The sequence below is a fragment of the Molothrus aeneus genome, chromosome 7, assembly GCF_037042795.1.
Source record: "Molothrus aeneus isolate 106 chromosome 7, BPBGC_Maene_1.0, whole genome shotgun sequence".
In the NCBI taxonomy this organism is placed as follows: Eukaryota; Metazoa; Chordata; class Aves; order Passeriformes; family Icteridae; genus Molothrus; species Molothrus aeneus.
In genome coordinates this window covers 38,177,536-38,302,500 of record NC_089652.1, presented here as the reverse complement: position 1 = coordinate 38,302,500, position 124,965 = coordinate 38,177,536, and the positions used below count along the sequence as shown (strand labels likewise).

The 124,965-nt window shown below is 53.7% G+C and overlaps 2 protein-coding genes and 2 non-coding genes across 7 annotated transcripts; 2 read left to right on the top strand and 2 right to left on the bottom strand.

Moving 5' to 3' along the window:
• Positions 1 to 3,406: 3,406 nt before the first annotated feature.
• Positions 3,407 to 52,019, bottom strand: GPD2 (glycerol-3-phosphate dehydrogenase 2). 3 transcript variants are annotated; one of them, XM_066553476.1, is made up of 17 exons: positions 51,916 to 52,019; positions 41,867 to 41,974; positions 37,070 to 37,238; positions 34,547 to 34,671; positions 32,912 to 33,009; positions 31,810 to 31,973; positions 19,172 to 19,324; positions 18,085 to 18,229; positions 13,893 to 14,086; positions 10,853 to 10,987; positions 10,432 to 10,607; positions 9,835 to 9,966; positions 9,085 to 9,243; positions 8,202 to 8,314; positions 8,044 to 8,122; positions 7,849 to 7,947; positions 3,407 to 4,303 (listed from the first exon to the last, which is right to left on the bottom strand). In XM_066553476.1, exons 2-17 carry the CDS (start codon positions 41,966 to 41,968, stop codon positions 4,181 to 4,183), a joined length of 2,166 nt encoding a protein of 721 aa, XP_066409573.1. In that variant the 5' UTR covers positions 41,969 to 41,974; positions 51,916 to 52,019; the 3' UTR covers positions 3,407 to 4,180. The 3 variants fall into 3 exon arrangements, with proteins under 3 accessions (XP_066409573.1, XP_066409574.1, XP_066409575.1); XM_066553477.1 differs by lacking the exon at positions 51,916 to 52,019 and adding an exon at positions 42,459 to 42,566; XM_066553478.1 differs by lacking the exons at positions 37,070 to 37,238; positions 41,867 to 41,974; positions 51,916 to 52,019 and having other exon boundaries at positions 32,912 to 33,004; positions 34,547 to 34,567.
• Positions 52,020 to 59,332: 7,313 nt separating this feature from the next.
• Positions 59,333 to 59,403, top strand: TRNAG-GCC (transfer RNA glycine (anticodon GCC)). The gene has a single exon. It is a non-coding gene; the product is annotated as a tRNA-Gly (tRNA).
• A 211-nt stretch (positions 59,404 to 59,614) lies between these two features.
• Positions 59,615 to 59,686, bottom strand: TRNAA-CGC (transfer RNA alanine (anticodon CGC)). Its single transcript has one exon. It is a non-coding gene; the product is annotated as a tRNA-Ala (tRNA).
• A 21,526-nt stretch (positions 59,687 to 81,212) lies between these two features.
• On the top strand, positions 81,213 to 87,609 carry NR4A2 (nuclear receptor subfamily 4 group A member 2). 2 transcript variants are annotated; one of them, XM_066553217.1, is made up of 8 exons: positions 81,213 to 81,254; positions 82,285 to 82,406; positions 82,552 to 83,417; positions 84,206 to 84,335; positions 84,417 to 84,505; positions 85,150 to 85,352; positions 85,767 to 85,945; positions 86,022 to 87,609. In XM_066553217.1, exons 3-8 carry the CDS (start codon positions 82,554 to 82,556, stop codon positions 86,276 to 86,278), a joined length of 1,722 nt encoding a protein of 573 aa, XP_066409314.1. In that variant the 5' UTR covers positions 81,213 to 81,254; positions 82,285 to 82,406; positions 82,552 to 82,553; the 3' UTR covers positions 86,279 to 87,609. The 2 variants fall into 2 exon arrangements, with proteins under 2 accessions (XP_066409314.1, XP_066409313.1); XM_066553216.1 differs by having other exon boundaries at positions 84,417 to 84,580.
• The last annotated feature ends 37,356 nt before the right edge of the window (positions 87,610 to 124,965 follow it).

Below are 124,965 nucleotides of genomic sequence, written 5' to 3'. Positions count from 1 at the left end.
ACACAGCTCACCTGGGCCATGTGTGACCCAGCCCTGCACACAGCTCACCTGGGCCATGTGTGAGCCCAGCCCTGCACACAGCTCACCTGGGCCATGTGTGAGCCCAGCCCTGCACACAGCTCACCTGGGCCATGTGTGACCCAGCCCTGCACACAGCTCACCTGGGCCATGTGTGAGCCAGTCCTGCACACAGCTCACCTGGGCCATGTGTGACTCCTGCTGCAGTGTGACCCAGCCCTGCACACAGCTCACCTGGGCCATGTGTGAGCCCAGCCCTGCACACAGCTCACCTGGGCAGAGCAGGGACAGGGACAGCAGGACGGGCACTCCCGCCCTGAGGCAGAGCACGGCTCATCCAGGGGCACGGAGATCTCCCAGCAGCACAGCCCCACGGGTGGCCTTGTCCCCAACAGCTGCCATCAGCTGCCAGCTGACACAGGAACACCCAGCTCAGGCCCTGACACTGAGATATTAATGCTGCTTTGGTATTCCCCATCATATTTCTGACCAGGCTGCAGCAGCCACACCAGGGACAATAAATCTGGATTTCTGATCATTCTGGGGAGACGCCACAGGAAGGGACCAGCCCCAGACTCCTGTGCCCTCCAGCAGCAAAGCCAGGAGCTCGACACGAGGCAATTCTGGTGCTGCAGAATATTTGGGATAAAGCTGGTCACAGCAAACATTCTTTGCCTTATCACTTACACGCCCCGGATTAGGGGAAAATCCATAATCTCTGTGGTTCCCCTCCAGTCTGGTTCATCCCCACGTGGAGGGAGCTGCTTGTACATCAGCACAGCTCCGTGCCATATCCCTGCTGCAAGTGTACATTAACCATGAAATAACGTGGAGATGATGAAGATTGTGCTCCCAGTGCTGAGGGCGCTGCTGATTCCCCGGCTGGGAAAATGGATCTGCTCTGCTGGAGCAGCCCTGGCACGCGGCAGCCCGGGCTCGCCCGATGTGGAACGCGACACGCAGGGCCTGGGAGATCTCTCCTGTTCACTGCTGCTGATCTGGGCCAGGATCAAACTCACCCGTGCCTGGGGGCTGCTCCTGCCTGGCAGCCAACGTCCAGGAGACAAATGCACCTATTGCATTGGCCAAAGCCAGGGGCTGCTGCCACTGCAGCCCCAGGGGCAGTGCAGGACCCCTCACCCGTCACCGTCACCTCCTGCAGTGCCGAGGGCTGCACTCGCTCCTCACTTCCGCTTCCACACTGCAGAGCACTCAGTGCTGAGGTAAGAGGGGACAGCATGGGAAACCCGGGTCCTGCTCCCCAAACCCAGCCATCCCCACCTCCTCCTTCCCACAGAGACTTCCCCAGGGCGACTCCGAGGTACTTCTGCACCTGCCACAACAAACTGCCCGACAAACAAACTTTTTTAGCCACTTTTATTGATTCATGCTTTCAGTCCTTACTCAGTTAAAAACAAGGCACATTAAATACATCCTCTTATTGCTCAATAAACGCATGCGGCTCATTCCAGATATCAAAGGTAATAAATAATGGCAGGAAAACACCAAGACAGTTATAAAAATGACAACCCAGCTTCAAACACAGCATTGAACAGCCCAGGCTGCAACAGGAACCTGACAACAAACCTAAGTGCCACGTGGAAACCTGCAGTGTGTCTGTACATGTATTTATACACCCCAGACACTGCATGGACCCCCCTCCCCACAGGTTATTTACAATACAAAATACCCACAGAAAACTCAGAAATCCTCCCTTCACACACACCATCCCACTCCTGCTTTCCCATCACGGCAAGGCAGTGACATCTTACAACTGTTCCCACAGTGCATGCACACCAAAGGGCCCAGAGAGCAAAGCCAGCATTCCTGCAGGCACAACGAGGGGACGCACGGACACACGAGAGCTGGCCAGGGACTGCTGGGGACACGTGCAGTTGTCCCTGTCACTGCAGGCCTGGCTGCGCCGTGCAGGGGAGCAGGAGGTGACACAAGTGCCTGAGACACGGAGAAATCCATGTCCAGGGACACGCACAGCCAGGAGAACCCGCAGCCACATCCCAGATGCAAGATAGCAAAACAAGAGAACAAAGAGCATACTTTGGGTGCAACACAGAAATCCTGCTTTCCAGGCAAGTTCAGGTTATTATTTTAACAATGCCAGTTAGAGAGGAGTGGAAATTTCTCTTTAAACTGTACAAAAACTGTTCAGTAGTGAAAATATTTTTTCTTTACAAAAACCTGCTCAGCATGGGAAATAGTTTTTTCTTCATGTGGCCTGGAAAAGGTCTCATGACTTTTAGTTTGTTTTATTTCCCCTTACATTTTTGTTAACAGCAGAATCCTGAGCCCCTTCCCTTGCCTGCTGAGCCAGAATGCCTGCGTGTTACACATTCATCTCCCTCCATCCTGCAGGACGTGTGAGATGTGTCACTGTGCGTTTGGGACACAAGCATCCCATCCTTCACCTGAACACTCTGGAACACAGCTCAAAAGGAAAAGCCTACAGGGCCACAGGAACAAACCCCTTTGTTCACTGAAATGTCCTTGTGGTGCCAGATGTGCCAACTCCCCCTTCCTCAGCCCCTGCTCGAAGCACAAAGCCAGAACCTGAACAACATCTGCATTAAAAAACAAACTGAACATGCAAAAACCATCTGAACCATTTTAGGAACTAATTTTAGGTCAGTCTTACCCTTTTTTTTTGTATCTACTGTTTTTCAACACCCAAATGTTTCATGTTTTTTACGGGCTCTGCTTCTGCAGCCAAAGACAGCATCTGCACTCACTGTGCTACATCCCACCAGTCCCCAGCACCACCATTTGTGCCTGGAGCCATTTTCCCTGTTAAAATATCCAAGGAATCCTTGCTGTTCACTCCTGCCCTGTTGGGCACCCCTGATGGATGCTATTTTCCATCAGTGGACGTGGTGATACCAGTTAAATACATCAAATTTTACTTCAGCAGAAATTCTGACCCCTGGGAAGTGAAGCTTGGTTTGAGGTGGAAATTGCTCTACTCAGGGAATACAGCAGATGCCAAATCCAGCAGCAAACCAGGTTTCCCTGCCTTGCTCTACATCAGGCAGCAATCTCCCAGCTGATCTCAGCCCAGCCCAGCAGCAGGAGAACAACAGGCAGGTACAGCAGTGCTGGAAACAGCTCCAGTGAGGGCTCCATGCTTTGGTTTTCATATAGCCTGCTGAAAAACAGCCTTTTTTTTTCTAGAAAAGTTAGTAGGATGCAAAACACACACTTTGTTTTTTTCACCGTGTTTGAGCATTTTTAAATTAACATTTAAGAATGTTGTGCTACCAAAACCTGCCCCATCCTACAGAGCATCGGGGTTTGCCCCAAACTTGAAGCTCTTTTTAGCATAAAACACCTTTTGCCTTTATTTCACTGCACAAAGCACCACCTGCAGACAATGCCATTTATTAGAGGCAGTTTATTTGTGTTAACAGTGGAGAAGGGAAGCTGTGCCCAGCTTTCAGCTACATTATTACCTCGGGTGATTAATCCAGGTGTCTTGTTTTTCAGCTGCAATTTCTGAGTGGCCAAGTGCTGGCCGCTGGAATAACAGGGCAAACCTACCACCCACAGCAGGCTCAGGGCAGGCCTCCACCACCCCCATCCCCAGAGGTGCTGGGTTTGCTCCTTTGGAATGGTATCTCCACTCCAGAACACAGCTTTCCCTCTCTTGCTCCTTGGTGAAGAGGCAGAAGCAGCTCAGAGAACTCAGAGCGTTTAAGGGCAGGATTCTGAGCATGGTGTGCTCTGAAGGTGAGGGTGCTGCAAACGTTAATGGCTGGGGCAGGATTCACTCTGAGGCAGGATTCACCCTGAGCACGGCGTGCTCTGAAGGTGAAGGCGCTGCAAAGGTGAATGGCCAGGGCAGGATTCACCCTGAGCACGGTGTGCTCTGAAGGTGAGGGTGCTGCAAACATGAATGGCTGGGGCATTAATGGAGTCACTCTGAGGCAGGATTCACCCCGAGCACGGCGTGCTCTGAAGGTGAAGGCAATGCAAACGTTAATGGCCAGGGCAGGAGGTGCTGAGTGTGCCCCAAAGCCCTGCAGCCTGCACTGCCGAGCTGCTGCCAGCACTCCCCAGCCAGGCACGTCTCGGGGCAGTAAGGAGATCATGAATGAGGAGGACAAACGCACCGGAGTCATTTGGGAGAGCTGCCCCGGGGCCCAGGAGCTCAGAGCCCTCCTCCGCTGCGGTCCACGGGGATGGCCTGGCGCCGCAGGTTCTCCTCAGCACTCTTCATCAGCACAGCCAGCCTGCTGCCTGACACTCGGCCCTTCTGGATGGCACTCATCAGCTGGGGACATGGGACAGGGTCACTGAGGGGCTGGCACTGCAGCCAGCACACACACACACACACACACACACACACACACACACACACACACACACACCTGCGTTCCCAAACTGCAAACCCCGGCCGCGGCCCCAGAGCCTGGCCCCAGGCTCACCCACACCCCCAGGGCTATCAGGGACTGCTTTGGACAGGCCTGGGGGGCAGGAGGAGGGCAAGGACCAAACAGGATCCAGCTGGAAACAGGGCGGACAACCATCATCACTGGGGTTCCTCCATGACATTCAGAATGTGGGAAAGCCCAGCAGCTGCACAGGCTTTCTCTGGTTATTTGTAATACCTGAAGCATGCGGCTCATGGAAGATTCAGGATTTTTTTGCATTTAGGAAGAAATTGTTCCCCATGAGGATGGGCAGGCCCTGGCACAGGGTGCCCAGAGAAGCTGTGGCTGCCCCTGGATCCCTGAAGTGCCCCAGGCCAGGCTGGAACAACCTGATCTAGTGGAAGGTGTCCCTGGCCCTGGCTTGAAGATGAGCTTTAGGGTCCCTCCCACCCCACATCATGCAGGGATTTCATGATTCCTGATCCATCACTGGTCCCAGACCTGCCCTTTCCACCCACATGCCTTTCTCTGGAGAGACACTGTACTTGACTCCCACAATTCTTTCAAATCCAAATTCCTTTATAGACTTTTAAAACTAATTTGCCTCTAAGTCCTGGAAGCTGGACTCTGCTCTCTCCCACTGCAAGCACACTAGTGCTAAGATTTCAGTTAATTCTTTTTTATCCCATGGATAAAGCCAGCATTAGAGCTGAAATTACCTGCAGCCAGCTCTGCAGAGAGCACTGGGGAAGCAATTGGCACTTGCCAAATGCAATTTCTTCCACAATTTTTTCTTCCTGCAAATTCTGCAGGAATCCCCCAGATTCCTTCCCCTCCTAGGAAAAGCTGCTCATTACACCTGCAGCTGGACCTGTGCAAACGTGGTGTGGCCTTGCCCTGACCCCCTTGCAATTCCAGAGGCACAGGGAGGAGGCCAGGCCTGTGCACAGACAGGGATCTCCCAGCAGCAGAGGCACTGCCTCCTGCCCCGTCACCCTCCTGGCCACCAGCCTGCCAGAGCCTGGGGCAATGTGCTTTAGAGGAATGGGATGGGCCTTAAGGTGCCTTCCCACTCAAACCAGCCTGGCATTCCATGATTCCTCCTGATGCAACAGGGGGTGGTTGCCTTTACATGCCACCAGCAGTTCCAAGGCTGCCTGTCCCTCCTGGAGCACTCATCACTGCATGGGCACTGAGCACCAGGGGCTGCCAGGACCACTCTCTGCCAGACCTCTGAGGCCCCTCTGCACCGTGCAGGGGGCCCAGGCTGGCCCTGCTCTGCTCCCACCTGCAGGCCAGCAGCCCCCAGGCACAACCTGCTCTATTTTCCAACACAAACCTCCACAAATATTTGCCCAGGGCTTGCACAAGTTCTGCGCTGAAATGCAATTACTTGAAAGTTTTCAGAAAGCAAACACTCAAGTATTGGGCACTGACTTAACAGATCCATTAAAAAATTAAACAAACATTTAATGTATTTTGCTCCTTCCATGGCAACCCCAGTTCATTTCAGTGGCACCTTCGTGCTTAGCACTCAGTGCTTCCCTGGAGCAGTGCAAGGCACAGGAGAGGGCTCAGCCCTGCAGTGCCATTGATGCCTCAGGTTTGGCTTTTCTATGTTTCAGGCTCTGTGCTGCTTTAGTGTAGAGTTCTGAACCTCACATTCAGCGGTGCTGAGCTCTGTGCACAGAGCAGGGACACAAAACAATTCCTGCTCCAGCTGGGCACCAAGGACAAATGACCCAAACCTCAGCCCAAGAGCACAAACCCTGTGGGCTGCAGAGAAAAACAAGCAGGGTGGGACTGCAGGGGCTAAAGCTGGGATGGGACAATGAACTGCAAGATGCAAATGGAGCAGAACTGATCCCAGGGACAGAGCCCGGGAGCGCTGGTGCATTTTGGGGCCATTTTGGTTGATCTTGGGTGCAGCCCTGGCTGGGCTCTGGTGCTGCTCAAGGTGGATCCATGGAGGAGATGCTTTGAATCAATCCCTGCTTTATTCTGGGACTCTGCCCAGCCTCTGCTCCAGGGCATCCCCATCACTGCTGCTCTGGGAGATGTGCAGGAGCCACAGAGTGACAGAGGTTTGCACAAACAACCCTGAAATACTCCTAAGCCTTTGCATTGTATGGGATGATGCAGGGCTGGCAATCCCTGGTGAGCCTGGTCAGCCTAGCAAAAACACCCCAGAACGCCCCCAAACCCCCCAGAACAACAATTACTGGTTGTTTCAGCTCCCCAACCAGTGTACCCAACCCAAGCAAACTGCAGCTAGCTCAGCCCTGCAGAAAGGGCTGGGCTGCCCCAGTGAAAGGCCTGCAGTGGAGGTACCAGGGTGTCCCTTTGCAGCAGCCAGAACCCAGCTGGGCTGTTCTCTCCCATTTGAACAGACCAGCATAAACTCCCAAAGCCATTGGTTCTCCTTCCCCCCTGGCTTGTTTGGTTTGGCTTTTCCCCTTCCCCCAATTTCACTACAGCCCCTCAGCTCAATTGCTGCATTTTAGGTAAATAAATACTCCTTTTTGCTAATGCTGGACACAACCTGTGAAAATTTTCTGCATTTAGATTCAACAATGCTGCTCTTATCCCCAGCTCATCTCCAGAGAGACAATTACCATTTCCTTTGCCTTGATCTTGTTTGTTTAACTTGACACAGTGAAGAAAGGGCTGACATTGACCAAAATCCCCAGCATTAATTTCTCTCCTGTTTGGCATTCATCATTGCCACTGGGCAGGGGAGGCACGGCAGGCTCTGAAATACCACCCCAAAAAGGGATCCTCAAACACCAACCCAGCTGACAAACTGCATATGCAAAGGGAGCACCCTTGGGTTTGCTTGAAAGCCCCCCAAAAAGCAGATGCATGTCATTTTTTTCAGAGAAACTGTGACAATTTTACCAGTCCAGTAAATAAAATGGGTTACAGGGCCTGGGATGGGCTCTAACTACAAGCTCATTCTTTATAATATTCAGTTTATTATTTAGTTATTTAGTTTATTATCATTATGGTTATATTACTATTTATCATTATAAATATTTGGTTATTTAGTTGTTTATTATTCAGTTTCTTAGTTTACTCATTTTTGTAACAACCCTTAACAGCTGTGGATAATGTCAGTGTGCACACCTGTGCCATGCACCTTCCAATGGACACCTGTATCCTCTTAAATACATTTAAACAGCATTTCTGGGCTTAAAATGCCAAATTCAGGTCTGGACTGGGGCATACTTTGTAATTGGACCCGTTCTTTGAGTCTGACTGGGGAAAAAAAAATCCTGAATTTCCAAGCTGCTTGAGGATGCTCTGTGTGCCCCTTGTACCGCCACCACCAGCACAGGAACACTCCCTTGGTCTCCAACCCAGCCCTAGGCAAGGGGAAAAGCTCCCTAAGTGTGTCTTTGCTGCTCAGAAACCAGCCCTTCGTGGAACCAAAGGGAGCACGTACCTGCAGGAACTCGTTGAGCTCCACCTGCCCGTTCTTGTTGAGATCCACCTCATTGAGGATCTCGTGGAGGGTGTTCTCATCCATCTGCACGCTGATGCTCTGCACGGAACGAGCACAGGACAGGGGGCTCAGCAGCCTGGGCCTCACCCCTCACCAAGCTCCCCCCAGAGGGAGTCAGGAGCAGGGGCAGCTCACCTGCAGCACACGCTGCACGTCCAGGATGGTGATGAAGCCCTTCTTGTCCTTGTCAAACATGCGGAACCGCTTCTTGTACCTGCGAGGGAGGGGCTGCACGTCAGGGCCCCACGGGCTGCAGGGAACAGCAGCACGGGCAGCCCTCCTGCCCCACTCACCTCTCAATATCTGAAGGCACCAGGCTGATCTCAGAGCTGTCTGTTAATTGATCTGTTTTCACTTTGTAGCCCATTTCATAGTACAGGAATGTTTTAGCGGTTTCAAGCTCCTCCTACAATGAAAACACAAAACCTGAGTATCTGAGCAATAGCAAGTTCTTACGCAGGTACTTATTTTTTATGCTTTACTATTAGGTTCTTTCACATAACCAATACTTTTCCAGGGTCCCAAAATTAAGCAGATGGCAGCTGAGAAGTATCAAAAAATTAAACTTAGGCACTTTTTGCAAAAGGTATCCATGCTAGTAAAGACTTCCAATTTCTGTGTAAATGCTTTCAGGTGCATCCACACCTTCAGTCACACACAGTGTCTGCCCCTTTCAGAAAGAAATGGCCTTTTTAGACTAGGCCTACAACTTGTCATTTTTCTACCATTTGATATCTTAGTGTGATGATGATTTAGTGTGATCTTTAGTGTGATGATTTGGACTCAGCTGTCCAAAATCAGAAAAAAAATCAGGGAGCTCAACACCAGGCAGGTTCTTTATGGTTACAGGAGCTTCCTTTGCTGAGGCAGATCTGTTGAAAAGTGTCAGCAAAGCAAAATAACAGACAGGAATAGGACAGCAATGCCAAGCCTGCTTTCATTTCTAAGGCTGGGGAGCAGCAGGATACAGATCTTCCCCTTCCCCCCCAGCCCCTGGCCAATCCCAACCCATCCCACAGCCATTTGATAAAGCTTTTAGAATGAAATGCACCAAGTGACTCATTCTGCTGGGAATAAAACATCACTTGTAGCTCTCTATTCAACCAACTGGGATCCTTAACACAGAAACTCCTCAAGAAAAACAAAGCAGCTGGAGCTGAAAAGGGCCCTTTGTACCTTCTTCTTCTGCTCACTCCAGTTGAGCTCCTTGGCCATGATGTCCACGATGCGGGGCAGGGCCTCGTCGGCAGCCTGCACGTTGAGGAAGGCCAGGCGGGTGCGGCGTGAGATGATGTCCACGGCGGTGCGCGCGTACTCCTTCACCCCGTACACCACCTGGGGACAAGGGACAGCAGGGATGGCACCCCAGAGCCCCACAACAGGCTGGGAGAGCCCCTTCTCCTGGGGACACTTTACAGAACCCACCTGGGGACAAGGGACAGCAGGGATGGCACCCCAGAGCCCCACAACAGGCTGGGAGAGCCCCTTCTCCTTGGGACACTTTACAGAACCCACCTGGGGACAAGGGACAGCAGGGATGGCACCCCAGAGCCCCACAACAGGCTGGGAGAGCCCCTTCTCCTTGGGACACTTTACAGAACCCACCTGGGGACAAGGGACAGCAGGGATGGCACCCCAGAGCCCCACAACAGGCTGGGAGAGCCCCTTCTCCTCGGGACACTCTACAGAACCCACCTGGGATCCAATGTTTGTACATGAAGTACAAAATGGGTGGTATATAAATATTTAGTTGTGCATAAATATATTATTATGTGTATAAATCGATACACAAAGTGTGCTCCAGGTACAGGCACAGAAAATATCTTGGCCTCCCCAAAGGAAAGGGCTCAAGGAGATGTTTCAGAGCCACCGACCTGCTCATCCCAAGGACAGAATCCCAGAAGGTGACACAGTTTTTCCACATACCTCAGCTTCGATGTACGGAAATTCAGACACCAGACGTTTCCCAACAATAGGCCACCTCTTCCCTGTCACCTGGGCTATTTTGGCCACCTCAAAAGCCTTGTCCCCATAGGTGGAAGCCAGGTGCTGAGCCACCTGTGGAGATGAAAACAAATCCAGCATGCTTTGAAAGCACATGAAAGACACATTTTCCTTGACCATTCCCTCATCCCCAACAACAAACAGGCTGCCAAGGGTGCTGGAGTGTGACAGCGTGGGAGGAAGCTCAGTGCTATGGGAGGCTGGACCAGCACTGCCCTGCTGTGTCTGTGCTACCAGGCCTGACAGCCCAGCTCTCCTGCCACACAGAGATCACACTGCTGCACGGCTTGGGGGGCTCCAGGGACCACAGACCCCACAAGTCAGAGAGTTTTTAGCAGGAAACAGTCAAGATTAGGAGGAAGGAAAGAGGGGAAGATGATGAACCATTACTAACTTTATTTCTGTTAGAACTATCTCTGCCCCAGCTCTGGTCGGGTCTACCAGACCTCTGCCCAAGTTATGTTGGTGTTTCATTTAGGGGAAGACCAAAGCCCTCCAAGGCAGGAAGGCAGGACTCACCTCACTTTCCAGTCCATAATCCTGGACCAGCCTGATGTAGAGCGTGGGGCTCCAGTCCACGGCCCCCTCCAGCTGCAGCCCCATGGTTTGGCAGGAGCCCGCCTCCAGGTTGTGCTCGCGCACGGCCGCGTCGATGGTGTCCCGTGCCATGGCACGGTAGGTCGTCCACTTCCCACCTGGGGGAACAGGGCTCACCTCGTCATTTGGGGAAAGCAGCAGCAATACAAGCTCTTACACCCTACAGACATAGCTCTGTATTCCATAGACCACATGACTGCTGCCAGCCTTGCTCCAAGCCACACCCGCTGCCACGGACAGAGCAGTTTGGTTGCAGGAGCAGAAGGATTCCCACGGAACGGGATTTTTGCATGCAATACCCTGGGGAAGCCCAGCAGAGCTGTATTCAAGGAACCCCCAGTACCTGCAATGGTGATGAGGCCACTGTCGCTGATGGTCACAACGTGGTTCCGGGATAGGGACTGGGTGTCCTTGGAGTCGGGGTTGGTCACCAGGGGCCGGATGCCACTCCAGGCTGCCAGCACATCTCCTCTTCTCACTGTGCAGAGCCACACTGAGGCACGGCCAGCCCGAGCCCAGGCATGCCCAGTTCCCACTGGGCACTGCCAAGGGCTGCTCCACACCCTGCTTGACCCTGAGCAACCCCCAGAGCTGGGGAGAGCCCCCAGAGCCAGGGGAGAAGCTGGGCTATGGAATCCCAGAACCACTGATGTTGGAAAAGCTCTCCCAGCCCATCGAGTCCAGCTGGTACCAATGCCCACCTTGTCACCAGCCCAGAGCACTGAGCGCCACATCCAGATGTTCCCTGGACAGCTCCAGGGATGGGGACTCCAAACCTGCCTGGGCAGCTGCAGCCTGACCCCCCCCCCCCCTTTCCATGAAAATTCTTCCCAATGAATCTGAACAGTCCTTACATTGTATTTTATAAACCAAAATAAAGTTTGTTACATGAGTATAACATTTCCTTTCAGATCTTTCAAGCTTTTCCTCTAGATTGAAGGTTATTATTCCAAGATTTCCTCTTGACAAGCCTTTTTCCCCAGCCTTCACCCTAAGTGCAGTTACCAATTTGCTTTATACTGAAGTCTTTGGAACATGTTTTAATACAACTTTCAAATGACCGATAATTGAAAAATCACTAAAAGGGTGTAAAAAACATCCCCCAAAGAACACGGAATAGATTTCCAAAATCAATGTGCTCTGCCAGCGTGTTCAACCTGCCAAAATGAAGTGTTAATCACAGACACAAGACCCTGTATTAGGTTTATAAACTAATGAAACTACAGAAAGCAGCACGCGTGACGCTGTAATTAAGCAGCTGGAAGGTGTCCAAGCCTGTGGAAGTTGATAACCCTGGCACTGACTCTGGCAGCAGAGGCAGGGCTGTCGAGGGGTGATATGGGCAGTGCCGTTGTTATTTCAGCTCCAGCCATCTATAAACAGTAATTGCACAGGAAAACCAGTACAGGCCCAGCTGGGCTGAGCCAGAGCGACTGAACACTTCTGAATGTGCTGCTGGAAAACATGTGGGAAACCAGGGAATGGCCTGGCCTTACAGCCCATCCCATCCCACCCCTGCCATGGCAGGGACACCTCCCACTGTCCCAGGCTGCTCCAAGCCCTGTCCAGCCTGGCCTGGGACACTGCCAGGGATCCAGGGGCAGCCCCAGCTGCTCTGGGCACCCTGTGCCAGGGCCTGTCCACCCCCACAGGGGAGAATTTCTTCCTAATCTCCTATCTAATCTCTGTCCTATTCACATTCCCATCTCCCTCCCTGGTCTCCTGAGCTTCCAACACAAACTGCTGCTCCAGACACCCAACAGGAGCTTCTCTGGACACTTTCAGAACTTCATACAACATGCAGACATCAATTCTCCACTTCAGGAAACAAGGAATCGATCATTTCCCATCTCAGACAGCAGGTTTTCCTAAACCTAAGTATGTTACAATGATCCTGCCTGAGTGCTTTTCAGACTTATTTCAATGCTGCAGCAGAAACGCAGCAGTACAGAATAATCTAAATAAACCAAACCCTCAGTCTGGAGGGAAGATGGCTGCCCAGGGCAGTGGTGGAGTCACCCTCCCTGGAGGTGCCCAAAAAACAAGTGGATGTGGCACTTGGGGAGATGTGTTAGTGGTGGTGCTGGCTGGTGGTGGACTGGATGCTCTGGAGCAGCAGCAGCAAATGCTGACACCTCAGCCCACCGGTTTGGGAGAGCCAGATCCCAAGAGCCACAGCTTCAGGCAGCAGCACATTGTCCCCCAGGCTGGGATGGCCCCCGGGCTGGAATGGCCCCCGGGCTGGGATGGCCCCCAGGCTGGAATGGCCCCCGGGCTGGAATGGCCCCCGGGCTGGAATGGCCCCCGGGCTGGAATGGCCCCCGGGCTGGAATGTCCCCAGGCTGGGATGGCCCCCGGGCTGGAATGCCCCCAGGCTGGGATGGCCCCCAGGCTGGAATGTCCCCAGGCTGGAATGGCCCCCGGGCTGGGATGGCCCCCAGGCTGGAATGCCCCCAGGCTGGGATGTCCCCAGGCTGGGATGTCCCCAGGCTGGGATGGCCCCCAGGGTGGAATGGCCCCCAGGCTGGAATGGCCCCCAGGCTGGAGTGGCCCCCAGGCTGGGATGGCCCCCAGGCTGGAATGGCCCCCGGGCTGGAATGGCCCCCAGGCTGGAGTGGCCCCCAGGCTGGAGTGGCCCCCAGGCTGGAGTGGCCCCCAGGCTGGAATGCCCCCAGGCTGGAATGGCCCCCGGGCTGGAATGGCCCCCAGGCTGGAGTGGCCCCCAGGCTGGGATGTCCCCAGGCTGGGATGTCCCCAGGCTGGGATGTCCCCAGGCTGGGATGGCCCCAGGCTGGGATGTCCCCAGGCTGGGATGGCCCCCAGGCTGGGATGGCCCCCAGGGTGGAGGGGCCCCCAGGCCGGGATGGCCCCCAGGCTGGAATGGCCCCTGGGCTGGGATGTCCCCAGGCTGGAATGGCCCCCGGGCTGGAATGGCCCCTGGGCTGGGATGTCCCCAGGCTGGAGGGGCCCCCAGGCTGGAATGGCCCCCCAGGCTGGAATGTCCCCAGGCTGGCATGGCCCCCAGGCTGGAGTGGCCCCCGGGCTGGAATGGCCCCAGGCTGGGATGTCCCCCAGGCTGGGATGTCCCCAGGCTGGCATGGCCCCCAGGCTGGGATGTCCCCAGGCTGGAATGTCCCCAGGCTGGCATGGCCCCCAGGCTGGAGTGGCCCCCGGGCTGGAATGGCCCCAGGCTGGGATGTCCCCCAGGCTGGGATGTCCCCAGGCTGGCATGGCCCCCAGGCTGGGATGTCCCCAGGCTGGAATGTCCCCAGGCTGGCATGGCCCCCAGGCTGGAATGGCCCCAGGCTGGGATGTCCCCAGGCTGGGATGGCCCCCAGGGTGGAATGCCCCCAGCCCTTCCCAGCAAGGCTTCCCCGGGTTACCTTCCACATCGGGGCCCAGGTAGTTGCGCACTTCGCTCAGGATGAAGTTGATGTCCTCCTCGGTGGGGATGGGGTGGGCGGTGACATCCGTGGGGCTGTCCGTGGTCCCTGCGATCGTCATCTTCTCCCAGGGCAGGAAGAAGATCACTCTGCCATCGCTGGTGTCGGGGTCCAGCAGCCCCATGTTGTCAGGGCTGGAAGAGAGGAGGGACCTGGCTCACACCAGAACAGGGGGGGCACCTGGGGGCTGTCCCTGCACCCCCAGGGCCCAGACAAGGACTGCGACACAGCGTCTGTTCCCAGGGAAAGGGGTTAATAAATCAACAAATAATGGATTTCATAGGTGGCTAAGACATGGCTTTAAACAATGTCCCAGCAGGTTAGTGAAACAAGGCCCGTGGATGTTTTTATGCCATAAAATCACAGTGATTCCTCCGATCTGCCTCCACAATAAAGGTGAAGCAGGAGGGGTGAGGGGTGGTGACTGAGAGGAAAAGGAAAATAAAGAAGAGAAATGAAGACATTTAAGGAATATCCTTGCAGTGACACTAAGCCTGAGTTTGTCACCACCTGCCACTTGAGCAGGAAGGAACACCCACAGACTCCTGAGGGATTTGGACCAAGGAACGTGCTCTGAGTGCTTCTAGCTCTGTTCCTGAATGGGGAACTGTGCTTTGAGGGAAAAAGGCAAAAGTGACACTTGGTGGATGCTACTCAGGCATTTTTCATTACTTCTGCCAGTGCTACAACAGAATGATTCAGTACAAGGATGAAAGACCGTAGTGCTTTGGATAGATTTTAATTCATGTATCAGGTTTTTCTGGTGTGATGTAAGAAAGATATCCACAGGTACAAACCCACTACCTCCTCATGGCTTATTAAAAAGCTCTGCTTGTATTTCAGAAAACAAAAGGTTTTTATAAACACTTCAAAGGAAACAGCTTTTATGTAGGAAAACATTGAACTGTCCCTTTTTTCGATCATTTTTCCTTCAAGGACTGATGCTGACTTTCATTGAAGGTGCTGCAACTCCCTTTACAAACATGTGCAGTCAGGTCAGGGCTCTTCAGGCTGTGCCCCTGCTCCTGAGATACAGGGAGCACATGGAAGGAGGGCACAAGAGGCAGATTTAGGTGGCAGTTATGGACTTCAGAGGGGAATTATTCAGTGGGTCAAATCCTAAGGCAGGCAAAGACCTGCTTGGGTGGGATTTACCTATTCAAGCTGAATATTGCTTTTTTAGGAAGTCTGAAGTGATTACTGAAGGGAGGTTGGCAATATCTGGCAAGGCTGGGAGAGAGGCTGAGAATTTCATAGCTAGCATGTATATTAGACCCATTTTAGCTGATATTTATAGACAGCTTAGGCATACGGTGGCAGAGGTACAATCTAATAGGGGAAGTCAACACAGGTTTGGGAAAGGTAAATCACCTCAGACAAATGATTACTTTTTAAAATGAAAAAGCTGTTGATTTAGAGACAGAGGAAATCAGAGGTTTAATATACAGTATCAGAATTCAGAAACTTTATAGACATTTTCTTCAAAGTATGAAATTTTTTTAATGTGATTTCATAAAAACTGCTAAAAACAAGGAAGATAAACAAGCAAAGACTTCCAACTAAGTTTCCCCACAGCACCTCTGGACTGAAGTGTTTTAGATTGCACAGCAAGTGCTGAGAAAGGCTGGAACAGTTTTTCATATGCCAATTATTTACTGAATCACTGATACCAGCTATCCTGGGAAGCTCTCTCTCCATGCCCTTTGCCATGCTTGTTCCAGCTTATTTAAATAACTAAAGAACCACCCAAACAAATGCAAAATAAGGTGTTTTGCATCAGAAAGAAGCATCTTAACACCCAAATACTGGCCTTCCTGAGGCCTCAGGAGTCATGCTGCTGCACACCAGGAATAACTCTGAAACAACACGATTTTATGAGGCAGGAATTCCTATGATTCCACCATGGATGGGAGAAGGAGGTAAGAGCCATGTAGCCCAGGTGAGATTTCTCTTTAAAGATGGCTAAAATAGGCAAATTGAGGATTTGAAATTCCAGCATGAAGCATAAAGCAATGCCTTTAAAGAGAAATGTAGAGGCAAAAGGTCTGGGAGATCAATGGAAGGTCTTGGATCCATGGAAGATCTCCAGCTGAAGAAGCATTTGACCAAAGCACCACAAATGCAGTTAAAGAGCAATAAAAAGTGACTTTCCATAGAGAAGAAGGGAGGTGCAACAAGCAAGTTTACCTGGAATGTGGAATGCAGAGCAAAGAGGAAAATTCCAGAAAGGCAGAAACATCTGAAACTGGTCAGAAGGGAGAGGAAGCCTTGCCTTCACAGACATTTTGCAGTCAGGAAGCCTAATTAATGAGGGGAGGAATTCTGGGACTATTAATGAAGGACTTCAATGAGTAAGAAACCCATGGGGAGTGAATGCATTAGGTTAACATTAGTTTTACAAAATCTTGACTATATTTATAACTAAAACCCTCTAGGTGTTAAAAAAAAAAATCATTTGTGTGACTGTGGGCCAAAATCCGGTAACACATTCCCAGGGCACACGTGGACACGGTGAAATGCCAACCTTCCTGTGCTGAGTGGTGTTCCTTGGCACCACGAGAAGGAAGGCCTGGTACAACCAAGATTTAATCCCACCAGTGTTTTCTATTTAGCAGACAGTTCCCTGCTTTCAGCTATCCCACTCCAAGGAAATTCAGTGCAGTGTTATCTTATCAGCTGTGCTGTGGAGGCAGTGTGTGGGCAGATACTATTTTCCAAGGAAAGTAATGCCCACATGCTGACATACACCGGGGAACATGGAGAACAAGAATTCTCTACATTTCCAATTAAAAGTATTGGGTTATTACAGAATAAATAAATCAGAGCTCTCAAGTGTATCCAGCCATCTTCTACTTTGAATTTACCAAGTGAGTCCAGGTTTCAAAGCTTTCCATGTTTTTGTGTAGGGCCATAAAGCTAATCACACACATCCTTCTCCAGGCATATGAGGAAACTGGGATTACAGCCCATTTCTCCACATTTTTAGTACTTTAAAGCAGCTATCAGGTCATTTTACCATTTTTCATGGAGAAAGATACAAAAATGAAAAAAAAAAAAACCAGAAGAGAATGCAGGGGTGATTTTACACCAGGCAAAAAATGCCTCAATTTTCCAGTGTCTGGTGGTGTCCTGTCGGGACAGCTCTGGCAGAAGCACCCCCTGGTGCACTGGAAGGCTGAATTCCCATTCTGAGAGGGGCTGTGGAAGGCATTACTGCAAGGGCATTGTATCAACACAACTGGGCTAAGTCCATAAAGGGGAATTTCCATTAGGATGCTAATGACTTCAGGAAGCAAAGGCAATATTTGAGTTCCGACTGACAAGACTGGCTCGGGAGAAGGGGATTTGGCTTTGCACAGCAAACAGGGAGAGGAGCAGGAGACTGCAGGGAGCAGAGTGCCACGGGAACCTCTCCTGGAACACAGAGGGCACGTCCTGGCCACCAAAACCCCAGGGGTGGGCACGTGGGCTTGGGGCCACAGCAAATGTGGTTGTGCTACTCTGAGCTACTTTTATTACCTGTGATAGTAATTATTATTACTGATTACACTGCCCATCCTCTCACTTATTCTGTGCTTCTGCACTTCTGTTTTCTCTGAGCACAGCCACATCCTGGCAGAGTCACTGCACAGGGAGTTTCATATGTGAAGGCAGGCAGTAGAACAAGATGGTCTTTAAAGTGCCTTCCAACCCAGACCACTCTGTGACTCCATGATTTAACAGGACAAGAGATTCTGTACGAAGGTGCAACATCTCTGGAAGGTTTTACATGCTCCTTGTTTCCCTGAGGGGGTGACCAAGCAGCAGCACACTCAGCTGAAAGGCATCAGTGAAACAGGTGTTTTCACACCTGGGGAAGCGCTGCCTAAACGCCTTCTGCTTCAGCAGGAGTCCTGCCCTGGGCAGCTCTAACTAAAAACTACGCGGCCTCAGTGTGCTCTGAAGAGATGAAATTGTTCTCCTCACCGGCACAGCGCCAGGATCCTCTTTGGAAAACACAAACAAAGATCAGAGTCCAACTGTGCGCTGCGAGCTGCCGCAGAGCCAGCGGTGCGCCTCTCCCAGCTGATTTATTCAGCAGCAGCAGAGATTACAAATGGTGTCACACGGGCAGCAGCTCCCCGGGCCTCACCTGTAATAACCAGGCATCACGATATGCACGCCTGCACTGGGCTGACAGATGTTGGGCACCTCCTGATCATCCATTTTGCGGACTGAGTCTGTGAAAGGTCCCGTGGCATTGATAACACACTTGGCTCTGACATCGAACTCCTTCCCTGTGAAAGAAAACAGTATCAATCACAGACACCATTTGTTTCCTGCTCACTGATGCTCTTTGTTATTCATCTCTCTATGAACTCAACCTACTGTAAAGTGTACCCTGTGTGTCTGAACTCAACAGCTGGGACGGGTTCTAAAAATTAACTAAATGTTCATTCAACACCAGATTTGAGAGAAATGTTTTAGAGTGGAATCCCAGCTTATCTGTAAGGGCAGAAGAGAGGCAGGCAGGGTGGAAGTTGCTCAGCTGAAATCTGCCTCTCAAGAAGAGAGATTTCAGTCTCAGCCCGCAGACTCGGTAAATGGGATTACTACTGTACAGCATGGAGCCTTTTACAATGTCATCTTTGCTTGACAGAAGGGCTGGGATGCCAGGCTCAGTCTGGCCTGCCAAAACACTGGGGTTTGAGTGAGAAATGTGACAGAAGTGGAAGCTGAGTGACACTAATGGCACGGCCCAGAAAGATGCTCCTGTGCTGGTTCAAGGCTGTTTGCAGACGGCAGTGGCCCCGCTCCTCCCTCTCATGTTATCCCAGAGTGTTACTGTCCTCTGTAGTGCACCCCACACACCCCACTCACCTGTGAGCACATCCCTGCAGTGCACCCCACACACCCCACTCACCTGTGAGCACATCCCTGCAGTGGGACTCCACAGACCCCAAAACCTGCGAGCATATCCCTGCAGTGCATGCTGCACACCCCATAGACCCCACTCACCTGTGAGTATGGCCCTGCAATGGGACTCCACAGACCCCACAATCACCTGTGAGCACATCCCTGCAGCGCAACCCGCAGATCCTGCACATACCCCAAACCCCATACACTCCCCATACACCCCAGACTCACTGGTGAACACATCACTGCAGTGCACCCTGCAGACCCCACACACACCCCCCAAACCCCACACACGCCCCATAGACCCCAAACCCCAGACTGACCGGTGAGCACGTCCCTGCAGCGCACGCCGCAGACGCGGCCCGTGTCCGAGCTCTTGAGCAGGTGCCGCACCTCGGTGTAATTGGCGGTGGCAGCGCCGTAGCGGGCGGCGGTCAGGGCGATGGCCAGGTTCATGCGCGCGTCGTTGTGCTGTCCTGCAGGGAAGGACAGCCGTCACCCGCAGCACGGCCGGCGCCGCGGCAGCGTGTCAGCACGGATCTGTCACAGCTGTCCCTGTCACATCGTGTACCGCGAGCGGCCGCTCGCTCCCGGGCTCTGCGCGCCCCGCGGGCCGGGCCGGGCCGGGCGGGCACCGCCGCGTCCAGCGCGCCCCGCGGGCTGGGCCTGCCCCACCGGGCTCTGCCTGCCCCACACGGGCCGTGCCTGCCCCACACGGGCTGTGCCTGCCCCACACGGACTGAGCCTGCCCCACCGGGCTCTGCCTGCCCCACACGGGCCGTGCCTGCCCCACACGGGCTGAGCCTGCCCCACACGGGCTGGGCCTGCACCATGGGCTGTGCCTGCCCCACACGGACTGAGCCTGCCCCGTGCCTGCCCCACACGAGCTGTGCCTGCCCCACACGGGGCTCTGACTGCCCCACACGGGCTGTGCCTGCCCCACACGGGCTCTGCCTGCCCCATGCCAGCCCCATACAGGCTATGCCAGCCCCACACGGGCTGTGCCTGCCCCACATGGGCTGTGCCTTCACCATGGGCTGTGCCTGCCCCACACAGGCTCTGCCTGCCCCACACACACCGAGCCTCTCGCTGAGGGTCTGCACCGCTGCACTGAGCAGCACACAAACCACCCCTGCCAGCACACAAACCTTTCCTTTATCATCCTGCCCTAACTCGGTACTCACACCCAGGATTTTGACAATACAACTGGAATTAACCAACAAGTCCGATTACCAAGTGAACACATGACACTTGACATCCTAAACATCCTTTTAGAGACTCGGCCAAATTTAACTGGTTTTTTTTTTTTTTTTGTATATGCCTTTGAACTTCCCAACATATAACATAAAAGCAACCAAAAAAGAGAAATAAGTGGACAAGAATTAATGAAGGATTCTTAACACATATCATTAAAGATTTATTACTGAAATTCCCTCGTTAAAGAAAACCAAGAGAGAGGTGGAGGGACTGTGAGGGGAAGATGATTAATTACTCTGAAATACTGGCTTCACCTGAGATTTTTCCTATTTATTATTGCACTGAATTGGAGGCCTGGATGCTGGCTGGAAAGAATTACTATACATTGAAGGGGCCAGGCTCTGTGTGTCCTGAATAATTAATTTCCGAGCAGGCTAAACTTCCTGAGGTTCACTTCCCCACCTGCTTGGACCACTCCTATCACGGACCATACTGATAAAGTGATAAATTTGTAATAGATACTGTAGGTGATTTATGTTGCCAGCATTCCCAGCATTTAGTATAAATGGTTTATGTAAAGTTTGGTCCTTCGGATTCTGCCTGCGCAAATCTCCAACCGCCGTGCAAATCATCTGTTCCCAGCTAAAAGGGCAAAGTTATAAAGATGGGATCAACGGCCTCGCAAGCACCACCTCCCCTCCCCAAACCCCTCATTCCAACCCAGTCCAAGCTGTGCAGTGCCATCCGTCTTCAGCTATGAGAAAAAAAGTTACACAAAGTGTGCAGAAACGGCAGCATGATAAAGCACCGATGAAGAAACAAACAGTAACTCCAATTCCACTCAGCAAACAATGCCCAAAATCAGCTGCAACAACGGAAGAACAGCAAAACAACTGAGCAAGATGTCAGGAAAAGTTGGGGATGCTCCATCACACGAGATGCACGAGAGGGAACAACCATCGGTCAGAGCTGGCAGGCAAAGCTTTCAGGAAACGCACGGGCCCTGCTGCTGCCGCCGTGGCAGGGAGGGATAAATGACCTTATGAGGCTCACCTCAAAGCTGCCCAGTTTCAGGCAGGGTTGAGAGAAAGTACAGCTCGTGTGCAGAGGGAGCACTGGGAGAAAAAGGGACAAAGGACAGCGACAAGCTGCGATACAGCAGCTCTTCCACATAACAGGGAAGCCAGTGCTCAAGGAAGGACTGGATGTGGCACTCGGTGCTCTGGGCTGGTTGATGAGGTGAGGTCACAGCTTGGACTCGATGCTCTCGGAGGGCTTTTCCAACATAAATGCTTCAGTGATTCTGTAATCGAGGAAATGCTCCCCTAGCCTGTGGCCAGGGGCTCTCAGGAGCTCATTGCTCTGGAGACATGCCCCTTTCCCTGTGGCTGAACCGGGCCAGCCTGAGCCATGGCGCCGCAGGACTCAGCTGTCGCGCATCACGCAGCAGCCCCCCTCGGGCAGGGGGCAAACCCCAACCCTGCCATGCCCTCAGCACAAGGGGATCTGCTCCCTCCTTGCAGCAGGACCCTGGGGCCAGGGGCTCTCAGGCCCCCAGTCTGCTCCTGCCAGCAGTGCCCCAGGTGGCACCGACACAAAGCCCCCCTCCTGTGGTGCCCTGGTGTGGGGATTCATCACATTCAGCACGACCCCACTTCAGCCAATATTAGCTCTGGTCTATGGAGCCCTGACTGTTTAAATTTGGCGAGTTTGCCTCTTCCCAGATTTGTCACTTATTTGTCCAGAGCAAAAGCAATCCGGAGGAGCCAATCAGCAGAATAAATAATGTGGAAATGGGTAGCTTCTATAAAACCAAACTTCCAAGTAACAATGGTTTAGCAAGTCCCAAATCCAAAGGCTGCTCAGTGTTTTGTTGAGCGTCCCAATGCTCCTAAAGCCAGAGTGAGCTCAGGACACTCTCAGCACATGCCAGGATTTGGACCACTGTGCTCAAAACAACATTTTCCTCCTTTCTCTGAACCTCTCATCCATTTTCTCCTCATCATTATTCTGACGCAAGAACCCCCATGCTATTACTCACTCCTCAGCTGTCCAAAAGCAACTGAGTGCCTATGGAATGCATTTGCAGGCAGAGGACTGGGAAATAACCAGTTCCTGATTAACTAAACGGCTAGAAAAACACACTGGCTTCAGATTGATGTGACCTACAGTGTGGAGTGCTTGAGTATTTCACTACATGAACAGCAGAGATCTGCAGAGGTCTGGGTTTGAAAGGAGTAAAGAGTGACTTCCCACCTTGGGAATTTATCATCTGTGGAGAACAACAGTGCAGTTTAGGAGAGATGGGGTCACAGGATAGTGGTTCCATACTCAGGAACAGCTGGGTTTTGCCTTTTTTTTTTTTTAAAGGCCTGCCAACTGGCATGTGTGTATTCTCCCTAGATAGTGACATTAAAATCCTGCACTTGAACAGAGAATCAGAATATTCAAATACTTCAGCCAAAAAGTTATTTTCCAAAAACAGAGTGGCTAAGCCAAATTAATTCGGCATCCTTCTCCACAGGTGAGTATGCCTCTGAAGATCCCCTAAATCTCCCAAGTGTAGGCAACCCAGTGAAAAGGTAACTGTGGCATTCCCCAAGAAGGGATGTTCACTAGTGCCCTGCCTGGAGAGGATGCTGCTGCTCCAGGGCTGGGTTTGAGCTTGCACGGTGCCAGTTCTCACCTGCTGCATCCCAAGAGAAGGCAGCCACAGCTCAGCACACCAGGAGAAGCCTCCCTGAGCCAGCTGAGGAAACACGCTGAGCTCTCTGCAGCTCCTTGCGTAGTGCCTCTTGAAAATGACCAGGAAAACTGGAAGAACCATCCCTCCCTTCTTTGCTGTTTTCACCTGCTCTAACATGGTGACAATGAAGAGATACTTTCATTTTTACTAAGGGCAGTCAACCCAGCTTTTCCCAAAACACTGGCCTAGGTGCTTTCACCAAATTAGCACTGAACCCTCTAAGAAACCCCTGGAAGCCACATTGCTGAGGACATTTAGTGTGCAAAGACAGTTTGAGTAAGTCTATCCCACACCACGTTAAGCCCAACAGTGATGCCATTTGGTTTATAATTTCTTATTTTTGTGTAATTTGGGAGAATTCTATTTTCAGTCCTTAGTAGCAAATGCTGTATTTCTCCACATCCGAACAGACAATGTTTCCGTTGGCACTCACAGGATCCTCCCCCAGAGTGCACACAGTGTACATTCAATTTTATTTTTATCAGAGCTGAGCCCCAGCCAGCAGGGAGTGGTAACAAAGCCCACAGACCAAAGAGATTTGCTTGGGACTGGTTCAGGAGCGTTGTGTGAAAACCAGAGTGTGAATGAGGCACTCTGGCAGTTCTGGTATGTTCTGTCCTGTGTCACTCTGACAACGACCCCATCACGCTAATTAACAGAGCCCCAGACAGGCTGGGCATGAGAGGGACCTTAAAGCTCACCTGCCTACAGGTGTGTTCCTTACTGCAGCCCTGCACCAGGTAACTGCAGGCACACAACAAAGCAACACAGGAAACCAAATCCTTTCCTGTTCAAGGTTTTCTCACTGTGTACCCACAAACCTTACCCCAAGCTCACCACACTGAAGGCTGGTGAGTGATGACACAATTATACATGTGCATTAGATATATACAACTGCACTAAGTCACCAAGACTGTCCCTCTCCTGTAATTTTAAGGAAGTGCTTAATTGCACAAGCAGTTTTATTACAAGCATTAAGCAGGAGCCCAGGAGTTGTTGTGCATATGGAAAGGGTTAGATCCCAGTTAGGCACGATGAATCAGCTGGAGTGACTCAAAATCGTTCCAGACTTCTCTGAGCGAGAGCTCAGTGAGTTCTCCTCCCCAGACAAGCGGAGTAAGCTCAGGGGGAATGTCCCCTTTGACTCATGAGTCACAAGTCAGAACGATGCCCTCAGACCTGAACTCTGCAGCTCTCAGAATCACAAGAAGCTGAAGTGGAATTTGCTGCCAACTCCCAGACTTTCTAGGCTGTGCAGCACTCATGTCCTTGCTCCTGTCCTGCCCCAGGGGACGCGTTCTGACTCGGCTCCATCAGCTCCATCCCCCCAGCAGCACAGTGACAGCACTCCTGGCTGTGCCTGCAGCTCCTGCAGGGCACACAGAGCCCAGCCCTGCTGTGCCCTGGGCACCCGTGCTGCTGAGGTGAGGCCCAGGCAGGTGGGAAGGATGGTGGACAACTGAACATGCACTGGAAATAACCACACCCCACATTTCAGCTCTTTAACACCTGTCCAAAGTGTGAGCTTTCATGGCAGGGGAAGCCTCCAGCCTTCTTACAGGTAAACTGATCCCAACAGATTCAAACTCAGATTTGACACATCCACTTTAAATATCCCAGCAGTAGTCACCTTCATTTCTGTCCTCCTCCATTTAGGACCAGCTCAGATCACAAGAGCTAAACCTTCTTATTCTCGGAATCACAGAATGATTTGGGTTGGAAGGGACCTTAAAGCTCATCCCATTCCACCCCCCCTACCAGGGACCATTTCCACTATCCCAGCCAACCTGGCTTGGGCACTTCCAGGGGCAGCCACAGCTTCCCTGGGCACCTGTGCCAGGGCCTCAACTCCCTCACAGGGAAGGATTTCTCCCTGATCTCCCACCTACCCCTGCCCTCTGTCTGTTTAAAGCCAATGCCCCTGTTCTACTATTATTTATTCCAAATTCTGCAGTTATAAACAAAGCAAGAGGCAAGCAAGAGGCAGAAAACCCATCAAACGTTTTCACAGAAGAAATCCCAATATCCTTCAAATGTCTGTCTGATCGAGTCTGCTGCCAAGTTACAGCACAGGAGCTAAAACTCCTACTGAAACTAAGATCCCAGAAAGCAAAAATAAGCCACAATATCCACCACATCCCGTGACAGACAAAATTTGGAATTCTGGCTCTGTGTGACTGCTTTATAATTATGTTGTTTCCCACTTCTTTTGTATCAGCCTTCAACTTGTCACTACACTGTGACTGCCGTGTCAGTGGCAGGAAAAGCACCGTGTTAAAATGAAACTAAACATTGTCACTGTCAGTTTATGGAAACAGCGCTAAAATGTCACCGTGAGCGCCTGTCACGGCGGGGCCGCTGCGGCCGTGCCACCGCGCCAGGCAGGGACCCGCGATGTCACCACAGCTCGCTGTGTCCCCACTGCCGCCAACGGCTCCCAGGGGAAAATCCCGTCAGGGTGAGCTCCCACTGGGGCCAGCCTGTGCTGGTTTCTAGCTCCCAACAAAGCTGTGATGGCTGCATCAGCCACCGTGCGCTGAGCTGAGCCAGCTGCTGCTGTGCCGTGCAGGACAGCCCACCTGGGAACCACAGTGGCCAGAGGGAGAGGGAGGGAATGCCTGGAGGGACCCAGTGCCCTGCCACAGTGCAGAGAGCAGCCCTGCTCCCACAGATCACAGAGCCCACAGCAGCGAGGCTGGAACACACCTTCCAGACCACCCAGCACTGCCATAATCTCCCCACAACCATGGCCCAAGGGCCACATCCAGATGGCTCCTGCACGCTGCCAGGGATGGTGACTCCACCACCTCCACAGACAACTGACTACAATGCCTGACCACTCCTGCAGTGAGAAGTTATTTCTAACGTTATTCTGATGCTCTCCTGGGCAGCAGGAGGCCGGTTCCTCTGCTCCTGTCCCTTGTTCCCTGGGACCAGTGAGGTGGGCAGGGATCCCATCGCCCACTTCCCCTCCCAAGGACGCGTCCCACGGGGAGCAGCGCACCTGGCACCCCACTGCAGCTCCCACAAACAGCCCCTGGCTCACAGCAGAGCTCCATCCCTTGCCCTGAAAGCCACGACACACCGGGGACCACGCAGATGTTTGTGCCACAACGAACAAGTAACGTCGTCTTGTTCAGGAATAATCTTAAATCTTTTTGGTAACACGATCTGAAGAATTATTCCCTGTTCACTTCTTAAGGGACACAAACCCCATCCTTTGCTTATACAAGCATTAAAAAAAGAAAAGAGAGAGGCCCTGAATTCACCAGAATATTCATCATTTCCAACCTTAAACCCAGAGCGTACAAACAGATGAATCCGGCAAGTCAGAAAGCAAAGCCAATTTAATCTGTAGCTCCCCTGAGGTAAATGTAGCTCACAGTCCTGCCCCCACCCCAACCTCAGCCATAATCCCTGCTTCCTGGAGGTAAGAAAGCACTGGAGTGAGGAAAATTCTGCAGCAGGATATAATGATCCAAAATGACAGGGACAATAATGACAATGAATTTCATGTCTCCCAGTCATGAGCTGGGGATGCTTGACTGGGCTGACTCACACGATTAAATTGTTACAGGTACAGCAGGAGACGCAGTTATCATCCGGTGCTTTTGGGAAGGCGCCTGGGGCAGCGGGCAGGCAGCGCCCTTCTGTCGGGAGCAAAGGGCTCCTCCTGCAGCCACGCGGCTGCGCCCGCACCTCCGACAGAGGCAAAACTGGGTTAAACATGCAGCTGGTGCAGGCCATTGATTTTATCCCTTCTGAAAATGATAAAAGGGCCCTGGCGGGGAAAGCGCGGCGGGACCGGAGCGGCGAGGCACGGCGTGTGCCGGAGGGAGCTGGGCAGCTCTGGGAGCTGGGGCTGCCTGTCTGTGCCAGCTCCAGCACGGTCCAGAGCTCTGTGCTGGGCTCTGCACCCCTGGGAGCTGGGGCTGCCTGTCTGTGCCAGCTCCAGCTCCAGCACGGTCCAGAGCTTTGTGATGGGCTCTCTGCACCCCTGGGAGCTGGGGCTGCCTGTCTGTGCCAGCGCCAGCACGGTCCAGAGCTCTGTGCTGGGCTCCCTGCACCCCTGGGAGCTGGGGCTGCGTGTCTGTGCCAGCTCCAGCACGGTCCAGAGCTCTGTGCTGGGCTCCCTGCACCCCTGGGAGCTGGGGCTGCCTGTCTGTGCCAGCTCCAGCACGGTCCAGAGCTCTGTGCTGGGCTCTGCACCCTGGGAGCTGGGGCTGCGTGTCTGTGCCAGCTCCAGCACGGTCCAGAGCTCTGTGCTGGGCTCTGCACCCTGGGAGCTGGGGCTGCCTGTCTGTGCCAGCTCCAGCTCCAGCACGGTCCAGAGCTCTATGCTGGGCTCTGCACCCCTGGGAGCTGGGGCTGCGTGTCTGTGCCAGCTCCAGCACGGTCCAGAGCTCTGTGATGGGCTCTCTGCACCCCTGGGAGCTGGGGCTGCCTGTCTGTGCCAGCTCCAGCACGGTCCAGAGCTCTGTGCTGGGCTCTCTGCACCCCTGGGAGCTGGGGCTGCGTGTCTGTGCCAGCTCCAGCACGGTCCAGAGCTCTGTGCTGGGCTCTCTGCACCCCTGGGAGCTGGGGCTGCGTGTCTGTGCCAGCGCCAGCACGGTCCAGAGCTCTGTGCTGGGCTCTGCACCCCTGGGAGCTGGGGCTGCGTGTCTGTGCCAGCTCCAGCTCCAGCACGGTCCAGAGCTCTGTGCTGGGCTCCCTGCACCCCTGGGAGCTGGGGCTGCGTGTCTGTGCCAGCTCCAGCACGGTCCAGAGCTCTGTGCTGGGCTCTCTGCACCCCTGGGAGCTGGGGCTGCCTGTCTGTGCCAGCTCCAGCACGGTCCAGAGCTCTGTGCTGGGCTCTCTGCACCCCTGGGAGCTGGGGCTGCGTGTCTGTGCCAGCTCCAGCACGGTCCAGAGCTCTGTGCTGGGCTCTCTGCACCCCTGGGAGCTGGGGCTGCGTGTCTGTGCCAGCGCCAGCACGGTCCAGAGCTCTGTGCTGGGCTCTGCACCCCTGGGAGCTGGGGCTGCGTGTCTGTGCCAGCTCCAGCTCCAGCACGGTCCAGAGCTCTGTGCTGGGCTCCCTGCACCCCTGGGAGCTGGGGCTGCGTGTCTGTGCCAGCTCCAGCACGGTCCAGAGCTCTGTGCTGGGCTCTGCACCCCTGGGAGCTGGGGCTGCGTGTCTGTGCCAGCTCCAGCACGGTCCAGAGCTCTGTGCTGGGCTCTGCACCCCTGGGAGCTGGGGCTGCCTGTCTGTGCCAGCTCCAGCACGGTCCAGAGCTCTGTGCTGGGCTCTGCACCCCTGGGAGCTGGTCCTGCCTGTGCTCCAGAGCTCTGTGCTGGGCTCTCAGCCCCTTCCCAGCCCCAGACCCCACAGAATTTCACGGGTAGCTCTGAGATGCAGAATGCCCTGGCACACAACAGGCTATGGACACACCGAGTGAATCCCAGCTACACCATGACTGGCATGCCTGCAAGGCTTCTCTCTCTCCCACCCAGCCTCAGGCTGGAAACACCAGGAAATATGAGCAGCTGCGTGTTTAAATTCACCTATGGAAAGTCTGTTCAGTGACAAACTGTCAGAGTTTTTATATCCAGGGAAGGAAAACAGCCACAGAGTTGTCTGTAATACCCCTATTACAGCTCAACATCTCCAAATATCCATTTGTCAAACATGAATTATAAAGCTATAACATTTCATAATTCAGGACACACTCAAATCCTAGGAAAAATAGCTACAAGAGCCCAAATAAAAAAAAGCATTTATTCCATTTTTGACAGCTTAATGAATGCCCTACTCTTTTGCATTGATTTTTGTGTGTGTGTCTGTGTGTGCACGTGTGCCTGGGAAGGATTTCTCAGGGGGTTTGCTGTAAACAGGGAAAGCGAAATCCTCTGCCAAGGCTTTTTCTACTTTTAAATAACCTCCATATTAAAATGTTTCAGCAGAGAATGCATGCAAAACTACTGAGAATGCAAAAAGCAAAAACTGACTACTTGCATCCCAGTAAACATACTGGAGATTTGTAGAACAAGACATTAAACAATCCAATACCTCCATGTGGCAAGAGAGTCCCAGACACAGCATATTTTAATTTCTTCTTTCAGGAAATAACAGCAAATTCAGAAAGCACGGTCAGCAGAGCCCTAGAATCTAAAATTCAGGATTGATTCCAGAACACAGATTTTCCTTACACACCTAAGGGCTCTTGCAAGGCAAAATATGTTAAAGAAGCCTGCAAGCACCTAGAGACAGAAAAATAATGTATCATGAAGAGAACCGTGCCACTTGGAATTGCTGAACACTTTACATTGACACACTCTGGCCAGCTGGATCCCTGCTTTAATGGTTTTCCTAGTTCTTACCATAATGAACTCTATATAATTTAAATGGAGATTAATTCTTCCATTTAGAGTGCTTTGGAACAATCCTGCCTGAGATCCTGAGCTCAGCCCAGCCTCTCCCTGTGCCTCCTCTCCAGTTCTCCCGCAGCCCCTAAGTGGATCTGACAGATCCCTGCTCAGATAGCAGCCGCCTTCTCCCCCCAAAATGTTGCCTTTTTGCTATTCAGGAGTATCCTAATACCAACAAATGCTAAATGCAGTCTGACATGTCCCCCTAAGAAACAAACTTGTAAGTTGTGGCTTCAAAGCAAACCTTGAATAAATAGGACACATTGTGTACACCCCGGCTAACATCCAACATATGCTTTGGCTTCCCGATGCTCAGGCAGAGCAAGAATAGCCTCTGGACAAGGCTGTGATTTGCTCTTGCTGGTACTTCCAACGTTTATGATGTACCATTTCTTTGTGCCTGTATAAACAATTTAGAGGATGTAATGAAGACGACCCCGGCGCGGTTGGGAACGCAGGGTCCCCATGAATTATGGATGGCTGGAGGTGCCAGCAGCCCCACAGGGCCCACACGAACACAGGCACCCCTGGCAGGGCTGCAGCACACCAAAATCAACCTGCACACGCAGTGTCTGCGCCTCTTCCCCTCGGTGCTGGGGATCCACAGCTGTCACCACTAACAGCCCTGTTTGCAACAATTACAGGGACAAGGAATAAAGGAGAGTGAGGAAATAGGATAAAACTGCATTTAACTGCACTTACAGTTAAGACATCCTTAAAAGGCCAATTTATCAATTCATCCTTTGGGGGAGAGAGGAGGGATGGACAGAGAAGAGAAAGATATTACCTGCTTTAAGACTTGTATTTTGCTTTGCCATTATTTAATACTCTGTTTTATGACTAATCCTTCTGAAAGGACTAAAACAAGTTTAATTTCATCACCCTCTCCTCTACTTTCAGTTCCATTCTCTCTCCCTTTGTGCTCCATCCCTCTGGATTTAGGGTGTGACAGAACATCATTAAAATTCAAGTACAATAATTTACAAGACCTAAAGGGAGCTTGCTGAAATGCTGTGACTTAAAGCCCATTTTCCGCGGCCAGAGCACAGGTTAATTGATCAGGACAAAGCAGTCCATGTGCCCCAGCCCCACGGGAGCCCACCTGCCCCAGGGGCCACCCCAGAGCAGACTGACACAGGCAGGAGTGAGCTGAAACATGGCCTGTTCCCAACTGAATTAACGCTCCAGCTGGACAGCCCTCATTCTGCACTGGGTGCAGCCTCAGAACACTCACATGTGCATCATCCACTCACAAATGTCATCCCTGAGTCCTTCAAACCCATCTTACTCTTCAGGAAAACTAGGTTTGGTACAGGGTGAGAGCAGGTACAAGCTTGGAGAGCTTTTTAAATTTTAATTCAAAACAGCATTTCTTTACAATTAGCCTAAAACTGAGGATAACTAAGCTGTATCTTAGAGAGAAAGCAAAATAAAGCAAGACAGATTTCTTCCCCTTTTTTTTCTATTTTACTCTTCCTTCCCAATACTGAGTGTGGGTTTGTTTCCCTCTGTTGGATGGCACTAAACCTCCAGAGACACCTCTCAGTCACTTGGAGCCCTGCCCTGCCTGTGTTTGCCATCAAGGCCCACCTGGCATCTCGATGCTGAATCTTTAGATTTACAGCACTGTTTAAAACAATTATTCATATAAGAAACGTGAAGACCAATTTTAAGGCTACCCTGAAAGATGTATCTTTGGAATGCTGGAGTAGTAAATAGCCATGATCCAGCCAAATTATTTATTTAATCAGAAAAAACTTCACTAGATTATAAATAGATTTCAAGCTATAGTGCTCTTATGAGAAGTGTAATTACAGTTAAGAGAACCACTTCGTTCTTCTGGCAGGCTCCTGGGATCCCTTAAAACAAGCTAAGGAATAGCTCAGGATATGGAAAATATAAACCTGAATTCTCTCTCTGTGTGCTGTGTATGGCAGGTCCTGGTACTGGGTAAAAAACTGCCACATAATCCCACAACAAATTTTGCTACATTTGCATATTTTGCTCTCATTTCCCCCAGACCTTAAAAATAAGATAAAATGCAGCCTCTATCAGTAGCAAAATCAACTAAACACCAAGTCCATCCTTTAAATCCAACCCTCCTCTCAAACAAGAATCTGCACATACATATTCCCACACATATATATGAAATTTTAATTGATTTCCATGTTGCTGGGCTCTGACTGAGACACCTGCAATTAACAACACAAGCTTTAGCCAGCAGCCTCACAAACCCCACTGGAGTCCAGTGTGTTTCCAGGGCTCTTCCCAGTCCAGAGCCCCTTTGATGAGCAGATGAATTGCTCCAAATGCAGTTCTACAAAGGGAAAAGAACTCCCTTTATAATCCACCTTGTGTGAAGACCTTCTGCTGCCAAAAGGTCAGAAACCACACCTCCATCAGAAGGCTTTCACACTGTTCTACACCCAAGAAAAGCCATTGCATTTTCTCCCACATCTAGTAAGTTGCTGCTGTTAAAACACGACTTATCTCCCAAACTGACGATTAAGAGGGAAGCTGCAGAGAGCCAGGGTACAACCTCCAGGCCCCCACTTGTGTCTGAAGCCCAAAGGCAAAGCCCAGGAGCCCCAGGCAGGCAGAGAGGCCACGCACCGTCATAGTAGACAATGGCTCCCACCAGCTTGTCCCTGCGCAGCATGGGGAACAGCTCCAGGGCCCGGGTCTTGGTCAGGACATAGCTGCTCTTCAGGCACTGGCTGCCTGCCACCAGGTCATAGAGCTTGATCCCGATCCAGTAGTACGGCAGCTGCCACCACCTGGGGGGAAACAGCACCAGCAAGTGAGAAAAGATACAAATGAAGCGTTGACAAGTGCGTGCACACTCCGGTACTGCAATACAGAACACCGTGAGCAACACAGAATGTTCTTACAGCAGTTCCACCTTGTTCAGCATTACAAGCTCATGGTAACAAGACAATGTAAATACTCCAGACTTAGCTGCTGTTTGCCACTGTTTTCAACTGAGCTACTCCCTGCAGTGAGTCAAGCACATTCAAGGATTTATTTGCTCTAAAATCAGGATCTAAACGGGGCTGTTGTGCCTCTGTGTGAGATACTGGAGCTGGGTGTGCAAGCTGAGAGGATTCCCCCAAGGCATGGTCTAAGGCCTCCTGCACAAACAGGACCACAATATATGCAGGCAGCCACTGACCTACTCAAGCTCCAGCTCTTAAAGCCCCTCAGACTAGGACAGGAATAATAAAAACAGGAATGATCTTAATTAAATAATAAAAACAGGAATGATCTTAATTAAATTAAGTTCCTTCAGCAAAACCTCCCTGCTCTAAGTAGCCTGTTCCAGTGAGTAACTGCTCCTACAGGCTGAAAACCCAACCCAAAGCAGAGAGTGCCTTCCTCAGAGGAGGAGGAATCTGTTCTGTGCACACCCAACTGCCCTGTGCCCACAGGGACTGAACAGCACTGTGCTGGGAACACGGGGGGACAAGGGTGCACTGAAAGAATAGCAAATACATCCTGGCAATGAGAGCTCTTTGCAGCTGTCCCTGCTGGGGTGCTGGAAGGGCTGCACTCCAGGATGTGCCCCCCAAAGCAGTGACTGCTGGCTGGGCACACGAGAACTTTGTGCTTCTGTAGCCCAGCAACTTCCCCCAGGACAGCTTTAAGAAACCCCTCCCAGGCCAGGGTTTGCTTGTGAGAAGCCAAGGTAAAGGAGAGAAGGCACAGCAGAGCTTACTTGTAGATGGGGAGCATGATGGGCAGCGCACCTGAGAGGTGGGGCGCGCTCTGCAGCAGGTGTGCACGCTCCTCCAGAGCCTCCTTCACCATCCTGTACTGCAAAACACCAGCCAGGGTCAGTGCCACCCTCCTCCAGAGCCTCCCTCACCATCCTGCACTGCCAAACACCAGCCAGGGTCAGTGCCACCCTCCTCCAGCCCTCCCTCACCATCCTGCACTGCCAAACACCAGCCAGGGTCAGTGCCACAGCACCCACCCTCCATCAGAGCCTCCTTCACCATCCTGCACTGCCAAACACCAGCCAGGGTCAGTGCCACAGCACCCACCCTCCTCCAGCCCTCCCTCACCATCCTGTACTGCCAAACACCAGCCAGGGTCAGTGCCACAGCACCCACCCTCCTCCAGCCCTCCCTCACCATCCTGCACTGCCAAACACCAGCCAGGGTCAGTGCCACAGCACCCACCCTCCATCAGAGCCTCCCTCACCATCCTGCACTGCCAAACACCAGCCAGGGTCAGTGCCACAGCACCCACCCTCCATCAGAGCCTCCCTCACCATCCTGCACTGCCAAACACCAGCCAGGGTCAGTGCCACAGCAGCCAGCCCTGGCACCAGGGCAAACACTCAATAACAGACTTTATCCAAATATCAACACCTCCCATCATTGTCACTGGGCTTTCTCGCTGCGATCTGCTAAGAAACCTAAAGGTTAAAGGAAAGGATCCCAAATAAAATAAAGCTTTGGTAGTTTCATCTTGGTGTTTTGGCAGCACAGCTGCATAATTTTTCATTTGAACATAAACTCAACAAGCCACGTTGCCCTAACGAGGGGCAGGAGGCACTTCAGGAGGGCTAGGACTGATCCCACAGCACAGCTCCACGCCAATTCCCACAGCTGAGTCCCATCTGAACTCCAAGCTGCAAATGCAGAAGGGTTCTTCTCCAAACCAGTCAATGTCTAGTTGTTCTTTGGCAGAAAAGGGGGGTTTCTCTGTGTGGATAACTGCAGGGTTTGGATATTTCCCCAGAAGTCACCATTCCTGCAGCAGCATTTCAACCACTAAAACATACTTTGAGAGGCTCCAATGGAAAGGCAATGTGATTCCTCAAAACAGGAATATCAGGCTTCCACCCACACAAGAATGCACAAAAGCATTTATAAACTCTCACTCATTTACCATATTTTCTTTCCCCATGCCAAAATAAATCACTCATTTACCATCTTTTATTCCCTTATTCCAAAATAAGTCGCTCATTTACGATATTCTTTCCCCATTCCAAACTAAATCACTCATTTACCATCTTTTCTCTCCCCATTCCAGAACAGGACAGCCACTCCTCCCCCCAGTTCATGGCACTGCCTGTCTCTTTTAATTTTATTTTATTTCAAGCTCTTTTTGTTCTGAGATCAGCCCTGTGTCTGCCTGCCTTTCCCAAAACCCACAGCCTGCAAGGCCTGGCAGTGACACTGCCCATCAAAGCTCCCTCAGAGAAGACACTTCCCATGCACAGTGGCTGTGGAACACAACACTGGAATCCAGCACTGAAAAGCTCAAAAGGACACTCAGCTCTAACTGGGACAGTGAAGTGTCTACCAGCAATTCTTGCTGAACAACCAGCACAAAAAATTACCTGCTCGAAATCCAACTTCATGATGGCCTTCTGGAGGTACCTCACCCCACCATGGATCAATTTAGTGCTCCTGCTGCTGGTCCCCGATGAGAAATCATCTCTTTCTAGAAGGGCTGTTTTTAGTCCTGTGTTACCAGAAAACCAAATTAACTTCTTAAATTACACAATTTGTATGTAATTCATTAAAGACACTTCTCTAGGGTAGAGACAATCACAAGAAAAATTACTCTGTACATGGATAAATTTGTATTCAAAGTGTAGCGCACTGTCTATATTGTAATGAAAAATTTTAGCCTTCTTCCTGAGGGAAAAGTCAAAGCAGAACTTAAACAGCAGCACATTAAAAGCTGGGTATTTCACAATGGAAAGGCATTACTGCACATTACGGGGGCACGCTCCCCAGGGAAATGACAGCTTGGATGCATGGCAGGAACAGAGGGGCTCCATGGACGCTTTTAACCCTTTGCAGCAGGGAGCTCTAAACCTCTTCAGCAACCATTTAAGTGGCATTCCAGAGAGGGAGACAACTGGCAGCTCTGCTTACTTGGAGTTTGCCTCAGAGGTGCCCGCCTGGAATTCTGACAAACACAGGAAACAGCCTGATCAGCCTTAACCACTGAATCCCTGGGGCTGGAAAAGACCTCCAGGACCACTGAGTCCAACCACGCTCCAGCCCCTCCAAGTCCTTTTGTCATGAGGGACCCAGAACTGGACACAGCACTCGAGGGCCCTCAGCAGTACAAACACTGAGATTTTAACATCTACTGGTGTCCCAAAACTTTTATGTGCTTAAAAAAATCTAATCATTACTGGTAACTTAGAAAGATCAGAGCAATTTATTTTTGTCGAATGTGACTGAAGATTAATGGACACAATCAGAAATAATTTGGTGAAGATTTATCAAACATACGAAAAGCAAAATTTGTTGTTAAGCAAAGCAAACAGGATAAAAGAGCAAGTTCCATGAATGAACAGCAACGAGACACAACTCATTAACCAAATGCCTGTGAATATTTCACACCTCAGAGACCTACTGATATAACCAGTACACCCAAGAAAAGGATAAACAGAGATTAACTGTAATAATTTCTGTCTGCTTTACAACTGCATTTTCTGCCAAAGCACAGCAGAGGCAGAAGTGAGAAGATCTTTGTCCCATGTTATTAAATATAACAACCAGGCTGGAGTTTGGACTTATCTCCCTGTGCTCAGTCCCTACTGCTTTATCCATTTCATATTACCACACCTGCTGGATGAGCGTTTCCCAGCTCAAACTGAAAGCCTCTCCTGGGGTTTTGCCTCTGTTTCTGAGGTACATGACCAGGTTAGAGAGCCTGAGAGCTTCAGGGCTCCCTGCTCTGGCCAGCTCCCCAGAGGTGGGGAGACTGTGCTCTATGACCTTGTGCTGGTGTTCACAGGGGTCCCAGGGTGAGGGGAGAGACCAGGATCTGACTCCACGTTTCACAAGGCTGATTGATTATTTTATGATATATATTATATTAAAACTATACTAAAAGAATAGAAGAAAGGATTCCATCAGAAGGCTGGCTAAGAATAGAATAGCAAAGAAAGAATGATAACAAAGGCTTGTGGCTTGGCTCTCTGTCTGAGCCAGCTGGGCTGTGATTGGCCATTAATCAGAAACAACCCCATGAGCCCAATCACAGATGCCCCTGTTGCATCCCACAGCAGCAGATAACCATTGGGTACATTTTGTTCCTGAGGCCTCTCAGCTTCTCAGGAGGAAAAATCCTAAAGAAAGGATTTTTCAGAAAATATCATAGCTACATGACCTTCCTCAGGGTCCTTCTGAGAGCAGAGGTTTCCCAGCCAGGATAACCAACCCTCTACTATGGAATATTAATCCAAATATTTCTGGGTGGGATGTGCCTGGCCCCATCTGGCCCTCACTGCTGGGCCAAAGGCGGCAGCTGTGGTGTTTCACCTCAGAGACACCTTTGGCCGGCTGGGTGCTGCAGCTGGGCACTGGGAACAAATCCAGGCAAGGTAGGAACTCAGTTTACCTCTGGTGGAAAAGGTTCAGGCGACAGTGAAGAGAAAGGAGAGGATTCTATTGTAGAGTTTTAATCCAGAGTTTATTCCAGGCTGACAGACCTCTGAGTGTTCTAACAGCTCCCAATAGAACCCAGCTGCATGGTCTCGTGTCCTTTTAAGCCCGGGGACAGGGGCAGGGGAAGGCACAGGTGAGGACCAACCAGGTGTGAGGAGGGGAAGGATCAAGGGATACAGACACTGGGACAGGCCAATGAGCCCGGAGCTGAGGGGCATCTTTTGAACTTCTGCCAACCACACGACGCCCTTGCTGGAATGTTAAGATTGATGGGCAGCTCTTAGCAGGAGGGCAAAGGGGAAAGGAAAGGTTGGCACACCTGAGGGGTTGGGATAGGTGAGACAGGAAATGGCATCACACTGCAACCCTGTACCTCTGAGTGCTTCAGAAAAGCCCCTCTGAGAGTCTGCTGCAGCCCCCAGAGGAGCCTGCAGGTGAAGCCAGCCCCTCACCTCGGGTGGCCGCATCCAGGGCACAGCCGCAGCCCGTGGCGCCCCCGCCGATGACGAGCACGTCGAACTCGCCGCCGCTCTGCAGGGCCACCAGCTGCTGCTCTCGCGTGGGGAGATGCTCCTTCCTCGCTGGCACGGCTTCTGCAGCCTGCACCTGCACCAAGGCACCCTGCAAGGCGGACACAGCCCGTGAGGCCCCGGCTTTGCTCTGCACACACACACCCATGGGGACAGACACCCCCGAAGCACAGGCTTTCCTACAACCACACAGGAAAGCTCGCTTATTCCCAGCCACTGCCCCCGCTTTTCACAATCGTGTCGTATTAAACACTGAGGAGCAAACAGTACTAAATCCACGAAGGGATACCGCACCTTTACATTGCCCACCTCAATGTACCACTGCGCTCAAGTGTTACTACCTCTATTCATTACTTCTAGGAACTCTCAAATGTTACAGGATACTGTTATTATTTTAATAAACACTACAAAGGAAGCATTTTAATAAACAGACACATGGCTGGGCTCTGGACTCTCCACCAGAGCTGAGTGTACATTTCACATCTCATGCAGTGGCATTAATCCAAGCTCAAGTTTAATGAGGTTCAGGAGTGATGGGATTGTCAAACACAGTGCCCTGAAACACCAAAGAAACTCTAATTTCACCTCCTTTTTGAGAAACTTTAAGCAATGCAGTTTATGTCCTACAGCACGCTAAAATACAACTTTAAAGTGACAAAGCTTAACAAGGTGGCAGTTTCCAGACAAGTTCCCATTTTCCTGGAAGGGCCCGGGGATCTCTTTGGGCTGATATTCCCAGAGCCAATGCTGCTGTGCGCAGTGACTGTGGAGAGAAGGGCTGAGGCTCAGCCACCTACCAGGGACCACGGCTCAAGCGGGAAGGGTTTGAGCAGTCTCTGAAGGCTCTCTGCTGTTAACATCAACTTAAACTGAATTCTAAATGTTTCCAGACTTTCTTGAAAATTATAAACACTTTGAACACCAGAAAAACCCGTTTAACCCTAATTTAAGACCTAATTTAGGCGCAGTCTCCAGGCCAAATGGCAGACTTAACTATGCAGAATAGCTTCTGCCCAGATCTCCCAGACAGGAAAGAGCAGACTAATAAAAATTCAAGTGACAAACCACAGAAACTCCTTTCCAGCCAAGCACAAAAAGCCTCAGTTCAGATTATATGGTGCATGCAGCCTAAATATTTTTGTTCAAAATTATTTGCTCATTCCTCGGCAGTATCATGATTTAAATGCATTAGTGCTGTGTCCCTCTCTCTGCTATAGAGCTGAAAATAAAATCTAAAAACTAGTAGCCATGACTCAAAGAAGTGCATATTCCAAAGATAATTAATGGGCAGGTTCATCCTGCAATCAGGGATGATACTGACTATAATGCTGACTAAAGGAGCTGATGAAAATCCCTCAGGACAGCAGCAGCCACTGTCACTGCCTGTGTGGTACAATGCAATCCCTGGGGAAAGTGGGGCTGGAGACAGAGTCCTCCATTTCATGCTGAGGATCTAATGAGGTCCTGGAGCTGCTGCAGGGCTGCAGCCCCTCTGCTCTGGGCCAGGCTGGGAGAGCTGGGAATGTTCCCCTGGAGAAGGGAAGGCTCCAGGCAGAACTCAGAGCCCCCTCCAGGGCCCAAAGGGGCTCCAGGAGAGCTGGAGAGGGACTGGGGACAAGAAAGAACAAATTAGAGTTGTAAGAAATCCCATCTTTTCCCAAGTGTAGTGATCCCTGCGGGATCAGCTCTGTCCCCCAGCCCACGCAGGGCACCCGGGAGCTGCAGTGCCCAGCTGTGCCCAGCTGCAGAGGCAGCAAACTCTGCTCCTTGCCCGGGGCTCACAGGCACAGCAGCCCTCACACAGAGCCCCCAGACACAGCCTGCAGCTGCTGAGGCACTGCTGGGGCTGGGGGGAGGCAGGTGGAAAGTTTGGGAGCTTCAAAGAAACTCAGCTGCCACGTTATTCTCCTGGCCACAGAACTGTGCCCATCCCCAGGTCCTCCTGCCTCTTGCCCTGCTCTCTCGCCGGCCCTGTCGGCTCCAGCACTGCCATGAAACTTTTATATCCCCAAAGTGCAGTAAAAGCATATAATAGAATCCCAGGAGGGTTTGGGTTGGAAGGGACCCTAAAGGCCACCCTGGCACTGCCAGACAGAAGTGACAAGCAAGGAAAATTGGATTTTTTCATTCAAAATTTTTGAAAATTCCAAGGAAATCGGGAACACTAAGAACACCCTATCTTGCACGTGTTTTGGCTGATCAAGCTCAGCGACACGTGATCGACTTCCACGAGCTCTGGAGAGGGAGAATTCCCTCCAAATTTACTGTGCAGTACATTTCCTGAGAAACTTCCAATCATGCTACCCAACTTCAGGAAAATAACAGAACACCAGAAAATAGAGATTTGGAGTTCAAGAAATACTGGCATCAGGTGGGTTTGACTCCATGTCTAGGTTTGCTTTTAAACCCATTATTTACAACAAATGGCTCCTAGCAGAGCCCAGAGCAGAGTCCCAGCATCCAGCCCCTGCCATAGCCAGAGTGTGGAGATTAGCCCTGGAATATAAGCAGAGTGATTAGTACCAGGAATTGATATAGATATGATGCATCTTGCTGTCAATTAAATGGGGGAGCGAAGAAAAGCTGCACACAGGGATTCCATCTGCAGTAACATGATTAGTTTGGCAGTGAACAAGTGTGTTTACTGAAATAAGCAATTGCTGTTTATATCTACAATTTCTCAGGCAAGAGTTCCCTGAATGGTTTTGATTACACTCTTAGTGAGAGGAATTTAGTTTGGCAGTTTGAATTTAATCATCAAGTTATAAAGTGATCTAGTAATCCATAATCCAGTGCTCTCGTTAATTTGCTACTGTAAATCTCCAGGTAGGTTGCAGAGTCAAATTCATCATCCTTACTCATTTAAACAAAAAAAAAATGCAGTAATTAGAACTCCCCAAAGCAGGCCCTGATGCATTATCTTACTATCACACTATTGGATTCACCTTGCTGAGCCATTCCTACTGACCAACAGTGTGCTCACACACCAGGAAGAGCAGGGTTGGGAAAGGACAGCAGAATCCTGCAACCACAAACCAAAGCACTGCCTTTCCCCTCAGTGATCATGAGGGGAGAGGGGAAGGAAAAGCCAGCAGTGGTCTCCAGCTGAACTTGGCATGTCCAAGAACACCCACCTCACACCTGGCACCAGCCTGTGGAGGCTGATGCATTAAATAAAGCCCCAAAACCAGAATGCAGCAATGCAGCCAGGAAGCAGGAGCATCTGTGTCCAACTCTGTGTCCCCATCAGTGCTGGAAGTGCTGGTGAAGCAGCCAGCAAAGGCTCACTGTGCCACCTGGGCCGTGCAGGTGTCTGAGTGTTTGAGGCCAAGTCACAGAATTCCAGAGTGTTTTGGGTGGGAAGGGACCTTAAAGCTCATCCAGCCATGGGCAGGGACACCTCCCACTGTCCAGGGTGCTCCAAGCCCTGTCCAGCCTGGCCTGAGACACCTCCAGGGATGGGGCAGGGCTAGAATGACAGGAGCTTTAGGCTCCTTCCAATCCCTGCTGTTCTGGGATTCAGTGATTCAATTCCAGTTGCATAAATGTGACTCAAATGCCAGCAGATGTGTGTGGACAGAAAAATTAGTTGGGATAAAAGCACGGGTGGTTCTGTGATTTTGACTCCATGGCCATGCTCTGTAAAACTCTGGGGTTTAATCTGTCTCTGGAAGTTCAGAGCAGCCATCCATCCCCAGAAAAAAGAGGAACTCCCTGAATTCTGGAGTACTGCAGACAAGATGCAACAAGTGAGCTCTGCAGGTGACTTTTCCCTCCCAACTCCTCTTATTTAGCAGTCCTAAAAGGTGCCATTTCTGACAGCAATGAAGCCAGGCTGTAAAACCCTGGGACAGAGACTCTGGAGAGAACATTACCAGCTTGGAGCAAGGCAGGCAGCCCAATGGGGAGCTCACTTGAAATGCTGGGGTTTATTTTCTGCAACAGTATCTGAAGCCATAAGAATCCTGCCTTATCCACTTCCAGCTTGGCTCCCCAGACATGACTCATCTCATTCCCAGCTGCTCCTCCTCCTCCCCATAGAAACAGCCAGAAATGGGATTTAAAGACCATTGTGGACGTGGGGTCATGGTGGCCTTGGCAGTGTTGGGGGAATGGTTGGACTGGGAGTCTCGGAGGAATTAGCAAGTCCATGGTGCAATGGTGAATAAGGGAGCTCAAGAGCACAGCCCCTCCAGCCCTGCTGGGAGGAGCAGATATCCAGGGAAATCTGTTTTCTCCAGCAGCAAGATGCAGTGCACAGACTGACATGGGACGTGCTGCTTTGCTGAGGCAGGGCTGCAGCACCAGCCTGCCCTGCTGGGGGAGCTGACCCTGTCCATGCCCCCTCAGCTGGGCCACAGCCCTGCAGGGACCACAGGGCTGGGCTGTACCCACCAGAGGCAGCAGGAGCCTGCCCTACCCCTGTCTTGGCACACACCCTGTCCCCAGCCCGAGGAACCCAGCAGGAGCTCGCACCAGCTCTGTGCTGAGCCTGGGATGTTCACAGGTAGTGCTGGTGGTTTCAATTCCAGCCTCTCAGCTTGAAAACACCGTGCAGACAGCACTTTACTTCAGCAGGTCTTTCCACTCCTCCTCTAACTATGTAAAGCCCCCAGTGGCAGCCAAAGGTCATTTTTTAAAACTATTTGTACAAGCCTGACATATGCTGTGACAGATTTTAAGTTCCCTATTTTATCAAAAATCATAATTAATACTTACGTGTTTGTTTCTATGCTGAGAAAATTGAGAGAGGCCAAAAACTGTTGCTATGGCACCTCCTCCAATGAGAGCAGTTCCTTTCACTGCCTTCTGAAATGCCATTTTTTACTGGAAGAAAAGAAGATAAAAATTAATTGGCAGTTTTACCATGTCAGGATCTGGTACACACAGAAGAAACCACTTGAAGAAACTAATAACAATGTTGTGACAAGTTGAAATTTAGGGTAGCAATATCTTAATTAGAGATTTTCACTGCAATATTAGTAACTTCTAAACAAAGTCTAGACAGAGGCAAGCCAGAGCGCTCTGGTGTCTGCTGAGAAAGCTGCAGGATGAAAGAGGATTGAGATCAGAGCAGACAGACACACCCCACAGTGACCCTGAGTGTGACAGGCACTGCCAATCCCACGGAAGGACAGAGCAGGAACAGCCTGTCTGCAGTGACAGTGCCACCAACCCTCATCCCAGCAGCACAGCGACCGATGGGCTCCTCGCCAGCTCCTGCAGCTGCCTGCCCGTCCCATCACACACACCCCTGCTGCAGCCCCTGTGCCGTGCGGGCAGGAGCTGCCCCGAGCCCAGCCCGTCCTACCCGGGGTGCAGCAGGAGCGGGGCCCGCAGCGAGCAGCAGCAGCGCGCACAGGGACAGCACCGAGTGGCACTCTGCACCCAGCTCAGAGGGCTTGAAACCAGCCCTATGTGGGTCAGGCAAGTTCTTAATAGACCCAGTGTTCGGATCCTGAATGACAAATGCGCACGGGGCTGAGCGGAATGTTAAACAGGCCCAGCCCGCCCCGTGCTCCCAGCACGCGGGGCTCCCACGCCAGGGACAGCATCCCTCCCACCTGGGGACCAGCACCAGGGCTCCCCGGGACACCCTGGCCTGGCCACACTCCCCAGCAGTCCCCAGACAGTGATTCAGCACCACCAAGGCTCAAAGCAGGGGCAGACCGTGTGTGCAGCCCTGCGCCAGCACTGCAGCACCAGCGCCCTTACCAGGCATGGGGAGCGGCCCTGGGCCAGCAGCAGGGAGCCAGCTCCCCATGCCAGACGTGGAAACATGTTCCCAGGCTGCAATGCCTCAAAGGAAGGAATTCCTGGTTGGGAGGGTGGGCAGGCCCTGGCACAGGTGCCCAGAGCAGCAGTGGCTGCCCCTGGATCCCTGGCAGTGCCCCAGGCCAGGTTGGACACTGGGGCTGGGAGCAGCCTGGGACAGTGGAAGGTGTCCCTGCCCACGGAATGAGAGGAGTTCTGAAGTCCCTCCCAAGCCAAAGCTTGACCTCATTCCCTGAGCACTTTGCCTGCAGCACACTGAGCATGGGGGAAATCCCCCACACAATTTCTGGGGCAGGCATTTGATGCAGAGCTGCTGAGTGTACAAACTGTGTAAGGGATCATGTATGGAAGGCTAAGACTTGCAGCTTCCCACAAGTTTTTCCAAAGAGGGGCATTTATGCTCTTGGAGACTCCCACCATGCCTGCCTTTCCCGTATCACATTTTCCATTTACTTCTTACTATGGCTGCAAAAAAAAGATCAGCTTCATCTTTCCTTTGAGGCATGACAGGGAGTGAAAGAGAAAAGAGACAGACAAACCCCAGCAAAAAAAGCTCCTGGGAGGGAAGTTACTGTGGAGGTCTGGCCTTAAACACTACAGCACCTCCATAAAAACAGACAGGAACACTATGGACAGTCACAAAGTTGGATCACAAGGTGGAATCCAGGAGAGCACAGGAACTGGAAGAGCAGCAGGAACATCCAGGAGAGCACAGGAGGAGAGCACAGGAGCTGAAGAGCAGCTGGAACATCCAGGAGAGCACAGGAGGAGAGCAGAGGAGCTGAAGAGCAGCTGGAACATTCCCGTGGCCATCCCCACACTGAAGGAGCTCAGGCGTCACTCCCACCTGCCTGCAGCCACGGCACACAGATGGTGACAGGAGCACTGCACACCCCAGGCAGCACTGCAGGACACACAGCTGTGCCCGAGGCTGCCAGGAGGCAGGAATGACAGCTCTGCTGTCCAAGGAAGGCTGGTGGCAGTACTGGAGTACCTCCACAGCCCTCATGCAGCAGCAAAGGAGTGTCTCTGAGAGCCCGGAGCCCTCCAAGCGCCTGTGCCAGAACACAACAATGCAGGGAGCTGAAAAGGAACAAATCAGCATCTTCCAGGGAGCCATGTCACACGTCTGCAGAGATGCTGGCTTGCAGGAAGACAAAGGGAAGCATGCCCTTTCCATGCTGTATGAGCTCAGGAGGAAGGGTGCTGGCTGAAGCACAATCCCTGCTCAGAACCAGGGTTCCTGCAAGCACAGACACCCCTCAGCCCTGCTTCTCATCCCCTGGCTTGGACCTCTCCTGGGACTTCATTTGGGACACCAGGGACACACCTGCCAGTTACAGCATTCCTTTCCATGGGATTTGCACAAGGTACACTAACCACTGACTAAGAGGCTCAGCGATTGTCACCTGAGCCCAGCCCGGTCCAGCTGTTCCAGCTGAAGGGACATTAGACATGCCACAGCGCACAGCTTTCCCACTTTCATCCTGCAGGTAGCATCTCTAACACCCAGAAAGGGACTCGATGGCCCTCTGCAAGAGGATTTCTGGCCTCAGGGCTCCCCACTCCTTGCCTGGCCCCGGGGCGTGTTGCATTAGCTCTCCTCAGAGCTGGGAGCCGATTACAGGCAATTCTCCCTGAAGGAGAAGGAACTCTCCCAGCAGACCAGGCTGCTCAAATTGCCACATCAATCTTGCTCACCATCCCTAAGAGGAGCTTATCCAGGAGAGAAAGGAAAATAGGGCTTAGCATAAGCCACTCTAGCAGAAAGGCAGACAGGCATTCCAGCCAGACGGTGCTTTTACACCTGGAACAGCTCAATTGCATCCCGGCAAACACGAGCCTGCATTTCTGAGGATGTGTTTGGATGAGGCTGGGCGAGCTCAGGGCACTGCAGGTGGGCAGGGCCCGGGCACTGCTGGCACCAGGCTGCTCCAGGCTCTGCCAGGGCACGGCTCAGCTCTGGCTGTTCCCAAAGGAACGGCTCTGCAGGCAGCAAGTGGCTCACAAGGTCTCCTCTGGAAAGGAAGATGACCTGAACGCTGCCTGGTGGCCACAAGCCACAGGGAAACGAGAGGCTCTGGTCAGATACTGGGTCTTTGCCCCAGCTCTGTCCCACATGGCTGAGGAAGGCTGCTGCCAGCTTTGGGCAGGATCCACCCCAGTGCAGATGAAAGGGGAAGGAATGCAGCCCATGTGGTTCCCACAGGCTGCACCAGGGAAGAGCCCACGCTCACAAACCCCTCCTCTGCTGGGAGCAGGTACTGAAACCTGCCTCTCTTCCAAGCTGAGATCAATAGCTTGCGACAGAAATGGGATTTTACTTTAATGAAAATTATAATAGCAACCAGCATGAGAAGTGCTACAGTCAGAAATGTCATCTTTCCATCACGCAAATATTCTGAATCACCTTTAAAATTGGCTCAGAGTGTTTCAGTGCTGTCAGTGCCATCTGACACACTAAATCTGCATGTAAAGCCTTACCCTTGATTTCAATAGAAGCCATAAATGGCACCTTTGGACCCATGGCCTCACCTGGAGGGTGGGCTGAGGTCCCTGACAGGCTCTAGAACAAGCTGTGGCAGGAGCAGGAGCCCTTGGCTGGCGTGGGAAGAGCTAGGAGCACATCACAGGGAGTAGCTACTGCATAGAGTGATCTGTCCAAGGAGTTCAATATCCCCAGGGAACAGTTCCCAGGAACAGCTGAGCACTGGTGAAGATTCAGAGGGACGTGAGCTCAAACTGCTATTAAAGGATTCATGATAAGAAGAAACAGACTTTAAACTTGAAAGGACACAAAGGGGCGGGGAAAGCAGTCTACAGAAAATGGAAACTACACAAAAGATTTATCAGCACAAGTTCCTGCTTTCAATTTCCAAAAGTTAATACAAACCCTAGTCACAGTAGGAAGTCCTTGGTGCATTCCTTAACCATCAGTCACGCTCACTTGGACTACAGCAACATGGAATAGCCACTTCCAGAGGAGTCTCCCACTCCAGACCCAGGCTGGTGACCAGCTCCTGCCTTGGTGAGGTCCCCAGGTGACCCTCCCCAGGTATCAGACCCTGGACCTGCTGTGTCAAAGGCAAGGGCTCCACTTCAGCAGTCAACGCACTCCTGACACTGCTTCAACCCCAAAAAAACCCTACAAGGCACCACTTACAGCCTGGGTTTCAAAGAAGAGATTTCAACAGCCATCCTCAGCAGATGCCTCTGCACAGCACATCCCACACGGCAGACCTCTGCCACCCGCAGCCCTCAGCAGGCTGGCACAGATCCTGGGAGTGACTTGCCTTCCTTCTTCCCGTAATGCCCGGCCCAGCCAGCTGCCAGACCATTGCCTGGATGTTCTTGGGACTTGTGCAACCCACTCCCACCCGAGGCAGCAGGCGGCTGAAAGCTTTGGGTGCGCCACAACCGCCAGGTACAGGCTGGATATGAGCAGCCCAGGGCCAAGGCTTGGGGAAAGAATGAAAGGAATGAGGGAAGGGGACCGGCGGGGAGCTCAGCCCCGGGGCCAGGAGGATGAAGCAGGATGGGTACTGCAGCAGAAGCAGAGGCACAGATGGGTGGAGGCTGCAGAGCTGCGCCGCAGCAGCGTGAGCCGCCCCGCGCTGCCATCAGGCAGGCTCTGAGACACACACAGCCCGCGAAACCGGGAGGAGAAACCCAATCTGTTATGTTGGATACCCGTGTGCCTTACGGGGCCATTACCATGGAATCCGGGCGCTTCGCATTCCATTGCAAACGAACACGTCTAATAAAGTGAGTCACTCCATGCAAGGCTTAAAAATAGAAAACTTATAATCATCTCCACTACGGTTTGCATAACCTGCCATTGGCGCAGGAGCATTGTCTAATTCCTTCCTTCCCAAAGCTCCTCAGGTGAGTTTGGGACGATGACAGGCGCAGACTGATGTCCCTCCGGGCTGAGCTGAGTCCTGCCCCTCCAAAGAGCTGCAGTCCTGCCCTCAGCTGCCTCCAACCCAGCTCTCATCCCTCTCGCAGGACTATTCATAAGGTGGCCACGGTGGCCCAGCAGCAAGGCCTGGGTTAAGCTCTGACTGGGGCACTTTCAGCCTTTAAAGCCCTACTGGTCTGTTACCCGCAGTTTCAGGGTGTGTCAATGCAGGAAGCGGCCAACTAACCAGAAAAGGGGATGTAACCAGAAAAGAGCCCAATTAGCACCCTGTTAAGCAGGTCATCTAGCAAGCTGTCTCTCGTGTGCCTTTGAGAGGCCGGGAGTGGTTAATGTTACACGGGATGTCAGGCCAGAGCAACTGAAGTAGCTGGAAAGGAACTGATTAAAGCTTAACCCAACCCAAGCTGGAGATGCTTCCCCTGCGGGGCAGATCTCTGGTGAGGAACAACCCAACACACCCCAAGGAAGGGCTCCAGAGGGTCCCACCAGGGCTGACACAGCACGGACACGTCCACTCTCCAGAGCCTGCCCTGGAACCTCCCCAGTCACTCTGGGCTCTCAAACACAAGGCAGGCACTGCAATTAAAGTCATTATCCAAGACCACCTCTCCAGCCAAGCACAGGAGCACAACCTGCAATATCCACCCAGCTCACAGAGTCACCCCACAGCCATGGAACATCCTGCATGCAGGATTTAAACCCCCAACCCCCCCGGCCACGCCATGGCGTAAGTGGAAGCCAAGCAGCACTTCACCATATGGGGAAAGTCCTTCCCACGCTCCAGCACAGGCAACCAGCTCGGCTCCCATGCCCAAAAATGGCTGTGGCACTTGTCAGGCACAAAAATAAAGGAGAAACAAAGCAGAAAATAGGTATCCTATCCTCATTCCTCCTCTTGGTCCTACTGCTTCCAACTGCTTCATCTGCCTTCTGTACCCAGACATCAAGATATTCCCACCCTGCTTTAGAGGATGGAACCACTGATGTGAACTCTGTCCCACAAGGAACAAACTGTTTTAGCTCCTCTTTCGAATGTCTAGTGTCGAGTGTTTCGATTTTAGCCTAACCACTTCTTTTTCTGCTGCTTCATTACCCTCCCACTTACAGATGATAAGGGGAAAAGTCCTCTGTGTAAATCCCTCTTGGAATTTCAATAGCAATAGTCTTGTCACAGACAGTAGCATGTCTCTGGCAACGAGGCAACACTGCAGACAGGGATGGCTGTAATCCCAAGAACTGTATCTAAGGACTAACAGGAATACAAAGAAACTCCAATCTCAACAGGTACTTTGAGCTTTCCCAGCATACACACATCACAATGTATTTATCAAGTTCTAGATGAAAGTATTTCAATTCCCTCCTGTCCCATGGGAAGGAGTGGGAAGCCTGGTCCCCAGCCTGATCACTGACTAATGTGTGCAGGATGTTTTCCACACTTTTGTGTTCTTGTGCCAATATTGTTTTAGCTTAAACTTCTCAGATAGTCACTCTTGCTTTCACTGTTGGTGGGGGTTAATATCAGCCATCAACCAGGCACACAATACAATGACTGTGAGCCAATTACTGCCACTAGAAAGAAACGCACTTGTCAGATACAGTTAATTTATAGCTGTTTCCCTTTTTTTACATATCCTTCATTCCCCTCATTTTTAATGCGGATATTGGAACAGACAGTCTGCCAGTTCAGCTTGCTCCCAATGCTGGCACCTTACCCATGCTCTTCCTTCCACTCCCTGGCCAAAGACTCAAGGAGCAGGGGTTAGAAAACAAGGTGTTTCGCTTTTTACAAGACTGGACATATACCTGCACACACAATCAGGAACCTGCTCAAAAAATAGCTGCTAACTAGGTGAACACTTAGGTGTGGCAAGGAAGTAGCCTAATTTTATATCCTGGGATACAGACTGAGACCTGATAGCACATGCAAATCCAATCCTGGAGGAGGGGCCTGTGTTCAGAATCACTCTGAAATCAGAACCAACGCTTCATTTGAGAAGCTTTGCAAAGCAAATAAAAACAACCCAGTCCAAGACTTTGGACTCCATCCACAGGATCTGGCTGTGATTCGGGGTGAGTTCACCTGGAAACCCCTGGAGACAGAGCTACACGCTGGCTCGGGAACCTGGCCCAGAGAGACCCTTTTAGGGATATGGAATGTTTCCAAAATCAATACTGCGATGTTGTGGAAGAGCTCTGATTACAAACCGTCTGTTCCTTACGTAACAAAAGCTATTTCCTAAAGTGAAGCTTTTTGGAAGAAATAGGCTGCATCTACATTAGAGCTAATTAGTGGAGCCCTAGAGCCCAACAGCTGCTGCAAACAGCTCTGTGGTCTCTGTGCTCTGTAGTGTTTACCCCAAGTGGCTCCAGTGATCCACAAGCACCCACAGAGCAGTGGAAGTGAAGGAATCCTTCCTTCCTTAAAGGGTGATCTACTTCTGTCCCACTTACTTCAGCTTTCTTTTTCCACCCTTTAATTTTTATTGCACAGAATCCCCAGAAATACTGAAGTTGGGAAATCCCTCCAGGATCATGGAGCCCCAGCTGTGGCCATGCCCACCCTGTCCCCAGCCCAGAGCCCTGAGTGCCACCTCCACAATTCCTGGGACACCTGCAGGGATGGGCACTGCAAACCTCCCTGGGCAGCTGCAATCCCTGAGCCCCCTTTGCATGGGGAAATTCCTGCTGTGCCCACCCTGAGCTGCCCTGGGCCAGCCTGAGGCCGTTCCCTCTGCTCCTGTCCCTGTGCCCTGGAGCAGAGCCCAGCCTATTCCCGTTTCCCACCTCGGCCGTGGTGTCCCTTGCCCAGCAGGTCCCAGGAGGGTGGCAGGGACAGGGATCAGCACCCTGATGCTCACATCCTGTGCTCCCAGGAGCACATCCACCATGGCACAGCTAATCCCTGCTGCTCAGGGACCCAGCTGCCCAACTACAGCCACGAGGCCAAGAACATACAGTGGCTTGGTTAATCTGTACAGCCAGGCTGGCAGAGCTGGCTGAGACTGAGGGTACCCAGCCCATAAAAAGGCAAAATAACTCCCCAGGCCCTGTTTGGCAGCATACAAACAAGCACCAGCACAAGGAAGATGTTGCCTAACTGAGCTACTTGCAAATGCCAAGCCCTGTTTTGAAACCATCAGCTACGAGTGGAAGGTGAAAGTCACAACTGCAGACTGACAGCAGAAAACCCACATTTCTTTCAAATGTTTGCTAAAGCCTGCAGAGACTTGTGTGGAGACAAAGCAGGCAGCAGCAAGGAACCTGCAGGAGCTGTCCTTTGGAAAACTGCTCTGCATGAATGGCCTCTGCACTGACCACATCCTGCCAGCTTCCTAAATTCCTGTCGGGGACAGCCAGCAGGTAGAAATGGATCTCTAGAGAAAATACTACATTATGCAGCAAGGTCCAGCTCACAACGTTGTTATTATTACTGTGCTCCTGTGCACACACATAATTAAGCAAAACAAAGTGTAAATCCATATACATACACAACCAAAATAAGGCTACCAATTAGATACAAGGGGCGTGAATCATTTTTTATGCACACTTGTGTCTACCCAAAACTTCCATCCAACTTTAGACTAAGTAAGCTCCTAATGCCTAATGTTAAAATGAATAATATTCTGGTTATTGCTATTGAAGGGGCAATACTGGACTTTGCTTTACATATTAACACAGACAGATCCTGAACTATCAGACCAAGTATTTACTGGCTAATCACTCACTGCCCATCACTGAAAATTCCTGAAGAACTGTAACCAAGAATAAGCAAGGAAAAGAAAAGAAGGAAAGGAGCAGGGAAGAGAAGAAAATGCAAATCCTTTGGAGGGGGGCCCCTGCTTCCCAGCAGGTGAAAGGAGCTGCTCTCAGCACACCTGTACTACCTGTTCACCAGAGTACATCAAGGAGGGAGTAAATTTGGCTGCTTTGGAGCCCAAGCTCTCCACACACACATTTACATCTTTTCCTGTAGAATCAGGCTTACAAACATTCACTGACTGCTTAACAGAGGTAAAAACTCAGAGAAGTTTAGGACACCAAGCAATGGTCCCACGAGTACGTTCAGCGGAAGTAATAACTTACTTTCATTTTACAAAGTTCAGTGTAATTACAGCTGTGCTATTTCTTACCAAGAATTTGGGAGCTTTTTTATAATGGGAGATATTATTTCTGTCAGCTCCAGCCAAAAAAAAAAAAAATATAGTTAATGAGCTCTGCAACCTCCTTATTTATTATATATGGATACCTACAGGCACACAGCAGCTGTCCTGATAGGGAGACACTGAGGCTGGACCTCTTGTTGTGGGACATTCTTAGGGATGACCCACAGACAGGACAGCTGCCAGGGGCTCTGCACCACTTCTGTAAAACTGCCACACTCTCCTTTTTTTTGGTATTTTTTTTCCCATCCAAAAGCTTAAATAAAGCAGGGGGAGGAGGCTGAGAGCACTTGGTAGTGAAAGCTGCTGTATAAGATCATAGAGTCATTGAATGGTGTGGGTTGGAAGGGACCTTTAAAGCCCATCCCACCCCACCCCTGCCGTGGCAGGGACACCTTCCCCCGTCCCAGGTGCTCCCAGCCCCAGGGTCCAGCCTGGCCTTGGGCACTGCCAGGGATCCAGGGGCAGCCACAGCTGCTCTGGGCACCTGTGCCAGGGCCTGCCCACCCTCACAGGACGGATTTCTTCCCAATATCCCATCCACCCGTGCTGTTCTTGAGCCTTCCAGAGGGAATGATAAAATCCCAGAATGGTTCGGGTGGGGAGAGACCTTAAAGATGCTCCGGTCCCACCCTGCCATGGGCAGGGACACCTTCCCCTGTCCCAGGTGCTCCCAGCCCCAGTGTCCAGCCTGGCCTGGAGCACGGCCAGGGATCCAGGGGCAGCCCCAGCTGCTCTGGGCAGCAGGGCAGCATGTGGAGGGCAGGCAGGCAGGATGCGTTTGATACGCGTTTAAAATAAAAGCACTGCGGTGTTCAAGGCGCTCCACCCGCGCGTCCGGGCCGGCCCCGCTCCCTCATCCCGCCCGCCGCGGCTCGGACCCCGCTGAGCCGGACCCGAGAGGCACTTACTGCGGAGCGCCGGGAGCCCGCGTCCCTCTGCGGGCTGCTCGCCGGCCGCGGGAGGAGATCAGCGAGGGCGGCTCTCTCCCTGCCCGCCCTCCGCCTGCAGCAGCCAGCCGGGCTCCCCCGAGCTCCGCCTCGAACACCGCCGGCGCCTCCCCGCCCTGCTCCCCGCCCGGGGCCGCGGCTGCCCCGCCAAGGCCGCGGGAGCGCCGCCGCTGCGGCCTGGGCCCGCGGGGAGGGGCCCGCTGCGGCCTCCTCATCCCCGGCCTTGCGTGATGGGGGTCGCCGCCCATGGCGGCCCCTCCCCGGGGCCGCGCCCGTGGCGGTACCGGAGGCGATACCGGAGGCCTGCGGCCCACGCGTGGGGCCCGGCTCCGCCGCCCGCGCAGATGATCGTGGTCTTCAGCTGTCTGGGTGTCATTTCCAGTCAGTAAACAACTGCAAGGATTGGGTTTCGTGAGTTCTGCAAAGTCAGTGATATTCAGTCACTGGGGATGGGTGATGGGAGAGCAGTGTTTATCCCAGGAACATTAGTGCTCTTAAAAGGAGCTAAGATCTCGAGTGGCAGCTGGAATTAGAAGATACTCTGGCTTAGAAGCTGTCAACTGAAGAGAAAGAATTGAAAATAAAAGGGAAAAGACCAGACAATGATTCATTGTTTTCTAAGGATATGGTTTTAAGGTGTGTGGTGTTTGGAGCACAAAGGAAGAATAATTGGGATACAAATAAAATAAATTTTTTTTAAAAGGATTAATATGCTTTTTCTGGCAAATAATTTCATCATGACCCAACACAGAAATTCTGGATGTGGATGCCTACCCCATATATGTGTTCCAAGATGGCACTAGATGTTGTTTCATCCATCTCTAACAAATATTTGTTAGAGCTAGGAGAATCCCCTTTCTTCCCACCCCTCAAAGTGGTTGTCTACCCACATGTAGCTGCACTGTCAGTGTTCATGTATGACAAATTTTGATTGATACAGGGCAGTTTTTGAGTGCAAAATGTATCTATGGCCAGTTTGCAAGTGATCATTTTGTGCACCCCAGTACTGCTGTGTCTCATCAGCTTTTTCCAACCTGCAAAATCTTGAAGGGGGAAGAAAATGAGAGCATTGTACTACTCTCATCATAAAGGGAAAGTGAAAACTTCATAAAGATCGCAAGCAATCTCACTTTCTAGGGAAGGTTCTCCCCACCTTCACAGTGCAGCTACCAATAAACAGGGATGGGCTGCTCCCTCCCCTACTTTAGGCTTCTGTTCAACTACTACAGTCTTTTTATCTTCGTTACTGATTGTTTAACATTGGGCTTCATAAGTTTGAAGAGTGAAAGAATTTTACAAGGTTAAGTAAAAAAATGAGATGCCTGAAAGTATTGCAAATTTCATCCCTCTCAAGTCTGTTTTTTATTTAATGCCTGGATGAAAATATTACCTCCAGAGTAAGTCTCCGTGCGTGTGGCTTGGTCCCCGGGACACCTGCCAAGACAGGAATTTCAGATGCCCGAAATCATGTGCTCAGCAGGTGTAAATTGTGTGCAGGGAGAGTTCACCTTTTGTCCTCAACCCCAGAGGCAGTTTCTCTTCATTAGCAAGGGAAGATGGGGAAAAAGATCATCATCGTTTCCTGACTGCATGCCAAAGTTATGTATCATAAGAAGAAAATCTGTTCATACGTTCACAAATATGTTTTCTGCTAATCTGTCTTGAGGAAAATGTCTTTGTGAGGAGCGAGGGTGGTGACAGTTGCAGGAGAGTTGAGACAAAGGGACAGAAACAGATGCAGAATTTCTCTGCTGGGATTTTTCCAGCAGGATCCAGGGTAGGTCCTGCCGATGGAAAATGCAAGTGCCTGGTGGTGGCTGTGGTGAGGCATTGAAATCATTCCCGTCTCGGGCTGGGGGTGTCGGGTGTCACTGCAGGTACAGCCCATGGCTTTCCCCGTGCTCAGCTCACCGCCCAGCAGGATGTGCTGCTGCTGCTGCTGCTGCTGCTGCTGCTGCTGCTGCTGCTGCTGCTGCTGCTGCTGCTGCTGCTGCTGCTGCTGCTGCTGCTGCTGCTGCTGCTGCTGCTGCTGCTGCTGCTGCTGCTGCTGCTGCTGCTCAGGTGTTCCCCTGCCCTGCAGCAGATAAATCCAGCGCTCTGAGGGAGAGAGAGGAGCTGGTTTTCCTGTTACGGTGTGTTATCACTGTAATTATGTCTGATTGTTGGCTGTCCCATCGAGATCCCGCACCAGGGCTGAGCCACAGAAACAAATGCAAGAATTGCAGCTTTAAAAGAATAAGGTCACGGGTCACATTATTGGTGGCAGAACAAACACCGTAATTAATTGGCCTCTCCCTGCAATGGCAGCACAGGAGGGAATGGAAGGAAGGGATGTGGAGCATCCTTGTTTTTCTGGGGCAAATGGCCCAGCTAGGTCTGATGGACATTGTGAATTCGTTGGTAAAGAAAAGAAGGAGGACAGTATCTTTTAGAAAGCAAGACTGCTTGGACTAGTCAAGAGTAGTTATTTTCTCTTTAAACGTTTAAGGAGCTTTGTTGTGGCAGGAAATATGAAAAGAAAAATCTATTAAATTTATTTTCTGTACCTGTGCTGGAGTGAGAAACTGTATTCAGCAAAAGCAAGGCAAAAGGCTCTTCAGAATTTGTGCTGTATTATTTTTTTCTCTCAGACAATGACAGATGAAAACCAGCCCTGGGACTGTACATGTCTACTGTTTATCCAGGTATTTTCTCCATTGAATTGATTAGGAAAAGCTTAGAAAACCTGTTCAAAGACACATACAGTGACTTTTTAAAATTCCCAGCCTTGTATCCTGTAATGAATAAATCCAGGATTTGAGTCTCCTGTTTGTTTCCAGTGCCCATTTCCCCAGCATTGCCTGCCTGATGGCTTTCCTTTGGGACACTTTAGGCAGGATCTGGGACAAACAGTTTCAGGGTGTCCATGCATTTATAAGGAACTTACAGATTGCCAGCAACATCATCAATAATTGTGCCGGGAAGAGTTATTTTAAATAACCACATGTATCATTGTCAATTTGGTTTCAGTGACCTTTTGTGATCCAGAACGATTCCATTGAAAAAGAAAGGATATTGGAAAATCCCTGAGAGGCTGGTATCTGGAGCAATCAGCATTCCTGGATGGGAGTGGCTCCTCTGTGTCCTGTGGCAGGGATATCTCGCCCCATTTTCCCTCAGCACCATGCCAGCCATCCTGTACCTTCCCCAGAATTTCAGATTATGCTTTTTCATCTACTGAAATATTTCTCCCTGCAGATTTAAATAATTAATTGGGACGTGCCTGGTGGGTCTTGAGCTAAACTTCAGAGAGGCAGCAGATATGTGTGACCAAGTGACCTTTTGCTGTCCTGCTCGTCCCCGCGCGCTCGCTGTGCTCAAAGGGACGCTGTCAAAATTGCTAGGCCTTAAAACTTTAACCCGCACTGACAAGTTGTTCTACATTATAAGTCTCCCCTAAAAGATTACCAGGATTGTTTTGTTTGTTTTGTTCCAACCATCTTTGCTGAGGGCTCCACAGTACGGATTCATTTGTCCTTTTGGGTAGGTGGATATTTTTAAATGCCCGGCTTATTCCGTGACCTGTTAAAATCGAGTTGATGTGCGTGTGCTCCACTCAGCGGAGAACTCGCCGGGGATGGAGCAATTTCTCTGCACTCCGGAAGAGGAGACAGGAACACGCTTGGGAAACCTTTATGGAGAGGCTTTGAGAAGCCATTTTGCAAGGCCTCTTGTTATCTTCAGTGCTTTGGAAGTCTTGACTGGGCTTGCCTGGTGTGTGAGTTAGTGAAACACCAGCTGGTTCTTACACAGAGGTTTGCTGTCCTTCATGGTGCTCTGATTTACTCATTGGGCTTTATTTCTAAGATCTCCATTTACAGAATCACAGAATCCCTAAGGCTGGAAAAAGCCTCCAAGACCACCAAATCCCAGCTGTGCCGTATGCCTGCCTTGTCCCCAGCACAGAGCCCTGAGTTCCACATTGTGGAATTCCTGGGACACCTCCAGGGATGGGCACTCCAAACCTCCCTGGGCAGCCCTGCCAAGGCCTGACCACACTTTTGTGAAAAATTCTTCCTGAATTTCTAAAAATTTTCAACCTGATGTCTACCCTGAGCCTGCTCTGGCCCAGCCTGAGGCCGTTCCCTCTCCTCCTTTCCCTGTTCCCTGGGATGATCCCAAATCCCCTGGCTGTCCCCTCCTGGCAGGAGCTGTGCAGAGCCACAAGGTCCTCCCTGATCCCCCTTTTCTCCAGGCTGAGCCCCTTCCCAGCTCCCTCAGCTGCTCCTTCAGGAGGTACACGGTTTAATACAGCTCCACATGAGGAGGTGGACCAGAGCCAGCGGTACAGGTACAGCTGTGCCATCACACTTCCCATTTTCATGTGCCAGGACAAAGATCAGTGCAACACCCATTTTATATGGGATGACTGCACAGTCCCTCCACGAGACAGGGGAGCACGTGTCCAAGCCAGCAGGCAGGAGGGAAGCAACGATACCCACTGCCACACCCCAGGTAAGCCACACCTGCACTTTTAGGCTTGATTTGAGCGGATTTACCACTGCCTATCAACCCAGCCTTGTTCCTGTCACAGTGCACCAGCTGAACTTGGGGAGAGAGGCTGCAGGTGGCCCTGAGCTGCAGCATCCTCCTCAGAGGGGCACAGCAGAAATACCTGAAGCTCCTGGGCTCTGCCCTGTCAGGCCTCAGCCAGAAGCAGGGACACCTTCCCCTGTCCCAGGCTGCTCCAAGCCCCAGTGTCCAGCCTGGCCTTGGGCACTGCCAGGGATCCAGGGGCAGCCACAGCTTCTCTGGGAACCTGAGCCAGGGAAGGATTTATTCCACATATCCAACCTAAATTTCCCCTCTGTCAGTGTGAAGCCATTCCCCGTTGCCCTCTCCCTGCAGCTCCTGGTGAAGGGTCCCTCTCTGGCTCTGCTGTACACCCCTTCAGACACTGGAAGGGGCTGTGAGGTATCCCTCAGGTTTTAGGGTTAGGGGTTTGGGTGTCCCTCAGGGTGTAGGGTTTAGGGTTAGGCTGCTCCCCTCCAGGCTGAACAGACCCAGCTTTCTCAGGCTCGCAGGGAGCTCCAGTCCCCTCACCAACTCTGTGACCTGCTCTGGGCTTGCTGCCACAGTGCTGTGTCCATTGGGGCACACAGAACAGATCCCTCTGCTCTGCAGCTTGGCAGGGAATGTTCTCCCAGCCATTGTAACAACTAAGGCAAGGAACCCCTTAGAACTCCTTGTTCTGTTGGAGTAGGGTTCTGATTCCTACTCAGCTGAACTGACCCTGTGAGATTTTCAGCAGTTCTGAGGCTCTGGAGCACCATTTCTCATATTGCAGGTGTCGATTTCTGCCCTGTTCAGCACCCTCCTACTCCCAGTCAGTTCCAAGGGAAGCCAAGTGTGAGCCTGGCTCACTCAGCTTGGGAACGGGTTCCCAAAGCATGTTCTGGGGTGACATTGGGCCCCAGGGAGGCCTGGGAGTCCCAAACTCCTCCTGGTGACAGAATTCCCTGCAGGACCTCAGCCAACACTCCCAGATGTTCTGAGCATTTGCAGAACAGTCCAAGGGACATGGGAAACTGTTCTGTGAGTTGCTAACCATGAGTGCAAGGACAGCTCCCATTTCTGCTCTGGGAACAGGCAGTGCCCAGTCTGTCACTGTGGGACCCTCTGTGCAATAATTCTCCAAACTGTGGCACAGACAGCACGTTCTGCTCTGCCTGCCCCCCAGAGCAGAGGGACACCTGGGGACAGGGATCAGAGGTGCCCTGCCAGTGCTGAGGACCTTGGACCCGGTGATCTCCCAGGGCTTCTCCAGCCTCAGCCAGCCCACGGTTCTTTGGCTCCGTGCCCCTCTCCGAGGGCACGCTGCTGGTCCCAGCTGCTGGGCACAGATGGTGCCAGGTGTCCCTGCCTGGCAGAGCCCCGGCTCACCGGCAGTGAGAGGAGGTGGAGAACAGGAGGGGAGGCCTCTGTGTGGCTGACTCCCAGACACTGTAGAACAGGGAGTTAGGGCTTCTCAATATGAATATCTTTTACCTGAATGCTTGGAGGGTTTTTGGTCCTGCGCTTGTCTGAGAAAACAGTTTTTCAGTTTACAGACACAGTAAAATGGGGAATTAGGGCTTCCCAATGTGAAAATCTTTTGCCTGAGTGCTTGTGGGGTTTTGGTCCCAGGCTTGTCTGAGAAAACAGTTTTGCTAGGCTGACTAATCCAACTGTAAGCCACAGCCTAAATGATAATTATTACTTACAGTTTTTATTATGTTGTCTTCTGGCAGCGAAAGCTGAGAAGGAAAGGGAGCTGTGCTGGGTTGTTACCTTGTGGTGTCCATGCACATCCAAGCACAGGACACTGGAACATGACCTGCAGCGCCAGAAGGTTGAACCAGAAAACACCTGCTTCTGACCTGTGTGAGGTGGGTGGTTGTAGCTGTTCCTCCTGCCCAGGCCCTGTTCTCCAGCACTTTTTTACGTAAATCTCCACGTTCCCTTGATGTGAAGCACTTGTTGCAGCTTTTCCTTGGACTCTGGCTCACGTGTGGCTGTTTGTGGGAGCATGTCCAAGGCAAATTGATAGTTTATTTTGGGACACAGCATGGCCATGTCACAGCACAATCTGGGACTCACTGCTGACATCACTACACACAGCACAGTGTGCTCAAATGTCATCACCTGGCAAGTCACAGAGACCATTGTGGGCATACTCTGATGACTCCTTTGTGGGTCAGCTGAGCCTCTGAGCCCTTAACCGCTGGCCTCCCCTGGCAAAGTCCTTCCAGGGTGGAAAAGGAACAAAGATACACATTTGTGACTTGATCTGAAAGCTTTTAAATGTAAAGAATGATCACAGCACCATTTAGGTTGGAGAAGACCTTTAAGATCGACTCCAGCCATAGTGCTAGGGGTAAAGAATCTTGGAAACCTTCACCTGTAATTTCCTGAAGTTCTTCCATTAAATCACTCCTTGCTTATTCAAGGGATAATATTAGTTTATCCCTGATACAAACAGAATGCTTAGAAACAAAAGAAGTTTTCAAAGAATTTGCAGAGGAAAAAAAAGTTTTTAAAATTATTACAGAAATAATCAGTAGTGACATCTTGCATCTGTGAGAGATGAACAAGACCAAAACCAACAGCCAGGCCAGACTCTGTGGTGTGTATGGTGCGTGCATTATACACTTTGGCAGGGTTTTTTAATCCTTTAGAGGAACAATGTAGAATGGCTAGTGCTGACTTTTTAAAAACTTTTTTTGCCCTGGAAATGATGGCTAGAAAGTGCTGCGCGGGGCTGGGGAACAGAATGAAGCAAATGGGTGCAGTCTGGTCGATGCCATCGGTGCAGTCGGTGAGCTGGTTCAGGCAGGGGCGGGAAGGAACGCTAAAGCACGCATTGGTGGTTCAGTGGTAGAATTCTCGCCTGCCACGCGGGAGGCCCGGGTTCGATTCCCGGCCAATGCAAGTTGTTCTTTTTTGCCGGCGGAGAAGCCGCCGCTTTTGTGGCCGCCGCGTTTTGATTTTCCCCGCGGGCTCCCGGGCGGGAGGAAGCGGCACCGGGCCGGGCTGGGCCGTGCCGGAGGCGCGGGGCAGGCGTGGCCCGGCGGAACCAGCGGCCGCGAGGGGAGACGGGAAAAAAAATAAAAATAAAATAAAGAAGAAAAAAAAGAACGCCTGGAGATGCCGGGGATTGAACCCGGGACCTCACACATGCGAAGCGCGCGCTCTACCACTGAGCTACATCCCCGGCTGTGAAGGCCTTTCGCCGGGCGCCCCCAAATGGAGGGCGGGCTGCGGCCTGTGCTGGTGCCGGTCCTGTCCTGCTCTGTCCCCACACAACTCCCTCTGCCGGCACCGCGCTCCGCCCGCACCGGGACACGGCAACGGAGCCCCGCCGGCGGCAGTGGGACACAGCCGTGGAGCCCCGGGACACGGGCACGGAGCCCCGGGACCAAGGCTCGGAGCCCCGAGGGCGGCAGCGGCCCGTCCGTGTGCGGGGAGCCGCAGGCAGAGCCCCGGGCCTGGGGCAGCCCGCGGTGCTGATCCCCCAGCGGGGACAGGACCCGGCGGGTCTGGAGCCCTGGTGCTGACGGAGAGGAACCCAAACACGTTGTTCCCGTGCGGAGACCCAGCAGAACCAGCGCCGTCCATTGCCTTCACCGGAGCTGCGCGGTGCCGCCGGTGTCAGAACCCAAACGCCATTTCCATGGCAGTGCTGCGTGCCCTCAGTGCAGCCCAGCCACCCCACAGCTCACAGCCTGGGGGGTTTGAAACCCTAAATCCCATCCCACCCGGGTGTGCAGCCCAGCCACCCCACAGCTCACAGCCTGGGTGGGTGTGAAACCCTAAATCCCATCCCATTCGGGTGTAGAGGGTTTGAAACCCTAAATCCCATCCCATCCACCCTGCCATGGCAGGGACACCTTCCCCTGTCCCAGCTGCTCCCAGCCCCAGGGTCCAGCCTGGCCTGGGGCACTGCCAGGGATCCAGGGTCCAGCCACAGCTGCTCTGTGCCGGGGCCTCACCTCCCTCACAGGGAGGAATACTGGATACTATATTTAATTTATTAAATAAATTAATTTAATTTATTCTCCCACAAGCAGCAATACCAATCCCTCAGGGCCCTTCTCCCCCAGCCATTCCCATTTTGACATCCATAACCTTGGCCACTCAGGTTTTTCCATCCTGTCAGAAAACAGTGCTTATGGCTTGACTTTCTTCCAGCCAGATTTTAAGAAGCTGCTTTCTGGGAGTTACTGGATCTGGTTACAAACTCTGGTTTGTGTGTAACCTAATGTGCAGAGTAGCCATGGCTCCTCACCAGGCTGAGCCATGGGTGCTAATACCAACCTTGCAATAAAAACACAAAGCAATTTAAATATTTCTCTTCAGTTTTTTCTCTTTTTGTTTACTTTCCTGTAGAGTTTGGAATAGCCAAAAATGAATAATACAGACATTACTATGGTGTTATGGATTTGTCAGCTGTGATGGACAGTCACTCAGTTGTGGAACTTCCCCTCTGGGAGGTGGAAGAAGGCAGAGCACATTCTGCCTGCTGAGAAGAGCAGCTCCACATCCAGAGCCTATCAGCAAGTGTTTAATTCCTGTCCCTGTGGCAGCAATACAAGTGCTGCCTATATTGATGTGAAACAAGGCTTCTCTTCTAGCCTGGTCTAACTATCCTCTAGACCTCATCACCTACCAAACACAGAAAAGGTGAATTATTCAGGAAAGATACAGCACTAGGATGCTGCAGGAGAAAATAAGCTGCCATAAGTGACCGAGAAGGAAAATAAAATGCCCATGGATGGATGTGAATTACGGGGTGAAGCCCCAGCCCTAGCAGAGCTGTGTGTTCATAAACAGCAGGGAGCAGGATGGGGCCCTGTCCTGCTCCGGGCACAATCACATCCCTGATCCTTGCCACCAGGGCACATCCTTGAGGGCACATCCCTGAGCCTCCCCACTTCCCACCAGGGCACATCCCTGAGCTCCCCACCATGGCACACACCTGAGGGCACATCCCTGAGCCTCCTCACCATGGCACACACCTGAGGGCACATCCCTGAGCTCCTCACCATGGCACACACCTGAGGGCACATCCCTGAGCCTCCTCACCATGGCACACACCTGAGGGCACATCCCTGAGCCTCCTCACCATGGCACACACCTGAGGGCACATCCCTGAGCTCCTCACCATGGCACACACCTGAGGGCACATCCCTGAGCCTCCTCACCATGGCACACACCTGAGGGCACATCCCTGAGCTCCCCACCATGACACACACCTGAGGGCACATCCCTGATCCTTCCCACCAGGGAACATCCCTGAGCTCCCCACCACCAGGCACATCCCTGAGCTCCCCACCATGACACACACCTGAGGGCACATCCCTGATCCTTCCCACCAGGGCACATCCCTGAGCTCCCCACCACCAGGCACATCCCTGATCCTCCCCTCCACAGCACATCCCTGATCCTCCCCACCAGGGCACATCCCTGAGCTCCCCACCATGGCACATCCCCTCCCCACCACCAGGGCACATCCCTGATCCTCCCCACCAGGGCACATCCCTGACCCTTCTACCACTGCACATCCCTGATCCTCCCCACCAGGGCACATCCCTGAGCTCCCCACCATGGCACATCCCCTCCCCACCACCAGGGCACATCCCTGATCCTCCCCACCAGGGCACATCCCCTCCCCACCACCAGGGCACATCCCTGATCCTCCCCACCATGGCACATCCCCTCCCCACCACCAGGGCACATCCCTGATCCTCCCCACCAGGGCACATCCCCTCCCCACCACCAGGGCACATCCCTGATCCTCCCCACCAGGGCACATCCCCTCCCCACCACCAGGGCACATCCCTGATCCTCCCCAGCTCGGTGGCCGGCCCAGCTGGCCGGAGCCAGCCCCTGCTTCCAGGAAACACTTTGTCATCTTGTTTCAATGCGGCTGGATGCCGGCACAAGCTCCACATTCAGCTGCCTCCAAGGACTACATTCACCTCTTTGTGTTTGGGTTTCTGTGCTGACATCAGGGAAAAACAATGTCACTCTGTTATCTGGCAGCCCCTCCGCATTCCTTGGTGGGATTAACTCATTCCTGGTACCTCGGGAGGGAACCTCAGCCTTTCAGGGAGGCCCTGGGGACAGGCTTTTCTTTGATCTACTCAAGTTTCTGATTTTTCATCAATTCTCGTCAGACACACGCACAAACTCGAGTTTTCCAAGCATAAGCTCGCTGTTTTCCAAGCGACTCTTCTGCACGCTGGTGGAGCCTACAAGAGGTCTGCTCCAAAGTCCCCAGGCTGCATGGGAACAGGGATCACAGCAGGGCTCTGAGGACACAGATGGACAAGTCTGTGTTTCCTCCTAGCACAGCTTCCTACCACGGCACTTGTTGCCAGGATTAAATGTTTACACTCCAAGTTCCCTCTGAAAACCAGCGCTCCCGTTCAGTAGAGTGCAGCAGCAGAGCCCCGTGGTGTAAAACAAACAGGTGAGGAGCATTGATGCGGTGGATCCAGCCCTGGAGCAATGCCAGAGCTGTGAGTCTCTGCTCCCAGGTGTGTCTGACACCTCCTGTAACACCTGAGCCCACCTGGCACCAGCCATTTACACTTAAATACATCAGATTCTTTTTCTTTCATCACATGGCCATATCATCGATTTGTTTGAGGTATCCAAACGAGGGGGTGCAGAATTCCAACCTGAATTCCAGCCTCTTTTCCTGGAGCAAAGGAGGCTCAGGGGGCCCTTGTGGCTCTGCACAGCTCCTGCCAGGAGGGCACAGCCGGGGGGATTTGGGATCGTCCCAGGGCACAGGGACAGGAGCAGAGGGAACGGCCTCAGGCTGGCCCAGGGCAGCTCAGGGTGGGCACAGCAGGAATTTCCCCATGCAAAGGGGGCTCAGGGATTGCAGCTGCCCAGGGAGGTTTGCAGTGCCCATCCCTGCAGGTGTCCCAGGAATTCTGGAGGTGGCACTCAGGGCTCTGGGCTGGGGACAGGGTGGGCATGGCCACAGCTGGGACTCCTTATCCTGGAGGGATTTCCCAGCCTCAGGGATTCTGTGATTCTGTATGATTATTTATCTTTTATTGAGCACTCCTGTTCTCCTTCACGAAACATTCCCATTAGAGACCAGGAAAACTGTGAAGTGACAAACATCAGAGTTGGTGTGTTGGAACCCCACTGAAGTACTTAACACTACAGGAATGTGCCACTGACTTCAGTATTTTATGTCATAAATTTGTTAGAAAAACAAAAAATTGCTACAGACTTGTGATTTACAAAGTTAAGCAAGTAAAAACTTGCCAATGTTACATTTCAAAGAATCAAAGAATCATTAAGTTTGAAAAAGAGCTTTCAGAGAATGGAATCCAAGCATCAACCCACCACCACCATGGCCACCAATGGTGTCCTCAGGTGTCATATCCCTATTTTTTGAAACCTATTTCCCACTGGCACTAATCAGGGAATAGAGTGCTCAGAATGACCTTTAGGAAGTTCTGCACACAGGTTACACGAGCCGGAATGAAGTTACTACCTTGAGTCCTCCAAATACAAATGGCTTTTTCTCCTGGATTTTTGCATCTTGATTTTTACTGACTCAGCTCTCTTGCTTGTTGGAATTGAAGAATAAAGCAAGGAAGGCTTCCAGCAGCTCCCAGCCATGAAGGAGAGCTACAGAGTCCACGTGCTTGGCTGCCTTTTGTTGTGAGAACAAACACAGCCCCAAAATACAGGTGACAGATGAGCCCATAGCAAACAATTAGGAAAGTTGGAGTTAAAAAAGGAGATAAAAAGGCAGAAAACATGATTAAAGTACTAAGCTGGGAGATTCATTAGTGTTGCAGACAGATAAGTAAATTAGAGCCCTGCAGAAATTATTTGACTGGCAAATTAATTACACAATATTACAATGGCTTTGCCAGCCAAATTTAGCCCTCGGGAAGCAGGTAGGAGTCTGCCTGACTTAATAAAAGGAGCCTCGACTGGTCTGCAGCTTAATCAGAGATGAAAATTAACATTTCAGGATTTGAGGCAAAAGGAGGAGGCCAGGCTGCAGCACAATTACCAGGTTACACTGGCAAGGAGGCTGTCCAGGCAGCGGGGTGCTCCTGCCTCCTCACAGCCCTTTAATTCTCTGCCCTTCCCGGCAGAGCAAGGCACGAGCTGCTCTGGAGACCTGCGTGGAGCCTTGTTAGGCAGATCACTCAACAGGGCACTTTCCATTTGTCAGAGAATGCCTGATTAAAATATTTCACCCTATAGGGTTATAATATAAAATATTTCGCCCTAAAAAGGGTTATAATAATTATATATATATATATATATATATATATATATATATATATATATATATATATATATAAAGGGTAATAATAATAATAATAATAATAATAATAATAATAATAATAATAATAATAATAATAATAATGCCATTATTATTACTGCTATTATTGTTACTAATATAGTTCATATTGTTGTTCATATTATTATCATATTTCCTTCAATGTTGACTTATTCCCTGAACCTCACTCTCCATTTGCAGCTCTTGCTCTGTCCCCAGCCAGCAGAAACACTTCAGGTAAAAAATATTTGGTTTTCAGTTTGTTTGCTTAGTATTACCTTAGTTTTTAAGGTATGGATATTAGGAAATCTCTCTCCTGGACCCAATTTTTTTTCCTTTTCCTGGAAGAGCCTTGGAAACACAAATTTCTATCCCTGGAACACGTCACCTTCCATGACAAGCAGCAGACAGCCCTCACTATCCAGGCTGACCCACAGCATCGTTTCAAACATGAAGACCTCAGTCTCACTGCAAATATTAAAACAAGACCTTTCCTGGGCTTTCCTGCCCCCAGAGGTGGCAGTGGCTGCGCTGCCCACCCCAGCCTGCAGCCCTGCCCACCCAGGCCCTGCTGGAGGGCAGGGGAGGGGCTGCAATAAATCCATTTTCCTCTCCTGGAGGGGCCAGGCCCATGGGGCTGCTGCTGCTGCAAGTGTGGGCTCATTTAATCGGGATCTGACTGATATCAAAATTGACTCGGTTTTCCAATGATACCTTGTAGTGGAATGTTGTGAGCTGGAAACTAATATATTTCTTCTCGCTTGTCACATCAATATGGGCTAATTTTGTTGGCTTTTGTATTGAACAATCTGGTGAATGTACAATCCAGTTTTGATTTCTCTCTTTATGATGCCTCTTATTATTAAAGCTCCCTCAACCAAAAAATAATGTATTTTTATTTACTGGTAATATTAATGGGATTCAATTTTTGCCTCAGTTTTAATCTAGTTTTTCCATATTGAAGAACCAGATCCCATTTAATTAAAATTGAATAAAACCCAGTTTTTCCTCCATTCAGTGTGCAGGCTGAGCTTCATTTTGCATAGTTTTGTTTAATACTACTCTTCTCAAATCACTGATTTTTTACTCACTGTGCTACATGTGTTGCAAAAAAGACTAAATTATTTACTATGCATGATTAATTGCATGTTTCTCCGTGATTATTCCATTGTTGGGAAAGGGTGAGTGTACATTTTTGTACCACTGGGTGTGCGTCCATCCTACACTTGTGCTGAATTCCAGTGAGCTTGGCTGGCAGCAAAGTGCTGAGAGGAGGGAAGAGGAACTGAAGCTTGGAGACTCTCATGGTTGTAGGATCAGGGAATCCCAAAATGGGTTGGGCTGGAAGGGACCTTAGATCCCATGCCATGCCATCCCATCCCATCCCATCCCATCCCATCCCATCCCATCCCATCCCATCCCATCCCATCCCATCCCCACCTCCCACTGTCCCAGGCTGCTCCAGCCTGGCCCTGGGCACTGCCAGGGATCCAGGGGCAGCCCCAGCTGCTCTGGCAATCCCAGCCCAGCCAGGAATTCCCAATTCCCAATGTCCCACCCATCCCTGCCCTCTGGCACTGGGAGCCATTCCCTGGCTCCTGTCCCTCCATCCCTTGTCCCCAGTCCCTCTGCAGCTCTCCTGGAGCCCCTTCAGGCCCTGCCAGGGGCTCTGAGCTCTGCCTGGAGCCTTCCCTTCTCCAGGGGAGCATTCCCAGCTCTCCCAGCCTGGCCCCAGAGCAGAGGGGCTCCAGCCCTGCAGCAGCTCCTGGCTCCTCTGGGCTCTCTCCAGCAGCTCCAGGTCCCTCTGCTGTGGGAGCCCAGGGCTGGGGCAGCTCTGCAGGTGCGCTCTCACCTGAGCACAGGGGCAGAGGGGCAGAATTCCCTGGGGAGCAGCTCCAGGCACAGCCGGAGTGTGCAGCACAGTGCGTTACACCTGCACACGCTGCTCCCTGCAGCAGGAATCCCTGTCCCTGCAGGAATCACTGCCCTGCAGGAATCCCTGTCCCTGCAGGAATCACTGTCCCTGCAGGAATCACTGTGCCAGCAGGAATCCCTGGCCCTGCAGGAATCACTGTCCCTGCAGGAATCACTGTGCCAGCAGGAATCACTGCCCTGCAGGAATCACTGTGCCAGCAGGAATCACTGTCCCTGCAGGAATCACTGCCCTGCAGGAATCACTGTGCCAGCAGGAATCACTGTGCCAGCAGGAATCCCTGTCCCTGCAGGAATCACTGCCCTGCAGGAATCACTGTCCCTGCAGGAATCCCTGTCCCTGCAGGAATCACTGTCCCTGCAGGAATCACTGTGCCAGCAGGAATCACTGTCCCTGCAGGAATCACTGCCCTGCAGGAATCACTGTGCCAGCAGGAATCCCTGGCCCTGCAGGAATCACTGTCCCTGCAGGAATCCCTGGCCCTGCAGGAATCACTGTCCCTGCAGGAATCACTGTGCCAGCAGGAATCACTGCCCTGCAGGAATCACTGTCCCTGCAGGAATCCCTGGCCCTGCAGGAATCACTGTCCCTGCAGGAATCACTGTCCCTGCAGGAATCCCTGTCCCTGCAGGAATCACTGTCCCTGCAGGAATCACTGTGCCAGCAGGAATCACTGCCCTGCAGGAATCCCTGTCCCTGCAGGAATCACTGCCCTGCAGGAATCCCTGTCCCTGGGGGAATCCCTGGCCCTGCAGGAATCAATCCCTGTCCCTGCAGGAATCCCTGTCCCTGCAGGAATCACTGCCCTGCAGGAATCACTGCCCTGCAGGAATCACTGCCCTGCAGGAATCACTGTCCCTGCAGCAGGAATCACTGCCCTGCAGGAATCCCTGGCCCTGCAGGAATCACTGCCCTGCAGGAATCCCTGGCCCTGCAGGAATCACTGCCCTGCAGCAGGAATCCCTGGCCCTGCAGGAATCCCTGTCCCTGCAGCAGGAATCACTGTCCCTGCAGGAATCCCTGTCCCTGGGGGAATCACTGCCCTGCAGGAATCACTGTCCCTGCAGCAGGAATCACTGCCCTGCAGGAATCCCTGGCCCTGCAGGAATCCCTGGCCCTGCAGGAATCAATCACTGCCCTGCAGCAGGAATCACTGCCCTGCAGCAGGAATCCCTGTCCCTGCAGGAATCACTGCCCTACAGGAATCCCTGTCCTGCAGGAATCAGTCCCTGTCCCAGCAGCCGGAGCCCAGCGCTCTCGCAGCCCGTGCTGCCCTGCCGCAGGAGCCGTTTGCTGCTCACACCTGCCCGGCTCCAGCTGCGCTCAGTCCGCACACGAACGCTGTCTGTCTGTCTGTCTGTCTGTCTGTCTGTCTGTTCCCACGGCTGCCGGCCGCCTTCAGCCCCGCCGGGAGCAGGAGCGGCACCGGGACGACTCCTCCCGAACCCTCCAAGTTCCTCTTCCCTACTCCTCCCGAACCTTCCCAATCCCTCCCGGTCCCTCCCGGTTCCCTCTCCCGGCCCCTCCCGGCTCCTGGAAATAATTAACTTTTCAAAACATAACTCCTCCATACTCTGTACTGAAGTCAGGCATTTTAAAAAGCAAAAATGGTATTTTAGTAACTATTCTCGTCATTACAAACGCCGTTCTCCACACGGTCCTGTGTCCAATTAACAGCTGCATTAATGGGTTTGTTGTCCCTGCCATTTCCCCCTAATGACAGCAGCCATCGCTGACACGGCGAGTTTTGCAAACTCATGACTCTCAGGAGCTGTTTTTTCTCTGTGTTTTCCCTCTCTTTTCTGGGGCCTGCAGCACAGCGTGAGCCTTTTAGCAGGCGGCAGCATTGTCACACGGGCGGCAGGACAAACACACGGGCGGCAGGACAAGCAGACAGTGCTGAGCTCTATCTCTGGGGGCTGTCTCAGAGCCACAGGAGGGCTTGGGGCGCAAAAGCCCTCTCAGACACAGAGCCCAACCATGAACCCATCACTGCTGCCAAGCCCAGCGCTGAGCCGCATCCCTGCCCCATGGCAGAGGTGTCAGCAGCCTGGGCAAGGCCTGGGTGGGCTCAGGGTGCAGCTCGGGGCTCTTGCACTCTGTCCCTGGTCATCAGGACCTTCTGCAGTGATGGAAGGTTCCAGCAGCCTCTGCCCAGAGGAGCTTGTGCTTTATAGCTTGGGCTCAGCATCACAGAGCTGCAGTGTCAGAGCCCAGGACATCGCTCTGGCTGCCCTGGGTGATTCCAGACCCTGGCAGGGGCTCAGAGACCTTGGCACGGAGTCACAAACACCTGTGCCTTCCATTTTAGCCCATGGAAACAATTCCCAACTTTGTGTGAAGGTTCACAAGCCACAAGGGTTTGAGTAGAATGATAGTGAATTTGTCACAGGGTGAAAAAGTAAAATTTTGGGGATTTAGAATGGGGGTTCAAGAGGCAAGATGGAGGAATTTGGGTGTGTCCTGTCCTTCTTCTTCTTGTCCTCCATCTTCTGCTGTGATGGTGACACTTTGGATTGGTTTAGAGCAGAGACAGACTGTCTAACATAGGTGATGGGTATTGGAAAATTATTGTAAATAAAGTACACGTAGTTCTTAGTATCAAAAGGCAACACCACCCCAAGGGCAGGGACTGTGCCACAACCCAACCTGCCTGACAGATCTCAGCAGGTCAGAAAAAGAATGTTATAGATAAGGAAAAATAAACAACCTTGAAAAGCAGAGCTGAGGAATCTCGACTTCTTCGGTCACGGGGCTGGGAAAAAGACTTTTAATACCTCGGGAGCCATTTCAGCAACACAGAACCCGAGAGTGCGGGATGTTTTGGGATGGAAGGGACCTCACAGCTCACTGTGTCCCACCCTGCCATGGCAGGGACACCTTGCACTGCCCCAGGCTGCTCCAAGCCCCAGTGTCACACCTGGCTGGGACACTGCCAGGGCCTTGGTTCAGAGCATGAATTCAAAACACACCTGGGTCTCCTCTAGAAATTAACCTCGTGCTGTGCAAACCAGGCTGTCCTGTCCGGGGGAACGGAGGGATGCAAACCCTCCATCCCTGGAGCAGCCCCTTGCTGGGACATGTCCTGGGCAGGGGACACAGCCCCTGACAGGCACCCAGGGTGCCAGGACAGCCACCCAGCCCCGCAGGCACAGCCCGGGACAGCCTGGGGCTGCTGGGGACTCTGAGCCGCCGCCTCAGCCCGGGCTCCGCTGCCGGGAGGAGGAGGAGGAGGAGGAGGCTGGGCTGGCACACTCCGGAGATCTGCGTGCGTGCATCTCCCACCCACCAGTCATGAGCACAGCAGCGCTCGGAGATGCTGCGGAAAATACTCAAAATAGCTCCGCTTCGGGAGGCCTCGGGGCTCGCAGCCCCGCTGGAAAATGGCTTTGTTAAGCTGTGGGCGAAGGGGAAGGACGGGCCCCTGCAGCCCCGGGGCAGGGCGGGCCAGGCTCTCGCTGGTGGGGCCGTGGGCTTCGTTCCCCTGTGCCCGTTCCAGGCTGTGCCCGTTCCCCGTTCCCACAGCCCCTGGATGCTCCTGTTCCCCATTCCCTGCAGCCCCTGGCTGTGCCCGTTCCCTGTTCCCCATTCCCCTCAGCCCCTGGCTGTGCCTGTTCCCCGTTCCCCATTCCCACAGCCCCTGGATGCTCCTGTTCCCCATTCCCTGCAGCCCCTGGCTGTGCCCGTTCCCCGTTCCCGCAGCCCCTGGATGCTCCTGTTCCCCATTCCCTCAGCCCCTGGCTGTGCCCATTCCCCTCAGTCCCTGGATGCTCCTGTTCCCCATTCCCTCAGCCCCTGGCTGTGCCCATTCCCCTCAGTCCCTGGATGCTCCTGTTCCCCATTCCCTCAGCCCCTGGCTGTGCCCATTCCCCTCAGTCCCTGGATGCTCCTGTTCCCCATTCCCTCAGCCCCTGGCTGTGCCCATTCCCCTCAGTCCCTGGATGCTCCTGTTCCCCATTCCCTCAGCCCCTGGCTGTGCCCATTCCCCTCAGTCCCTGGATGCTCCTGTTCCCCATTCCCTCAGCCCCTGGCTGTGCCCGTTCCCCGTTCCCCGTTCCCGCAGCCCCTGGATGCTCCTGTTCCCCATTCCCTCAGCCCCTGGCTGTGCCCGTTCCCTGTTCCCCATTCCCGCAGCCCCTGGATGCTCCTGTTCCCCATTCCCTGCAGCCCCTGGCTGTGCCCATTCCCCGTTCCCCGTTCCCGCAGCCCCTGGATGCTCCTGTTCCCCATTCCCTCAGCCCCTGGCTGTGCCCGTTCCAGAGTGTGCCTGTTCCCCGTTCCCACAGCCCCTGGATGCTCCTGTTCCCCGTTCCCGCAGCCCCTGCGTTTCCTTTGAGCCGTAAATCCCACAGAAAATGGGGAGCACTTCAGCCTCTGGTTTGGGGCCCGTCTCACTGAGCAGCCTGGGTGGCTGGGAGGGAGCAGACACCCCTCGGGCACTGTGTCACACCTGCACTGCGCAGCGGGATGGGTGACAGCTGCCGTGGTGTCCCCAGCATCCCCTCTCTGCACGGGCAGCTTTGGCACCGGGGATGCGGCTCCTGATCCGAGCCCCAGAGACCTCACACAGGCCCCTGTAATGAGAAACACCTTGGAGGAAAAATGCTGGGCTTTGTGTTGAGTGTCTCCCCTGGCTTCTGCTCCCAGCAGACCCAGGGCCACTTTTGGAGCTCGTCACTGACCCCTCTGCGTGCGCGAGGACCTCTGGACAGCCTTGTCCATCTGGAGCTGGGCCAGCAGCTCCTCCCTGTGTGACCAGTCACTGCAAACCTGCTCCTTCTCCCTGCTTCTGTGGGTGCTGGTTTTCCTGCTTGGCAGTGTCTTCCAGGGAATATGCTGCCGAGGGGAAGGACCCCAGATGCATTGAGCAAATCCTTCCCAAGCCGAGGAAGGGTTTCACTCAAAACAACAAAATACATTTCACTTAACGAAAGCAGTTAATTATTCCAGATTTCTGTGTCTTGTGTCAGTAATTCCCAAAATACTGGGAAAACAATGGGCAATTATGCTATTTTTGACTGTTTGTGGCACAAATACATCAGTCAAGCGCTGTGTTTTGGGGGTTTCCAGAGCTGGCAGAACAGCCTGGGGCAGAGACAGTCCCTGAGAGCATTCCCAAAGCAGCGGGCGATGGCCAGTGCAGACCCTGGACGCCTCCCCAGCACCGTGGGCAGAGCTGGCCCTGGGACCCCCTCCTGGTGCTCCTGTGGGGCTCGAGGGCACCCAGGGGCAGCTGCACGTGAATTCCAGAGGGACAGTGCAGCTGTGTCCCTGTAATCTGCTGGAGGAGCGGGAATGGGGCAGCTCTGTCCGTCTGTCCCTGCGGGGCTGGGCTGCCTGTCCCCGATCCTTCCCCGCCCCACCTGCAGCCAGGGGGTCTGTGCTGTTCCTGGGACGGTCTGGGGGCTGTTTTCCCATTCTTGCAGCCTGGCTGGCAGCCTGTCAGCCAGCAGGAGTTCAGGACTGCGTAGCATGAGGAGCTGTAACAGACTCTGCAGCGTAGTTACTGCTTTCGGCATTGCCAAGCCTGTTAGGAGAACGCTGCCAAGCTAAAAACCCAACCGACGCCTGTGTGAGCGTGTGTGCGTGGGGGGCGAGTCTGGAGATGTTTTATGTAAGGAAACTTCAGCAGGCACTTTAAATAGTCTGTTTGCTGGGATCAGTTGCATGCAGGGGACGCGTGTCTGACATCAAACCCAGCGATGCGCTCCTCGTCACAGAGGGGAGCAGCTGCACCCTGGGCAGGGCTGGGCCCGTGGGATCCCAAAATCAGGGAATCACAGCATTGTTGGGGTTGGAAAAGCTTTTACCATCGAGTCCAACCATTCCCCAAGCACTGCTGAGGTCACCACTGACCCCGGTCCCCACGTGCCTCATGCACACAGGTTTTAAATCCATTCGAGGATGGGGGTTTAAAATCCATTCAAGGATGGGAATTTAAATCCATTTGAGGATGGGGATTTTAAATGCATCCAAGGATGGGAATTTAAATCCATTCAAGGATGGGGACTCCACCACTGCCCCGGGCAGCTGTGTCAGGGCTGACAGCGCTTTCAGGGAAGAAATTTTCTGCAATATCTGAAAGGAACTTGGCCTGACCCAGCCTGAGGCCGTTCCCTGTCCCTGTTCCCCGGAGCACAGCCTGACCCCCCGGCTGTGCCCTCCTGGCAGGAGCTGTGCAGAGCCACAGGGCCCCCTGAGCCTCCTTTGCTCCAGGCTGAGCTCCCCAGAGCCAGGGCTGGAGCCGGTCCAACACTTCCAGCAGGAATGCTCCCTGAACCATGTGGTGATGGAACATCGGGGGGTGAGTGGTGGGTGGGAAAAACCAAACTAAACCCAAACCAAACGAACCAAACAAAAAAACCCAAATAAACCCCCCTCAAATCAAAACACAGACCACTCCCCAGTCCTCGGCTATGCGGGAGCGCTGAGCGGCGGCAGGGGAGAGCCCGGAGGGGACAGAGGGACAGCCCGGGATGAGCGGGACAGCACAGAGGGGACAGAGGGACAGAGGGGACAGAGGGACAGCCCGGGATGAGCGGGACAGCACAGAGGGGACAGAGAGTCAGCCCGGGAGGGAGCGGGGCAGCCCGGGAAGAAGCGGGGCAGCCCGGAGGGGAGCGGGTCAGCCCGGGAGGGAGCGGGGCAGCCCGGGAAGAAGCGGGGCAGCCCGGGAGCACGCGGGTCAGCCCGGAGGGGAGCGGGTCAGCCCGGGAAGAAGCGGGTCAGCCCGGGGCCGCCCCCGCCCGCCGGCAGCCGCCCCCCGGCCCCGGGCCGCTCCCCCGGCGCTGCCGTCACCCGCCGCCGCTGACGGGCCGTGACGGGCGCTGACGCGCGGCGGCGGCTGCGAGGGGGCGCGGCGGCCCCCGGCACCGGGCTCCGCTCCCGGCTCCGGCCGCTCCGCCCCGCTCCGCGCCCGCGGCGGAGGCAGGTACAGCGGGCGGGGATGGGATGGGATGGGATGGGATGGGATGGGATGGGATGGGATGGGATGGGATGGGATGGGATGGGATGGGATGGGGATGGGGATGGGAATGGGGACGGGATGGGAATGGAAATGGGGACGGGACGGGGACGGGGATGGGGACGGGGACGGGGATGGGGACGGGGACGGGGGTGAGGATGGAGACGATGGGGGTGGGGATAGGATAGGATAGGATAGGATAGGATAGGACAGGACAGGACAGGACAGGACAGGACAGGATAGGATAGGATAGGATAGGATAGGATAGGATAGGATAGGATAGGATAGGATAGGATAGGATAGGATAGGATAGAATAGGACAGGACAGGACAGGACAGGACAGGATAGGATAGGATTAGGATAGGATAGGATAGGATAGGACAGGACAGGACAGGACAGGACAGGACAGGATAGGATAGGATAGGATAGGATAGGATAGGATAGGATAGGACAGGATAGGATTAGGATAGGATAGGATAGGATAGGATAGGATAGGATAGGATAGGATAGGACAGGATAGGATTAGGATAGGATAGGATAGGATAGGATAGGATAGGATAGGATAGGATAGGATAGGATAGGATAGGATAGGATAGGATAGGATAGGATAGGACAGGATAGGGGGTCCCGGCACTCAGCCCCCGCAGCCAGGCGAGGCTCGGGGCGGCGCGGCTCGGCACAGCTGCCTGCGGGCGGGCAGATGCTGCGGCGGCAGGCGCGGCGCGGCGGGACAGGGAGCAGACGGTCGGCAGCGAGCGCCATATGGGCCCTTTAGCCTCTCACCCCGCGGATCTCAGCCCCAGCCCGCAGCGCTCCCGCGGCACCGGACCCGGACACCGAGCCCCGGGAACATCCCCGCGTTCGGGGCCCTGGCAGGCGCTGCGAGTGGCCGGCAGCGACACGGGGACAACGCGGCTCCCACGGGACTGGCACGGGCTGGCAAGGACTCCGGGGAAATGGGCACTGCTGCGATAAACACCTCGTGTCATCGGACACCGCCTGCACGGCTGAGCTTCGGGAGGGCACCAGGAGCGGGAGGAAGAGCAGAATAACGCTCCCTTGAAGTTTCTGGGATATCTGAGGGGGATAACGGAGCGCTTGTGAGATGGCCCGTTCACAGCCCAGCCCGGCAGGGAGACTCCCACGCCCTGACTTCACACCAGGACATCCAGGTTCACGTGTGCCTCCAGCCCCTCACGGACATCAGAGCTGGGTCAGAGCTGCTGGAGGCCTGGTGGGCTGGTGGAACACGAGTGTGAGCCCTGGGACCGAGTGCCCGGGCTGGAACTGCCCCTGAGGCCGGAGGGGAGCTGGGAGCTGCTGCTGCAGCCCTGAGACACCGAACCCCGGCTGGGGCTGGCGCTGGGGCTGGCACTGCCCAGGGGGCAACACCAGCTCCAGGCCACGCCTCCTTCTCTGTTTGGGGACTTCAGCCCTCGTGTGACGCTGGACAGAAGGACACTCCACCCTCGTTCCCTCGGGGGGCTCACTGGAGTGACAGCACCCTTGGATCAGGGTGAGGGCACCAGCACAGCTGTCCCTGTGTCCCTGCTGTGGGGACAGGGGTGGCTGCTGGGGGCCTGGCACTGCCCCCTGCACCCCCTGGGCCAGACAGGGCACCCAGGCCCTGGCACACAACTGTCCCTTTGTGCCAGCACCTCCTGGCTGGTCTGAAACTTTGCTCTGTTGGAGAGGCAGCAAATCCCTTCGCTGCCAAAACTGCCTGCTGGGACAAGCAGCAGGTTAGACAGGGTGTGAGCAGTGAGGGGAGTCTGTGCAGGGAAGGGCCTGATGCAGGAGCTGCACAGGGGCTGCAGGAGCTGCACTGGGGCTGCAGGAGCTGCACTGGGGCTGCAGGAGCTGCAGGAGCTGCACTGGGGCTGCAGGAGCTGCACTGGGGCTGCAGGAGCTGCACAGGGGCTGCAGGAGCTGCTCTGGGGCTGCAGGAGCTGCACAGGGGCTGCAGGAGCCTCTTGAGGATGCCCCACAAGCTCAGCCCTGCCATGCCCACCGAGCCCTATCGTTGGCCAGGGGCTATTTACAAACCACAAACGGGGTGGGACTGCTGGGGAATGTGCCTTGAGATGTTTTATTTTTCAGCATCAGTCTCATTACATGGATATGAAAATGGGAAGGTGTCATCTGCTCATATCTTAGGCAGCAGATAAAACTCCACTATTAGGCTCAGAACTCACTAATATCTCACTAGATAAACTTTTCAGCACCTTAGGGAGTCATTCTAGACAAGCATTAATACGCAGACCATTGTTCTATTTGTCCTTGCTTTTCTACAGTTTAAATGATTTTTCTGCTGCCCAATCCCATGGCTGCTGCTTGGCTCTGACCACAGTTCTGCTGTCTCTGGGGCTGCCCTTTGCAGCTTTCCCAAACCCCTCTGATTTATGGACTCCCTCAGGCCCTGCCAGGGGGTGTTGGAGGGAGCTGCTGCCAGGGGCACAGCACGGACCCTGCCCGGCCATGCTGGTGCTGCCCTCGGTGCTGCCCACCACACTGACAGTGCCCCCCATTGCTGACAGTGCCCCCCATTGCTGACAGTGCATCCCCAGTGCCCCCAGTGCCCGCCATTGCTGACAGTGCCCCCCATTGCTGCCAGTGCCACCCAGTGCTGCCAGGGCCCCCCATTGCTGCCAGTGCCCCCCACTGCTGACAGTGCCACCCATTGCTGCCAGTGCCCCCCATTGCTGACAGTGCCCCCCAATGCTGCCAGTGCCCCCCATTGCTGACAGGGTCCCCCATTGCTGACAGTGCCACCCATTGCTGCCAGTGCCCCACATTGCTGCCAGTGCCCCCCATTACTGACAGTGCCCCCCACTGCTGACAGTGCCGCCCAGTGCTGCCAGTGCATCCCCAGTGCCCCCAGTGCCCGCCATTGCTGACAGTGCCCCCCACTGCTGCCAGTGCCACCCAGTGCTGCCATTGCCACCCATTGCTGACAGTGCATCCCCAGTGCTGACAGTGTCCCCCAGTGCTCCCAGTGCCCCCAGTGCCCCCAGTGCCCCCAGTGCTCCCCCAGTGCCCCCAGTGCTGCCAGTGCATCCTCAGTGCCCCCAGTGCCCCCCAGTGCCCCCCAGTGCTCCCAGTGCCCCCAGTGCTCCCCCAGTGCCAGGCCAGCGCCCCAGTGGCACCTCGGGGCTGCAGGGGTGGCAGCCTCCCGGTGGTGGTGCTGATGCCATCGCACCGCTCCTGCCAGGGAGGAGCAGCCCCAGGAGCCCCCGTGGGCGCCTCACCCCAACAAGAACTGACTGTGCTCCCTGGGGCACCGGCTGCACCGCAGCCCGGGCTGCCATGGGTTTGGGGCTTTTGTGGGATTTGGGGCTTTTGTGGGAAATGGCAGCCCAGGCTGACATGGATTCAGGGGTTTTTATGGGATTTGGGGCTTTTGTGGGAAATGGCAGCCCGGGCTGCCATAGGTTTGGGGCTTTTATGGGATTTGGGGTCTTTTATGGGAAATAGCAGCCCAGGCTGACATGGATTCAGGGTTTTTATGGGATTTGGGGCTTTTGTGGGAAATGGCAGCCCGGGCTGACATGGGTTTGGGGCTTTTATGGGATTTGGGGTTTTTATGGGAAATAGCAGCCAGGGCTGACATGGATTCAGGGTTTTTATGGGATTTGGGGTTTTTATGGGAAATGGCAGCCCGGGCTGCCATGGATTCAGGGTTTTTATGGGATTTGGGGTTTTTATGGGAAATGGCAGCCCGGGCTGCCATGGATTCAGGGTTTTTATGGGATTTGGGGTTTTTATGGGAAATGGCACCACTAGAGGCACTTCCCCTCGGGGCCTGTGGGCCCGGCTGGGCTGGCCTGGCCCCCAGGAGCCATGGCTGGAAAGGCTCCCCCGTGGCACCCAGAGCCTGCCAGGCCGGTGGGCTCGCACCTCAAGGAGCGTGCATGGCCGTGTTCCCCCACCTGGGCAGCCCAGTGGCGCTCCTGCTCCCCTCGCCTGCCCCGTGCCCACCTCCCCGCGCTGGGGTGCCCTGGGACCCCCGAGCTGGGCTGCAGGCGCTGCTTTCCCGCAGGAGCTGCGAGGGGCGGCCCCAGCCCCTCCGGGCGCACGGAGCCCCCGGCGGCAGCACCCGGGGCACGGCGAGGTGGCTGTAATTAAACACGCCCTTGGTGCTCCCAAACCCAGCATTCCCCCACACGGCCGCGATTGTGTTTGCACTTATTCAATTTGGAGTTCTTTTTTGAAAAGCGTGGAGTCTGGAATGTTTGTTCTCCGCTTTTTTTCACATCATTACTCTGATACTGCTTGATTAGCTCCCTCCCCAGTCATGATTGGTAATTAAAATAGGCATTAAAATTAGTCACTTAGCAATTTTGCTGTTCAATTGGCAATTAAATTACTTAATTGCAATTAAAGTCCTAATTTTAATTGGCAAAATGATAGATGTAGATTTAAGATAATATGTATAAATACTTTAATAAGTGTCTATATAAGGATTACTTAATTACTCAACTTCAAGTTTATGCTGTTAACTTTAGAACTTTTAAGTGAGTAATGAAATTTATATTACATCTATTCTAAGGATATGGTAATTAGATGTTTCACTCAGCCCTATGAGGGCCTTGGCTGGAAGTTGTGGTGTGGAGCTGTGGGCTGGACCAGCTGTCGGGGTGTGACTGACGGTGATGGCTCTGAGGCGCTGCAGCTCAGGGAGGCTGCCTGAGCTCCTCCTTTGGGGAACCCCACGGAGACAACCCCAGAAAATGCTGTTCTAAACAGCCCTGGGGTGTCTCAGCCCTGGGGTATTCATGAAATGAATTCTGTCCAGAATTCTGTCCAAATATTCTGTCCAGAAATGCCATTCTGGACGGCCCCCAAGTGTCTCAGCTTTGGGGTTTTCCTTTAGTGACCCCAGAAATGCCATTCTGGGCAGCCCTGGGGTATTCCTGACTGACCCCAGAACATTCTGGACAGCCCTGAGGTGCCTCAGCCTTGGGGTGTTCCTGACTGACCCCAAAAATGCCACTCTGGACAGTCCTGAGGTGTCTCACAGCCTTGGGGTGTTCATTACTGACCCCAGAACATTCTGGGCAGTCCTGAGGTGTCTCAGCCCTGGGGTTTTCCTTTAGTGACCCCAGAAATGCCATTCTGGGCAGCCCTGAGGTGTCTCAGCCCTGGGGTGTTCCTTTTGCAGGAACTCTGTAGGATCAGGAGAGCACAGTGTGGGACGGTGTCTCGGAGTGGGAGCAGTTTGGGTTTCCCTGCTGTTTGTGGGGTTTCTCTGGTGTTTGTGGGGCTTCCCTGCTGTTTGTGGGGTTTCCCTGCTGTTTGTGGGGCGGCTCCAGTGGCAGGAGCGGGTTGGGAAGGTTTTCCTCAGTTTCCTGGGAAGTCTCGGTGTTCCTGAGCAGGTCTGTGGGAGCCAGCACTGGCTGCTGGGCTGGGCTGGGCTGGGCTTGGGGGGTTTATCCTGGGCTGGGCTGGGGGGTTTATCCTCCACTGGGCTATGGGGATTTATTCTGGGCTGGGCTATGGAGTTTTGTCCTGGGCTGGGGGGTTTATCCTGGGCCAGGCTAGGGGGTTTATCCCAGGCTGGGCTGGGCTGGGGGGTTTATCCTGAGCTGAGCTGTCGGGCTTTATTCCAGGCCAGGCTAGGGGGTTTATCCCAGGCTGGGCTTTGAGGCTTTATCCCGGGCTGGGCTGGGGGTTTATCCTGGGCCAGGCTGGGGGGTTTATCCCAGGCTGGGCTGAGCTGAGGGTTTATCCTGGGCTGAACTGGGGGATTTATCCCAGGCTGGGCTGGGGGGTTTATCCTGGGCCAGGCTAGGGGTTTTATCCCAGGCTGGGCTGGGCTGGGGGATTTATCCTGAGCTGAGCTGTCGGGTTTTATTCCAGGCCAGGCTAGGGGGTTTATCCCAGGCTGGGCTGAGCTGAGGGTTTATCCCAGGCCAGGCTAGGGGGTTTATCCCAGGCTGGGCTGGGCTGAGGGTTTATCCCGGGCCAGGCTAGGGGGTTTATCCTGGGCTGAGCTGGGGGATTTATCCTGCACTGGGCTTTGAGGGTTTATCCCGGGCTGGGCTCTGGGCATTTATCCCGGGCCGGGAGCTGGTTCTGGCCCCGGGCTGTGTTCCTTTCACCCCTGAGGCCACTGTGTGCTTTTTTCCAGGCCGGGATACAGCACAGCGGTGGGAAACGCAGGGCCGGAGAGCAGAGCCCAGCCAGGGGGAGGCCGTGGCCCTGTCACCCTCCCGAGCCGGGTCCGGCGCCGCCGGGGCACCGGGGAGCCGGGACCGCGGGCTGGCCTTGGATGAACGCAGCGCCTTCACCTGCACCGCCCCGCCCCGTGCCCTCCCCATCACACACACCTGGGACTGGGCTGCGAATGGGGCAACCCGCGGGGGCTCTGGGGAGAGGCAAAATAAAATAAAATAATAATTAAAAAAAACGATGTGCATTTAAGTAAATAAATATCGGCCATTTAAATGAATAAGTCTAAATTAAATAAAAATAATTATTTATTAATATATAAATTTATTAATAAATTTATTAATAAGTTAAATAACACAAAAAAGCCGAATAAAATAAAATATAAAGCCCGGAAAATAATGAATTAAATTAAGCAATGAAATAAATAATAATAAAAGCTAATACAATAAAAACTAATAAAATAAGAAATAAAGAATAAACAGAAATAATTAAAATGAAAAATTATACAATAAATAAATCCAAAATAAAAATAAAACAAAATCAATACAACATATAAAAGAAAGAAAATAATAAAATAAAAATAAAGTTAATATTGAAATAAAACCAAAATACTAATAGAATAAAATAGATTAAATTCCAGGTGGGAAGTGGAAGCGGGCGCACATTGCGCTCCTTTTGTGGCCTTGGCCTGGCTCTGTCCAGGCCCTCCTCTGTCCGTGTCCCAGCTCTGTCCCATTCCCTGCTATGTCCCATTCCAGGCTCTGTCCCTGTCCCAGGTCTGTCCCGGTTCTGTCCCATTCCCGGCTCTGTCCTCGTCCCGGCTCTGTCCCCATTCCCACTTCTGTCCCATTCCCGGCTCTGTCCCGGTTCTGTCCCAGTTCTGTCCCATTCCCGGTTCTGTCCCATTCCCGGCTCTGTCCCAGTTCTGTCCCATTCCCGGCTTTGTCCCTGTCCCGGCTCTGTCCCGGTTCTGTCCCCGGCCGGGGTCGCGGTCGCGCGCGCTATTCCGGGGTTCGCGTCACGGTGACGCGCGCGGGGGGGCGGGGGCGGCACCGCCCTCTATGCAAATGAGGCCACGCCCCCGCCCCGGCGCGTGGCCGGGGCGCGTCCCTCCGCGTGACGTCACCGCTCGGAAACTTACCAAAAGGGCGCGCTGGCGCGCGGGGGGGGGCGTGTCCGGGGCGGGCCGCGGGCGGCGCGGATTGGCGGGCGGCGCTGACGCGCGGTGACGCGCGGGGGCTCGCGGCGCACGTTGGTCGGCGGCGGCCGCGGCCACATAAACAAAGGCACATTGCGGGCGGGCACAGTCCGGCCGCCCGCGCCGCCGCCGCCGCTCCGCCCGCCGCTGCCCGCTCTTGGATGCGCGCCCCGCGCTCCGCTCCCCGGTGAGTGCCCGGCCCGGCCCGCCTCCCGCGCCCCCCTCCCGCGCGAGGCGCCCCCGACCCGTGCCGTGCGGTGCCGTGCCGTGCCGTCCCGTGCCGTCCCAGCTGCTAGCGGACCCCGCTCGGGTCGGTCCCCGGACGGGACGGGTGGCGCTGCCCGAGGACGCGTGTGACCCGCGGAGCTGCCGCGCCGCGCCGAGCCGGGTCCGCCCGGGCTGGCTGTCACCCGCGCCCCGCTCCGGTGCCGGCACCGCCGCGCCGGGAACCCCGCGCCTCGCCCGCTCTCCCCAGGGACGCGCGGCGGCTCCCGGAGGGCGTGGGGAAGGGAGCCTGGCAGCCGGTGACAGCCCGCCCGCGGGGAGCCGCCTGCCCGCTTACCGAGAGATAACCCAAACCGAGCCCGACCGGCTCCTCCAGGGGCGCGGGGCGGCCCTGCCCGGCACCGCTCCGCTCCCGTGGGCTCCGCAGGCGGGGCTCCCCCGAGCCGGGCGGAGCGCGGCGGCTCCGTGTGTCTGTCCGCGCTCAGCCGGCTCCGTGTGTCTGTCCCTGCACCGGCGCGTCCGTGTGTCAGTTCCCCGCCGGGGCTGCCTGACCGGCGGGTCCGTGTGCCTGTTCTCCGCTGCGGCTCCGTGTGTCTGTCCCCGCACCAGCGGGTTTGTGTGTCAGTCCCCCGCCCCTGCTGCCCGATCGGCGGGTCCGTGTGTCGGTGTGTCCGTCCGTTCACCAGCGGGTCCGTGTGTCACTGTGTCGGTCCGTTCACCGGCAGGTCCGTGTGTCGGTCCGTTCACCGGCAGGTCCGTGTGTCGCTGTGTCCGTCCGTTCACCGGCGCGTTCGTGTGTCGCTGTGTCCGTCCGCTCACCGGCGGGTCCGTGTGTCGCTCCGTGTGTCCGTCCGCTCACCGGCGGGTCCGCGTGTGGGTCCGTGTGTCGGTCCGCTCACCGGCGGGTCCGTGTGTCGGTCCGCTCACCGGCGGGTCCGTGTGTCGCTCCGTGTGTCGGTCCGCTCACCGGCGGGTCCGTGTGTCTCTCGCAGCCGTCGCGCCGGGCAGGCTGGAGCCGCCGCCGCGCTCTGAACCCGCGGACCCCTCGCTTCCCGCCGCGCTCCGACGCTGTCCGCCCTCGGCTGCCCCGAACCCGCCGCTCCCCCGGCTGAAGGTTGGTGCGCTCCGTCCCCGCGGCCCCGGCGGCAGCCCCGGCGGGGCAGGGCGCTCCCGGCGCTCCCGGCGCTCCCGGCGCTCGGCCGCCGTGGCCGGCGCGGGGCGGCGCGGGCCGAGCCTACCTGCCGCTGTTTCGTTCGCAGCCATGCCCTGTGTTCAGGCTCAGTATGGGTCCTCGCCTCAAGGAGCCAGCCCGGCCTCCCAGAGCTACAGCTACCACTCCTCGGGAGAGTACAGCTCCGATTTCCTGACTCCGGAGTTCGTCAAGTTTAGCATGGACCTCACCAACACCGAAATCACCGCCACCACTTCTCTCCCCAGCTTCAGTACCTTTATGGACAACTACAACACGAGCTACGACGTGAAGCCCCCCTGCTTGTACCAAATGCCCCTGTCCGGACAGCAGTCCTCCATTAAGGTGGAAGACATTCAGATGCACGGCTACCAGCAGCACGGCCACCTGCCCCCCCAGTCCGAGGAGATGATGTCCCACTCGGGCTCCGTCTACTACAAGCCCTCGTCGCCCCCGACCCCCTCCACGCCCGGCTTCCAGGTGCAGCACGGCCCCGTGTGGGACGAGCCCGGCTCCCTGCACAACTTCCACCCCAACTACGTGGCCACGACGCACATGATCGAGCAGCGCAAAACGCCCGTGTCGCGCCTGTCGCTGTTCTCCTTCAAGCAGTCCCCGCCCGGCACGCCCGTGTCCAGCTGCCAGATGCGCTTCGAGGGGCCCCTGCACGTCCCCATGGGCGCCGAGCCGGCGGGGCCGCACCACGGCGTGGACGGGCAGCCCTTCGCCGTGCCCGGCGGCATCCGCAAGCAGCCCTCCATGGCCTTCCCCGGGCTGCAGCTGGGCCCCGCGCCGCAGCTGCTGGACAGCCAGGTGCCCTCGCCGCCCTCCCGGGGCTCGCCGTCCAACGAGGGGCTCTGCGCCGTGTGCGGCGACAACGCGGCCTGCCAGCACTACGGCGTGCGCACCTGCGAGGGCTGCAAGGGCTTCTTCAAGGTGAGCGGGGCCGAGCGGGGCCGTGCGGGGGGCGGCGGGGGAGCCCGCGGGGCCCGCAGATGGAAATGGGTTAGGACAGAGGAGTGCGTCTGAGCTAACCGTGTGGAACGGAATTCCCTGTGGTAAAATTAAGTGATCTCTTTATTTCACCATCCTGATTGAATAATCTTATCATTTTAAATAGAGGAGGTCTCCAAGGAATGTAAATAATATGAATGCCCACGGATTTGTATTTACCGAGCGTCTCTTTCCCTCCTCTTGGCATATAAAACACGGCTAGGAGCTGCGAGGTTAGCTTGGATGTTAACGCTGTCAATTTTCTCCTGTTAAATGCCCTGGGAAAAAAAAATAAAAGGAAGGGAGGGGGGAAGGAAAAGGAAATAAAAGGGAAACTAAATAAAGGGGGAAAGGAAATAAAAATAAATAGGGAAAGGAAATTAGGGGAAAATAAAATAAATCTTAAAAGGGAAAAAGGAAATAATAGAAAGGAAAAACTTAAAAAGGAGAAGAGAATAAAGAGGAAAAAGGGGAAGGGATATAAAGGTTAAAAAGAGGAGAAGTAAAGATAAAAAAAGGAAAAGAAAATAAAGGGGGGAAAATGAAAGTGGGAACGGAAAACGAAGGGGAAAGGGAAAGAAACAAAGCGGCAAAACGGAAAGGAAAATAAAGGGGGGGGGGAAAGAAAAAGAAAAGCAAGGGGGAAAGGCGGTAAAGGAAGCTGCGGGCAGGGGCGGGCAGGCGGCGGCGCTCCCCGGGCCGGCGCTGACGCCGCTGCCCGCCCGCTGCAGCGCACGGTGCAGAAGAACGCCAAGTACGTGTGTCTGGCCAACAAGAACTGCCCGGTGGACAAGCGCCGCCGCAACCGCTGCCAGTACTGCCGCTTCCAGAAGTGCCTGGCCGTCGGCATGGTCAAGGAGGGTGAGTGTCCGTGCGTCCGTGTGTCCGTGTGTCGGGCGCGCCCCGCGGCGCCGGCGCCGGGCTGACCCCCGTCTCTTGCAGTGGTGCGCACAGACAGCCTAAAAGGCCGGCGGGGCCGCTTGCCGTCCAAACCGAAGAGCCCCCAGGAGCCTTCTCCCCCCTCTCCCCCGGTGAGTCTGATCAGTGCGCTGGTGAGAGCCCATGTCGACTCCAACCCGGCTATGACCAGCCTGGACTATTCCCGGGTAAGCGGCACCGAGCTCGCGGAGGGACCCCGCCGCCGCCGCCCGGGGAGGGGGGTCCGGCCCCGCGGCCGCTCAGGGGGGACACGCGAGCCCTCCCGGGGCTCGGCTCGGCCCTGCCCCGCCCGGGACCGGGACCGGGGGCTCGGCTCGGCCCTGCCCCGCCCGGGACCGGGACCGGGGGCTCGGCTCGGCCCTGCCCCGCCCGGGACCGGGACCGGGGGCTCGGCTCGGCCCTGCCCCGCCCGGGACCGGGACCGGGGGCTCGGCTCGGCCCTGCCCCGCCCGGGACCGGGACCGGGGGCTCGGCTCGGCCCTGCCCCGCCCGGGACCGGGGGCTCGGCTCGGCTCGGCCCCGCCCGGGACCGGGCCCCCCGCGCACGGAGAGCGGCGGCCTCGGAGCGCCGTTCCTAATCGAATTAATTGCCCCCGGAACATCTAATTTCCTCACCGGTCAGAGAGAGCTTTAATTGTTATCCCAGCCCGCTCCCCGGCCAGGGACGGGGTGAGCAATTTCACGGGTTATAGACTTTAGAGAACCTCATTAAGTGCTTTTTAAAATGAATTTCCAGTTCCAGGCTAACCCCGACTACCAGCTGAGCGGTGACGACACCCAGCACATCCAGCAGTTCTACGATCTCCTGACCGGCTCCATGGAGATCATCCGAGGCTGGGCGGAAAAAATCCCCGGCTTCACCGACCTGCCCAAGACGGACCAGGACCTGCTCTTCGAGTCCGCCTTCCTGGAGCTGTTCGTGCTGCGGCTGGCGTACAGGTGAGCGGGGGTCGGGGCACGGGCAGGGAATCAGAGCCTTTCAAGGTCCACTGGTCTGCATTTTATTAACTCCTCGGTAATTAGGTGCCTCTTAAATCCTTCATTTATTGCTCCTCAAGTAATTAGTTGTTTAGATTTTCTCCCCCATCATCTCCTTTCTTATTATTTTATTTCTTTCCTGCTCTCTCTTGTTTTTTCTCTTTCATTCCCTCTTCTCTGTTTTATCTTTCTCTCCCTCTCTTTCTTGCTCTCTTCCTTTTGCTCATTCTCTCTTTCTTTACTCTTATATTTTGTCTTTCTCTTATCTTTTGTCTTTTTCTTTCCTTTCCTCCGTTTTCTCTTCCTATCTAATCTTCCTCCCTCTCTCATCCATCTCTCCATCAGTTCATTCTGGGGTTGTCCCCTTCCTTGCAGGTCCAACCCCGTGGAGGGGAAGCTGATCTTCTGCAACGGGGTGGTCCTGCACCGGTTGCAGTGCATCCGTGGCTTTGGGGAGTGGATCGACTCCATCGTGGAATTTTCCTCCAACTTGCAGAACATGAACATCGACATCTCAGCCTTCTCCTGCATCGCCGCCCTGGCCATGGTGACAGGTCAGTGTCCCCCCCCCTGCCCGCCCCGCTCCGAGCCAGACCCAGACCCGTAACGTCCGCACCCTTCTCTTTGCAGAGAGGCACGGGCTGAAGGAACCCAAGAGGGTGGAAGAGCTTCAGAACAAGATTGTAAATTGTCTCAAAGACCACGTGACTTTCAATAACGGGGGGCTGAATCGCCCCAACTATTTGTCCAAACTCTTGGGGAAGCTCCCCGAACTCCGCACGCTTTGCACACAGGGGCTGCAGCGCATTTTCTACCTGAAACTGGAAGATTTGGTGCCACCGCCAGCAATAATTGACAAACTTTTCCTGGACACTTTACCTTTTTAAGACTCTTCCCGCACGCTTCCGCTGACCCGAGGAGAAGCTCCACCTGCCTGAAGGGGAGCTGGTGTGGGCCCAGAGCAGCACCCCCGGGTGCCAGCTCCCACCCGGCCGGTGCTGCCAACTCCTGCAGGCAGAACGCGATGGGCATTTTGGCTCTGGGCCATCATGGATGCAGCTCATGGACTACACAAATACCATGGTATAAACTTTTTATTATCGGCTTCTAAATGAGTTTATGATTAAGGACTCCTGGTGCAAAGACAAGCCTGCCTGGCGGCGCCGGCTCACGCGGTGCCAAACCCAGCGCCGGGGCACCCCGCGAGCCTCACCCTCCTAAAGACTAAAGTTTTCTGCAGCAAAAGAAAGCTGTAAAATACCCAGAGCCCAAACCTTGCGTGGGTGGTGTGGCATTAATGAAGGCGAAGGCTTGTAAATTTATCAGATGCAGTTTGGCTTTTAAAAAAAAAAAAAAAAAAAAGAAAAAATTCTTCTGTGCCTATTTATGACGAAAGGTGGAAAATAATTCTAAAAACAAAAATAATCAAAAATAAAAGCTAAATGTGTTTGGGAAAAAAAATTACAAAAAAAAAAAAGGGGAGAATTAAAAAAAAAAAAAGGAAAGAAAACCCAATCTGTCCATACCAGGGAAGCATGACGATTCCAGGGTGACAATGTTATAGGCACTTGCTATTTCAGTAATGTCTATATTCTATAAATAGTATTTCAGACACTATGTAGTCTGGTAGCTTTTATAAAGACTGGTAGTTATCTAAGCTTCAAACATTTTCTCAATTGTAAAATAGGTGGGCACAAGTGTTACCCCCGGAATCCCCCCCAAAGGGACACATAGTGTTTGTAAACACCGCCCGACACCCCTTGTTTGTAAGTGTTGTATGTACTGTTGATGTTGATTAAAGAAGAAGTTTATATCTTGATTATTTTGTTGTCTAAAGCTAAACAGATCTTGCATGCAGCAGCTTTTGACTGTTTCCAGAGTGCTTATACTATACATAACTCCCTGGAAATTACTGAGCACTTTGAATTCTTGGTTTGTTTTGTTCCATTTGGTTTTTTATGTCTAAAAATTGTCGGTTAATATATTATTTTATGTTCGAGTAATATTTTTAATATTGCCATATTCTGTAGTATTTTTCTTTGTATACCCCGGTTTGGCACACGGGAAAGTCGCTGCCTTTTTTTAATATGGTGTACGACAGTTAGAAACGCGGATTATTATTATTATAATTATTATTATTATTATTTTTTTTCTCCCGAGAACTCTTTCTTTGAGAAAGACAATTTTAATGTTTACAACAATAAAACATGTAAACGAATCGAATTTCGTCTCCTTTCTGCCGAAGTGCGAAGCTGCTCCGCCAGCCCCCGCCGCACCCAGGGGACAAAAGCCTCTGCCCGTGCGGCGATCCCGGAGCGGCGATGGCCGGGGCCGCTCCCGCTCGGTGCCGCCGGCTCCGCGGGAGGAAGAGGAGGAAGAGCCGCGGCTCGGAGGTTGGTCCTTCCCCGCGTTTTAGCACGCTCGGTCCCCGCCGCACCCAGACCCCGCGTCAGGACCCGCATCCTGCGCCATCCCTCCCTCCCTCCCTGCCTCCCTCGTCCCGCGCCGGCGTTTGCTCAGGCGCATCCCTTCGTCGGGGGGCCAATTCCTCAGCAAAACACCTTTCATGGAGGAGTTTCACTGCCAAAGCCGCGCCCGCGGCGGCGGAGGGGCTCGGGGGGCAGGACGGGCAGCGGGGACCGGGGAGCGCTGTCCCAAAGCCCCGGGCTGCTGCCAGCCTTGGGTCGGGGGCGGCTCTCGGAGCCCCGCGGGGGCCGGGACCGGGATGCGCTCACCGGGGTCCCGCTCGTGGAGAGGGAGGAGGAAGCCGAACTCTGCTGGTTCGGCCGGTGGGGACGGAGCTTCAGCCTCTCGCCTCGGGAGCCAATATAACGCCCGCGGGAGGGGGAGCGAGCCACGACCGTGATCGGTTTTGCTCCTCTGTGCCGCACGTCCCGCGGTGCCCAAAACCCCACGGACACGGGTGAGGGGCAGCCTCTTCCCGCAGCAGGCGGGCAGCATCCCGGTGCTGTATACCAGCCCGGTGCTGTATCCCAGCCCGGTGCTGCATCCCCGGTGCCGCCTTCCCGTCCCGGTGCCGGTGCCACACGCCCATCCCGGGCTGCCGGGGGTCTGCGATCCGCGGCTCTGCAGCCCCCGGTGCGGGCGAGCCCCGGGTACCCGGTTTGCCGGGGAAGGGGCTTCGCGGCTCGGCCGGGCGAAAAATCCCGAGAATGAAGAGTTGTAAGGAGGAATCAAAGTCGGTGCCGTGGCGGGCCCGTGCTGTGGGGGGACAAGGAGCGGGGCCGGGGCAGATGCGGGCGCTGCCCAACTCATCCCGAGCGGGGTCTGGAACTCGGGATCACCACGGGCACGGGCACGCATATGCCCTAAATATACAGAGAGAATACAGACATTCCTTCAATACGTGTAAATAAATATGAAAGTGTAAATGTCTATGCTCTAGGAGGGGTTTAAAACTCAAAAAGAAAGACAAAAACCTGTGTATAGAAAGAATTTAACAACTCGATCCCCCTCTAAATATCCCCCCAGCTGCTCCCAATCCCTCCCAGAAATCAGCTGCTCCCACCGCTTTAATCAGCGCCTTTTGCAGTAACTTTTCTAACAGGTTTAACCCTCTGCACCTGGGCAGAGCAGAATTTATCCTTCCCGGGCGGCCATTTCACACCTGCCGCGCCTTTTCCCCCGCAGTTCCGTTCCCCCCGACCGTGTCCCGCTGCGGGAGGAGCCGAGCCCGGAGCGAGCGGCCCGGCCGGACACGGGCACCGAGGTGGGCTCGGGCAGGGCTGCAGAGCGGGGCACAGCCTCTCTGGGAGCTGCAGAGCGGGGCACAGCCTCCGTGCTCCCTGCTTTCCTGCCTTCTGCAGGCTCCGGCGAGGCAGGAGAGCGAGGGGGGAATGCTGAGCACTGCGCAGAGACGTTGGGAAAAACGCTCAGAGTGGGAGCTCAAGGCAGAATGTGGAGCTGGAGGAATGATTTTTTAACTGGTGGTATCAATGGGAGGATTTATTAAATGGTTTCGCTTCTCCGGGCTCGCAATATTCCAGATCAATAGCTATCTTAATTATTTTAGCCGCGCGCTGCTGCTGGAATTTGTTACTGCTCGTTCTGCTGGGCTCGCGTGAGGAGCAGCCAGACCCATCCCGGTTTGTTCCCTCGGAATTCCAGGTTTTGTGGCGCCTTACCAACCCGCTGGGCTGATCGGAACCCAGCGTTCTGTTTCGCTCCCGCTGTTTTCCGTGGAGTTACTCCTCGGGTGCACCGAGGTGTAAGGGTGGAGTGCGTTTGCTTTGTCTGGAGGCCGCCCAGCCGCACACACGGGAGGCTCCCTGCTCCTCTCCAGGGCTGGGCACCTTCCTCCTCCCGCTGTGCGCGGCTGAGGGGGCTGCACCAAGGCACAATTCTCCCAAATATGCCGAAATCTCCAAACCTGACAAGGGAACCGGGGCTGGGTGCAGGCCAGGTGCGTGCCGCTCGCCCTGCCTGCTGTGTTCCGCAGTCCCGGCCGCGTTTTCCGGCGGCTCTGGACGATGTAGCGATGCCCTGGGTGTGTTGAGCTCCGAGTGCCACCGAAGGGGGCTGGCAGAAATGCCAGCTGGTGCCTCGGGCCGGGCAGTGTGCGCTGCTCCTGCTCCCGGTGGGAGCCGTGCCGCTTTGGGAGCGCAGCCGGCAGCGCTCCCTCCCTGCCTCACCATCCTCACCTGCGTGTCCCTGCCTCACCATCCTCACCTGAATGCCGGCAGAACTCGCGGCTGGGGCGGCCCGAGCTGGGAAATTCGTGTTTTATGTGATTTTACCCTCCTGGCTTTTCTGTAGCGGGAGAAATCCCCGGACTGGCTGCGTGCAAAATGCGCCGTGGATGCACCTGTAGCTGATTTTTTATGTATAAGTAAACCCCGTGCTGCATAATCTGCACTTGTGAAACGTTAGCCCTGAGTAACCTCTGCAGCTGGGGATGGTGCAGAGGGAGATGTTGGTATTCATGAATGTTTTGACATATTTGACATTTCCTATATGGTGTGCTTTCTCTGCTTTCCTGATTTCCTCCTGTCTCTGCTCCCCTGGTTGAGCAGTGAAGAGTTTCCCACTCTGGTGCTGTGGCACAATGTAGAGAAACTGGAGCTTTGTGGGTTTGTTTTTTTTAAATTTCTTATTTAAAAGTATATGCCTATCAAAACAGCGGCATTACTGCATTCTGATGGGATTGTTGCATTTTATCGGGGTCAAATGCAACGATCTCCCGGCAGGGGTGCCCAGGAGGGCTGGTTTAGACAAAAAGGTGATTTGTGCTCTGCTCCCAGGGCAGCCTGTCCGGGCTGCAGATCCTGGGGGATGCCTGCACAGCTGGAGCTCCTGCAGCAGGGACAGGGACAGGTTTAGGTTTGGTGGGGTGGGACTCGGGCAGGGCAGCGCTGCTGGAGCCAAGAGGAGGCTTGGGCTGGCTCCAGCTCCTGCTCTTTGCTGCACCTGGGGCAGGTGCCAGGCCGAGGGACTCGGGGAAATCTGCTCTTGGACCAGCGGGAGCAGCACCTTTCATTGAACAGGCCTCTTGTCTAGCCACACAATTTCTAACTTTAATAAAAGTCTTTATGATTCTCTGTCAGAAACCAAATCTCATCTGTAATTTTGGGACCACCATTAGGATGAGCATTTCCCATGGCAAACCTCAGGTGTTTTGGTCAGTTCAGCCTTTCCTCCTCAGCTCCTCGTTTACAGCTGAGCTGCTTTGGTGAGGTGGAGGAGTTTCATTCAGGTGAATGTTCCTGCTGAGGAGAAGCGGTGTTGGGCCAGGTTTTGTGTGTGGGCCCTCAGCTTTTCTGTGTAACCCCCTCGGGGCTGGAGCTGGGGCCCTGCCCAGCTGTGGGGTCACTGGGGTGGCTCTGGCAGGCTCTGGTTGCTCTGTGTGTGCTGGGCTGATGCTCTGGCTGAGTTAAGGGCTTTGATAGGATGGCTCTGCTCTACAGCCCTGGCAAACCCGGCTTTTCACGCCTGTCGTGTGCCTTACTGAAGGCACAGGGACTTGCATGTGTTAATAAACACCAAACAACGTTACTGAGCTCATTTTTTCTTGGCTAATTTGGTTTGCTACAAAGAAAACCCCAAAGTTTTAATTACGATTTCATTTTAACGTTCCGTACAAATGCCACGGTGAGCTGCAGCACCCCAGCCAGAATTGCTGTGCCACAGGGACAACACAAAGAGCAGGAACCCTTTCCTGTGCTCTGCCACCCTGCAGAGCAGCAGGGCTGTGGCTGGGCAGGGCTGCTGCACCCCAGAAACATCCTGAGCTCCCCCAGTGCCCAGAGTGGCTCCCTGAGCCCCACAGGGGCAGGGGGCACCGCCTCTGGCCGGGCTTTGCAGCCCTGTCCTCCTGCAGGATTGCTCTGAGCCTGGCTCTGCCCTGCCTCCCCTCTGCTCCCTCCCTGCCGCCCTGCAGAGGAGCTGCCCCATCCCTGCCAGGGCCCAGGCCAGGCTTGGGCCAGGCTGGGAGGGTGGAATGGGAAAGGTCCCTCCCAACCCCAGCCACTCCGGGGTTTTGTGGTTCCTTCCTGCTCCAGGTGCTCTCTGTAGGAGCTGTGCCCTTGTCCCGTGGCTGGGCGATTCTTTCAGAGCCGTTTGGGATGCTCAGCTGTGGCAGTTTTCCCTTGCTGTTGTCAGAGATGGCAAACACAGGGGTGGGAGCAGGAACCTGTGGGGTCCATGGGTCAGGGCTGGCTGCTCCTGCCTCAGGGTGTTTGGGGTTTGTCCCTGCACTTAGGGAAGGTTCAGGGCTCCTGTTTCCAGAGCACAGCCTTTCCCTAAAGCTGCCATTAAATGACTCTCATTGTGCGTTTTTTCCTGGTTTTCTGTAAAATTGGGTATTTCCCTGGATGTGTCCAAAGAGCAGGGATGTGGTTTTGGAGTGATGTGATTTCCAGTACCTGGTCATGAATTTTACAGCCATTGGCATGTGAGTATGTGGCATCAACAAACTGCTGAAACTCAGGGCTGGTCAGCTCAGCATCACAACATTTTATAGAAATATTTGTAAAATGTAAATGATGGAGAGTCCCAAAGAACAGCACCCCAAATTCATATATTCATGATATTTATGCCATGAATAATCTCCTGGGTAGCAGAGAGCACAAAGAAGGACAATAAAACACACTTGGGCCCATTACAAATTAATTTCAAGTCACATGCTGATGTCTTTTCTCCTGAAAACCTCTGTGAAAAGGATTCTTTGTGCTAATTCCTGAAGATGAACCTTATAGAACTAAAAGAATTATTACATTTTATTTCCTTGTATTTCCTGACACAAACAATTACAGTTCATGTGTTCACAATGCTGTCCTCATCTGTAAGTGGGCAGCAGGGCCACAATGAGAAATGCATGTTCCGTAAAATACAGCTGGGTTAGAGTTGTACTTTTAATAGATTTGCAAACAAAATATGATTTAATGACAAAGTTACCAGGAGAAAGTCCCTGCTATTAGTGAGGTGATGCTAGAATGAATTCCAAAGCCCTGCTCTCTGCCTTTGGAGACGTTTCAGGGCAGAAAGCTGCAGGTTCAGGGAACCAGGGGCTGCAGAGAAACCTTTGGCACTGTAGTCCCAGGAGTGCCTGTGCCATGGAGAGCTGGAGCAGTTTCATTTTCTGCAGGGATCAGAGGCTGTACAGGTCCTGGGAGCACCCCCAGGTGTCTGTGCTGGACTCTGTGCTTCCAGCAGGGAATCCTGGCTTTATGCGTCTGGCCCCAGCTCCTTCCCAAGCTTATTAATGATATTTAATGGGGATTAATACTGTGGAGATCTTCCTTTAGGGAAAGGGAGAAGTAAAGCAGGAGCTGCCTGTTTTGGTGCAGGAGATGCCGTGGCATGGCACCCCGAGCTCCAGGCTGAATTACAGCCCAGAGCTGGGAATGCAGGTGGGAACAGGCTGGAAATCCCAGGGCAGGGTCCCACCAAATCCTCTCTGAAAAAGGAACTGAAAAGGGGGCACTTTTCTGACCCTGAGAGACCTCTGCAACCCTGCTGACAATGAGGAGCGGGGATGTGCTCGGGTGAGGCAGTGACTGCAGGACCGGGGCTGGGCAGCTCTGCTGTGCCTGGGCTGGGACAGGGGCAGCGTTCGCTCTCCTGGTGAGCCCCCCTGGCCCTGCAGGATCCTTTCCTGCCTGCCTGCCCAAGCCAGGGGCTCTGGAGTGCAGCGAGGGTGACCCTGCCCTGCTGAACTCGAGGGGACTTTGCCAAGTGCTTTTCCATGGGTTCTGCTCGGCCAACAGCTCTCTGTGTGGATGTTCCTCAGGATCTGATTGTCAGGAGAAATGCAGTTCAGGTGTGGCCACCTCTAGCTCATGGAGAGCACTTGCTGCCAAGTCCTGACCCCCTTGCAGAGCTGATTTTTAAATTGAAGTGTTAATGTGGCTCTGAGCGTGCCGGAGCAGAAATGTAGGATTCTACTCACTGAAAACACCCATTTTACTTGTTTGAAAAGACCTGTTCTCAAACCCCGCTCAAGCTGCAAACAGAAGTGATCTTGAGAGTCCTCCCAATCCCCCCTGGATGTCCCTCTGCTCCATAAATAACAACCAGCCCTCCCTGCCACCCGCTTTGGCACGGCTGGGAGCGCCAAGCAGCTGAGCTGCAAGGGTGTGCAAGATGCACAGCATGGCTGGGAGAGCCTGCTGCAGCCCTGAGTGCTGCAAGGTGCAGGGCATGGCTGGGAGAGCCTGCTGCAGCCCTGAGTGCTGCAAGGTGCAGGGCATGGCTGGGAGAGCCTGCTGCAGCCCTGAGTGCTGCAAGGTGCAGGGCATGGCTGGGAGAGCCTGCTGCAGCCCTGAGTGCTGCAAGGTGCAGGGCATGGCTGGGAGAGCCTGCTGCAGCCCTGAGTGCTGCATGGTGCAGGGCATGGCTGGGAGAGCCTGCTGCAGCCCTGAGTGCTGCATGGTGGCTGGCAGAGCCTGCTGCAGCCCTGAGTGCTGCAAGGTGCAGGGCACAGCATGGCTGGCAGAGCCTGCTGCAGCCCTGAGTGCTGCATGGTGCAGGGCATGGCTGGGAGAGCCTGCTGCAGCCCTGAGTGCTGCAAGGTGCAGGGCACTGCATGGCTGGCAGAGCCTGCTGCAGCACATGCACTGGGCTGGGCTCAGCCTGCAGCTCCTCAGCAGCAGTGGGATGTGCAGGTAAGGGATGAGTCCCTCTCTTTCCATGCAGGTAGGGTGAGAGGGGATGAGCCTGCAGAACTGTCTCTGATGAGTGTATTTTGCATAAACAGTCCTGGTAGGAGTAGTGGGGAAAAGGAGCAGTTGGGCATGTGAAAAGCGTTTCTTAATTAAGCTGGAGGAGTGTCCTGGAGCACTGAAAGCTGGTTTTTGTCAGGAAGGTGTTGGGAATGGCTCACTCCAGTGCTGGGTGCTCTGCTGGTCCCAAATTATGCCAGGTGCTCCAAGCCCTGCTGCCAGCACAGGGCCAGTGCCACCCTGCTGGGGTGGGACCCCATGGGCTGTCCCTGCCTCACCTGTGGGGCTCAGTCCGTGCTGGGCACCGAGGCCTGGGCTCAGGGGGAGGAGCCCTGGTGCCAGGGAGCAGGGCTGGAGCTCCCCCAGACCCTGATGAGCATCCTGCCCCTTCGGGCAGTGCTCATGGCCCCCAGGTCTGTGGCAGGCAGTGCTGCGGGAGGATGATGCCGGGGAGGAAGGAAACTCCTGCCCAGGGCAGGGCAGAGCCCAGGACAGGCTGGGAGCCCCTCAGGGAGCTGGGGTGGCTCTGGCTGGCTCCTGCACCGCTCCCCATGCTGTGCGCCCCCTGTGCCATCCCCTCTGCCCGGGGGTGTCTGCAGAGCTGCTGACCTTTGCAGCAGTGAGCTGCAGCCGGAGCTGCTGCAGGGTGCACGGCTGAGCCCCCTGAGCCCTGCAGGGTGCATGGCTGAGCCCCCTGAGCCCTGCAGGGTGCACGGCTGAGCCCCCTGCCCTGCCCTGCTCAGCAGCTGGGCTGCCTGGTGCAAACAACTTTTATGGAAAATCCTTTCCTTAGGATTTTTCCTCCTGAGAAGCTGAGAGGCCTCAGGAACAAAATGTACCCAATGGTTATCTGCTGCTGTGGAATGCAACAGGTGCATCTGGGATTGGGCTCATGTGGATGTTTCTAATTAATGGCCAATCACAGCCCAGCTGGCTCAGACAGAGAGCTGAGCCACAAACCTTTGTTATCATTCTTTCTTTGCTATTCTATTCTTAGCCAGCCTTCTGATGAAACCTTTTCTTCTCTTCTTTTAGTATAGTTTTAATGTAATATATATCATAAAATAATATATCAGCCTTGTGAAACATGGAGTCAGATCCCATCTCTTCCCCAATCCAAGAACCCCTGTGAACACCACGGTCACAGGCTGGCTGCCCCCTGCCCCTGCAGGATGCATGTCTGAGCCCCCTGAACCCTGCAGGATGCATGGCTGAGCTCCCTGTAGGATGCATGGCTGAGCTCCCTGTAGGATGGATGGCTGAGCTCCCTGCAGGATGGATGGCTGAGCTCCCTGTAGGATGCATGGCTGAGCTCCCTGCCCCTGCAGGATGCATGGCTGAGCTCCCTGTAGGATGCATGGCTGAGCTCCCTGTAGGATGCATGGCTGAGCTCCCTGTAGGATGGATGGCTGAGCTCCCTGTAGGATGGATGGCTGAGCTCCCTGCAGGATGGATGGCTGAGCTCCCTGTAGGATGCATGGCTGAGCTCCCTGCCCCTGCAGGATGCATGGCTGAGCTCCCTGTAGGATGCATGGCTGAGCTCCCTGCCCCTGCAGGATGCATGGCTGAGCTCCCTGTAGGATGCATGGCTGAGCTCCCTGTAGGATGCATGGCTGAGCCCCCTGTAGGATGCGTGGCTGAGCTCCCTGTAGGATGGATGGCTGAGCTCCCTGTAGGATGGATGGCTGAGCTCCCTGTAGGATGCATGGCTGAGCTCCCTGTAGGATGGATGGCTGAGCTCCCTGTAGGATGGATGGCTGAGCTCCCTGTAGGATGCATGGCTGAGCTCCCTGCAGGATGCATGGCTGAGCCCCCTGTAGGATGCATGGCTGAGCTCCCTGTAGGATGCGTGGCTGAGCCCCCTGTAGGATGGATGGCTGAGCTCCCTGTAGGATGCGTGGCTGAGCTCCCTGTAGGATGCGTGGCTGAGCTCCCTGTAGGATGGATGGCTGAGCTCCCTGTAGGATGGATGGCTGAGCTCCCTGCAGGATGGATGGCTGAGCTCCCTGCCCCTGTAGGATGCGTGGCTGAGCTCCCTGCCCCTGTAGGATGGATGGCTGAGCTCCCTGTAGGATGCATGGCTGAGCTCCCTGTAGGATGCATGGCTGAGCTCCCTGTAGGATGCATGGCTGAGCCCCCTGCAGGATGCATGGCTGAGCCCCCTGTAGGATGCATGGCTGAGCTCCCTGCCCCTGTAGGATGCGTGGCTGAGCTCCCTGTAGGATGCATGGCTGAGCTCCCTGTAGGATGCGTGGCTGAGCTCCCTGTAGGATGCAGGGCTGAGCTCCCTGTAGGATGCATGGCTGAGCTCCCTGTAGGATGCATGGCTGAGCTCCCTGCCCCTGTAGGATGTGTGGCTGAGCTCCCTGCCTCCCCAGCCCCTGGGCTGTTCTCTGCTTCCCCAGGTGAGGCTCAGTGGAAGATGTGACTTCGCTTGGCAGAAATGGCTCCAGGGTGAAGGTTGGGCTGGGCAGAGGCAGCAGATAAGGAAAATATCCCAAATCATCCCAGTCCCATCCCTCCTGCAGGGACAGACCAGCACCTGCTGTGCAGCCCAAAGTCTTTTCTCTAGAGAGGTAGGGAGGGGGAAAAGCCTTTTCTGTGACTTACTGAGTTTTCCTGATTTTAACCAAGCAACTTAACTCTTGGATAAAGGGAATGCTCTCCCCTCAATTGTCTGTGTTTCAATTTTAGTTTCCCTGCCATGGCAGGAGTTAGTCTCACATGTCAGAGGCTGTTTCCACAATTATGGTTTGCCTAATGGTCCTTTTGTTATAATTCATAGGCTAATAGAAGTCAGAGATGGAAAAGACCTGTTAGATTATGGAGTCAATGCCCTGCAAATGCAGGATATAATCTCCAGGATAGAGGATGTACCGGGTATTATTAAACAGATTTTACACTTGATCTTAGCTAAATTATGGTTAGGAGTCATTGGATTCCCAAACGGTGAAATAACAATGGCTTAATTTCGGGTGTTGGGAGAGCACATCTGTATTTAAGTTTACCAGGTGGCATTTCTCTGCCTTGCCTCTAGATGTGCCTGATTTCCAAAGGGAAAATTAGAGATTCCCACCAGACAGTGGTGTGGGGAAAAATAAAATCCACCAAATATCTCCAAAAAAGCCCTTACATTTTCCTGAGTTAGAGCAGTGCAAAATATCAACTTTTTAGGGGAAGTGAAGCTGCAGAGGAAGAAAATCCTCATCAACATTAAGTGTTGGCAGCAAATGTTTATGAAACCCAGCTGCTTTGGCTTTGGGGCTGAGCTGAGCTCTGAATGCCTCTGGATTTGGGCACAAGTGAACTCAAAATGTTAAAGGAGACTAAATAAAAAAACAAAAAAAAACCCCAAAAACAAAACAAAAAAAAAAAAAAAAACCCCAACCAAACAAAAAAAACCCCAAACAAAATTCCAAAAAATGCAGCTGCTCTGGGAATCCCAGCCCAGCCAGGAATTCCCAATTCCCAATGTCCCACCCATCCCTGCCCTCTGGCACTGGGAGCCATTCCCTGGCTCCTGTCCCTCCATCCCTTGTCCCCAGTCCCTCTCCAGCTCTCCTGGAGCCCCTTCAGGCCCTGCCAGGGGCTCTGAGCTCTGCCTGGAGCCTTCCCTTCTCCAGGGGAGCATTCCCAGCTCTCCCAGCCCTGCAGCAGCTCCGTGCCTCCTCTGGCCTCTCTCCAACAGGTGAATTTCCTGTTTTTAGTTTAATTTCCACGTGGCTTTTTGGAAGATGAGCAGGATTCCCGTGCAGGTGGCCCTGCCCTGGCTGCAGCTCCTGCTGTGTCTCTCAGCCCTTCCCTCCCTTCCCTGAGGTGTTTGGATAAGGCTGGAGGTGTGGGGGACACCCACCCTGGAGCCTGGACCTGTCACCTCTGGTGCATTAAATGTGTGTCCATCTGTCACTGCCATGATCTGGTGTAAAACCCAGTGTGTGAGGCTGGGCTTCCATTTCCATCAGAGCCCTGAGCAGCGCTGGGGCTGTTCCAGGCAGCATCTCCCAGCTTTGGGATGGCAGGGGATTCACCCCACAGTTTGGGAGACGTCTGGGAAAAGGAGAGCTGGAGCAGGAAGGGCTCTTTGGGTTAAAAGGCTGCAGTTCAGGGTGGGGGGAAAGGCTTTGTCCACCTGCTGAGCTGTAATTACAAGGTGGGCAAGGTTTCCCCCAGGACAAAATGCAATTCCTCAGCTCTGGAAAACTTCCTCTGCTCCTCCAAGCTCCTCACTGGCAGGAAGAGAAAAACCCAATGGAGGCTCCTGCCCTGGGCTCCCCTTGGAAGGGATGCCCAGTTTTTTGGGGGTGCGTGTCACAGACATCTTTTATGGAAAATCCTTTCCTTAGGAATTTCCCTCCTGAGAAGCCGAGAGGCCTCAGGAACAAAATGTACCCAATGGTTATCTGCTGCTGTGGAATGCAACAGGTGCAGCTGGGATTGGGCTCATGTGGTTGTTTCTAATTAATGGCCAATCACAGCCCAGCTGGCTCGGACTCTGAGCCACAAGCCTTTGTTGTCATTCTTTCTTTGCTATTCTATTCTTAGCCAGCCTTCTGATGGAATCCTTTCTCCTATTCTTTTAGTATAGTTTTAATAAATATATATCATAAAATAATGAATCAGCCTTGTGAAACATGGAGTCAGATCCTCATCTCTTCCCTCAACCTGAGACCCCTGTAAACACAGTCACAGGTGCCCGGTTTTTGGGGGTGCCCAGTTATTGGGGGTGCCCAGTTTTTGGGGGTGCTCAGTTTTTGGGAGTGCTCAGTTTTGGGGGTGCCCAGCTTTTGGGGCTGCCCAGCTTTTTGGGGGTGCCCAGTCTGATTACATGAAGTCGATCCCCAGCATCAATCTGACCTGGAGTTATTTTGGGTGCTGCTCTCATCTGCTCCTGCTATAATTAATTCCTTGTGTAATTGCTCTGTGAGGGAGTCTGGCCGCTCTGCTGGCGAAAACAGTCGTCATCAAATATGTGGGAAAAATTGGAACACAAACACGAGCCTTGCAAAGGCCGGGCAGCGAGCGCTGAGATTTTTCAGACGGAACCGGAGAAGCAGGAATTATTGCAGCAATAGTTTTTTTGTGCCTTCCAACCTTGTGCATCCTGAAATAGAGGCCTGGAACGCACTATTTACAGCATTTTTCTTCCTGGGAGTGTGGCTGCAGGAGCCCTGCTGAGCCCAGTGGCATTGTCTGGGAGCTATGTTGAGTACAAAGCCCATTGGATGGACCAAAATGCAACTTTTAGAGCAACATATTGAAGCCTTTTCTCTCAGAAGGGAGCAGAGCTGTTGGTGCCCATGGCCAGGAGGTGCCTGGGCTCCAGGAGGGGCTGCTCCTGCCCTGGGGGAGCTGTCCCTGCTCAGGGCAGGGCTTGGGAACGCAGGAGCTTTATGGTCCCTCCCAGCCCAGACCCCTCTGTGACACACAGAGCCTGTAGGCATTCTGAACTTTCATGCTTGTGCTCCATGAAAATGTAAACTTTTCCTCCTGAGTGGATCAGTGCAAAACCAGAAGGAGTTTTTTTTTAAGATGTCCCCACGATTTAGGCTGGATCAGAGCAACCAGAAGGGTTTTTAAGATGTCCCCACGATTTAGTCTGGATCAGAGCAACCAGAAGGGTTTTTAAGATGTCCCCACGATTTAGTCTGGATCAGAGCAACCAGAAGGGGTTTTAAGATGTCCCCACGATTTAGGCTTTCCCGTAGTTGCTGTGGGGTGCTTGGATTTCACACAGAGGGTTTGTTTGCAGTGCATTACTCCCCTGAAGGCAATGTGTGCTGCTGCTGCCCGTTCCTGGTGCCCATCCCTGGCTCTGCAGGCACCGGGCAGAGGGAGCCCCGCCTGCCAGGAGCAGCGATTCTCCTGCTCTGGGCCGGCACACAGAGGGTGCAGCGCATCCCAGCACGGCCCCTGTGGCTGCAGGAGCCCCGAGCCCGCACGGTGCCCTTTACCTGTCACAGCACATCGGCTCTGAGCCGCTCCTGCAGCTCCACAGCCACGTGGGAGAGCAGCCCCGGGGGCACAGGAGCCGGGAAATGGGATGGGAATGGGATAGAAATGGGATGGGAATGGGGTAGAAATGGGATGGGAATGGGATGTGTGTCCTGGGGACATGGACAGGAGGGCTGGGCACACAGAATGGGTCCCCTCCTCTGTGCTGGTGTTCACAGGGGTTTTTGGATGAGGGGAGAGACGAGGATCTGACTCCGTGTTTCACAAGGCTGATTGATTATTATATATATATTATATTAAAACTATACTAAAAGAATAGAAGAAAGGATTCCATCAGAAGGCTGGCTAAGAATAGAATAGCAAAGAAAGAATGATAACAAAGGCTTGTGGCTCGGCTCTCTGTCCGAGCCAGCTGGGCTGTGATTGGCCATTAATCAGAAACAACCACATGAGCCCAATCCCAGCTGCACCTGTTGCATTCCACAGCAGCAGATAACCATTGTTTGCATTTTGTTCCTGAGGCCTCTCGGCTTCTCAGGAGGAGAAATCCCAAGGAAAGGATTTTCCATAAAAGATGTCTGTGACACCTCCTCTGCTGCCTCCCTCCTGGCACAGCCAAACCCACACCCTAAATGCAATTAGGGACCTTGTTAATGGTCATTTCCCTGTTTGGTCCTCGAGAGTGGCACCCCCAGGGATGTGAGTGGGGATAAAGGACACGGGTGGTGGCATCTGTGGGGTCTCAGACACCTCCAGAAGGACAGAGCCTCATCCTGGAGCTGATTTTGGAGGGAAAAAAAACAGATTAGGAAGCACTAAGAGCCCAAATTAACATTCTAGCTTGCAGTTTAATTGCATTTGTTAATAAGAATAGGGGCTTTATTTTTTAAACTTTTTTAAAAATGTAAACTTGAGGCCAAAAATCTGAGGAAAAAACTTCTAAAAAAATCAGCGTTTTCCTCACACACGTACCAGTATTGGGAGTGAAAGGCAGGATGAGTGCTCAGCGTGGGATATTTCCAAGTTCTCTGCTCCTTGCACATGGAGAGCAGTCAGGGCTGACCAAAAAAGTCCCCAGCACACTCTAGCTGCAGGTGCAGCACAGCTCTCCAGCCCTGTGCCTGTGTGCTGTACTCGTGATGAAAACCCTCCTGGTTTCGGTGCCATAAGTGAGATCCACGTCCTTTTCCGCTGTTCACAAACAATTTCACGGCAGCAGTCGCTGCTCCCTGCAGAAGGCAGGGAAATCTGACTAATGAGAGATTCCAGTTCCAGGTTTGCAAAGGGCAGCTGCTGGAAACATCCATGAGTCAAAGCCAGCCCGATGCAAATCACAGAGAACGCTCCTGAGGAGCTGAATTTGGGGTGGAGGGGCAGGAAAGGCTCTGCACAGACAGGGCTGGGGCTCAGGGCTTTGGAGGGAGATTCCTGTGGAACCTTTCCATGGCAGAGCCAGGGGAGCAGGGAGCTAAAACATTCCTGCACTGGCAAAGGCCTGGCCTGGCCACGTCCTTTAGCTCAGTAGAGAAGGACAGAGATTTAGAAAAGAGGCATTTATTGCTTTGGTGGGGATTCTTGGTGTCTGCTTGCTGGATTTTATGGGCACGGCCCCTTCCCACTGTCCCAGGCTGCTCCAAGCCCCGTCCAGCCTGGCCCTGGGCACCGCCAGGGATCCAGGGCAGCCACAGCTGGGACTCTGTCCGTGTGTCTGTCCTGCAGGGTCCCTCTGTCCGTGTGTCTGTCCTGCAGGGTCCCTCTGTCCGTGTGTCTGTCCTGCAGGGCTGCCCTGTCCGTGTGTCTGTCCTGCGGGGTCGCTCTGTCCGTGTGTCTGTCCTGCAGGATTACTCTGTGTGTCTGTCCTGCAGGGTCCCTCTGTCCGTGTGTCTGTCCTGCAGGGCTGCCCTGTCCGTGTGTCTGTCCTGCAGGGTCCCTCTGTCCGTGTGTCTGTCCTGCGGGATTGATCTGTCCGTGTGTCTGTCCTGCAGGGTTCCTCTGTCCGTGTGTCTGTCCTGCAGGGCTGCCCTGTCCGTGTGTCTGTCCTGCGGGGTCACTCTGTCCGTGTGTCTGTCCTGCAGGATTGCTCTGTCCGTGTGTCTGTCCTGCAGGGTTCCTCTGTCCGTGTGTCTGTCCTGCAGGGCTGCCCTGTCCGTGTGTCTGTCCTGCAGGGTCACTCTGTCTGTGTGTCTGTCCTGCAGGGTTTGGAGCCCAGCTGAGCAGGCAGGGAGCTGCCATTCCCAAAAGGTCCCTGGTGACTGTCCAGCAGAATTTGGTGATTTATTTATTTATTTTTATGGACCAGGGACAGGAGCGCTCCAGCTCCTTGACCTCTTGGAATGGATTCTTTGCAGTGACCAGAGGAACTAAATACAAAGCCAGACGTGGGTTAACGAGGCAGATCTGAGGCTCAGTTTTACACCAGGTGCTCTCCCCAGCCCAGCCCATGGCAGACCCACTCACCCCTTGGTCCTTCAGTGACTCCTGGCGGCCTCAGTGCAGCCCCTGCCTGTCTGGGGCTTTTGGAGGAGCCTGGAAGGATCTGGAAGGATCTGGAAGGATCTGGCAGGATCTGGCTGTGCCCCAGTGCAGCTGCCCCTGTGCCTGTGCCCAGCTGGCGATGCTCAGCCTGGCTGGAGCACAGAGCTGCTCTCCTGGGTTTGGGGTGGGCTACAGGCTCCCTGCAGCCCGCCAGGAGCAGTTCCAGCTCTGAGCACCTCGCTCCCCCTGCCAGAACACATTTCATGCTGGTGCTCCATAAAAGATCATTTCTTTGCAGGCAGGATGAACGCATGGGATGAGAGCGGTCCATATGTATAACCCAGGCACGGTTATTCCTACCATTACAAGGAAGGGAGTGATAATTACCATGGTAATTTGCTTCTTTATGGATGAGATTTCTTCAAATAGATGCAGGAATATCTCCTCTCTGTCTCTGTGTCCTTATGTTTAGCTGTTCTCCGAGATAAAGGTTCCACGGCAAACATTTTAAGGAAATTGGAGGTGCTTACTGGAAAGCCTCCTCTTTAAAAATGTTATAACATTTTTCACTAGTCATAGAAGCAGCCAAAGAAAAAATTGTCCTTAAGAGCCCCCAAATCCTATTGCATGGCCAGGGCGCCTTTGGGAGGGAACCAAACGAGGGGAAAGTCTCCAGATGCATCACTGTCCCCTGGGCTGGCTGGAGTGACATGGGGCTCTCCCAGGGGTCATTCCCTGTTCCCTGCTGAGCTTCCAGGGTCATTCCCTGGGGCTGTTCATCTCCTGGGCTCGGCTTGAACCTTCTCCTGGCCCCCTTGCCCCTGGCAAGGGCTGCCTTGGGCACAGGTGGGTCCCTCAGTGTGATGGTGCTCACAGGGGTCCCAGGATGAGGGGAGAGACGAGGATCTGACTCCATGTTTCACAAGGCTGATTCATTATTTTATGATATATATTACATTAAAACTATACTAAAAGAATAGAAGAAAGGATTCCATCAGAAGGCTGGCTAAGAATAGAATAGAAAGGAAAGAATGATAACAAAGGTTTGTGGCTCGGCTCTCTGTCCGAGCCAGCTGGGCTGTGATTGGCCATTCATTAGAAACAACCACATGAGCCCAATCCCAGCTGCACCTGTTGCATTCCACAGCAGCAGATAACCATTGGGTACATTTTGTTCCTGAGGCCTCTCGGCTTCTCAGGAGGAAAAATCCTAAGGAAAGGATTTTCCATAAAAGATGCCTGTGACACCTCATGCCAGGGGCTCTTCAGTGGCTCCTCTGGATTTGCCTCCTGACCCAGCCACCTTCCCTCCTGGCCCCAAAGAACATCAATGCCAAGAGGAAAAATCAGTTGTGCCCACACAGAGGTCAATGGGACGTGGAAGTGCTTATTTACCAGAAGAATTGATTCATCAAGTGAATTATTCAGTAAAGATGGCGAAATTAATTGAATCACATGTTTTAGCAAATGGGATCTGACTGGTTTTATTGTGTGTGTTCAGGGACCAGCAGTGGCTCTGCCTTCTGATCCAGGTTCCTCTGCTCAGTTGCTTGGTGAGAGAAATTTGGATTTTTAGAATTTTACTCCTCGCTCTTAACTTCATAGAAATCAGCATTACGTTCTTCAGTTAACAGCAATCCTGGAATTGAGATATTTTAGCTACAGGTAAATTTGACTTAAGGTGTGATTAAACCATCTGGAGGGAGGCTCATTTGGATGTTTTTATATTGAGGGATTTAATCAAATCAGTTCAACGTTGTGCCAATTCAGAGCCATTTCTTTAGGGAAAAGTGGGAAAATGCTTCTTGAAATGCATTTGTGAGGCAAGCCTGAGTCCTTTGCTTTTGTTCCTCTGGGTGAGGAAGGAGTCCTCTGCTCAAGCCTGATCAATACAGTTTTTGTGCTCTAACCTGGATTTATTCAGCCTCCCCTGGAGCAGTCAGTCAGTGCTGCTGTGTTCCAGGGGTGGTGTGGCTGCCTTTGGGCGTCCCACCCTGAGCAATGCATTCCAGTCTGAACCATTCCATGGCTGCAGCATCCCTAATTGGTAGGAGTTGCTTTCTCTAGGCCTGTTTTATATTTAAAAAGTGATTTTTTCCTCTTTGTTGTTTGAATCCAGTTCTGATTTCCTTAAAGATTTTCAGTGGATTGTAGCACCAGAAAGACAAATCTGTTAGGTCAACTTTGATTACATTGGGGAGCCATATTCCATTACATAATTCACTGGGGTCTGCACTACTCTTAAAGGAAAATATAAAGCTCCCTCAAATGTCAGGGTTTGATAGATTCAGAATGCAGCCCCTCCAAACTCCATTAGGGCTCCTAATCTCTGACTCTCCTCGTGTTCCTCCCAGCCAGGGCTCTGCTCCTCCTCGGAGGCACTTTGCCAGCAAACACTGGGTAATTTCACCCTGCCTCCATGGGAAGGATGCTCCAGGGAGGGAAACTCACAGGGAATCTTGGGGTGCCTCCTTTATTTTCTCCCATTTACAGATAAACAAGTGTTTTATATCGCATGTATAATGCAAAACCCACAAGGGGGTGAGTGCAGAGGGATGCAGGCCAAGGGCAGGTGTGGCTGAAAGGGCGTCAGCACAAAGGAGTTTTCCAGCATTGAGTGCCTGGCAAATGGGCCAGATGGAACTGTAGGAACACTGGGAATGTTTAAAGTTGTAAAGCAGTCCTGTGGGGACATTGGTGCTCTGGATAGCAAAGTAAGGGGAAAGCGTGCACTAAAGGAGCATCTGAAGCTGGGAGGAGGGAAATCCTGTAAATTGAACTTGGAGTTTGCACAAAGTGTAACTTTTCCCAAAATAAGGCAGCAGTGCTGTGAACTGCACACAGAGCTGAGAGCTCACCGTGGCACCTGAGGGGTTTGTGTCTGGCACAGGAGCTGCTGTGCTGCTGTTGCTGTGACCAGCTCTGGGAATTGTCCTGGCAGTGCCCAAGGCCAGGCTGGATGGGCTTGGAGCAGCCTGGGACACTGGGAGGTGTCCCTGCCGTGGATAGGGTGGAATAAATGGCATTTAAGGTCCTTGCCAGTCTGGGACTCTGAGTGTGTGGGGTCAGAAGTGTGGCCTCCCAAACACAGAGTGAGGCAGTTAATAAATAATTATTAATAATTAATAATAATTAATAATAAATATAATAAATATAATAAATAATTAGAATATAATAAATAATTAGAAGATAATAAATAATTAGAAAAAACTGTGTAGCCAGTACCAGAAGGGATCTTGAGGTGAAGCTGAGCAAGTTTCAGCAGAGCAGGGGAGATGTTTGCCTGATGGCTTTGCTGCAGCCCTGATTTAGGAGCAGGCTGATGACAGGTGAGGTGAGCCTGGCCTGCAGTGTGGGTGTGCTCTGTTTGTTCCACAGAGCATTGGAACTGGCTGCTTTCACAGTTGGGTTCGATAGAGAGGGAAAGTTTTGTGTAGTTTGTCGTGGCTGTGCTTTGTTCTTCCTGGCCTCAGGAGCAGAATCCCAGCGTGTTTGGGGTGGGAGGGAGCTCAGAGCCCCTCCATGGCATCCCTGTGCCGTGGCAGGGACCCTTCCCCTGCAGCCGTGCCCAGAGCCCCGGAGATGCTGCAGCCCTGCTGCCTGCCCTTTGGGAACAGGAGCGTTTTGTCACAGCTAAATCTGCTCTGTGTGTGAACTGCCAGCTCCTGTGCTGTATAATTACCAGCTCAGAATGGAGCTGAGAGTCACAGAACAGCTTGAGCCCCTGTTCTGGTGCTCACAGCTCGTGCTCAGCTCCAGGGCCAGGCGCGCTCCTGACAATTCCTGCTCTGCTCCCGCTCAGACCTGGCCCTGCTGGGCCCTGCCTGGGGCTCCCTGGCATCCCCAGGCACTGAGGCTCTCCCTGTCCCCACGCCCAGCAAAGGCTGTGCCCTGCCAGGGCTGTCTGGATGCCAGAGAAGGGGCTATGGAATCACTGCCCCTGGCATTGCAAGCAAATAGCCCAATTTTGGGGGTCTTTTCTGTGCAAGCTGACTTTAAATTGCAGGAAAAAGACAATTTTTCTGTTTAAAGGAGCTTGAGGCGGGCTCTAGTGCTGGGTAATGATGAAGGAAAGGTTTGGTTTAGCTGCCCTGGTTTCAAGCCCTGTCTAAATGTCACAGCAGCAGAATCCCAGGCTGGCCTGGGTTGAAGGGACCTTAAAACTCCTTCAGTTCCAGCCCCCTGCCCCGGGCAAGGGCACTTTCCAGCAGACCAGGAGCCTCATGCTGCATGAGGAATATCTGCTGTTTGTGTGGAGAGTGATGCTAAAGCTGTCCTTTGTTCTGCTTCATCCTCCTGATATTTCATTAGTGGCATTTTCCTTTCTGTCACAAACACGTGACAGGCCGTGCTGGAGAGCTCTGGGGACATCCTGGACGTTTTTGGTTTGAACTGCAGGTGAACCTCCCTCAGACCAGGGAGGTTTGCAGTGCCCAGCCCTGGAGGTGTCCAGGGAATGCCTGGAGGTGGCACTCAGGGCTGGGGACAGGGTGGGCATGGGCACAGCTGGAGCTCCATGGGCTGGGAGGGCTTTTCCATCCTCAGGGATCCTGGGAAAAGAGCTGAGAACAGCCTCTTCTTCTTCTTCTTCCTTTTGATCATCAGCCTCCTGCTCCTTCGTTTACCCCTTTTTCCCTCCCCTCACCTGGGAAAGGAAGCAAAAGGAGGAGGCACTTTCAGGAGGTGAGTGTTCAAAAGGCTTTTTTGTCTCGGCTCCGAGATTTGTCAGCTTGTGGAGAGGTTGTGAAAAGGTGCCTGCCTGTGTAAACTCCATCCTGAAGGCTTCAGGTGGACCTGAGCCTTGTTTGAGCTCTGTGCCCAGGAGTGAATCCCGTCCTGGATGTTATTAAAAGTTTCCCTCCTTAACTGTGGCATGGCTCGCAGCAAACGATCGCTTAAATCTCCAAAGTAATAAAGAGAGAGGAATTACAGCCCTGTGGAAATCTCTGCTCCTGCAGGAAAACCCACGCCAGCCCCCACACCATTTGCATTGCATCTGACCCACAAACACTCCCTCCAAACGGAGACGGAATCGAGCGCTAATTAAACCATTCCAGGGAATTGGAGCCGGGAATGATGGGGCTGGAATAAAACCACAGAAATATCAGGAAGGCTGAGAGCACGTGGCATTTGTTCTGTCTGAAATGCTTGTGGTTTCTGAGCTGGGAGCTGGAAATGCCTGTTATCACCCTTTCCAGGAGTCCTGCACCACTGGGGTACGTGGCTGAGAGGCAGCTGCTGATAGGCAGGGCATAAAAGGTTGATAAATCACAAAAAAAGACATACTTTTATGTGGAAAAAAATGCATTCAGCATTTTTTCCCGGGTAAAGTATGCAGAAAACCTGCTTAAATGGAGCATATAATTTTTAATGAATCAGACCCTTTCTCCTAGGAAATGAAGCAAGTATGATAAATATGATGGAAAGTGATGAATATCAAGGGTCTGGTAATCAGATCAGATTGGAAACCCACCTGAGGTTTGTGTGAAAGGTAGTAGCTCAGAAGGATTAGTCTTCAGGCCAGCAGACTTTGAGGGATGTGGGATCAATTGAAGGAATTTGATTGTAATCAATTAAGGTAAAATAGTGCTGGAAATGGGGGGGGCACGAGAGGCACAATCACAGGGATGTGAGTGATTCACTGAATCAACAGCCTGGTGGGATTTATTCTGAAGCAATCCAGGCATTACCCTCCTGGGAATGCCCACCCTGCAGGGAAACTTCCCTTGCGGGATTGCCTTTACCTGAATCACCAAAATTCTCCTGTTGGCTGAGGTGCTAAAAGCCCCTGGGGAGAGGGAATTGTCCATTTGGGAGCTGGCAGCTCTGCAGGTGGCTGGGGCCATCCTGCAGGGACAGGCAGGCAGCAGATGTGACCTCTGAGCTCCAGGACAGGGCTGCTCTGATGTGCCCATGGTCTCTGAGCTCCAGTTCATGGGTGCTCTGATGTGCCCATGGTCTCTGAGCTCCAGAACGTGGATGTTTTGATGTGCCCATGTTCAGAACATGGATTCCTTGATGTGCCCATGTTCTCTGAGCCCCAGAATGTGGATGTTTTGATGTGCCCATGTTCTCTGAGCTCCAGTTCATGGATGCTTTGATGCGCCCATGTTCTCTGAGCCCCAGAACGTGGATTCCTTGATGTGCCCATGTTCTCTGAGCCCCAGAACGTGGATTCCTTGATGTGCCCATGTTCTCGGAGCCCCAGAACGTGGATTCCTTGATGTGCCCATGTTCTTTGAGCTCCAGTTCATGGATTCCTTGATCTGTCCATGTTCTCTGAGCTCCAGTTCATGGGTGTTTTGATGTGCCCATGTTCTCTGTGGATGTTTTGGTGTGCCCATGTTCTCTGAGCTCCAGTTCATGGATGTTTTGATCTGTCCATGTTCTCTGAGCTCCAGTTCATGGGTGTTTTGATGTGCCCATGTTCTCTGTGGATGTTTTGGTGTGCCCATGCTCTCTGAGCTCCAGTTCATGGATTCCTTGATGTGCCCATGTTCTCTGAGCTCCAGTTCATGGATGTTTTGATCTGTCCATGTTCTCTGAGCTCCAGTTCATGGGTGTTTTGATGTGCCCATGTTCTCTGTGGATGTTTTGGTGTGCCCATGTTTCTAAATGCCCTGCCCAGGATCTGAGCCCACAGATCCCTGCACGGGCAGCAGGCAGGTGAATGCCAAGGCTGAGCTCACCTTGGTCCATGTGAGCACAAATCCTTCAGTTCCAATAACCAAAAGCTCCAGAGCTCCCAGGCAATGGCACTGCTGTCCCGGGGCAGGTGAGAGGCACCCACACACCCTCCTCTGCCAGGCTGGCTGCATTTCCCCTGCTTCCTTAACAGGAATATTTCCCAGGACCAATCCCTCACACTTCAATCATTTGCCACTCACCATTTCCCCTCGGCGTGTATTTATGGCTTTTCTCTTTGATATTTTTAAAAATCCTACACTCTGTGGAAGCTCTTTGGGTTCTGTGGCTTCTCACCTGATGGTTGTTTCTCTTTCCAAGATGAAATGCTTGGATGGGAGCGTGGAAGGGTGAGGCAGCCCCAGCTGTCCAGGTGAGCCCTGTGGGAGGGCAGCAGGCTGGCACTGCTCGCTTCAGCTTCTCTCTCATGGGTGTTTAATGACCTGTGCTCCCTGGCAAAGGGCTGGTTCCTGGGAGGGTGCTGCTGTGGAAAGGTTATTAAAGAACAAAGATGGTTTTAAAAGCCTGTTCACGAGTTCTGGCCATATCTGATCCAGCTGTGGCACAGGATGGGGGATTTATGTCAGATTTAAGGTGGATGGACATGACAGATGTTTAATTATTGCTATGTCTCTCTCTCTCTCACAATCTGCATCTATTCCAAACTTTACTCTGCAGTCTTTGTGATGTCATTGAGTGTTCTTGAAGTGGCAAACACTGTGCTTGTCTGTTATGAGACAACCAGGCTGTCTTGGGACCAACTACTGGTGTTGTTTCAGAAGAATTTACAGGTGTTTAGTCATAAATCCTGAGTCTGAAGTGCCTGAATTTCATGGGTTTACACGGGCTTGGGCTTGATTTCCTTATTTAAAGGCAAAGGTGTGCACTGGTGCAGGATGGAGGGGGGCAATGGGATGCTCTGCTCAGGCAGGTGAGCTCTGCAGTGACCAAGAGACACCCAAAGGTGCCAAGGGCTTCCTGCCAGGTTGTCCCTGCCTGGCACAGTGAGGGCATTTGCAGAGGTGCACATTTGTCTGTGGTGGTGTTCTTGTTTGCAAGGTCATGGAACCAGAGAGGCACAAAATGCTTTGGCTTGGAAGGGGCTTAGAAGCCCACCCAGTGCCACTCTAGTGGCAGGGACACCTCCCACTGTCCCAGGCTGCTCCAACCCTGTCCAGCCTGGCCTTGGGCACTGCCAGGGATCCAGGGGCAGCCCCAGCTGCTCTGGGAATCCCAGCCCAGCCAGGAATTCCCAATTCCCAATGTCCCACCCATCCCTGCCCTCTGGCAGTGGGAGCCATTCCCTGGCTCCTGTCCCTCCATCCCTTGTCCCCAGTCCCTCTCCAGCTCTCCTGGAGCCCCTCCAGGCCCTGCCAGGGGCTCTGAGCTCTGCCTGGAGCCCTGAGCTCCCCTGTCCCGTTCCCATTCCCGTTCCTGTCTCGTTCCTGTTCCTGTCCTGTTCCCATTCCCATTCCCGTTCCTGTCCCGTTCCCGTTCCCATTCCCGTCCTGTTCCTGTCCTGTTCCCATTCCCGTTCCCGTTCCTATCCCATTGCCGTTCCCGTTCCTGTCCCGTTCCTGTCCCGTTCCCGTTCCTGTTCCCGTTCCTGTCCTGTTCCCGTTCCTGTCCCGTTCCCATTCCTGTTCCCGTTCCCACTCCTGTCCTGTTCCCGTTCCCGTTCCCATCCCCGTTCCTGTTCCCGTTCCCGTTCCTGTTCCCATTCCAGTTCCTGTCCCGTTCCCGTTCCCGTCCCGTTCCCGTTCCTGTCCCGTTCCCGTTCCTGTCCCGTTCCTGTCCCGTTCCCATTCCTGTCCCGTTCCTGTTCCTGTCCCGTTCCCGTCCCATTCCCGTCCCGTTCCCGTTCCCGTTCCAGTTCCTGTCCCGTTCCTGTCCCTGTTCCTGTCCCGTTCCTGTCCCGTTCCTGTTCCTGTTCCTGTTCCCGTTCCCGTTCCTGCTCCCGTTCCGTTCCCGTTCCCGTTCCCTGTCCCGTTCCTGTTCCCGTTCCCGTTCCTGTCCCGTTCCCGTTCCGTTCCCGTTCCTGTTCCTGTCCCGTTCCCGTTCCCGTTCCCTGTCCCGTTCCCGTTCCCGTTCCGTTCCCGTGCCCGTTCCCGTTCCGTTCCCGTTCCCGTTCCTGTCCCGTTCCCGTTCCCTGTCCCGTTCCCGTTCCCGTTCCCGTTCCGTTCCCGTGCCCGTTCCCGTTCCCGTTCCCGTTCCGTTCCCGTTCCCGTTCCGTTCCCGTTCCTGTCCCGATCCCGTTCCCGTTCCCATTCCCGTTCCTGTCCCGTTCCCGTTCCCGTTCCCGTGCCCGTTCCCGTTCCCGTTCCGTTCCCGTTCCCGTTCCCGTTCCGTTCCCGTTCCGTTCCCGTTCCCGTTCCGTTCCTGTCCCATTCCCGTTCCCCTTCCCGTGCCCGTTCCCGTTCCGTTCCCGTTCCCGTGCCCATTCCCGTTCCCGTTCCCGTTCCCGTTCCCGTGCCCGTTCCCGTTCCCGTTCCCGTTCCGTTCCCGTTCCCGTTCCTGTCCCGTTCCCGTTCCCGTTCCCGTTCCCGTTCCCGTTCCTGTCCCGTTCCCGTTCCGTTCCCGTTCCCGTTCCCGTTCCGTTCCCGTTCCCGTTCCTGTCCCGTTCCCGTGCCCGTTCCCGTTCCCGTTCCTGTCCCGTTCCCGTGCCCGTTCCCGTTCCCGTTCCTGTCCCGTTCCCGTTCCCGTTCCTGTTCCCGTTCCTGTCCCGTTCCCGTTCCCATTCCGTTCCCGTTCCCGTTCCCGTTCCCGTTCCTGTCCCGTTCCCGTGCCCGTTCCCGTTCCCGTTCCTGTCCCGTTCCCGTTCCCATTCCGTTCCCGTTCCCGTTCCCGTTCCCGTTCCTGTCCCGTTCCCGTTCCCGTTCCTGTTCCCGTTCCTGTCCCGGTCCCGTCCCCGCTGCGGGCGGGGCGGCGCCGCCTGTGTCGCCCTCTGCCGGGCACTGCCGGAACTGCGCCGCCGCTGCCCCGCCCGGGAGCGCCCGCCGGGACCGGGATGTGCCCGTTTGTTTAATTTATCCCTTCATTTATCCACTTATTTATCCCTTCATTTATCCACTTATTTATCCGTTTATTCATCCACTTATTTATCCGTTTATTCATCCATTTATTTATCCATTTATTTACCCGTTTATTATATGCCCTCCAGCAGCCTCCCTGCTGCTCCAGCTACTTAAAAAGCTCCCATAGCTCTTTTTAAGCTTGGCCCCGTGGGGCAGCACTGAGGGAAATGTTGTTTTTTTTTTCCTCGAGTATCCAGGCAGTGAAAATGGAGCCCCCAAAGGGCACTGCCTGATTGCTGTTCAGGGCACCAGGGATGAGCCCTGCCGTGCCCAGGGGGCTCTGCCCTGCAGCCCATGGGGGCAATTTGTGGGGCAATTTGTGCCCCATGGGGGTCTGGGGGCTCCCCGGTGGGCGCTGGCCGGGCTGGGGAGGGTCAGTGCCCACCCTGTGCCCGCCAGGTCCCGGTGGGGATGGGGATGGTGCTCCCTGAAGTGCCCCTGCAGAGCTGGGGGCAGAGGGAGCGGGCAGCAGAGGGGAGGGGGTGACCTGACCCTGGCATTCCCCCAGTATGGGGGAATGTGGGAGCACTGGAGAGAGCCCAGAGGAGACCACGGAGCTGTTCCAGGGCTGGAGCCCCTCTGGGGCCAGGCTGGGAGAGCTGGGAATGCTCCCCTGGAGAAGGGAAGGCTCCAGGCAGAGCTCAGAGCCCCTGGCAGGGCCTGAAGGGGCTCCAGGAGAGCTGGAGAGGGACTGGGGACAAGGGATGGAGGGACAGGAGCCAGGGAATGGCTCCCAGTGCCAGAGGGCAGGGATGGATGGGACATTGGGAATTGGGAATTCCTGCCTGGGAGGGTGGGCAGGCCCTGGCCCAGGTGATTCCATGGATGGCCCTGGATCCCTGGCAGTGCCCAAGGCCAGGCTGGGTCTGGAGCAGCCTGGGGCAGTGGGAGCAGCTGTGGTGCAGCCCTGGCAGCCTGCTGGAATGGTTGTGCTGGTCTCCTGGTCTCAGGAGCACAGCAGTGGGGCTGCAGGGCAGCTGTCATTGCCACTTCAGCAGAGGGACACATCCATGGGGAGAGGAGAGGTTGCTGGAATGGCCGAGAACTCATTTAACCCAAGCAGACAAGCACAGAGAGCTGCAGGGGGACCTTGGGAAGGGGAGCAGGAGGGCTGGGTCACAGCCTGGCGTGGCTGGAGCTGCTGCTGGCCGTGGCCAAAGGGCTCCGTGCTGCCCTGAGCCCTGCTCCCCTCACAGCTGATTGCTCACTCTGAGCCCTGCCATGGCACCAAGCTCGTCCTTCAGAGCTGCTGCTGAGCAGGCACGAGGGTCCTGCAAATCCTCACGTGTGCAGCCAGCCCACCCCAGCCCCATCCTGCTGCAATCAAACACCGAGTTCATGGCTCAGGTGTGAGGGGCCCTCTGGCACAGCCGAGGGGCCCTGCAGCGCCTCAGGAGTGCTGCTGGTGCTGTGTGTGTGGGGCTGCACGCCCCGAGCTTCCAGCAGGGCTGGGATGCACCCCAGGCTGCAGCACCCCCTGTCTGGAGGGGAATTGATCCCAGATTTCACTCACAGATCGATCCTAACGGCTGAGATTACGCTGCCAATCCCCCTTTAGTGGATTGCTATCAATTAGCACCTGCAATGTTTGTGTAGGGTGCAGTTCGTGCCTGCCAGGGGTTCCTGTGGCCCCAGGTACAGTCTGGGGGAGACCGCAGCAGCTCAGGGTGGGCACAGCAGGAATTTCCCCATGCAAAGGGGCTCAGGGATTGCAGCTGCCCAGGGAGGTTTGCAGTGCCCATCCCTGCAGGTGTCCCAGGAATTCTGGAGGTGACACTCGGGGCTCTGGGCTGGGGACAGGGTGGGATTTGATGATCCCAGAGGGCTTTTCCAGCCTCGGGGATCCTGGGATCCTGGGACTTTTTTGAGGTGTGTTTAATTGCAGTCACATTCTTTGCATTACCCTGCTCTCTACCCTCTGGTCAGTTGTACCAAGGTTCCAGGCTGTCAGTGTTTCAGGGATAAAATCTGTACTTAGAGGCAAAATTAAAGGGTTTGACTCTCTTTTTTCCCCTTCCATTCATTTTTTTCCTCCTTTGTCCATTAGTAGCACAGGTGGGGGGGTTTAAGGGCTTTACCTGAGATTATTTTTTATGGAGGCCTGAGGAGCATGGGAAGATGAGATTTAGTGAAAATCAGGTCTCTAAATACCTGCAAGAGAAGTTTCCTTGCCCCAGCTCCTTGCCTGCAGGTTGTGTGATGATATTTAGTGAAAATCAGGTCTCTAAATACAATAACTTCCACGGGAAGTTTCCTTTCCCCAGCTCCTTGCCTGCAGGTTGTGTGTGAGTTGTGTGTGCCCAGCTCAGGCTGGGGTGGCTTCTGTGAGATGATGATGATGATGATGATGATGAGCCCACAGCACATTTGATGAATGAAGGTAATTACAAATACAATAGAATTGATGCGATCAGGGTGTGCCCGGCTCTGTGCATTGCCTGGGGCTCCCCCAGGGCTGTGGGGCATTCCCTGGACAGCATTCCCTGCTCCAGGAGCTGCTGTGGCTGCAGGCAGAGCCTGCCCGGGTCCCCTGGTCACCCTGAGCTCAGCAATGTGGGGGCACTGCAAGGGGCTGCTCTGTGCCCTGCCCACAAAACCCAATTTTTACAGATTTTTGCCCATGCTTAGCTTGCCTTTTGTCCTCCCTAAAGGCAAATAACCAGCCAGGTGGAGTCTGCCTTGCTGCAAACACCACTCTTGCACCTTCATTTAAGACTGAGAAAGGGAATTTAAAAAAATATTAATTACATCAGACACCTCTTTCAAAATAAAAGTTAAAAATTAAAACACGGAACCCCCAGCTTTAAGGTGTGTTTTAGCCTATGGTTATTCATTACTGCATGCAGCAGCGTGATTTGGGAAGCCATTTTTCACAGCTTCAGCATCACCTAGTTTAGGATGCCTGCAATTATGGGATGCACTGAGGCAGGCACCAGTGGGACTGGTGAGTGTTCTCCTGTGGGGATCCAAGCTCCTCACACCAACTGGCACATGAAAAGCAGAGCTGTGCAGGAGACATCAAAGCAGAGCTCTCCAAAGGCAGGGATGATCCTGCAGCAGCCACAAAGGAAATATTGAACCAGATCAGAGCCCAGCTGGGCCCTGGCCCCCGGTGAGGCTCACCCAGAGCAATCGGGGGAGCTGGGGCCACCCCCAGGGAAGGGGCACGCTGGGCTTTGGGGCACTGCAAGAGCTGCTGGCTTCCTTCAGGCCCTGGGCGTCCCTCTGCAATTAGCAAGGGCTCTTCATGATAAAATAGTGAGTCTTGGGACGTCACTAAACCTGTTGTGCTTCTGTACCTTCAGTGATGAGCGGTCTGTGATGTGCTTGGTCTCCTTTCCAGTGTTCAGGCAGCTGCTGGTGAATTTTCACTTCCAGTTTCTGCAGTTATGGGTGACTTCTGTCCTTCACTCTGCCCCCTTTAATGGCCAGGGGCCTCGAGGGCCCAGCCCTGGCTTTGCACCACGGGGACAGGGTTTGGGCAGGGTTTGGGCAGGGTTTGGGCAGGGTTTGGGCAGGGTTTGGGCAGGGTGTGGGCAGGGTTTGGACAGGGTTTGGGCAGGGTTTGGGCAGGGTTTGGACAGGGTTTGGGCAGGGTTTGGACAGGGTTTGGGAAGGGTTTGGGCAGGGTTTGGGCGGGGTTTGGGCAGGGTTTGGGCAGGGTTTGGGAAGGGTGTGGGCAGGGTTTGGACAGGGTTTGGGCAGGGTTTGGACAGGGTTTGGACAGGGTTTGGGCAGGGTTTGGGCAGGGTTTGGGCAGGGTTTGTACAAGGTTTGGGCAGGGTTTGGGCAGGGTTTGGGAAGGGTTTGGGCAGGGTTTGTACAAGGTTTGGGCAGGGTTTGGACAGGGTTTGGGAAGGGTTTGGGCAGGGTTTGGGCAGGGTGTGGGCAGGGTTTGTACAAGGTTTGGACAGGGTTTTGCCATGTCTTGTCCTTGTTAGTGGTGCTGCTGCTCCTCCCTGACACCTTTTTTCTGTGAAGCACCCTGGGCTCTGGCACACCTCTGCAAATGGGGGTGAAACCAGAGGCAGCAGCAGGTAGGAGCTCATGAACAGGGAAAGCCAGGAGAGCTGCAGAGCCTGCAGGTGGAGCAGAGCCCCCTGTGCTGCCTGCCAGGCTCCTGCCTCTCACACCTGCCCACAAGGCCAGGGCAGCGCCAGGGGGAGCTGCAGCCAGGTGAGGCGGGCACTGGTTCCTCTCCTGCAGCCAGGTGAGCTGTGCCCTCTCCTGCAGCACAGGTGAGACGGGGCTGGGTTCTCTCCTGCAGCACAGGTGAGATGGGCACTGTGCCCTCTCCTGCAGCACAGGTGAGATGGGCACTGTGCCCTCCCCTGCAGCACAGGTGAGATGGGCACTGTGCCCTCCCCTGCAGCACAGGTGAGGTGGGCACTGGTTCCTCTCCTGCAGCACAGGTGAGATGGGCACTGTGCCCTTTCCTGCAGCCAGGTGAGCTGTGCCCTCTCCTGCAGCAGGTGCCCCTGGCTGGCAGGAGCTGCCCCAAGACCCTGGCTGGTGCCTGTCAGTGCTGTTCAGAGCAGGCTGTGCTTACTGGGACCAGTCCCTCCCAGTGCTTGTGTGACAGGGACACAGAATCTGGGTGTGTTTGTATTTCCTGCTGCAGTGCAGCTTCCTGTGCCCCTTGTGTTTGCACAGGAACCAGTGGTTCCAGTGTGCTTTTGGCTGGAAATAATTTGAACAGCTTCCAGTGGTGGAATTCTGAAGCTGATCAGGTGCTTTGGGTTTTCCTTTGCCGCTGAGAACTTTGGTTGGGCTATTCAGAAATTAGGGAGGAATTGTTCAGGACGGAATTCCTGGCTGGGAGGGTGGGCAGGCCCTGGCACAGGGTGCCCAGAGCAGCTGGGGCTGCCCTGGATCCCTGGCAGTGCCCAAGGCCAGGCTGGACAGGGCTGGGAGCACCTGGGACAGGGGAAGGTGTCCCTGCCATGGCACTGAAGTTCTTTTCCTGTGTTTTGGGGTAGCAGCAGCTGCACTGCCACGTTCTGCAGGTGCTGCTGCCACAGGGAGCCTCCAATTCTGCTTCCCTCCAACTTCCCATCCTAAAGAAGGCACTTGGAAGAGCACTTCAGGATCTCAGCTGAGAATCAAATCAGAGAAGGTTCTTCTTGTGAACGGCTGATCAGCCTTGGCTGCAATGTGATTTAAGAGTACTTAGCACCTTGCATTAATTGGCTCTAAATGGGCAAAAGGCATTAAAATGAAATTCTTTTAATTAAGTGACAATAAGCATTCCGTGCTCCAGCACTCAGCTGTAAATTGTTTTGGAAGCCCAGGGCTGGCTCCTGGAGCCAGGGCAGAGCTGCTGCCCTGCCAGGCTCAGCCCGGGGTGTCCCCTGGGCCCCAGGGCTGGGGAGGTTCTCTGCCTGTTCTCTGCCTGTTTTCTGCCTGTTCTCTGCCTGTTTTCTGCCTGTTTTCTGCCTGTTCTCTGCCTGTTCTCTGCCTGTTCTCTGCCTGTTTTTTCTCTGCCTGTTCTCTGCCTGTTCTCTGCCTGTTTTCTGCCTGTTTTTTTCTCTGCCTATTTTCTGCCTGTTTTTTCTCTGCCTGTTTTCTGCCTGTTCTCTGCCTGTTCTCTGCCTGTTTTTCTCTGCCCGTTTCCCTTCCCCGTGTGCTCTCGCTGAGCTGTGCACACAGGGAGGTGTCTGCTCTCAGTGCAGCTTTCCTTGCTATTCCCTGGATCTGCTGGTTGTCCCCGTGCTGTTATCCATGGAGGGAGGGAATAACTCTGGCAATCTTCAGCAGGTGGCAAAGGAGGAGCATTTTAGCGAGTGCGGGGTGTGTGGGGTGCCCAGGGCCGGGGCTGTCACTGCCAGCAGCGTTTGGGGGGTGCAGGGGCAGCTTTGGGGCAGGGACGTGAAAACCCTGCTGAGGAGCTGCTGTGGGACAGGGTCCCTCCCTGCAGCCTGAGACACCGGGGCTGCTGTCCAGCTGTCTGTCCAGCTGTCCTTCCCAAACACAGCATGGCACTGGGTTCCTGTTCCCATTCCCCATTCCCATCCCCATTCCTGTCCCTCTTCCCATTCCCCATTCCCATCCCCGTTCCCATTCCTGTTCCCATTCCCATCCCCATTCCCATCCCCATTCCTGTCCCTGTTCCCATTCCCCATTCCCATCCCCGTTCCCATTCCCGTTCCCATTCCCATCCCCATTCCTGTCCTCGTTCCTGTCCCTGTTCCCATTCCCCATTCCCATCCCTATTCCCATTCTTATTCCCATTTCCATTCCTGTCCCTGTTCCTATTCCCCATTCCTGTCCCTGTTCCCATTCCCCATTCCTGTTCCCCATTCCTGTCCCTGTTACCATTCCCCATTCCTGTCCCTATTCCCATTCTTATTCCCATTTCCATTCCTGTCCCTGTTCCTATTCCCCATTCCTGTCCCTGTTCCCATTCCCCATTCCTGTTCCCCATTCCTGTCCCTGTTCCCATTCCCCATTCCTGTTCCTATTCCTCTACCCATTCCCCATCCCCATTCGCATTCCCATTCCCCATTCCTGTGCCCCATTCCTGTCCCTGTTCCTGTTTCCTATCCCCATTCCCATTCCCATTCCCCATTCCCATCCCCATCCCTGTCCCTGTCCCTGCTGTCCCCTGTGCCTGTCCCACCGAGCTGTCCCCGCTCTGTTTCACTGGGGTTTGTCCCTCTGATGGGGCAGTGCTGGGGCAGGAAGGAGCAATCCCAGTCCTACACTGCTCTGGAGCAGGAAGGAGCAATCCCAATCCTGCACTGCTCTGGGGCAGTGCTGGGGCAATCCCAATCCTACACTGCTCTGGGGCAGTGCTGGGGCAGGAAGGAGCAATCCCAATCCTGCACTGCTCTGGGGCAGTGCTGGAGCAATCCCAATCCTACACTGCTCTGGGGCAGGAAGGAGCAATCCCAATCCTGCACTGCTCTGGGGCAGTGCTGGAGCAATCCCAATCCTACACTGCTCTGGAGCAGGAAGGAGCAATCCCAATCCTACACTGCTCTGGGGCAGGAAGGAGCAATCCCAGTCCTACACCACTCCCTGGCTTTGCCTTCCCATCCCACCCCATTTGGATGCAATCAGCTGCTCGGACCCCGCTCCCCTCCGTGAATGTAAATCTCATTAAAGCCCTCTTGGTTCCCTGCCCACTTCTCCACCATGAATCCGATCGCTGTCATTATTTCTGCCTGTGTCACTTTTATTTTCTCTTACCTTTTCCCCCTTGGTTTTATGTAAATAATGTTTGGATAATGGAGTGAAATGGTTTCCATGGTGCTGAACAAATACAGGTCATGGTGTGTGGGACTCCTCTGCACCTGAACATAAAGGTGAACATGTATATAATTTTTAATTATTCGCTTTCTTACAACTAAGAAATAAGTTTTGTGTCTCTTTCAGCATAATTTTTTGCTGACGAGAAAAATTAGTTCATTACGAATTCTGCCAAAAATAGTTCTGCCTTTCAAATGGTAATTTTTTCACTGTATTCACCCATATTTTTTTTCTTTTAAATGACACTATCATGCATTACACCATCTGATTAAGAAATCTGCTGGAATAATATTTACACTGAACATCTGTCATTGGCAGCTGTAAGTATGTTCTGTATTTATCTACAAGAACTCGAGCTCGGAGCCCCTCGCAGGCAGCAGAACTTCCAGAGGAGGGAAGGAGCTCTGGATGCCTGGCTCCTGGGGCTGTGCCTGGTCCTGGGCTGGCTTGAACAGATGGATTGTTTCTCTGGAAACCAGCCTGGAGTCACAGGGCTGTCTGTAAAGTGCTCCCAGTGTCAGAGGGAAGGTGCAAAGGCAGCTCTGCAGGAAGGAGAGGGTGCTGCGTTCAGGGATGTGCTGGCATGCCCAGGATGGGGCCAGGGCACAGGGAGGGTGGGGTGGTGCTGCTGCTGCCCCTCAGAGCCACTGCTGGGCTGGCCCTGGCAGCCCCGGGGCTCTGCTGTCCCTGAGAAGAGCCTGGATGAAGTCGGCAGGGCAGGGCAGTGCCCTCCCTGCTCCCATTCCCATCGCAGCCTGTGTGCACTCTGCCTCGCTCTCAGGGGCTTTCTCACGCTCTGCAAACAAGGAAAGAGGATTTCACTCATCCTCAAAGAGAGAGGATGATAAAACGGAGTTTATGAGCTTTATCTCATTGTCTGAGGTGCCATCTAAATAGCATTTACATTGTCGAGCCCCACTTAGGTCCTGCCTTTCCCTGGGAGCTCTGCAGAGGGGCTGAGCTGGGGGCTTTGGAGCTGCCCCCTCCCAGCTCAGGGCCCTCAGGTGTGACCCCCAGAGTGCCAGGGGTGCAGGGAGCTCCTGGTGTGACATGGCAATTCAGGGTGACACTAAATCCCAGAGGGAACGCTAAAGAACTTGTCTTTGGAGCTTTAGTTTAAATTAAGATTGCCATTTTTAGTGTCAGTTTAACAAGTAGCAGTTGTTTTTGCAGTTCACAAACCTTGGCCTTCATAGCAAAACTCGGGGTGAGTGTTGGAGTGAAGGGGGGAGTGACCTGAAATAATGAAATCCTCAGCAAGTGAGAACCTTAAGGAGCAGCTGCAAGCACATTCTCAGCTCTAGTGCACATACGAAGCTGTGCCTCACTCTGAAACTCAGCCTGGGCTGGATTGTCAGGGCAAATAAAAAACTCCAGACACGAAGTCCTTTAATTGAGAATTCCCTGCCACAGCTTTAGAGCATTTGCAGCTGGGCTGAGTTCTGGGCTGGGGACACGAGCCTTGGAGTTGTAGGGAGCTGCAAGGCCCAGAGACAGCAGCGTGTGGCTGAAGTGACTAATCAGACAGAAAAAGAAACGCTGCAGCCAACAGACTCGAGAACAGTCCGTGGGCAATCTGTGGTTATCCCTGCTATTGAAAACGAGCTGCTGAATGGATCACAGCAACTTATAAATGAAAGTGCTAAATTAGCATCAACAGAAGTTCGTGTAGGGGTGGCTCACGCACGGAGAAGGAGCCGGGTGTTTATGACAAAACTTCCACTGCAAGGAGTTCATCTGTTACTCTGAGCATGGCCTTGGGCTGCTCCCGCTGCCGAGGGAGGGGCTGTTCTGACCTCAGGATGTGCTGTCCCAGTGATGGCATTAAACAGTGCCCTGCCCAGGGCACAGGCTGGCCCGGCCAGTGCCACCCCCGTCCCCTGCCTGGAGGTGACACAGTGGCCCTGCACAGCCAGGTGCTGCTGTGCCTAGCCTGGGGCTCAGGGTGTGTCTGTGGCCTCACAGGTGGGACAGCTCTGCTCTTTCCCAGCCCTAGCAGGGCTCAGCTGGTGCGGGGGAGCAGCAGAGGGCTCTGCGTGTGCAGCTGGGACATGTGATGTGCTGGGGGCTCCTGGGGGGACAGGCTGCCCTCATCCCCACGCCCTCCTCAGGGGCTCTGAGTGAGGAATCAAGTGTTTCTTGGAGGGGAGGTAAAATGTGATGTTGCGACCTTTAATTGAGATCATACAGGTTTTGTTTCTAATTCGGGTCCCACAGATTCTGTTCCTAGGGCTGGTTCCTAATAACAAAGCAATCCTTGCCAATGAGGGGTCCTTTGGCCATCACCTGGAAATGTCCCTCCTGTGTGCATGGTGCCCCCGTCCCTCTGGGGTGGTTTAGAGGGAATGTTCTGTGGGAAGGGTTTGCTTTAATGCTGTTTGCATAACCCTTTAGCTCACCAGTTTCAAAACACACAAACAAATGTGGGATTTATATTGGTTGGAAAGTCAGACCTACCCTCCTAATCTTGATGATTTGAAGGAGCAATTGTGTCTATCCTTAGAGAATCCCAGCATCCCTGAGGCTGGAAAAGCCTTCTGGGATCATCAAATCCCAGCTGTGGCCATGCCCACCCTGTCCCCAGCCCAGAGCCCTGAGTGCCACCTCCAGAATTCCTGGGACACCTGCAGGGATGGGCACTGCAAACCTCCCTGGGCAGCTGCAATCCCTGAGCCCCCTTTGCATGGGGAAATTCCTGCTGGTGTAATTCTCCTTCCCCTGTGGCATGGCACCACCGGTTTGTAAAGTCCCATTTGAATTCTGAAATGAAGCCAGCTGTCCCCTTTCCTGCTGTGTCACTTTACAGGGCAGGGAGAGCAGGCTGATAACCACACTCCTGAAGAGATATTCACAAACGTGATTTTCCCTGAAGTTTTGACATGGAAAAGTTTGTGAGGAGAATTATGGCTCTTATTATCAGCAATATGTTAAGGGCTAAATTTAGTTACTGATGTGGCAGGAAACTATGGGAGTAGTTTTGGTTTAGGCTGAGGCTGAACCAAAGCAGCCCACCCTCCTCAGGAATTAATGGAGGCTTTCATTCTTCCTGGCAGAGCTACTTTATCATTCATATGACTAAACAGACAATCAATTTAACAGCAACGTATGGGAATGGAGGGAATGAACAAATAAGCTATGAATGATGAGAATAGAAAAATCAAGCCCCCCTCCCTTATTCCCTTTTAATGGCTAATACCAACAGGGACAAGACCAGTAAAAAGAGGTTAATGAATTGCAAAGATCCTTTAGAAAGTGATTGACTGGTATTGAAGCTCAGTCAAATCAGTCATAAATATTTACTTTTATTAACAACAGTGGGTTGCCTGTTATTTTCAATTGATTTTTAAAGCTGTCAGAAATCTACCACTGTGACTATTATCAAGTGTTTTATTTCATCGATATCTTTGAGCTCCAAGGAGCCCCTGTCCTGAGCCCCTGTCCTGAGCTGCCTGGCGAGTGCTGCTCCCAAGGGATTAGCAGAGGGGAGTCAAGGTTCTCCCCCCAGGAATCCCCCTGTGCTTCCCTGTGATTTAACCCCTGGGCTGTCACCCTGTGTCCTCTCGGGGCTTCTGTGCCACCCTCAGCAGCTGCCCAGGGCTGGGGCTGTGCTGGGGTTTGGGCAGGAGCCTGGTGGTCCCTGGGATGGAGCCTGCTGGTCCCTGGTGGTCCCTGGGATGGAGCCTGGTGGTCCCTGGGATGGAGCCTGCTGGTCCCTGGCAGCTTCTGGGATGGACCCTGGTGGTCCCTGGGCAGGAGCCTAGTGGTCCCTGGCAGTCCCTGGCTGGAGCCTGGTGGTCCCTGGCATGGAGCCTGCTGGTCCCTGGTGGTCCCTGGGATGGAGCCTGGTGGTCCCTGGCTGGAGCCTGCTGGTCCCTGGCAGCTTCTGGGATGGACCCTGGTGGTCCCTGGGATGGAGCCCGATGGTCCCTGGTGGTCCCTGGCTGGAGCCTGGTGGTCCCTGGGATGGACCCTGGTGGTCCCTGGCAGTCCCTGGCTGGAGCCTGGTGGTCCCTGGTGGTCCCTGGTGGTCCCTGGGATGGACCTTGGTGGTCTCTGGTGGTCCCTGGTGGTCTCTGGGATGGACCCTGGTGGAGCCTGGTGGTCCCTGGTGGTCCCTGGTGGTCCCTGGCTGGAGCCTGGTGGTCCCTGGTGGTCCCTGGTGGTCCCTGGCCTCCCTTCCCTGGCTGGGCTGGGGCAGCCCCAGGCACCCCCAGGATGTCCCCAGGGACCCTGAGCCATCCCAAAGGTGCTGCCTGGCCAGCTTGCCAAGGAGAACCTTGCCCAGGTGCTGTTTGCTGCTTGTTCCAGCCCAAGCACATCATTCAGAGGGAAATAACAAAAGGAATTTCCCAGAGATAACAACAAAGAGTTAACATTTCCCAGGGCAGACAAGTTTCCAATTCAATTAGTTTTAATGAACCTTCTGCTCACTGGTTACTGAACTAGAAAGAACAGCAATAAATGCCCAGAGGAAAGAGAGAGAGGATATTAAAGGAGGGTTAGTGTATAGTATATAAATTTCCAAGTTGACTAAAAGAGTAGCCTTGATATAGTTTTAGGAACCAAACCTGCAATATCATCTCTGCTTTCCCTTCCCAGCTGTCACCCACACTGGATGAACCTTCCCCTGTCCTGATCCTGCCAAATTATTGACCCTCTATTGTCTCTGGAAACACTGGGAAAAATGACAAATTGGTTTTTTGGTCATTTTTTAATCAACTGTACAGCTTTTGTTTTGGTTTTTTTTTTAAGGAAAAAAAATAGTTGCAGTATTAGTATTTCATAAGTCAAGTGAAAACAGGAGTTAATAAGAAAATGAAAAAGCAAATATAAATTCTGTGGTGAGAATGCTATATTTAATGCATTCTAATATGAAATGCACAGTAATTTTTAAAAAAGGAGAGCTTCAAGGCTGTTGTTCAGCCCGGTATTATCATCATTCCCATGCATGTTTGCTTT

Coding starts and splice junctions, on each gene's coding strand:
- GPD2 (XM_066553476.1), bottom strand. CDS start 41,968: ATGGCATTTCAGAAGGCAGTGAAAGGAACTGCTCTCATTGGAGGAGGT. Junction 34,672..37,069: donor CCTGGATGCGGCCACCCGAG/GTGAGGGGCTGG, acceptor CTGGTAACACAG/GACTAAAAACAGCCCTTCTA. Junction 14,087..18,084: donor GTGATGCCTGGTTATTACAG/GTGAGGCCCGGG, acceptor CCTCTCTTCCAG/CCCTGACAACATGGGGCTGC.
- NR4A2 (XM_066553216.1), top strand. CDS start 82,554: ATGCCCTGTGTTCAGGCTCAGTATGGGTCCTCGCCTCAAGGAGCCAGC. Junction 84,336..84,416: donor CGTCGGCATGGTCAAGGAGG/GTGAGTGTCCGT, acceptor CGTCTCTTGCAG/TGGTGCGCACAGACAGCCTA. Junction 85,353..85,766: donor GTGCTGCGGCTGGCGTACAG/GTGAGCGGGGGT, acceptor CCTTCCTTGCAG/GTCCAACCCCGTGGAGGGGA.